At 43.7% G+C, this 144179-nt stretch overlaps 2 protein-coding genes across 2 annotated transcripts; one reads left to right on the top strand and one right to left on the bottom strand.

Annotated features, from left to right (window-relative positions):
- Nucleotides 1-14665: 14665 nt before the first annotated feature.
- On the top strand, nt 14666-42037 carry Atic (5-aminoimidazole-4-carboxamide ribonucleotide formyltransferase/IMP cyclohydrolase). The gene is made up of 16 exons (XM_028870031.2): nt 14666-14789; nt 15016-15142; nt 17599-17675; nt 19145-19211; nt 22285-22373; nt 22782-22933; nt 23208-23364; nt 27107-27232; nt 29582-29689; nt 30406-30491; nt 31646-31735; nt 33887-34015; nt 36584-36676; nt 38978-39160; nt 40216-40371; nt 41177-42037. The coding sequence occupies exons 1-16, from the start codon at nt 14771-14773 to the stop codon at nt 41294-41296; spliced, it is 1779 nt and encodes a 592-aa protein (XP_028725864.1). The 5' UTR covers nt 14666-14770; the 3' UTR covers nt 41297-42037.
- An 8511-nt stretch (nt 42038-50548) lies between these two features.
- On the bottom strand, nt 50549-122702 carry Fn1 (fibronectin 1). The gene is given in 47 exon segments (XM_028870030.2): nt 50549-51289; nt 51858-51968; nt 55129-55235; nt 55639-55764; nt 58012-58176; nt 61170-61308; nt 62198-62664; nt 63277-63366; nt 64169-64348; nt 64555-64644; nt 66051-66227; nt 67033-67120; nt 68333-68520; nt 69745-70014; nt 70861-70974; nt 71777-71932; nt 72568-72732; nt 73635-73751; nt 74993-75193; nt 75196-75261; nt 78095-78184; nt 79861-80043; nt 81195-81467; nt 82770-82961; nt 86600-86686; nt 87424-87592; nt 88859-88953; nt 93682-93948; nt 95533-95805; nt 96628-96822; nt 97562-97651; nt 97866-97994; nt 99120-99296; nt 99525-99702; nt 102153-102274; nt 107150-107293; nt 108406-108534; nt 109706-109858; nt 110824-111000; nt 111591-111770; nt 112446-112637; nt 114868-115023; nt 117278-117415; nt 118514-118645; nt 119951-120088; nt 120979-121107; nt 122316-122702. Coding segments are annotated over 47 exon segments (7428 nt in total). The 5' UTR covers nt 122467-122702; the 3' UTR covers nt 50549-51217.
- Between the last annotated feature and the right edge of the window lie 21477 nt (nt 122703-144179).

The raw sequence follows: 144179 nt of genomic DNA, 5'->3' as shown, positions 1-144179 counted from the left end.
ACACAATGCTTCCTCCATAGATTTTAGTTCTAGTTTTTTGGGGACTTGACACACACTGACTTCTCTTCCTCGATCCCTCCCTCCCACTTCTTTCTCTGACAATTTTTTTTTTTTTATTGTAGAGGTGTTACGGTGCTGAAGATTAAACACAGGTCCTCAAACACACTACGCTAGGCAACTGCACTGACTACCCCTAACCTCTACCCGTGCTCTCTACCTACTTGCTTGTTTTTAATTTTTGTCACATCCTTTTGAAAGACACTGGTCCACAAATGTATTTCCATCATGAAGCTTCCCCACGCTGTCCATGCTAACTGAGGAAAAGACCCAGCCTCTGACTGCCTCAGCAAGCATTTAGGACCAACCCAGATGTCACACAGTCTGTCAGAGCAGAGTTGGGGTATTAGCAGCCACACAGGGCACAAGCCACAGACACAAGCTGCAGAACTGATGCCTTCTTTCCGGAGACTTCTGCTCAGATGGAGCCAGGATTCTTGATGTCACTAGAGAAAATAATTTCAGGGTGAGTGGTGTTTGTTTGTTTGTTTGTTTATTTGTTTGTTTGTTTGTTTTAGACAAGGTTTCTCCGTGTAACAGCCCTGGCTGTCCTGGAACTCGCTTTTTAGACCACGCTGGCTTTGAACTCACAGAGATCTGCCTGCCTCTTCCTCCCAAGAGCTGAGATTAAAGGCATGTGCCACCACTGCCCAGTGAGATGTATTATTAATTGTGTTATGACACAGATGGACCACTGGTATTAACTAATCCATTATGGTGTTTCCAGGCATAGGATAAGAAGCCTACTGTGTTTTTGTTTGATCTGTGTGAGCAGAAAAATTCTCAAACAAATGAAAAAAGGCTCCATTGGATAGATTACAGCAAAAGGAAATCTCAGCCCATGAACCAATTTCCAGACTTGAGCCAATATATAGACCCAGAACCCCTTGGATGAAGAGATGGCCAAATTCTCCTGAGCAAGGACCTTGACAAAATACCTAAAAGTTTTACTGTTAGCCTTTATCCAATCTTTCCCCAGAGAGAATTTGACCTTGTACAAAGGTAACTATACACCTGGGGAGAGAAAATAATCAGACTTTCTGAGGGCTATTGGAAACTGGTTATGAGTTGACACTGCTTCAGGTAGACCTCAGGAAACAGTGTGGCCCTCCAATTAAAGTAAGGACCTATGGAAGTCGGGTGCTAAATGGAATTTTATAAGTCCAACTCCCAGTAGGTCCAGTGGGTCTCCAAACTCATCCTGTGGTTATTTCCTCAGTCCTAGAATGTATAATTGGGATAGATATACTTAGAAGTTGGCAGGATTCTCACATTGGTTCCCTGACCTGTGGAGTGAGGGCTATTGTGGTTGGAAAGGCTAAAGAGAATGCTTTAGAGTTGCCTCTGCCAGGGAAAATAGTGAATCAAAACCAGCATGGCATCTCTGGAGGAGCTGCAGAAGGTAGCGCCACCATCAAGGTCTTGAAAGATGCAGGGGTGGTGATTCCCACCACATCTCCCTTTAACTCTCCTCTCTGGCCAGTGCAGAGGACAGATGGATGGTGGAAGATGATAGTGGACTGTTGAAAACTCAGTCAGGTAGCAACTCTGATTGCAGCTGCTGTACCAGATGTGGTGTCCTTACTTGAGCAGGTTGACACATCTGGTGCATGGTATACAGCTATTGATCTAGCAAGTGCCTTTTTCTCAGTACCTGTCCATAAGGACCACCAGAAGCAATTTTCTTTCAGTTGGCAAGGCCAGCAGTATACCTTTACAGTTTGCCTCAGGGATATATTCACTCTCCTGCCCAGTGTCATACTTAGTTATAAGGATCTTGATCATATGTCTGTCTCCTCCACAAAATATTACATCGGTGCACTATATTGATGGCATTATGCTGATTGGACCAAGCGAGCAGGAGGTAGCAACCACTTTGGACTTGTTGGTAACACTTACGTAGATCAGAGGACAGGAAATAAATCCAACTAAAATTCAAGGGCCCTCTACCTCGGTGAAATTCTTAGGAGTGCCGTGGTGTGGGGCATGCAGAGATATTCCTTCTAAGGTGAAGGATGAGTTATTGTGCCTGGCCCCGCCCACCACCAAGAAAGAAGCACAATGTTTAGTGGGCCTGTTTGAATTCTGGAGACAGCGCATTCCTCACTTAGGTGTGTTATACTGTGAGACCAAAATGAGCCATCTTAGAAATAAGACCAAAATGCTTTCACCCTAAAATTAAGGCCTAAGATTTCTCCTTTTGGGAATAGGCCATTAGTTACTGAAACCAGTCAGTTCAGATTCCAGAAACCAGGAAGTGTAGAAGTTCAGAGTCACAAGATAGTCATGAGGTAATGCCTGCCAGACTATGGAATGTCCTCTCCCTGGTTTCCAGGGTAACTGATCACAGAAATGCCCCCACCTGAGGGCAGCCAATGAGAAATGGTGGCGGGCAACCACTCCCTTAGAAGTAATTTCTAGAAGTCCCTAGAAGCGAGCCAATCAGAATTGTATCCATACTAGCACCCCTAAATGATGTAACCTTGTGACTTTTCCCTTTAAAAACTGAGCTTGCAGACAGGTGGGCGCTTCCTCCAGCCTCCACTGCATTGGATGTATTGGACGAAGTCCCTGCCTAGGCTTGTATTGCTTTTGGATATCCAGAATTAAACCTTGCTTTTGCATTCCGGCATGCTCGTCTTTGGTGGTCTCTCTGGGGGTCACGATCTGGGCACAACAACACCAGACAGTGTACCAAGTGGCCCAGAAAGCTGCTTGCTTTGAGTACGACCTGGAAAAGGAGAAGACTTTCAACAGATCCAGGCTACTCTGACACTTGGACCTATGATCCAGTAGACCCGATGGTACTTGAAATGTGCTGTGGTTTAACTAAGAATGGCTCCCATATGCTCATGTATTTGAATGCTTAGTCACCAGGGAGTGGAACTTTTACTAGGAGGTGTGCCTTTGTTGGAGTAGGTGTGGCCTTGTTGGAGGAAGTGTTTCCATGGGGGTGGGCATTGAGGTTTCAAAAGCTCATGTTAGGCCCAGTCTCTCCCTCACCCCTCTCTGCCCGCAGATCAGGATGTATCTCTCAACTCCTTTTCCATGCACCATGTCTTCCCGCCATGATGATAATGGACTAAACTTCTGAAACTATAAGAAAGCCCCCAAGTAAATGCTTTCTCATATAAGAGTTGCCTTGGTCATGGTGTCTCTTCCCATCAATAGAACAGTGACTAGGACAAGGTGTCAGTGACAGGGATGCTGTCTGAAGCCTTTGGCAGGCCACTATAGGTGAGCCACAGAATCAACCTCTGGGCTTTCAGAGCCAGGCTCTACCATCATCTGCAGACAACCATTCTCCCTTTGAAAGACAGCTCTTGGCCTGCTTTTGGGCCTTAGTGGACACTGAACATGATCAGGCCTAAACAGGTCCTGAAGGCACAAGTAAGTTATATGAAAAAGTCGCCCAAATGCCAGGCATGGTGGCACATAGCTTTAATCACAGCACTTTGGCACAGAGGTAGGAAGATCTCTGAGGTCTGAATCCAGCCTGGTCTACAGAAAGAGTTCCAGAATAGCCAGGGCTACACAGAGAAACCTTGTTTTGGAAAACCAAAAAAGAAGAGGAGGAGGAAGAGGAGGAGGAAGTGGGGAGGAAGAAATTGCCCAAATGTCTATGGTTTCTATTCCTATTACAATGCTATTCGGTACCAAGCATGTACCTGTAGCCTCATGGGGTGTGCCCTATGATCAGTTGACTGAGGAAGAGAAGACTAAGGCCTAGTTTTCTGATGGTTCTGCATGTCATGCAGGTACTACCTGGAAGTAGACAGCTGTAGCATTACAGCCCCTTTCTAGGACAACCCTGAAAGATACCAGTGAAGGGAAATCTTCATAGTAGGCAGAAATTTGGGCAGTACATATGGCCATGCATTTTGTTTGGAAAGGAAAAATGACCAAATGTGCAGTCATACAATGATTGGCTAGATGGTCAGAGATTTGGAAAGAGCCTAACTGGGAAATTAATGAGAAAGGCATCTAGAGAAGAAGTATGTGGATAGATCTCTCCAAATGGATGAAGGATGGGAAGATACTTGCCTCCCATGTAAATGCTCATCAAAAGGTGAATTCAGCAGAGGGAGAGTTCAATAATCAAGTGTATAGGATGACCTGTTCTGTGGACAGTCAGCCTCTTTCCCCTTCCTGTCATGGCCCAATGGACCCATGAACAAAGTGGCCTTGGTGGCAGATATGGAAGTTATACATGGGCTTGACAATATGAACTTCCACTCACCAAGGCTAACCTGGCTACAGCTGCTGCTAAGTGCCAGATCTGCCAACAGCAGAGATCAACACTGAACCCTAAATCTGGCATCATTACCCAGGGTGACCAGCCAGCGACCTGGTGGCAGGTTGACTACATTGGACTACTTCCTCAGTGGAAAAAGGCAACACTTTGTCCTTACTGGAGTAGATACTTATTCAGGTTATTGGTTTGCCTTTCCTGCATGTAATGCTTCTGCCAAAACCACCATCCATAGACTTACAGAATATATTCCATGCAGTATTGCTACTGACCAAAGAACTCAATCCACAGAGAAGTGTGATAGTGAACCTATGAACATGGAATCCACTGCTCTTACCATGTTCGCCACCAGCATGAAGCAGCTGGCCTGAGAGAAAGACAGAATGGCCTTTTGAAGAAACCATTACACTGCCAATTGGGTGGCAGCAGCCTGGAGAGCTGGGGCGGGAGTCCCCAGAAGGTGGTCTATGCTTTGAATCCAACATATGGTACAGTTTCTCCCACAGCCACATCTAGGAAGCAAGGGGCAGAAAATGGAATGGTTCCTCTCACTATCACCCCAAGGGACCCACTAGGAAAATGTTTGCTTCCTGACCCCACAACCTTAAGTTCTGCTGGCCCAGAAGTTTTGGTTCCAGAGTGGGGAGTGCTCCTGCCAGAAGACACAGACATTTCATTGAGCTGGAAGCTCAGACTTCACCTTGGCTACTTTGGGCTTCTGATGCCTTTAAGCCAACAGACTAAGAAAGGGATAGCAGTGTCAAGAGGGGTGATTGATCCATATTACCAAGAGGAAATCGGACTTCTTCTCCATGATGAAGAAAGATTATGTCTGGAGAGCAGGAGATCCTTCAGGGTATCTCCTGGTGCTACCACGTTCTGTGATGTAAGTCAATGGGAAACTACAATGACCTAATCCAGGCAGGACGACAAAGGGCACAGACCCTTCGGGAATGACGGTGTGTGTCACTGCTCCAGAAAAGAACCAAGACATGATGAAGTGCTTGCTAAGTTGGGGAATATACAGAATGAGTCGTAGAGGAAGGTGGTTATACATACCAGCTAAGGTCATGTGACCAGTTGCAGAAATGAGGATTATACTTGACATGAGTGTTTCCATCAGATTTTGTTAAGAATGTGTTTGAACAGATATTTGTGTTTTCTTTCCTCAGTTTCTTTATCATGTAATGTAACATCAATTAAGAAAGTATCAGTGGTTATCGATATTTAAAGTTTTGAAATAACCGAAAGAATGTCCCTCAAAAGATATTGCCACCTATTCTAAATATATAATGTGTTTGTGAATGTGCATAGAATAGTTATATCATGTTAGACATAATTTTGACCTGGTTATTGTTTTTTGTTTGTTTGTTTGTTTTTGAGACATGGTTTCTCAGTGTAATCTCTCTGACCAGGCTACCCTGAACACACAAAGATTCATCTGCCTCTGCCTCTGCTCCAGGAATGCTAGGATTAAAGGTGTGTGCCACCATGCCTGGCTCTGGTTATTGTTTTCTTTTGGAAATTAAGCATGACATAAGGATGTATGATTGTGTGTCAAGGTGACAAAGTGTGAACTTGTGATGGCTATTCTTGATTGTCAAATTGACTACATCTGGAATTAACTAAAACCCAAGTGGCTGGGTACACCTGTGAGGGATTTTTCTCTACCTTAAATCATTTGAAGTGGGAAGAGCCGCTTTTAATCTGGATCTTTTGAGATGAGAAAATCCACCTTTAATCTGGGGCCCACCTTCTGCTGGCAGTCGGTATAAGGACATGAAAGAAGGAAGCTCTTGCTCTGTGTCTGCTTGTTCTCCCTGTTGCTGGTAAGTCCATTCTTTACTGGCATTAGATCATACTTCTTCAGGATTCTGGCATGTACTGAAGACCAGCTGAGACATCCAGCCTTGTGGATTGATCAGATATTAAATTTTTGGACCATCATTGGTAAACAGCCATTGTTGAACTATCTGGACCACAGCCTGTAAGCCACTCTAATAAATTTGGAAATTAAGCATGACATAAGGAGAATATAGGTAGATAGATAGATAGATAGATAGAGATAGAGATAGAGATAGATATAGATATAGATATATCATTCTATCAGTTCTGTCTCTCTAGAGAACCCTGACCAATACATATGTATATGTGTGTTTGTACACACAGGACATTGGATCCCCTGGGGCTGGAGCTAGAGTTGTGAACCACCAAATGTAATTATCAGGTCCTCTGGAAAAGCAGCAAGTGCTCTTAATTGGTAAGCCATCCAGCCCAGAACTGGAGTTATTATAGGTGGTGTTTTCCTGTCTTACATCCACTCTCAAATAATCTCTCAGAGGCTTAATATTAATACAAATGCTTGGCCAATAGCTTAGGCTTATTACTAACTAGCTCTTACATTTTAAGTTAACCCATATTCCTTATTTATGCTCTGCCATGTGGTGGTACCTTTATTATCATGGCACATTCATCTTCTGCTCCCTCTTCGTCTAGCTGGTAACGCCTCTGACATCGACCTTCTTCATCCCATCTTTGGTTTGGCTTTCCTGCCTAACTTTATCCTGTTCCGTCTATTGGCCAATCAGCTTGTTTATTAAAACCAATCATAGCGACATATATTCACATCATGTACAGAAGGATTATTCCACAGCAAGTTATTAAGAGGAAGTCATGAAGATTTAAGCATGGGGCTCATAGGAAGAAAAGTGGTTAAGGAAAGGATAGTACATACCTAAGCACCAGTGTAGGCTGCCCAAGAGAGATGCCCTTGAGTACCTCTGCAATAACGATAGGCAACATTTCAGTGGCTTCTGCAGTTACATCTCAAATGGTTGCCAAGGATCTTAAATGTGGTTCCTTGGGTGCACTGGACAGAATTACAGCTGATCAGATAAAATCCTAGGTCACAGAGGTTACATGAGGCAGTTAAGATATGTTTGAAGACTATAAATGAGGTTTGTGAGAGTCCCAGAAGACAGGGACAGAAGCAGGGTTATATCTGGGAAAGAAGGAAGCGATCTGAACAGCATGTACACCTACGCCTTGAGCATGGTGCATTGCTATCTTAACGTTCTTATTTAAAATCTCTCTGTATAAAGAGAATATTGTATCTTTGTACCAAGTGCTGTTGGTTGTTCAGACATTTTTGACTGAAGACATGTGTAGACCAGACCTGGGGGGGGGGAATTCTTTTTCCTTTCTGTGTACCCTCAGTTTTCCTTGTTTTTCACTTGCATAACTAATCACACTAATCACTTTATAACACATCTCTCTCCCTTGATGTTACTGAGGGTTAAATAGAAAAAGAAGTCTAAACAGACCATCTAACTTCACTAGCTTTCAGTTGACTAAAAAATGGCTACATCTGAAGGTTACACAGCTGGAGTGATGCCTTATTAGTTTCCCACTGACTTTGCCATAGATAATACTGGCGTGTAGGTTATGGCAACAGCTGTCCAGTTACATTTTGGGGGCATAAAGGCCACGTTTGATGAAAACACACTGACTCTTCAGCTGGGCTTGCCCATGTCCAGTGAGTGACTGGCACAAGCCGAGAAGGTCTGACACCTCTTCGCTCACACGGCTTCTATCCCTTTGTTACCTTGACCTAGGGGGCAGAGTCTTCTACAGGCTCTGTAGGTAGACATGTTGACATTTGAAGAGACATTTTACCCAGAACTGTACTGTGGGGTTAGCTTGACCTAGACTTGCCTGGAGTCTCTTTTCTCACCAGCTCTCGAGACCAGAACATAACAGGAGGGAAGTGGGGAGCACATGAGTTATGAAGCACCCCTGCCTGTACCCAGAGCATGCACGCATGCATATATATCCTCCTCCTCCTCATTAGTCCATCCACGGCAGAAGCTCTGAGCCACAACACCCTGGTCTTGCCCTGGCATGCACTGCAAATCTCCCCTGGGATCTGTCTACTCCCTTCACCTACCTCTGAGCTCCACAGCTGGAGTGATCTAGCACCGATGGATTAAATGCCACTTCCGCCCCAAGTTTCCCAAAGCTTCCTTCTCATTTGGAATCGAAGCCCAGTTCTTTCCAGTGGCTCATGGTGCCTTATTCCACCTGTCACTCTGCTTCCTCCCTCTGTTTCCTGCGTTGCAACCATTCTGCTCTTCCAGCTGTTCCCAAAACTCTACCAGCACACTCCCTCTGCAGGGCCTTGGCATTTGGTGGTTTCTCTCAGCCTGGAACACTCTCCCTCAAGTTTGCTGTCCCCCCACTCAGTATTCAGCTCTTTACTGTGATCAGTGAAAAAGTTTCTCTTACAAGCCTGCTTAAAATTGCAACTCCTGTCTGCCCTTTTCCGAAGGGAAATGGAGGCAAAGTAGATCTGGGGGAGAGGAGAAGGACAGGGGATGGACTAGGAGAAGAGGAGGGGACGGAAACTGCAGTCCAGGATGCAATAAATGAGAGAATTTAAAAAAAAAAATGCAGCTCCCTGTCCTGACCGTGGTGAAGCAGGCCTGTAAACCATGGCAGCTCTCTTCTGGTCCACTACTGTCTTCGATAATGGTGAGGTATCTTCATCTAACATCCTGTAACATTTATCAGTTCCTTTTGCTTATTAACTTTTTTCTTCTCTGAGACTGCCAGCTCTTTTTTTTTTTAATTCAAGATTCTTCATACAATATATTCTGATTACAGTTTCCCCTCCCCCAGTTCCTCCCAGACTTACCCACCCACCCAAATCCAAACCTTTCTCTCTCTCTTTAGAAAACCAACAGGCAAGGAGACACATACACACTTGCCCACACAGGAAACCTGTAAAAACAAAATCAGAAGCCATAACGTATAAGCAAAAGGTCTGTAAGGGAAAACAAAAACAAGAAAAACAGACAAAGTGCCATGACACCAAGAAAACCTCCAAACGTACCATCGAGTTCATTCTGTGTTGGCCATCTACTGCTGGACATGGGGCCTCCCTTAAGTGTGGTTTGTATACCCAGCGAGACTCCACTGGGGAAAACTAACTTCCTTTGTGGGCAGTTATCAATTGGAGATAGCTTCTGGGTTTGGGATGGGGGGCTCATGTCAGTGATGGGACCCCCCTGTAGCGTAAACCTGTGCAGGCCCTTCGCATGCTGCCACACATGAGTTCATATGTGCTTCAGTCCTGTTATGTCTACAAGGCCTTATTTCCTTGATGTCTTCCATCCCTACTGGCTCTTACACTCTTTCTGCCTCTTCCTCTTCCAGAGATCCCTGAACCCTGTGGGCAAGATCTGATGGAGACATCTCACCTAGAACTGAATGTCCCAAGGTCTCTTGCTCTCTACACATTCTCTAGTTGTGGGTCTCCGTATCTGTTCCCATCTACTGCAGGAGGAAGCTTCTCTGATGATGGCTGAGCAAGACACTGTATGGCAGAATGTTGTTAGGAGTCATTTTTATTGCTACATTCATTTAGCAGAACAGTATTTGATTTTCCCCTGGGTCTATGTCCTATCTAATCTCATGTTTGTGACCATCCAGGCATTGTCAGGCATGTGCTCCATGGAGTGGGACTTAATTCCAATCAGAAGGAGTTTATTTGGGCTTATGGTTCCAGAGGGTAAGAGTCCACAGTGGGAGGAATAGGCGGCTAAGAGCTCACATCTTGAACTGTAAACACAAAACAGAGAGAGTGAAAAAGAAACAAATATCGCTGGTCTTTTACTCTCAAAGCCCACTCCCAGTGACTTACTCCAACAAGGCCACACCTCCTAAGCCTCCCCAAACAGCGCCACCAACTGAAGACCAAGCATTCAAATGCCATAGACTATGGGTGGCATTTCTCATGCAAATCATAAACAACTCTCAAAAGAGATTGGTTTTGTTTGATGCTTGTTTTTGCTTATTTGTTTGTTTATTTTAGAGGTCTCACTATGTTGCCCTGGATGGCCTCAGGCTTCACAATCTTCCTCCTACTCACCCTCCAAGTGTTAAGATTACAAATATGTGCCTAACACTTCACATATTCAGATATATGGATATCTGAATCCACTAACAAATGTACAACATCCTCAATAAACACTTATAAGAAAAGCACTTGTTTTAATATCATCATGAACCTATGGCTTGATTTCTACTAGTTACATCCGCACATACTCCTAGAATATTAAATACTTGTTTGAACACATTTTCTGCTTTTGGACTGACCTCTTGCTCAGTCTGTTTACAAACCTAATGAAGCACTCTTATCTTCTTCTAGCTTTATCAACTTCTAGGCCTTCGATGTCATTAACTTTCCAAATTTGTTTACCTTTAGCTGTCTCTCCCATTGCTAATTTGCATTCATAATTTCAACACCCTCTGTGCTGGCTAGATTTATGTCAACTTGATACAAGCTATTGTCATCTGAAAGGAGGGGACCTCAATTGAGAAAATGCCTCCATAACATAGGGCTGCAGGGCAGCCTGTGGAGCATTTTCTAAATTAGTGGTCAATGGGAGAGGGCCCAGCCCATTGTGGGTGGTCCCACCCGTGGGTTGGTGGTTCTAGGTTCTATAAGAAAGCAGGCTGAGTAAGCCATATGGAGCAAGTCAGTAAGCAGCACTCCTCCATGGTCTCTCTGCATCTGCTCCTGCCTCCAGATTCCTGCCGTTTGAGTTCCTGTCTTGGCTTCCTTCAGTGATGGACTACAATGTGGAAGTGTCAGCCAAAGAAACCCTTTCCTCCTCCCCAACTTGCTTTTTGGTCACGGTGCTTTGCAGCAACAGAAACCCTCAAACACCCTCTGATATGATTTTAGAGTATGTCTATCAGTTAGCTGTACTTCAAAATCAATATTTAGAAACTCAAATGATTTGCACAACTACTCACATTGACTTTACACAAAATATACACATACCGAGACTATACTGTCTTATTTGCATAGGTATATAATAATGTACAGGTTACCTGCCCCACTATATAGTTGTATAACCAAGGTAGAAATGATGGATCTCTCATACCCCATAGATCTCTGTCTTCCTGTTCTTTACCTCTGGTTTTGTTTTTTTCTAGACCATTCTCTTTTTTCCTCACTCACTCATTCATTCTTTCATTTCTGCAGTGTTGTGGATTGAGCCTAGTGCTTTGCACATGCTAAGAAGCACTCTACCACTTAGCCACCTTCCAAGTCCACACACACACACACACACACACACATGATTCCTTCTTTTTCGTGGTTTCACATCTTTGGTTAAGAGTAGGTATGACAGGAAGATAAAATAACGACTCTGCATTAAAGGAATAAGAAATTGTTTATTCTAAACCAAACATGAGTGATGGAAACTCAGATTCAAGACATCTTGAATGACCTGCTGCTCTAAAGCAAAGAGACAAGGAAGGTCAACTATTGATGCAGCTAAGAAAAGCACTGGGAGCGGGGGGCATTATGTAGGCTGGTTGCAGAAAAGGAAGGTGGTTTTAGATGTTATCTTGTTATTCTTATTAGGGTTACTCAAGGCCAGAGGTCTATGAAAGTGTTAGTCCAAGGGGTAACAAGAAAGTTAGGTCAGACATAAGATTCAGAACTGGCTTTTTTTTTTTTTTTTTTTAAAAATAAAGGGTCTAAGATAACTCTAGAGATGTAACATTCTATCTCTCCATAATTGTGATGCTTGCAGGATCTTTAATGAGGATGCAGCTTCTTCTGGTTTACAGTGGGCTAGTTCCAGAACCTTCCAAACTGCTTTCTCGTTCTTACTCAATTTCGTATTATTGCCAACTTGCTGTTTCCAAACAGTTCCCAGACCTCAGGGAAAATGCTTGCATTTCTTGATATGTATTAGGTTAACCTTCTCAACTAACGTTCTCTACCAAAAGTGATTTTGTTGAAAATACTTAGTATATTAACCCAATAATTTAAACCTCCAGGACATCGCTTCTTTTGACAGATATTCCCACTGGGGTGCACAAACCCTTCATTGGAGTGAGTCCAACATAAATCAGCTTCAATAGCCATCAGAAAAGCCTACATGTGGGAATGGGACAGAGACTTACTTGTAGTAGTAAACTGCCACAAGGAACAAACACCATGAAGCAAAATCAAACTGTAGTACATTCAAGATTGGAAAAACATATACACGGAGACTTTTCAGATGTGTTAATGTGACTTTAGGGTCCTCAAGCTCCCTTTGGGTGGGGTAGGAAATAAAAAGATATGCAAGTGTAATCATTATAGAATTTACCTATTCATTGTCAGTCAGTCAGTCTGCAACAGCAGTACCAGTGGTTGATTAGCGCTTCCTGAATGATGGATCTCTTCCTTCCAAGATGCTAGCTTGCTTTCGACGGGCATCCTCAAGGATGTAATCAGAAGCTCCGAGACATATCCAGATGGTCAAGAGGACGAATGGAGGAGGCACCCTTGTATGTTACCACATTTGCCGGTCACTTCACAATTTGTTCATTCAGTATTATAGGAAAGGCAGTGACGATCCCCACAGCGCCCCCCCCGGAAGAAGTGACTTTGTCCGGGGTGACGAAACTAAGAACAAAACTCAACCCTTTTTTCTTCCTGCTACCAACATGTGAAACAACAATCAAGTCTGTATTCTAAAACTATGAGAGAATTAAATTAATCAGAACTAATTTCAATGGCTTTAAATTAAAGGAATGTGTCTCACTCTGTTACCAGGGGCCTGAGTTAATTCAATGTAATACCTTGTTTTCTTTTTCACTGCTCCAGGGTATGCGTCTGTACTTTCTTCCCATCTTGAGTACCTGGGAGGGCAATCAGGCCATAGTTTTCTGTCTTTATGTCAGGCAGAAGGGGTTCAATAAATATTTACCAAATTAAGTACATATGTGTTAATATATATATTACATATGTACATATATAATAATTTACGAGGGAAATGTCTAATATCCAAGCATTGCTTATTTCCTTTCATTGTTTACTGTTTTCTTTGCTTTCTAGTTCCTATAGAAAGCTTTTTGTTTGTTTGTTTGTTTTGGTTTTTTTTTTTTTTTTTTTGTTTTTCGAGACAGGGTTTCTCTGTGTAGCTTTGCGCCTTTCCTGGGACTCACTTGGTAGACCAGGCTGGCCTCGAACTCACAGAGATCCGCCTGGCTCTGCCTCCCGAGTGCTGGGATTAAAGGCGTGCGCCACCACCGCCCGGCTCTTGTTTTGGTTTTTTGAGACAGGGTTTCTCTGTATAGTTTTGGTGCCTGTCCTGGATCTCACTCTATAGACCAGGCTGGCCTTGAACTCACAGAAAATTGCCTGGCTCTGCCTCCCTACAGTGCATGTGCCACCACCTGGCTCCAATGAAATCTAATGTGATTGGCCAGGGTAGTTACCTGTACCACTAACCATGAACCTCATCTCTGTACATTTAAAGTGTTAACACATTCTGAAGACACTATGATGACCTTAATATATCTTTCTTAGAAATGTGAGAGGTGTTTAGAGGTAAGGGAAAAATGAAACTCTTGATTCTGGTCAATAGGTATTCGAGGGAGTAAAAAGAGATTGGACTATTAGAGAGGGAAAGACGAGAAGCAGAAATAAATAGCACCCAGGCAACAGAAAAATGGATTTTGCACAGATTGGGAGCCTAGACTGGAAATAAAAAGCTAGGTTTTTAATAGAATTGTAGCAATTTGGGTTATTCTACAGAATTGTAGGTTCTTTTGTTGAATTGTATTAAAGAAGATTAAAAATAAAAACAATTAAAAACAAAAATTAATAATATTAAAACACTAACGTTAAAAATAGAGCTGTGTTCACAGCAAGATGTGTTTATTTTTGTGCCAAAGGTGTCACTTTTATTAAAAAGACTTAGGTGTTCAACTTTGCTATTCCGTTTTTTAGTAAAGAAGTCTTGTTGCATCCTTTAATTATTATCACTATTCTCATCTGGGCTTGAAGGAAAAGAACATTTTACCTATTTGCAAGACGGTGATCATGATGTAAATTCTAGGCCGTTTTATAATAAGGTATGAAAACCTCAAGTGATGGTCAATTTCACTTCGTTTGGGCTCTCAACTGGGCTGTGGAGTCAATGACTTACTTCATCTGTAGGTCTCAGGCTTGCTTCCCAAACCTGTAAAAAAAAAAAAAAAGCGATCATGGTAGAAGGCTGCACAAATTCTGAATTCGCCCTCGACTGAGGACTGTTTATTTCTCTGGCTAGTTCCCCCGAATCGGTGCTTGGGCCTCGACCGCCCCGCCTCCCGGGACCTCGGCTGCACCCTCCCCAAAAATCCCGCGAATCCCGGGCGTGCACGCCCAGATCTGGTGGTGTCTGAGTCCGGAAGCCCGCGGCTGCAAATTCCCGGCTGGGCATCAGCTGCTGCCCCGCCCAGCAGCACCTCCCGCCCTAGGCTGCAGCTTCGCGGGGCCCAGGCCGGGGCGGGGCCTCGGGTCACGTGGGGGGTCATCACGCCCCGCCCACCGCTTCCTGAACCGCCGGGTCCTGGCGTACGCACGTGGCCTGCCCCTCTTCTTCCTCCGCGATCCCCGCTGCTGCAGCCATGGCTCCCGGCCAGCTTGGTGAGGCCCTCGCGGAGCACGGCCCGGTTCTGCCTGCCCCAGCTCCGCCACCCGCCCGTGCAGCACGCCCGCCGCTGGCCGAGCTGGGGAAGCCCCGGGGCCGGGCCTGCAGACTTGGGTGGCCCCAGTGCTGGGCCTGGGCCCTGCCATCGCATGGCCCCTCCCCAGACCCGGGAGAACGCCGTGCAAAAAGCCCGCGAATAATGAGCAATGCCTTCTGTTTCAGCTCTGTTCAGTGTGTCTGACAAAACTGGCCTAGTGGAATTTGCCAGAAACCTCGCCTCTCTTGGTTTGAGTCTAGTCGCTTCCGGAGGCACGGCCAAAGCGCTCAGGGATGCTGGCCTGGCAGTCAGGTAAGGCAGTCAAGTAGTGTTAAAGGTAAGTCCAGGGAGAAAAACGTGGTGACCATAGTAACCCGGAAGAGATGTAATCCAGGCACTGGGAGGAAAATAACCTACTCCCAGTAACACTGTGAGGCCCATACAGACCCTACTCTTTTGTGGAAGAGGAAACTCCCACGTAACAGCATAACAAACAGCGAGGGGTAGGCGATGCGTTGCATTAGAACTAGAGAGATTTGATTTTTACAACCCTAGCACTCAGCCGCTGTTTGCAAGCAAATCAATTTAGGCAGGCCGTTTGTTATGCACAACAAACACACATTCTCAGTGACCAAGGAAGGCCTGGCTTTAACATCATGATTTGCAGCTAGCTGCCTCTTCCATTAGCATCCTGTAACCCTGTGAAAGCACAAGTCATTGGCTTGCTCACAAGCTGCCCATCACCTGACGACTAGGCAGTGGGAAGGGATTGATTGACAAGAGAAGTCCGGGGATGATCCTGAATGTCTGGAAGATAGAAAAGGAAAAAGATCTCAAGGACAGGAAGTTCAGAGGAAGGACACACTTAACCACTGGGATAATATTCAGATAGAAAATAAAAGACCTGTTGTCTGTCTTGCTTGCCATAACAATTCTTGGCCTATGGATAATTCCTGGAGAGGTTTATTATCCACCTCTTCATACTCTAGTCTGTGTGAGCAATACCTATCCCCTCTAGATTCGACAGTTTCAGACTGCAAGAATACCATTACTTCTTAGATGAGTGTTTCTCATTAGAATCTTTTTGCAACTTCTCATGAGAATCAGGAGCATCAGGGACAGCAGACAGTTAGGCTGTTGTGAGTCTCGGGGTCCTGTGGCCAAGCTGGTGCCCACCATTGTTGCCGTTGCGTTTCAAACGAATCGAAATTATGAAGTATAAGGAGTCCTTACATGGTGCATCACCTGGTTTAAATGTTTATCAGATGGTCATTCATATTCCCATGCCACTGCCCAATCCCTGCTTGCCCCCATTCTGCCAGTAGCTTTTTGATTCTTAGTCTTTTGGTGGTATTGAATATTGACCCCAGTATCCTGCCTAGTCAGCCACTGAGCCATATCCCTAGCTCATCTTTTGTTATTTTACTTGAGAAACCTTTGAAATTGAGAACCAAGGTCTCTTGAGTTGCCCAGGCTGGTCTTAAACTTGTGACCCTCCCGCTTCAGCCTCCTTGAGTGAGTGTTGGATTGGGGATATCTTTTAAAGATGGAGAACGTCAGTATATTTCCTGCAGAGAGTGAGTGTGTATGGCCTAAATTGGTTTATTTAGAGCCTGGCTCGGTCATGTTCACTGAGTGGAATGTGGACAAGTGGGAGACGTGTTCCATGATCAGTTCTTACAGTTGTAACATCTTTTCTTGATTGTCCTTGTTGGACAAGTGTGTATTTAAAACACGGGCACAAAGAAGTAACTTGTCATGCAGTTAGCTAAGAAAGAGGTCAAGATTTTCTCCCAGGAAGTTGACCAATGCCTTGTATAACAAACAGATGAGAGTACCATTAGTGAGGTGCAGTAGTGAGCAGATTGCAAGCTTTATATACAGATTTTAAAATGTATTTTGTGGTATTTTTTTTGGTTGCTATTCAGGCATGCAGAAAGGGAGTTGGTTCTCTCCCATTATGTGGAGCCCAGGGATTGAGCTCAGTTCCAAGGCAGGTTCATGTCCCCCCATACACACCCACTTTTTTTTTCTGAGCTGAGTCTCTCAATGGACCAGAAACTCTTCAGTTTAGACTGTCTCACAATGTAGCCCCGACTGACCTAGAAGTCCAGATCCTGTGACCTCAGTCTCTTAAGGGCTAGGAATTCAGGTGTGTGTGGCCACTCCCAGCAAAGACCTATCTATTGGCCATTAGACTAAATTCCCCCACCCTCTGTGCATAGTACTGAGAATTAAACCCAGGCCCCCACATAGCCAAGACAGGCTACACAACCAAGTAATATTCCCAGCTCTTGTAAAATTAAATTCGTTTTTCTCCTTTTTGGCTTCTGGGTGGTTTTGTTTGTTTTATACAGGTCCTTGTGCATTCGAGGCAAACTTTGTACACTGAGCTATACTTCTAGTCCAAAGATATGTTTAATGTTCGTTGTTGTTAATTCTCTATAAATGACTCTCCATTGAATTTATTTCTTGATTAAAGATATTGACTTATGTCTCTGGAAATTGTAAAGCCAATGCTTTCATACCTAATTGATTCTCTAAAACACATATCATTCAGAAAAGATAACATTTTTTGTAAAATAAATAAAATTGGGAAATCCAGCATAGTGAAAAAAATTTAAAGGTTTAAAAAATTTAAAAATATACTTGTTTAAGTTGGACTTGAAAAAAAAAATCTCCCGGACTGAGTTTAGTAAACTTGGTGGGATTTGCCTGAGGAGTGGAAAATGATAATTTTGTAACTGTTTTCGTTACTCTGCTTTCAGAGATGTGTCTGAGCTGACGGGTTTTCCTGAAATGTTGGGGGGGCGTGTGAAGACCTTGCATCCTGCTGTCCATGCTGGTAAGTGGTTGACACCTTCCGTTTATAACAGATGCTTTGGTTAAGAGCTTCGAAGGACATAGGAAGAAGACATAAGTCATAAGCTCCAAAACGGTGTTTTTAAACAGTTGCGTTGGTTTTATCAGCTTTGCCTTCTGATTTCATAGTCTATTAGAATCCCTTTGGAAGATGACTGGCCTCACCGCAGGACGAGTCCAGATCACTTTCCCCCAATTGCTGTTGATCTTGACTAATGACTAGTTCGGCTAACTGGGTTGCAGGTTTCCTCGTTAGAGTCTGACTGTAGACTTCTGCAGGAGTTCAGACTTGGACTTCAGTGTTAAACTGTAACTGACTCTCGAAAGAAGGTGACTTCTGTTCATTTGTCGGGCACAGCACACTCTCTAAACAGTCACAGCAGCAGGAAGTGTATTTCTGCCTTGCGAGCTGCAGGGAACCTTGAGAAGCAAGGCCAGAAAGCCTGGCTGGAGGGATGGCTGGGCCTTAGCGGTGGAGAGCACTGGTTCGCCTGGCAGAAGACGCAGGTTCAGTTCCCGGCACCTACATAACAGCTCGGTGTCAGGGGATCCACTTCTTTGTTTTGACCTCCTGGGGTACCAGGCATGGGTGGTACACATACAGATAACACAGGCCAAACAGTCATGCACGTAAAATACATAAATCTAAAAGACAAAGGCTGAAAGCGAAGGATTACCAGTCAAGTCGTGAGCTATTGCTTATGAAAACGTAGATGGAAAGACTGGTAGAGGTGACGTGAAAATTCCTTTTACAGTTTTTTTTTGGGTTGGGGCTTTTATTTGTTTTGCCGGAGAAAAAGGAATTAGATTTGTTTCGGTTTTTTGAGACAGGCCCACCCTGAGGCAAGACTAACTCGGACTCCACTCTGTGTTCCATGCTAGCTTGGAACTCTTACCAGCCTCCTAAGTGCTGGGATCGCAGGTCTGAGGCACCAGGCCTGGCGACGTTTACTCGTTGAGGGAATAGGTATTCTGTTCTGGGTTGGTTTTGTTGTTATTGTTTTATTGAAATATGGCCTTGCTAGGTAGCCCAGGCTTGCTTTCAAACCTGCTGCTGTCCCCTGCCTTAACCTGGGTGTTTAGAGTCCAGGCCTGCACCACTGTCTGTTAATAAATTCTCTAATTTTTTGTTGCAGAACTCTTCAGCTGTGCGTAATGCTCTTTAAGAATATTAGGTGCTTAGTGCATTTGCACAGACCTGTAATCCTAATACTTAGAAGGCTGAGGCAGGAGGATCATTTGAACCCAGGAATTTAAGACGTAGCAGTGCACGCCTTTCATCCCGGCACTTGGGAGGCAGAGGCAGATAGATCTCTGAGTCTGAGGCCAGCCTGGTCTACAGAGTGAGACCCTGCCTCAGAAATAAAAAGAATACTAGACAGTTTTTTACCTTGTGGCTGATGGGACTACACACCATAAACTAATTATGTACCTCCCACTTGATTGCATTAGGAATCTTGGCCCGAAATATTCCAGAAGATAATGCTGACATGGCTAGACTTGATTTCAACCTTATAAGGTAAAAAGTTTAAAGCTGAATTTTGAGTGTGTTAAAAGACTTATCTCTAAGTCTCACTGTATAAATGATCTGCTGTCCTCAGGATATAAATGCTTTTCTACATCTTCTATGTGATATTTTTTCATGTATGAGCATTTTAATTTTGCCAAATTCATGTTTTTAAACTATGTAACTTAAGTTAGAACAACCTTTGCCTTGTTGTTACTATGCGTTTGGAGCAATAATCCCACCACTGAATTAGACCCTCAGCCCCAATCTTCGTTTTTCAAGAGGTAAGATTGAAATTTCACTGCATCAAACCAACCAAGATACTGTTTTCTTTAAACATCCGTGGTAGCTTTCTTGAGGTGTGCTTTGTGAATTATTATATAATTCAGCCTACTAAAAAGGTGCAATTTGATGGTCTTCAGTATATTCAAAAGAAGTTGTGAAACCATCACCGTGTTGATTGTTAGAATGCTCTTGTCTCCCGTCTGTACCTCCCGCCAAAGCCTCCTGAACTTGGTAGTGTTCCCTCTCACTTTGTTACTGATTCCACACGTTTCTCCCCTTCTGTGGGTTGTGTCTTGCTCAGTGTGCCATTCCGACCATCACAAGTTTTGATTACTTTCGATGGTGGCCAGTTTCTTTTCTTTTGGATCTTGTGCTTTTCTTGTCGTACCAAAGACACCTCATTGTTGTGATGACTTTTTTTTTTCTTTTTTTGCTTATGATTTTGTGGTTAAGTTTGTGATTCTAGGGTTTTGCCTGTTTGTATTTAGACAGAACCTCAATTGTGTGGTTGGAACTAGCTTCTGATTCCCCACCTTCCTGCCTTAACCTCCCTAGTGCTGGGATTACAGAGGTGTGCCATTTTACACCCAGCTCTGTTGGTGGAGTTAATTTTTTTTATCTGGAGAGGTGTGAGGCAGAGATCTCAATGGACACATTGGGGACTGTCCCGTTGTCCCAGCATCCTTTGTTGAAGGCTGTTCTTTCCTCCACGTGGTCCAGGCATCCTTGGTCTCTCTGTCTGTGGTTACGCCGGTGCGCACTACTGCGGTAGATCTGCAGTAGGATTTGAAGTAGAGAGCCATGGGTCCTCCTGCTCCGGTTGAGCCATTCAGGGACCCTTGCATTCTCACGTGACGTTCGGACTGCTCTGCACCACTTGCAGGGAAGGCGGTGGGACTTTTATAGGGTCTGTGGATGGATGTGGGGAATTACTGCCTTCTCAACAGCAGAGTCTTCTAACTCGTGGATGGGAGCTCTCTTCCCTTTTGAGAGACATCGATTTTCTTCATTCCTTTTCAGCTTTGTTTTGTGGTTTCGGTGTGTCGGTTGGACACCTTTGTCATTCTGTTCTTCAGTATCTGATTCCCCTCAACGCTGTCAATACTGCATTGCTTCCCTGATTTCCTGTCGTGATTGTTGTTTGCTAATGTGTATTATTACAATTGATTTTTACATATTGACCATAAGACCGGCAGCCTTGGCTGGACTCACTGATTAAGGCGGATAGGTTTTCTTCATATATGAACATCATCTCACTTGTATCCAAGCCTTGTGTCTCACCTTTACTTTTCTTTATACATTTCTTTGGCTAAAACGTGGCAAAATATTCAATAGAAATGGTTAAGAGTGAATATTCTTATTTCTCAATCTTAGGAGGAAAATAGTGGTTCTAAGATATCAATAACTACGATGTTAGATTTTTATTACATTTTATCATGTTGAGAAAATTCTACAGTCCTGAATTTATTGATGTCTTCTTTTTTTAAATTATGGATAGATAGTGAATTTTTCCTACTTTTTGTGCATTGAAGTATTCTTGTGGCTTTTGTCTTCTATGAACCTTACATTAATTTGTGTTTTGAAGATCTTTATTTACGGGACACACATGCTTCCACCCTGTGGGTTCTAAGTATTAAACTCAGGTCATCAGTCTTGGCAGCAAGCACCCTGACTTCCTGAGCCCCTAATGGATTTTCAGGTGCTAAGCTAGCCCTGCCTTGCTGGGGCGATGTCCTGCTTGGCCGTGGTGTGTCATTCTTCTCATTTTTGGGGTTGGGCTGACAAGTTAGCTTTTGTGTCAGCCTCCATTAGAAGCAGTGTAAGTTTTCTTGTAACGTGCTTGTCTTGTTTGGGATCTGGATAGCAGGCCTGATCTGGTGATCCAGGAAGTCCTCCTCCCGTTGTACTGGTTTCCGCCAGCCGGGCTCATACTGCGGTCCTGGGGTGGATAGTTCTTTGACCTTCATGTTATACTATACTTGTGACTTCCCTGAAGGCAAAGCAAATATTCTACCTTACATCAGGTGCACAGTCTGTCAGGAAAGCAGTGTAAATGTGAATGTCCTAGGTAAACATCACAGTCGAAAATGAGATTTTTCTATTTTTTTTGCACCAAACACATTTGAATTTCTTTTCTTTTCTTTTTTTAAAAGCAAATGACATAGACCCAAATTTCTATACTCTTATAATCTTAATTTCTTCTTAAAATAGTTTGTTTTGAGGTAGGAGTTTAACTGTGCAGCCCGGGTTAACCTCAAACTCTATTTAATCTTCTGAATGTTGGGATTATTATCACTCCCAGCCAAAATAACCAGTTTTGAAACTTGAATGATTCAGTAGTAATAGTTAGCTGAAGCCAGTCGAGCCTCAAGCTTGCATGGTGGTCTGGGGAGGACGATGTGTCCCATGTCCAGAGTGCGTGCTGATTCTGTGCTCTGCAAGTGGAGAGCCTCCAGACCTCTTCTAAGATTTTCAAAATGTTGGGGCCTGGACAGGTGGGCTCGGCGGTTAAGAGCACTCGCTGTTTTTTGTAGAGGACCCAGGTTTGGATTTTACAGCACCCACCACAATTTATGACTAGTTCTTGGGGGTCTGATGTCCTCTTTTGTCCTCCCTGGGCCCTGAACTCGTGAGTACGTACACATCTGCAGGCAAACCCTTGTGAGCAGAGAGTCAGTCTTTCAGAAAAGAATTTGAAAATGTCAGGCTTGCAATGTATGTTTTAGGTATTCATGGGTTTTGCTGACATCTCGACAAAGCTTGAGTTTTCCAGTGACAGCCAGTTCTCCTCGGTTGACAGAGTTGTTGCCTGTAACCTGTACCCCTTCGTGAAGACTGTGGCTTCTCCAGATGTGACTGTTGAGGCAGCTGTTGAGCAAATTGATATTGGTAAGTCGGAATAAACGTTTCAGAACTGGCAGGGGTGGAGATTCAATTCTCTTGGAGATTTTGTTTTTGTTTATTATCGAGTGTTTGTGGTTTTGTTTCATGTTGAGACAGGCATCTGCTGCATTGTCCAGGCTGACCTCTAACTTGTGATCCTCCTGCCTCAGTCTCCGAAGTACACAAATTCTGACGTGTGTCCCACATCCAGCTTAGAAAATATTTTATAAACTCTTTAGAAAATATTAAACTATAAACTAAATATTTTGTGTGTATTTTGGGGGGTTCATATGGGCTATTCCCCCTTATTTTTTTAAGTCAGAAATTAAGGTAGAAGTATTGTGCACAGTGACTAGAGAACTCATCAACGGATAGCAAAGTGCCAAGAAAAATAATATATTTTGTTCTTCAAAGGTGGAGTGACCTTACTGAGAGCTGCAGCCAAAAACCACGCACGAGTGACAGTCGTGTGTGAGCCAGAGGACTATGTGGCCGTGGCCGCAGAGATGCAGAGCTCCGATAGTAAGGACACCTCCCTGGAGACCAGGCGCCACCTGGCCTTGAAGGTGGGGTGCACTTCTTGTAATCCTGTAAAACAGTGTCCATGTAGTCCGTGTGCCTGTCCAAGCAGTCTGCAATTCTGTTAAATATATCAGCTTTGCACACTGCTTGGGGCTTCTGTCCTTTTGTTAAACATGGACAGAGCAAATATTGGGACTATTCTGTCAGATTCAAAGGCAGAAGGGTTAGTTGGGGGTGGGAGGCATGGGACAGGGGCGGCGGGTAAGGCTGTGTACGTAAAAGCATGCCCAGTATCTCACAAGATGCAACTTTTTGTAGGCATTTACTCATACTGCACAATATGATGAAGCGATTTCCGATTACTTCAGAAAGCAGTACAGTAAAGGAATTTCCCAGATGCCCTTGCGGTATGGGATGAACCCCCATCAGACCCCTGCCCAGCTGTATACGCTGAAGCCCAAGCTTCCCATCACAGGTAAAGCATAAGGAGTATGTGCTGTGTCCGGACACCTGGCTTTCTCTGTGTTTGTCTGGTTACTCCTGTTCAGAACATAAACTAAATTACTTAATACCTCTTGTAACCATCCAAAATCAAGTGCCAGTTGGACACTCTGCACGAAGTGTCAGCGTGGCAAACCACAGGTCCTGGCTGGTAAACAAAGCTCCAGTTGAAGGTACAGCTTTTTGGACATTGGTGTTTTGGAAGACTTGAGGCCAGGTGGGACTGCTGGGATTTCCCAAAAGAGGACCCCCGACCAGTCCTGTGGTGCTCCTGTGACGTCACTGAGGCAGTGGAGAAAGCAGAGGGGGACCTGTGTATCTCTGTGGGTTGAGAGCCACTGTTTGACAGATATTATAAGACCTGATTTCCTGGATGGCCTGACAGGCCAGTTGTAGTGGGCCAGATAGAAGTGTGATATTAAATCACGTTGAGGGACCAGTGTGATTGGTCAGGGGCAAAGGCACTTGCTAAGCTAGCCTGGCGACCGGAGTACAGTCCCAGGTCAGAATGTCCCCTGAGCACTACACTCACGCCTCTACTTCCCCACACACATGCACAGACAATATATTAAATAATTTTTAATTTAAAAGAAAAAGAAATGACAATGATAGATAATTCTGTAAGCTGGGAATTAGAAGTATGGGTTTGTAGTTGAAATGTGAGCATGTGTCTACTCACTCCACATAGGGGACCAGTAACAGACAAGCTTGTTGAACTAGTGGTTTTTATTGTGATTACTTACAAGAATATTAGAGAGAGGTTACTTATAGGAGCAGAAGTGACTCAAACAGCCACATCACCAAAGCCCACCCTGGCATTGGTGACAGCTCACAAAAGCTAGAAACCTGGAGCACACTGCACAGCTCAACAGGTTGGAGAGCATCCTTTCCAGGCATCTCAGCTGGTCTAAGTCTCCCAGTAGTCCCTTCAGCTTCCATAGGTGCCTGGTAAATCTGCTCAGTTTCAGGGACTTCCTGTGCTTAGCCACCTTTGCTGTAGGATGGACTGTTTCACCTCCTTTTTAAAGTTCTATGTCCAAAACAAGACTTTTACCTAGGAGGAAATGGCTGCATGACCTCTTGTAGCGTTAACAGAAGGATTTTCAGTGTTTGGCCTGTCTCGTTCCCCCTGAGAGGGGGGAGGGTGGGGAAGGGCAGAGGAGAGCTCCAGGTGTGGAACCCTAGCACCGTCAGGAGGGTTAGCACGAGCTGAGAGTCAGGGCAGCTTCACCACACTCCGGGCAAGCCACACTGGCCGACGTTTTCCTGTTGGGAAGCCACAGTTCTCCTGGTGGCTGCTTCTGTCACAGCCCAGGGAAGGACGAAGAGAACAGGGTGGGAGGTTTGAGGGTTTCACATGCTCTCCTCTTATCCCTCCCATCCAGGGAGCTAAGGATCTGTCATCGCCCTGCCACAGCCACATCTTGTACCTAATGATGCTAAGTCCCTCAGTCACCCCAGAGTCTCCCAGACTATGCTACTTCTGCCTACAGTGTGTATCGAGTGATGCCGCCTTTCTTAGGACCCTTCCTTGGCCTTCCGTGCTCCATAAAGTACATCCCCCTGCCTTGCAGTCTTCATCCCCCTGCCTCAGATCTGCTTCCCGAGTCGCTCTACCACCCCCTCAGTTCTGCTCCTAGCACAGCGCAGCCTCTACCCTAGGGTCTTGATGTTGACAGACCTCTTCACTCAGGCTTGCTCCCCTCGCTCGGCTCCTCGTGGTCCTGGCTGCCTTTTTTCAGATCTCAGCACCCCAGACCAGAGTAGCTGACCCTCCCTGTTGTCACCTCCCCCAGCTTTGCGGGTTCTCCCATGAGGTTGGCAGCCCCAGAAGCAGAGACCTTGATTGTATGTAGAGTCTGTGTACTTTGTGTTTTTATAAGAATTTCCAGGGCCCGAGTGTCACCTGCACTCTGAGAAGCTCTGTGTTCACCCTCGGCACTCAAGAATGGTTTCCATGTGTGTGTGTGTGTGTGAGTCTCCTTTGTTCCTGTGTGTATAGTACTTCATTCTTCCAAAATGTAAAAGGATTATTTGTACTTAAGGCGGAGTTGGCCCCGGGCATGGAAACAGCAGCTTCTTGCAAGACATTCATTCACAGGATTTCTCTCAAACACATACTTACTTTTACAGCAGAAAAAAAAAAAGTACTTTGCCTTTTCGTGTGGTTTGACTATTTGGCAGTGGTACAATTACAGTGTCCATGCCTGTTTGTCTGGAACAAAGCCGAAGCAAAGAGTAAAGATGGGTTTGTATGTCTGTGTGATTTTGTCTTCTGTTTTGTTTTTCTTTGGTTTTGAGACACCTCCTTGCGCAGTCCTGGCTAGCCTGGAACTCACCAGGCCGGCCTCAGGCTTCTGACACTCCTGCCTCCGCCTCCTGAGGACTGCCGTTGGAGGCATGCAGTCCAGTGGCCGGATTTGGTGCGGCTGGCTGCTTTCTTCCAGCTGGAAGTGAGGTGGTGCCTGTGTCTCGTCTGTCTAGTAGATGAAGCAACGTGAAACATTTCTCTGTAGCGCGCTCTGTTATGTCTCACCAGTTGTTAGCACCTCCGAGAACGTGATGTGTGAAGGGGAACCAGTGTTCTGTGAAGTGTTTAGACACAAGCTTTCCCACTCACCTCCCCCTTCACACTCACTGGGCTCCCCACAGAGGTGGGATCTGAGCTCACAGTCTCTCTTCTGCTCTGCTTGCTGGGTGCCTCGTGAGATAGCTCATGGGTATTGTTTATCGTTGACTTGGTTTCTTCTCGGCCTGTCATCTGAAGTTCCGGGAGGATATGGTGTGGTTTTCTTCTGGTTGGGGAACTTGTTTTGAGACAAGGTCTCTGCTCAGAGAGTGCTGGGATACAAGCACGCACCCTTCTGCCCTGCTGCACTTGCAGTCTGTCGTGGAACTTTTTGGTTTTTCGAGACATGGTTTCTCTCTGTAGTTTTGGTGCCTTTCCTGGAACTCGCTCTGTAGCCCAGGCTGGCCTCAAACTCACAGAGATCCGCCTGCCTCTGCCTCTGCTCTGCCTCTGCCTCCCGAGTGCTGGGATTAAAGGCGTGCGCCACCATGCCCAGCCTCAGCTTCTGTTGCGTCTGCTCTAACAGGTGCAAACACCGTTTCTGTTTCTGTCGCTCTTCTGCCGTCCACAGCACTTGGACTTGTACCATAGATGTTGTTGTTGTTTAGTTGAAAGGTTTATGGCTTGTGATGTACACTGTCACTGTACTTTCCATAAGTGTTTCATCTTAGTCACAGGGATGTAGGAAATGGCTGATTGTCATTGTTGCGGAGTCTCTTACTGCTGTGTTTCTAGTCTGCTGTGACGGGGTGGGGAGGCGGGAGGCGTGCATGTCTTCGAAGACGACCCAAGTGCAGTCGCTCTGCTCCTTTTGAAATTTGGTTACCGCTGTGTCTATAGATCTACATTCGCCTCTTGTTCGGTTTTTGTGGGGCTGTGGGTAGTTCTTGAGACAGGGTCTCACTGTGTAGCCCTAGCTGTCCTGGAACTCACTTAACCAGCCTGGCCTCAAACTCAAAGAGAGATCCGCCTTCCTCTGTCTACACCCCCAGCATTTGGTTACTTTTTCTAGACTCGGTTCTCAGCCTTTTGACTAAAATCACATGCAAGTTGTGTAGTCTAGACATTATTATTTTTTTAAGGAATGTCCATATATGTGACCTTATTCAGCCTGCTTATTAATGTGTATGTGTGTTTCTGTGTGTAGTTCTCAATGGAGCCCCTGGATTCATAAACTTGTGTGATGCTTTGAACGCCTGGCAGCTGGTGAAGGAGCTCAGGCAGGCCGTAGACATCCCCGCCGCGGCTTCTTTCAAGCACGTCAGCCCAGCAGGTAAGGCACTGTGCTCCAGAACGCCCTAGAGGCTTGGGCTCTTCTGTTTCCTCTCTCCAGCGTTCTTGATTATCGGTAAGTTCTGATGGCAGTTGTAGAATCTGGACATCATAGGCCACTTTGGGCAAGTCTGTTGCTAATAGTGTCCATATCGTTGTATACAACCGGATAACATAATAAATACACACATAATTATGGGACATCAGGAGATGGGGAGCTTGCACTATTGGCTCTTGCAGTGTCCTTCTTAAGTTCAGAGAGGAAAATGAAGTGATGTGATGGAACAGAGGCAGCCCACTGCTCTCTGCCGGAAGTGTACCTCAGTAAAGACGAAGAGACGGTTGGAGTGTTCTGCTCCTGTTCCTGTTGAGTGAGCTGTTCCTTATTTCCATGATTGGGTTGTCCATAATGTCACAAGGTCTGCTTGCATTCTAGCATGTCATTGTTCCTGATATTTATTAGCTGCTAAAGGGAGATGAGTGAGGAAGGAGTCAATGGTCTGTGACACCAAGCAGAGTCAGGAATGCGGTGGTCCAGCTTCCTGCTCAGGCCAGTGTGGTCAGGCTTCGGGCTCTGCTTTCGGCAGCCAGGGGGAAAGTGCCCCTGCCCCTGTACTGCACGTGTGCTGTTTAATTACCTCACGGAGTGGTCTTCGTTTAATTTGGTACAAGTAGTAGAAGATATACTGCCTGGATGTTTGAAAAATACAGGCTAAGTCTTTGAAAAATGTGAATTTTTTAAATGTGTTTTGTTTTCTTTATTTTATGGTGCTGAGAATTGAATCCCTGTCCTTGCACATGGTTCACCCCTAAGATATACCTCTAGCCCTTTAAAAAAAGACTTTGATGTCAATTTTGAAAAGTAGCAATTTGAGTTTTTAGGTTATTTTATGGCTTTCTAGAAAATTGTGTGTGTGTGCATGTAGGCAAGGAGGGCCTCGGCTAGTGCACAGCTATGCACTACATCTCCCCCTTGTCTAAATAAGAAAGTTCTAACCTAATACAAACTATATGCAATAGAGATGATTATTAAGTATTGTCCAGGAGAGGGGAAAAGTAATAACATAAACAAAAACAGCAATACAACCAGCAAGAACAACATCAAACAAGAGACACATACTAAAATCCAGACATGTCCAAAACATAGGTAAGTGGCATGTTACAGAGATTACTCCAATAGCTGTCCTATCTTAAAGATTCTAACTTTAGGATCTGAAATGTTCTTAGCTAAGATAGGAGAGGATTACAACTGTAACTATCTAGTCTTCAACCCCATCAAAGAACAGGAAAATAGTGTTACCTGAGAAAACAGGAAGTGCAGGCAAGCAATTTCCAAAAAATTGCAAGAATAGACAGACAGCTGGCAGCCTGGACTTTCACCTAAAGATTTTCAGCACCGTTGAGGCATCCATTTTGTCTGCAGGCCTAGAACATCTGACAGACCATTTTCAGAAGCAGGGATTTTGAAAGACCATCTTACCCTACAAGGTTCAGTAGTTACTGTCATGCTCATCCGTGTCCGCAGTCGAGGCAAGGGCAGTTTTATGCCCAGCAGGCCATTTTGTGCCGAGAAGAAGATAAACTTCCAAACGGAGTGTCTTAGAAGCCCAACATTCTCTTGGGAGTAGATCGGTGCTGCCAGGAGCAATCAAGTTATCAAAACATTTAAATGCTATATTCTCTAGATCTGTAAAGTTTTTGAAGATTACTTATCCATCCAACATATGTTTTTGTAAATCTGGAAAGCCTAACTAACATAACTATAGATATGACAAGCATGGGTGACTGTTATTTTGCAAGTCTTGCCTACCTAAATAACCTAAGGACTAAGGCTTCACCTTAATGAGGTAAACAGTCTGTAAACATGTACATTATAAAGACAATGACCTCAGAATTTTGAAAATACACAAAATACCTTAAATGGAGGTAGAAATGTATAGGGCAATATGATAACAGTATCGGTAATTGTACCAATATACAAAATATCCTAAACGGGTAGAACATACATACAGTATGGCAAATATAATCTTACATTTGTATCAGTATACAAAATATTTCAAATAGGAGTAGGACCGTGTGTACAGTATGACAATTATACTTTTGAATTTGTAACTATACAAATTATCTTAAATAGGAATATAAAAATAGTTTACATTTGTATCGCTACATAAGAATCCATATCAGTGCAAATCATCTAAGGCTGATAGTTTGCTATCCACTACTCTTGGTCAGTGCTTTACCTTGATGGGGTGGGGGTGCTGGGTCGGTACTTTACCTTGGCAGGGTGGGGGTGCTGCGTAGGTGCCTTTCCTACCCCATTGCCAGCCCGACTTTCTGCTTCCTTTGGCAGGTGCTGCTGTTGGGGTTCCCCTCAGTGAAGATGAGGCCAGAGTCTGCATGGTCTATGACCTCTATCCGACTCTCACACCTGTGGCCACTGCATATGCAAGAGCGAGAGGTCAGAAGAGAGTTTGTCATTTAAAGGGAAAACCAATGTTTTAGCCTTAATAGAATAAGAGTATAGGATTTCGATTTGTCTTTCATTGTTTTTTAGTTAATACTTAAGATGAACATATTCATACAAAAGTGCATGTCAGTATTCTAATGTAATGAACAAACAGTGAGCTTGATACAGTTTATTTTAGATTAGGTCTTTGAATGCATTTTTATTATGAAAACACTTGTAGGGTTATTCTAACTGCTAAGTTTGGTTTGACTTGCATTTTACATACTCGGAAACACCAGAATCTTGGGTGGGATGACTAGCAGATACTAGTTCCTGAGGGGTTTTGAGACACCAGAGGCAGCAACTGTAGCCTTGTGCTATTCTGTATACACACTCTGAGTGGATGGCGGCCACTGGCCTCCTTTATAGCTGGTGCTGGCCTACAGCTAAGCGCTAATTTAGAAAGGAAAATGAATGAATACTTTCTTACTGGTTATTTGACTGATATATTAACTCTGAGTAATAAAGGTGGCTTTAGAGAATATTGTTTTGTTTCCACATCACATACATAGTATGCCCACTTCGTAGTAGCAGAGTTTGGGGAGACGCATGCCACACCCCAACATGTTTATGGACCTGAAAGGGATCAGAGGAAAAACTGGATTTGATCACATAGATTTTTCTATGCAAGGATACTTTATGGCAAATCTCTTAACTTTCCCTTACAGGGGCCGATAGGATGTCTTCATTTGGTGATTTTATTGCATTATCTGATGTTTGTGATGTCCCGACGGCAAAAATCATCTCCAGAGAAGTGAGTAGAGGCTCGGCTATTTTGATCCGTGTGTAACTGAATAGCTTGTTCCTGGGCTTCATTGAACCTGTAGCCGACAGTGGCTGTTTGTACCAGCTCTTTACCATGTAGGATACTGAGATTAGATGTGGAACACAAATCCTTGACTTTTTGTTAATTTTGAGATTGAAGTTTTCAGGTGGATGTGTGTCTTGATGGGGATTTTCATTATATGTTTAATTATTCTAAATTTTCTGCTGGTGGTTTTTTCTGTTTTGTTTTATTGTTCTCCACCCCCCACCCCCACCTCTAGATCAAGACAAGGTTTCTCTGTGTAACAATCCTGGCTTTGTAGACCAGGCTGGCCTCAAACTCACAGAGATCCACTGCCTCTGCCTCCCGAGTGCTGGGATTAAAGGCGTGCATCACCACCATCCAGCTGCTGGATGCATCTTATTGCCAGAGTTACTGTTCTGAAAGGCAGAGCCATCTTGCACGATGAGGAAATAATAATGGGCCTTGCTATAAACCCTTTAGAGACCTGAATGACTAGGGTGGAGGAACTTAGAAGAACTTTGATGAAGTAACCCTCATCACTTAGCACCAGACTTGCATCTCACCATTAGCGCTGGGAGGCAGAACCAGAAGAGGTAGCTCAGAGAGGAAATCAGAGAGGGTCAGGAGGGGTGGGGAGGCTGTGGCGTGGCGGGCAGTGTTTAGTTGCTGTAGAGGATCTCTCTGTGGTCTTAAGCCACCCCAACCGTGCTGGGCTGGCATGCCAGTTCTAGAACTCGGCGACACTGAGACATCTGTGTCTCTAGTTGCAAGATGACAGACCTGGGATCTCATCCCCTTGCTTTGTGTTCTTGGAGCCAGGCTGGATGGAGTGTGCTCTCCCGTGCAGGCCTCAAGCCCACTTCACGAACAGACTGGCATCAGAACAAGTTTTCCTTCCCCAAGGCTCGTGTATTCAAGTCAGTCATCCGTTTGTTCTTAGTTAAAACTAAGATTAGCCACAGAAAATAGGATAGGATAGCTTGCAAAACAGAGTCAGCCCTAAAGAATAACTCTGTTGATAGTAATCGTGCATTACTTACGACAGCTAATTGTTGCTATTTCTTAGAGAGTTGTTCTCTGACTTCTAAAAGTAAGAATTCTATCTAATGTATTGACAGGTGTCAGATGGTATTGTTGCCCCGGGATATGAAGAAGAAGCCTTGAAAATACTATCTAAAAAGAAGAATGGAAACTACTGTGTTCTTCAGGTCAGAGCAGCTCCTAAATTAGGTGGTAATTTAGTCTTCGGTTTCACATTGTGCTCTTTTCCCGTGAATCTTTTCCATAGCCATCTTTCAGGTTTACCCCTCTTTAGTGTATTGGTCTCTGTCCTGTTTTCCTTGATCTTCTTTCTAAGATAGGGTGGTACTCTGTAGCTCAAGGCGGCCTCAAGCGCACAGCTTTCCCTGTGCTGGGTTAGACACTTAGAGCACCACCTCAGACTCCTCCGTTCTTACTGTTTGTTTATGAAACAGGGGCTCACTGTGTAGCCTTTGGCTGGCCGAGAACTCAGAGATCCGCCTGCCCCGCCTGCCTTTGCCTCCCAGAGCTGTGATTAAAGGTGTGTGCTACCATACCTACCTTTATTCTTTTTTGTTGTTGTTGTTTTGTTTTTTGAGACAGGGTTTCTCTGTGTAGCTTTGTACCTTTCCTGGAACTCACTTGGTAGACCAGGCTGGCCTCGAACTCACAGAGATCCGCCTGCCTCTGCCTCCCGAATGCTGGGATTAAAGGTGTGCGCCACCACTGTCCAGCTCCTACCTTTATTCTTAATCTTACTATTTTTTTTTATACAGGTAGTTTTCGGGATCTAAGATTCTTTCCTGCTTTTTTTCTTTTTTTAAATTTTATTTACGTGCTTGCTTGTTCAAATGTTACTGTTAACATGGTAGAAAACCTCCAGCCTAAGTGACTGCTCTAAATTTCTTCTTTGTCCTTCCAGAAATAGAACATATTCCACCAGCGTTTTCATCTGCACTTCTTTCTTTCTTTCGGTTTTTTTTTTTTTTTTTTGGTTTTTCGAGACAGGGTTTCTCTGTGTAGCTTTGCGCCTTTCCTGGAACTCGCTTTGGAGACCAGGTTGGCCTCGAACTCACAGAGATCCGCCTGGCTCTGCCTCCCTAGTGCTGGGATTAAAGGCGTGCGCCACCACCGCCCGGCTCTTTCGGTTTTTTGAGAAAGGGTTTCTCTGTGTAGCCCAGAACTCACAAAGATCCGCCTGCTGCTGCCTGCCTCCTGAGCGCTGGGATTAGAGGTGTGTGCCGCCACCATGCCTGGCTCCTTTGGTTTCTTACTCATGTCCCCTGCTTCCCACCCTTGCGGGTTGTCTCATGTCTTTATATAATGGTCTAAGTCCCAAGAGAAACAGGGTGGGTCCGGGCTGTGTGTATGGGAGACTCTATGCTGCCTGCCCCTGTAGAAAGTGGGCAGCAGCCTCAGTGTCCTCGTGGGCATGGTGACGAAAGTGGCATCTCACATTCACAGAGTGAGCCTCTTCGTGTGGGGGGCGCCGGGCGGTATTTTTCAGATGCAAGCTGTAATTCTTGGTTTTTCCAGTTTTGTGTTACTTGGTTGCTTTGGTTTTGGTTTTGGTTTTTTTCCCATTTATTTTTGCTGTGCTGAGAATTGAACTGGGGATCCTTGTGCATGTTAGACAGAAACTCGACTACTGAGCTATGTCCCCAGCCCTTCTTCTGTTACTTATCACGAGACAAAGTCTTACCAGGTTGCCCAGGCTAGCCTTGAGCTGACTCACTTTGTAGCTGAGGCAGGCCTTGGACTTGCAGTTCTCCTAAGCCCTCCCAGGAAGTTAGAGTGACCCGCACGTGCCACAAGGCTGGAACCCGTTTTTTATTTGTAATTCAAATATTAACTAAATTTCTGTAACAGATTTTTTAGGAAGAAAGGAAAAATAGAATGTAAATTTTGTGCCTCAACCTGTTCTGGCGAGTCTGTATTATATGCGTATCCAGGAAAGGACCTGAAGGAGTGGTGACCCATGGTTAACATAGCAGTGTGTCCGTGGTGATCAGTGATTTTGGTGCCTGGCCACACTGTATTAGGCCCATACTAAATGATGTCATCACACATCTTCATGTTAGAGAATGAGTGTAACTCAAGAGTCAAGTCTTTCTTTTGCTAGTGTTTGGTCCTGTTTTCTGAGACATGGTTTGTCTGTCTAGCTCAAGCTGGCCTGGAACTCACTGTGACCCAGGCTGGTCTCTAACCTGAAGTCCCCCTACCACGTCCTCCCAGGATTACAGGTGTATACCACCATGCCCAACAAGAAGGGACATTTTTGTGTGGAAAATTTAAGACTAGAGATGTAATACTTGTAACTTTTAAAATTTGTGTCCTAGATGGACCAGTCCTACCAACCGGATGAAAATGAAGTCCGCACACTCTTTGGTCTTCGTTTAAGCCAGAAGAGAAATAATGGTGTCATCGACAAGTCCTTATTTAGCAATATTGTCACCAAGAACAAAGATGTAAGTTTGAAAATGTCTAAACCAAATGCTAATAACATGTCTGTCTTCAGTGAGTATAAGCTTATCATTTATTCAGGTTCATGCTTGTAATTGGTAGATAGGCAAGCAGCTAGTTCATCTTTGAGATGTCGGGTAAGCCGGACACATTAGAAACGTGTCTGTATAAACGTACATACATAGAAATAAGTGTCTTCAGTCATACCTAAGTGGATTGTGTCGTCTGTAGCTGCATACATTAGGTTTCAGATGTTTCTCTCTGCTGATGAGTGTTGCTTCGAATCGGTGAAAAGCCACGTGACAACCCAAGTGTAGAGATCTGTGCCAAGATGGGTATTTAGGTCATTTCCTCTTTCAGGGCTTGCTAATTGTTTTTAATGGGAACAAGTTCTGTGTTGTTTTTTGTCAGCCTGTAGGAGAGGTCTGTTCTTGGGATAATGATGACCTGAGGAGAAGTGCTCACATGCTGTGTTCCATTCAGTCCCAGTGGTTATGAGAGAATACTATCCTCTGTATTGTAAAAATTACAGAGTTGGGACCGAAAATGGCTAAATCTGTCTAAAGTTACAAAGTAGGGAAGAGTGTGTGTGTGTGTGTGTGTGTGTGTGTGTGTGTGTGTGTGTGTGTGTTTTCTCTGGATCTTTTTCCATCAATGTGAGTTGTGGGCCTGCCTGCTTCTCTGCTTCTGGAGGGGACTGGTCTCTTCACAGACAGGTCATTGTAGCAAGAGCAGAAGATAGAGGGGGTCTGAGACTGCTCTGGTCTTGATTGCTGGGCAGGGGAGGTTGAACACACGACGTCTTTCCCTTTTTACAAATAGTGCTTCAGTTGGTTGAGTTTCCATACAAACACACACACACACACACACACACACACACACACACACACACACACACACACACGCGCCTTTCTCATATCCTTTGATCTAACTCGGAACGCCAGGGCTATATTTGAAGGTGACTTCTAAGGGACTAGCTTTCTGTGGAGTCAGATTGTACTTGTTGGCTCAAACAGAAGATGAAGGACATATTAATGTCTTAGAATAATAAACTCTTTTAAAGATCTTTTACAACTATGGATTTTGAGATTTAAAAGGTGTAGGTTTACTGCAGTTGCTGGGTTTCCTGTGCTCCTTACTCCGTTCCTCTTTGACAGAGTGGAAGCTTGATTTGGATGATGTAGTGGTGTTTACTCCACCCATGACCTTGGGCTATGGGGCCTGAAGGAGATGGTGTTTCTCCGTTGTATGTGACCTCTTAAAAGGAAAGGGAGAGGGGTCACATGGTTCTTTCCTCCGTTTGTCTATCTATCTGTCTGTCTGTCTGTCTATCTGTCTTATCTATATCTATCTGTCTGTCTGTCTCTCTGTCTATCTATCCATCTATCTATTTTTTGGCCTGGCATGATCAGGCTCCAGACGACCTGGGAATTGAACCCAGTTCCTCTGGAACATCAGTCGGTGCTCATAACCGCTGAGCCACCTCTCTCCTTCTGGCAGTGGTTACAAGAACTGGCCTACAGGCTCTCCGCATAGCCACTGTGATCACCTGAGCAGGGGTCAGGCATTTCCTGTGGGGTTTGGGCTGTGCGTGTGGGGGCGGGTGGGGGTTCTGGAGGGCAGAGAAACTCACCACCAGCCGCCCAAGAGCATGAGGGTCTGGTCAAGCGACTGGAGGCGTGGGGCTCAGATCCACGTGGTTGGATAATGCCATAAATCCATGGGAGTCTGCTTAAGGAGTATTAGGGACATTTATTAGGATAAATTGAAGGAATACAGACCCGAGCAGACAGCTGAAGCCGTCCTCTGATCTGACCAGGAGCCAATCCACCTGGCAGTTCAGTCAGACCAGGAAGCAGGCAGCAGGGAGAAGGGGCTGGTGACCCTTTTAAGAGGTCACGTGCAATGGAGAGGCACAACCTCCTTCAGGCCCTATAGCCCAAGGTCATGGGCAGAGCAAATACCACCACAGGATGAAGCCAAGCTTACCTCTTTGTTTGTTTGTAAATTTTAAAATTTTCACTGCATGTATTCATTACATATGATACATTGTAACAAAAGGACATTTTCACACAGTAGGTATTGTATGTTGACCATATCCCCACACACACATACTCCTTTTGCAGAATATTTTAAAATAGATTCTTACAGTGTTCTCAGCAAAGCGTAAAAGGGTATAATTTGACTTTTTCCAGAACAGCGTTGGTTGGGAGTACATCACAGTAGTGTATAACACATGAAATTTAACCTCATATTAGTTCTGATCCTAAGTTTTACATCCTCAGTCATAAAGTCACTCTGGAGAAAAGGTAATCATTTTGAAATAAGAACACTGTTCCCATCTTGTTGAACAGTTGCCATTAGTTTGAGGGGGACACAGGGGACTCTGCACTCCATCAGTCACAGATCTGCTGACGTGCTTCAGTCTTTGGTGAAGCGTGGCAGCAGCGTGCGCTATGACTCGTTCATCTGGCTGTCAGTGAGGGACCTGCGTGTTACACTGGAGACACCGTAGCTTAAAGCTAATGAGGATTCGAAAGCCTGCTGAGACTTAAGCGCCCTGTGTGTTTCAGCTGCCGGAGTCTGCCCTCAGAGACCTCATTGTAGCCACTGTGGCCGTCAAGTACACTCAGTCCAACTCCGTGTGCTACGCCAAGGACGGACAGGTAACCTCGCCCTCAGCCCACCCCACAGGCACTGCTGTTGACAGTACTCTGAAGCCCGTCTGTCTCGGGTACTAGGCGCTTGAAAGAAGAGACTTGCCAAGTTTCTCTTCCTGCCCGGTAGGCCTAAAACTAGTAAGAACCTAGTCAGCAGCCCCAGAGCCAGGCCCTGTTGATTCTTGCTTGGAGTGAGCGGGCTGATTTTGGTTTAGGGGAACTGCTTTCTCCACCCCAGCCCCTCGCTGGTGGTATCTATCCTATTGACAGGGAATGAGGGGATTTGTTGAAAGGGCAGCAAGGCTAGGAGTCAACCTGAACTTGTTGTTCAGATGGTCCTTGGAATCGCAGAGTTCCTCTTGCCTCTGCCCCTGCCTTGTTAATGTTTGGGTTATTAAAGAATAATTTGAACACAGTGAAATTTACCATTTTTAAATGTGTGTGTGTATATGTATGTGTATATATACATACACATACATATACATACATATACTTTTTTATTTTTATTTTTTTACAACTTACATGGTTGTGTGGCCACTATTGCAGACAAGATAGATCACCCCCAACTTTTTCTTAATTATTTTCTTTAATTGCATTGGTGTTTTGCCTACATGTATGTCTGTGTGAGGTGTGTTGGGTCCCCTGGAACTGGAGTTACAGACAGTTATGAGCTGCCATGTGGGTGCTGGGAATTGAACCCAGGTCCTCTGGAAAGGCAGTCAGTGTTCTTGACCACTGAGCCATCTCTCCAGTCCCAGATCATTCTAAATTAAAATAACTGAAACTGGAGCATTTCAACTTAAGGACCTAAGAATAGTCATATTAACCTTTTTTGTTGTTGTTGTTGTTGCTTTCAGTACAGTGTGAATTTGCATGAGACTATTGGTTTAAATATTAAGGCAGCTCCACATAGTTAAAAGGGAGGTTTATTTTGTGGGGTAACTTACAAGTGAAGGGATAGGTTGCAGGGTCTGGGAAAGGTGTGTTGCAGTCCAGCGGTGTTCTCTGGAGAACTCTGCTCGGGCTACCTCCAGTATCCAGGTCCAGGAACCAAGAGAGCCGACCCATCTGGATCTCAGATCTTCAGGGTCCTCTCTCAGTTCCTCCTTGTAGGTGTGACAGTTACCAACGCCTCAATGGGGGTGGTACTTCCAGGTCAAAGCTGGAATGGCTACCCACTACATGAGGCTATTTACCATTTGGTTATTTTGTTTGGGTTTTGTTTTTGCTTTTTGAGACAGGGTCTCACTTTGTAGCCTTTGCTGGCCTGCAACTCACTCTGTAGACCAGAATGGCCTTGAATTCATAAAGATGTGCCTGCCTCTACTTCCCAAGTGCTGGGACTAAAGTCATACAGCAACACTCCCAGCTACCACATGGTTCTAAGCTAGACCTAGACTGGATGATTGTGCTCAACTAAAGTCCATATTCTGGAACTGTAAAGTAGACTGTGCTAACCTGTAATGTTGGTTAGGTGAGGGAATTTAGTACATTTTCTTATGACATCTTCAGCTTACCATGGAGTCAATCTTTTTTTGTTCAGGGAGAGGGAGGATATGGGGGGATAGGGTCTGAGGCTGTGAACATTCCATGACACACATTAGATCTCAAGACAACATGGGAGTTCTGTACTTCTGCTGTGTGGGTTACAGGACTCACTCAGTGGCTAAGCATGTAGTGCAGGTGCATGTACCTGCCCAGCCATCTAGCCAGCTCCTGTAGTGAACATCTCTCAACCATGTGTCCCAGCCATGGGATGCAGCACTGACCCAGCTCATTACGAGGGTCTTTCCTAACTTGTGAGCTTGGTTTGACCACAGCTTCAGCAGCACGCTTCAGTTTATCTTCTGGTCTTCTGGCATTTTTTACATGTTTAGCCCACAGTGACAGTTGTGATGGCTGTCGGTGCCAAAGAGATACTAGTATGCAATTCAGAAGGCTTTTAAGGATTTTCATGGACACCAACTATTAAGATTATTGATTCGAGCTGGAGAGATGGCTCAGCAGTTAAGAGCATTGGCTGTTCTTCCAGAGTTCCTGAGTTCAGTTCCCAGCACCCACATGGTGGCTCACAACCATCTGTAATGAAATCTGGTGCCCTCTTCTGGCCTGCAGGCATACATGCAGACAGAGTACTGCATACATAATAAATTTAAAAAAAAAAAAAAAATTGTTGGTTCTTGTCACAAAATCCCGACTGGTTGTAGACACTGGTCCTTGGGCAGGGTCTCTGAGGAGCCAGCAAAGCCACTCAGAATAAACGCTTTTCTACCGGCATCTTTTAAAAGGAAATGTCCATGTTCTCAGGTTATTGGCATCGGAGCAGGACAGCAGTCCCGGATACACTGCACACGCCTTGCAGGGGATAAGGCAAACTCGTGGTGGCTCCGACACCATCCACGGGTGCTTTCCATGAAGTTTAAAACCGGGGTGAAGAGAGCGGAAATTTCCAATGCCATTGATCAGTATGTGACGGGCACCATTGGTGAGGTACGGGCTGCTTGAGGTCCAGGGGGGCTGTGTTGATCATTCAGTGGTTGGGACAGACTTTCACAATATTACTACAGAAAGGAAAGACCTTGAAATCCTGTGTTGTCTGAAATTGTTAAGATACCTCGTCATCCCTGTCACCTTCACTGCTGCCCCCTTTCTGAAGCCATGAGCCTCTGCTTCCTGGGTCATGAAGATTGGATTAACTTTGTAGGCCCGTGCTTCCCCTGCGGGTTAGAATATTGTCGTTGTAAGGACTGCTTTCCACCCGTCTCCGGCTGTCAGCGGGTTTGCTGCCTGGTAGTCTGCATCGACTTGAGCTGTAGTAACTGGTGGCTGCTCACCGGGGCTTCTCCTACCATACCTTCCAAGGCCATTAGCAAGTTAGTGTGGTTTGAGTACCTTTTCTGTTTTTTAACAAGAATTTTCTTAAGGCACAGTCTCCTTATGATGACTGCTTCTTTTTAAGTTTTGTTTGAGATGAGATCTTCTCTCTAGTACAGGCTGACCTGAACTCAGCTTCCAGTGCTGGGATTACAGGCTTGTTCCACCTCGGCCTGCCGAAGGCCTTGCTTCTTAATACCTTTGCACTAGGGGTTACATTTCAGTATAAACCTCAGGGGTAACACAAACATCCAAGCAGTGGATTGTTTTGATTTGCCTACAACTGACTTTGCACCTGAGATAGTTGTATATGTGTGCTTCATCTACAAAACACCAGTATCATCTTCTTCCTAGATTACAATGAAGACTTGTCTTAAATGTTTTGGTGAAGGTATATAGACATACAGATTGAACTTAGAGATTTGGGAACACGGTAGGTTTGAGATAAACTGAGTTACAAAAGGAAGATAGACTCTCTTTGGTGATCTAAGAATGACCTTTCCTTCATGAAGATGTTTTTAAGCATCAAAGAGCTTCTGAAGACAGGAACTTGGATGTGATATTGTTTAGTGAGCAGTGCTGGAAAATGCCCGGCTGGTTTCTGCATTGTGCTTTCCACTGGATAAAGCTGACGTGGTGATGCTGAGCCCCCTTGCTCCCTGGCCCCCTAGGGAGAAGACCTGGTGAAGTGGAAGGCACTGTTTGAGGAAGTCCCCGAGCTACTCACTGAGGCGGAGAAGAAGGAATGGGTGGACAAGCTGAGGGGTGTTTCTGTCAGCTCCGATGCCTTCTTTCCTTTCAGGGATAATGTAGACCGAGCTAAAAGGGTAAGTGAGAATCGGTGTGAGTTGGGGACACAGAATCCTAGAAACAATTTTGGCCCCTTTGAGGCTTGGGATGTAGCATAGAGCACCTGGCCTCAGGTTCAATCCCAGCGCCACAAAAAAGTTGTACTAGGCAGTGGTGGTACATGCCCTTAGGCAGAGAGAGGCGGATCTCTGTGAGTTTGAGGCCAGTCTGGTCTACAGAGCAAGTTCCAGGACAGGAAGAGCTACATAGAGAAACCCTGTCTCAAAAAACCAAAAAAATTAAAAGTTGTGCTTCTTATGTTTTAAGCTACTTAGAGTTGCATATTAAAGCTGTGTTGATTTGATACAAGTGGAGAATTATTTCACTTTTCTGTGTGATGTAGGCATAACCCAAATCCTGTTGCTTTGCCTGAATATGTCAGTTAGCTTACGCTTTTTTAAAAAGATGTTTTACTTTTATTTATGATCAGATTTTATCATACATAATTGTGATTGTTTGGACTGCCTCTGTATGTATGTGTACCTTCCTGGTGCCCAGAGAGGCCAGAAGAGGCCACCAGAAGCCCTAGAACTGGAGTCACCGATGGTTGTGAGCCGCTATGTGGGTGCTGGGAGCCAAACTGGTTTTTTTGTTTTGTTTTGTTTTTTTGGGTTGTGTGTATGTGTGTTGTTTTTTTTAAGAATAGCTAGTGCTCTGAACCACTGAGAGAGGCATCTCTCCTACCCCTGGCTTCTGCTTTCGGAGGGGAATTTTGTTTTTTCCTGGGTATGCAGGTCATTGCGTTTTGAAAGTCAACACAGGTTTTGGGGCTTTCCTCTGCAGAGTGGCGTGGCCTACATTGTCGCTCCGTCTGGATCCGCAGCAGACAAGGTTGTGATCGAGGCGTGCGATGAACTGGGGATCATCTTGGCTCACACGGACCTCCGGCTCTTCCACCACTGATCTCACTTTCTGTTCTTTCCTGCTTTACTTATGTGCAGTGGATAATCATGTGTGGGATTTTTAAAGTACCTTTTAGAAAATGAGTCGTTTGCTTTGTAATAATTGGGTCTGTGGTTTTAGGTAGTTGGGTCTTACTCATCTGAAAGGAATAGACTCCTAGAGGTTTGTGTGTGCAGAACCTAAAAGCATCCCTCCCTCCTGGAGCTCGGCTTTCGAGACAGTCCTGTGTGACACCTAAAAGTGCAGATAAGCCAGAGAAGCCAAGCTGCCTTATGCTGACACGTCCCCACTGGGGATTGCTCTCCATGGGGCTCTTTCATCGTGCCTCTGATTGTTTACCTCCTTGGCAAACAGCCAGTTATCCCCTGGGAACTGGATCCTTAGCAGGATCTGGATAATGCTGATACTGCTTTTCCTTTCTTAGGTGAAGTGTTGTTCATATTTCGGCGCCATGATCTTCCCTCCAGAACTGCTTAAAACTCATATTAGCTATTTAGTAACTTGTTTGGTACCTACAAGTGGACCCGGTGTTCTACTTAGAGCCTTTACCCAAAGTGAGCATGGGGGGGGGGGGGTTTGTCAGTGCCTCCCTGTGCCGGACGTGAGTGGATCTGTGTCCCTGCCTTGTGGTCCTGGCTGTTCACAGGGATGGTGCCTGTGGGCAGCTGTAACCTTCACAGTCAGTCAGCCTCAGCCCTGCCTTCATTCCACTCCTTCCCTAAATAAACAATGCAGAAGGTTTTTGGTGGTGTGTGTTTGTTTGTTTTGTATTTCAAGACAAGGTTTCTCTGTAGCTCTAGCTGTCCTGGAACTTGCTCCATGTAGATGAGTCTAGTCTCAAAACCAGAGATTGCCTGCCTCTGCCATCAAGCTCTGGATTAAAGGTGTGCGCCACCACTCCCATCACAGAAACTTTTATAAGCAGTCATCTTTGTGAGTCATTGTATGCTGACTGATCTTCCAGCTCTAGGAATAGCCCATTGAAATAAATCAGACTTAAGTAATCAGTAAAATCCTGTGGCTTCTGTGTTAGGTCACAGGGCAGGAGTCCCTCAGAGTAAACAAACCATCTTGTATGTGCTAACTGCCAGCCCTGCCATGAGACATCTTTCTGCTCCAGCCTCTGCCCCCATTAGGCTTCTACCTCTTGAGAGGCATCTGAGTCAGCTTTCTGCTGATCATCTGTTGCTGTACTAGGGACCGGAACCCGGGGCCTTCATGCTAAGCAAGCGTTCTGCCACTAAGTTGTAACCTCAGCCTCGGTGGAACTCCTTAATTCCCAGCTCACAGACACATACTGTTGGCCACAGCATTTTTAACTCATTTTTTGTAGCAATAAATTGCGAGTAGATGTTGGCTCATAAATTATTAAATGTGCTGTCTCCCTCGAGTTATTTAGCTTGACTGAAAGTGAACATTAAGATGTAATTGGAACCATTTTTCTATTAACCCTATGCTGTCTCATTAGGCTTACACATGCAATGCCAACCACGACCCTTTTGAGTGTTTAAAGTATTGTGCCCACACACCTGGGAAGGGACGGTGGGATTCCAGCTTCCACATAATCTTCCTGCAAATAGTGATAGGGAATGGATTAGTTTAATATTTTTCACAGCAATTAGATGTTCCGTACCACCGTTTTTAACAGTATTTAAGCATGGTTGATCAACAGAAAACATGCCTGCATGACGTCATAGGCCACAAATCCTAGGGAAGCCAGGACAGGGGATGGGGAGATTGATGTCTATCTGGACCATGTTGTCACTCATCAAAAAAAAAGATTAAAAAGAGGATCCCCAATTTCATAGTTGGTTCCACAGAGTCCTTCGACTTGAGAGTGTTGTGTTCAATTTTAAATTGTGATTTTTTTTTCTTTCTTTCCTTACCAGTGATGTTCAGTACATCCCTCAGGTCAGACAAGAGCAAACCAGCCCCCAGGTGAACACTCGGGGGGAGGGGGGGGTAGGGACAGTGAGTGCCCCCGTAGTGTACTGTTGGTAAGCCATGAGGCCACAAAGGCCATCTCCCATGTAGGCTATTTCCAAGTTAAGATGGGATTATCAGAACTCAGCTCTGTCATATCTTAAAGAGCGTGTGCATTCTGAGCAAGTGGTCATCCCCATCACCTCCATTCTACTTCTGTCCCATCTGTGGGTACCTTCACATCAGGAGTTACATGTTTAATGCTCAACATTGCTGCTTTTGTTGGAGTTCGCATTCTACCATACTTTCAAATTCTCTTCCCAAATATGTTAGAGTGTTGTTCCTGCTCGCCCTTGCCCACAACCAGGCAGAGCTTGGGGCAGGATGCGTTGATGCGTCCTCCCTTCAGGAACAAGAGTCTCCGGTGAAACCATGGAAATTGCCCCATACAACAACGTCTGTTGATCGGTTCTTCACAAAAGTTGAGGGTTGTCAGCAGGTCCCTTTCCTGCTTATCTTCCACCACCTTGCCACACTGGCCAAAGCATCACTCCTCTCAAGCCCATGTCCCTGATGCCTCCTTGATTCTGTGACTTAGTTTCCCTTTTTGTACTAGGTGTAACTTGGTGGAGGTAGCCGGGTCAGGAAGTGCATCACTGGGAAAGTCTTGACAGCAAGCCAACTCAGCCTTTCCTAAAGTGACTAGAGAATTCATAACTATACGTGTGTGATGAGACTGCCTTCAATAAATAGAAACTTAAAACTGTTTAAATGAAAAGCATAGTGATGTACCCTGTTTTCAGTGGTTCAGAAGAGCCATAGCATAAAATACCTGGATCATTAATGGGTGTACTTATGTTGGGGTGCCGCTGAGCACTGAAGAAACCCACCAGACCCATTAGAGGTGCCCTGCCCTCCTTGTTACCTGGTCCCATGACACTTCTGGAGTTACCTTTCTAAAGCTATCGGCGTCCCTTAAACCCTGAAAGGCTTTAACCGCCCAGATTTGTGGATACTCTTAAACCTTGTTTTTACTGAACAACGTGCAAGGCAGGAATTTATCTTAACTTGTAAGAAGTCTTCCGTCTGAGAAAGTGTGAAACATTTCTGTTGACATCAACAATGCAGCCCAAAGGTAGGACTTTTCCAGCATCCCCTACACACACACACACACACACACACACACACACACACACACACACACACACACACACACACCATTCCTGTTCTTGATCATGGCCCCATCTTTTTCTCCAGGAGATTATCTACCTGCCTTTTAGGATAACCACCTTGTTTGCTACTCAGCAGTTGAGTAATCTTGACTGTACATCTTAATCTATCCTTTGCAGACTACAGAATGGCCATGGACCCAGTAAAGAGGCTGGATAGTCCCTGAGTCAAGTCTCACCTGTGGTACTCACAAGCTATGTGACCATTGCTGCTTCCTATAGCCTCATGCCCAACTGTAGGCTGTAGCAATGATGGTAATTGACGTTTCTGAGGAATCAATGAGATAAAATAAAAGACTCATACATAGTTCTACCTGTCGCACGTTCAGCACTGTTTAGGAAACGATGCTAACTGTTATTTTCACATTGTTTTTGTGCATGTGGAGGTATGGGAGCTAGTGGGAAAAAATGATGGGTGGAAATGGCCATGAAAAATGCTAAGGTCGTATTAAAGACTTTTGTAACTGCAATTTTTCCTTAAGATTAAAAAAGTCAGGGCTGGAGAGATAGCTCAGCTGGCTGTTCTTCCAAAGGTCCTGAGTTCAATTCCCAGCAACCACATGGTGGCTCACAACCATCTGTAGTGAGATCTGGTGCCCTCTTCTGGCCTGAAGGGACACATGCAAACAGAACATTGTATACATAATAAATAAATAAATTTACAAAAAAAAAAAGATTAAAAAGTCGTCATTTTGTACAGCTGAGGAGATGGCCCCGTGGGTATGAGTACACTTGCTGCATTGGCATGAGGACCCCTAAGAAGAAGGAAGTGTTCACAGCTACCTTGCCCTCAGCACCAGGGCTGGAGAGGTGGGGTAAGACAGGAGCATTTGGGAAGGTGGTGGAATGTTAGGCCACCAGCCTAGCCAGATGGCAGGTCCAATGAGGTACTCCTTCTCAGTGGAATAAAGCCAAGAATGATAGGACACCAGACAACCTCTGGTTTCATATGTGCCCTCAATACACACATGCAATTCTACATAAGCATGCATCATACACAAAATTCATCAGAGCCCTGATGTACAGTGCTCACTGGTAGAACCCTGGGCCTCCTGTCCACTTGACCCGGTGGAACTTGCATGGTGCATGGCCTGCAGAACGGGTGCCTGCAAACCCAGACCCACCCAGGCCAGTACAGAGTGCTGACCGTGACCCCAGACGGCCTGCCTGTGCACCCTCCCACCGAGAGGCTCACAAGACCTATTTTAGAGGTAAATGTGGCTCCGAGGGTTGTTAAAACCCCTCTCTCTCTGAAGAGCAAGCGGTGAGAAATTTAAGGAAATGTAAAGCATGCCTTTGTGTCTCATACCTGGCTACTGAGGAATGTTAAGAGGAATTTCCTGTTTGCGGATTTTAGCTGGAGAACAGTTTCCTGGCTCTTTTATTACTTACAGTATTCCCTTCATTTGAAATTTATGGAGGTTTTTTTTTTTTTTTAACAATCCAAATAGAACCTTTTAATGAAAATAGAATAGGATGGTGTTGATAAAAATAACATTTCAAATGAAAGTGCCAAAGAATCTTTAAAGTGTGTGTGTGTGTGTGTGTGTGCACTACAGCATGCATGTGGAGGTCAGAGGACGCCTGCAGGAGTCAGTTCTCTCCACCATGTGGGTCCCAAAGATTGAACTCAGGTTATGAGACTTGGCCACCAGCACCTTTTCCCACTGAGTGATCCCGGGGCTCCCCTCTCCTGAGTCGTTAAGAACTTGGTTAATCTGTGCAAGGTCATCTGCGTGTGGCTTCTGCTTTGGCAGGCTCTGGTAGTCTTTAGATCTTCCTTCCCTAACACGAGAAGTCCCATCAATGCTTTTCTTTTTTAACAGGTGAATTCCATCCCTGAGTGTGAGACTTTAGAAACTGGTCTCCTGCTACTTTTCCTACTGTAGTACTGGGAACTTCCTGAATAGGAGGCGATTGCAGCACTTCAGTGTGCTGATGGGATGTTTCTTAATCACCTTAATGAGTTTCATATGAATAGAAAGGCAATAGAATTTTCTATGGAAATATAATTAAATAGAAAAAGCCATTTCCTATACTTGTGATTTCTACCTCCTCATTTCTCCATTCACCTCCCTAGAAAAGTGCCTTACAGGCTTATAGCGACATTATTGTAGGCTAATTTACATAATTCATTCAGGTCATTAGAGCTGAAAACAGTATAAATACAGAACAACATATTTCATCACAAGTCAACTTTGGCTGGGCAGAGTAAAATTTCAAAATTGTTACTTTCTTTTAAAAGTCTAATATTTACTAATTTTAACTGAATTATCTTGAATTGTCTATCTCTAGCCTAAGTCCAACTAAGTCTTTTAATTAGGCCTTGGCAATCTGGCTTGCTCAAGGCAGTTCTCAGAGGACTCAGCAACCTGAGTCAGTGAGACTGTAAAGGTCTTCGGAAATACTAAGTGGCCTTCCTGTTGAATGCTCTTACTGAGAAAGGACCAGTAGAAAAGAGTTTTCTCTTTCTTGCATTATGATGCCCAAACAGAAGAGGCCCTTTAAATTTGCTTCATGTATTCCAAGTTGAGTTGTAAGTTCAATGTCTTACTTTGAATGTCCAGCAGAATGCTAGGCGTGATGGCCCATGCCATCCTACCACCCAGGAGGCTGAGAGAGGATTACAGTAGATTTGAGGCCAGCCTGGGCTACACCGTGAGATCCTGTCTTAAAAGTTAGAAAAAGAAAAGGCAATGGAGGATCATAGGAAAGACAGAGCTGCTGCTGTTGTGAGGACCATAGGAAAGACAGAGCTGCTGCTGTTGGAGGACCATAGGGAAGACAGAGCTGCTGTTGGAGTGAGGACCATAGGAAAGATAAAGCTGCTGTTGTTGAGCTTCTTGGTTGCTGTTTTTGTTTTTGTTATTTGTTTGGATTTATTTTTAGGGTCTGGAGAAATAGTTCAGTGGTTAAGAGCACTGCAGCTCTTGCAGAAGTCCAGGGTTCGGTTCCCAGCACCCATGTGTGTGTCTGAATGAGTATGTGCATGCATGTGCAGGGACCTTTGGAGGCCAGAGGCTTTGGATCCCCTGGAGCTAGAGTTAGAGACAGCTGTAAGCCATTGGATATGGGTGTTAGAACTGGACCCAGGTCCTCAGCAGAAGTGAGTGATGAGCCACTGGATATGGGTGTTAGAACTGGACCCGGGTCCTCAGCAGAAGCAGTGATGAACCACTGGATATGGGTCTAGAACTGGACCGGGGTCCTCAGCAGGAGCAGTGACGAGCCCTTAATAGCCAAGCCGTGTCTCCAACACCTTGTTGACATTCTTTAATCTTAACCACGAAGCTTGTGGTTTTTTTATATTGCCACATAAAAGTAGTCAGAGGGATTGACTAGTCAATTAAATCGGTCCAATTGACTGGACTTAGTTCAGCCGTGTTTCAGGGACTCTGCTTTGGCTTGATGTTTGGCAGGCTGTCTGGAGCACAGCATCAGCTAGAACCTGCTCTTTGCGTGTGTTAGCTTTGTAGCCTTTTATGCCAGAGTCTCCCTATAGACAGGCTGGCTCTTCCACCTGTGGGAATCTTCCTTCCTTTTCTCTCCCCAGTGCTGGCCTTACAGGTATGAGCTTCCACGCCCTGCTGATCTTGGTTTTTAACTATAAAGACCTTTGAGTAAAATCAAGCTGAAGTGTTTTCTTGACCACTTCACTTATGAATGGACTGGCTCACTCCTCACATCTTCAGGGAGCATCAGATGAGGACTGATGTGAGCCAAATCCTCTCTTCAATGACGTTAGGACCCACCCATGTCAGACAGCCATTTAAAAGCACCTGGATCTGTATTCCCTGCCTTTTGAGTGGTAGTGGGGGAAAACAGGGTCTCTTGTAAGGCAGGATGGCCTCCAGCTAGTTCACATGTAGTTCACGATAACCTTGAACTTCCGAACCTCCTGTCTCACCTTGGCTAGGATTGGACACGTGCACCACCATACCATTCCTACAGTGAGGGCTGAGCACAGGGCTTCTTCCCACATCTGGACAAGCGCTCACTACCCCCAGCCTCATAGCCAGGTCCAGCCTGGGCTCAAACTCAAGATTCTCTTGTCTCCACCTCTGAATGCTGAGATAACAAGTGTGTGCCATTACACTTAGTATATCCTGTGATATTTTTCTTTTGTTTTTTTGTTTGTTTGTTTTAAAGCAGGGTCTCCCTTACCAAAGCCCAGATTTACTCTAGAACTTCTGTGTAGCCCACATTCATGACAATATTCCTGCTTCAGCGTCCTAAGCAGTGTGACTGGAGGTGTAAGCCAACAGGTCTCTAGCCCTTTTGTTTTGATAGATACACTGCAGCTAGCTTGCTAACTATTGGGTTGGGGAAGCCAAATTAGTAATCTTAAAAGCTCCGGGGCTGGGCCTCTAGTTTGTACGGAAAGCTCATCTCAGCTGGGTTCTCTGCAAAATTAAGCCTTGGAACCTCCCCCAAGTGAGAACTAAATGACAGGGCATTTTGCAAACTGCAAATCAATTCAAAAGTGACCTAGTATGTTCTTCTAGCAAATGAACCAAGAAGACATCTTTATGAATTGATTCTTTGCCAGGTGTTTACTAAAGTACTCTTTTTACTGAATAATGATGTATTTTAAAAGCATTTTCGGGGGGTGGGGATTTAGCTCAGTGGTAGAGTGCTTGCCTAGCAAGTGCAAGGCCCTGGGTTCGATTCTCAGCTCCAAAAAAAAGAAAAAAAAAAAAAAAAGAAAAGAAAAAAGCATTAAGCATAAGCATTTTCGGAATCTCTTACTAATTAGTAATTGCGGTTTGAATGAGAATGCCCCTCATAGGCTCATGTATCTGCATACTTAGTCCCCAGTGGTGAGCTCTTTGGGAAGCACTAGGCATCTTTGTCGGAGGTGTGCACCTAAGGGTGGGCTTGGAGATTTCAAAAGTCTACAGCAGGCCCAGTATTTCTGAGTCTCTACCTGCGGATCAGGATGTGGAACCCCCAGCTACCTCCAGCACTACGCCTGCCAGCTTGCCTGCCACATCCCTGCCACGATCCTGGACTCACACTCTGAAACTATAGGCAAGCCTCCAATTAAATATTTCCTGTAGAAGAGTCACATGGGTCACGGCGTCTCCTCACAGCAAAGGAACAGTAAAGTAACTATAACTAGGACAATAATGAACTTTTTACTGTTTTTCTGTGCTACTGTTTCCTGTACCAAATGTCAGATTTGGGAGGTGGGGAGGATGTCAGGTGTTAGGTAGTGAACCTAGAGCCTCCCACATTCTAGGGAAGTGCTCTGCCATTGAGCCACATGCCCCGTACCACATACCCCGTCCTCAATATACAAACTTAAAAACCCCTACATCTTGTTTTTCCAGGGTGAAATTGAAAAGGAAATGACTTCTGCAGATCAAGTGTAGGCAAACTATGAGCTGAGAGTTCATCACATCACACTCAAAGTGGCAGGTGGCCTGAATCAAAGGCTAGATTGAAATCATAGCATGGGGTTTCCTAGGGAGAAAATCCCAATACTATGCCATTCGAGTAATTGTAACAGCCCAGCCATCCTCTTTTCCCTTGCAAATGATCTACTTGAATGGGTGTTTATTCAACGAAGAAGCAAAGGTCTATGATGGTTAAAAAAGAACTGACAGGGCTTGGGGAGATCAGAGCACCCATAGCTCTGTCATGAGTTCAAATCCCAGTGCCTCACACAAACCTGTATCTAGCTCCAAGGGACCCAAGCATCCCCTTTGGGCCTCCTGATCTCCATGGGCACCTGCACATACATGTATGTACACACACACACACACACACACACACACACACACACACACACTGAAAACAGATGTTAAGAAAAACTGAAAGTTACTTCAGTTATACTTCTAAAATACTAGCTAGCAAGGGTAACAAATATTTGAATCCACTTAAATCTGTTATGGCAGAACCACAAGCAAGGACACAAATGACGAAATCTAAATCTGTGCTTCTGTAGGGCCAGGCAGAGGTTCACGTACAGAAGTCACCCCAGGCGAGCACATTGTGGCTTTTCAAATGTTTGTTGAACTGAAAAGAAAAAGACATCCATGAATTGTGATTTTTCTCCCCTAACGCCTTATGTTAAAAAAAGAAAGTGACCTTCACATCATGGAATGTAAATCTTTTTATTAAAACACTTGTCTTTCCACAGTAGTAAAGCGTTGGCACGTACAGTATAAAAATAATCACCAACCAGAATTATACTGAATTCCTCTCGTCAACCGCACACTGTCTTCAATACAATTTTTTCCGTATAAAAATACTGGGAAAAATTGATAAATAACAGGTAAGAGAAGGCTATTTCTAGGCAATTAGAATTGTTGGAACAGAGTGAGTACTGTGAGGTGTTTGAACACACGGCCACAGGACATGCCTCCGGACAGCGCTGCAGGCCACATGGTTATAGAGAGCAGAAGTAAGTGCCTGGGGAACTTTCCGACTCAAGATTTTGGATACTAAGACAGATTTCATCTTGGTTGGCTACCTGCGTTTCCCTATGGATCCCAGACCAAATCACAAGGATCTCTGATGCTCTTGAACAAGACTGGGCGGTACCGAATACTCGGGAGCAGAACAAGGTAACCAACCGCCACGGTGTAAAAGAGAAGTCTCAAAACATTCCCCAGGATGGTGCTTGGACAAGCTGTGAGTTGAGCTGAAGCTGAGAACTTGACTTAAGGGAGAAATGAACGCTCAAAGATGGAGGGGCCGCTAACATCACTCGGGTGTGGAGTGACCTCCGCAGAGAGACACTTGTTCTTCTGGGTTGAAAATATTACTCTCTGGAGTCGTCTCTGTCAGCCTGCACATCTAACGGCATGAAGCACTCAATCGGGCAATTAACATTCTGTAACAGTAGAAGAAAAACATTAGTAGCAATACTCTGAAGTGTGGAGGGGAGATTTGTTTCAAAAGACTAACAAGGCACTGAGCAATAGACAATGCCCAGGCATTTAGTAACTTACAACAAGTTATAATTCTGTTCTAAGGTACAGAATTCTACGTAAGTCGATCATCAGACTGTGTATGTATGTATGTATGTATGTATGTATGTATGTATGTATGTATGGGGCCAGAAGTTAACCTTTGGGTGACATGCAGATGCTACCTACCTTTGATTTTTGAGACAGGATCTCATGAGCCTGAAGCCCACTGATTAGGCTAGGCTGGGGCCCCAGGGACCCCCTATTTCTGCAGCCTCAGCACTTGCCACAGCACCCAGCTTTTTTACATGGTTTCTGGGGATTGAACTCGGGTCTTCAGCACTGAGTTATCTCCCCAGCCATAAAAGACTTCTCTCCAATAAAAATCATTTGGTTCACTCAAAAGTACAGCATCTATACACAGACTCCTTATTATGCACCTAGCCGAATTCAGAAAGAGGCGCTGGGGGGGTGGGGGGTACGTGCACTTACTGTGTTTGTTCTCTGATGGTATCTCTGAGTATACTGGTTGTAGGTGTGGCCAGTGGAGCCGTCGGGACCGGGTTCAGCCCCAGGTCGGCGGCAGTTGTCACAGCGCCAGCCCTGAGAAGAGAGACCTGAAGTTAAATGGGGTTTGTGATAACCTGAGGACATAATTTAGTGCTCTTTGAGTTTAAAAACTTCAGCTCTTATGCACTGGTAATATAAGCGGTTAATCAAACAGGAAGCGCCAATGATGCCTTCATGGCTGATTACCATGTCTTACATATATATCTGTCCACACAGGCTTTTCTTTCTTCTGAATTACCATGTCTTACATATATATCTGTCCACACAGGCTTTTCTTTCTTCTGAAATGTCCTAGATTCTTTTCCTGTTCAAGCTCTGCTCATCTCACTCCCACCTTCCTCCTCAGTAGGCTTTCTACTCTCGGTGGAGGATTTCTCACAGCCCTCCATGGCTCCTAACAGTGACTTAGAGCATGTGGACAAACTCTATCACTTTCCAGTGAAGGAAACAGAGCCAGAGTAGAGGAATGACTTAGAAGAAGCCAGAAAGGACACAGTGGGCCTCAGGAAGAATTGGATAGCTGGCCACTTCCTCTTTCCGGTCCCTTTTAAAACCTCTCTAGTCTATAGCATGGTCGCCTCAGCCCTGGCCAGAGATGGGATGGGATACAGGAAGATCCCACAATGGGCCTATGCTTCTTCCTGAGTTTTGCTGGAAAGGGATTCACTTTCTCATTGTTCTTGAGCTGGAAGGAGGAAAAATGAGCTGATGGGGTGAAGATGCCACCATTTACAGGAACCCTAGAGGAAGCGGAAGTAGATAAACATAAAGAGAGGTACAAACTCTGGCTTCCACTGCTCTAGCCCCTGAAGCTCACAGACTTGGGGGGGGGGGGTGTCCTTCAGTACGGTGGCTGTCTTTTGCCAAACTTGAATGAGACTTTCCTTTTCTAATTCAAAAAAATTAAGAAAAAGGCCAGGTGAAAATGATGATGCACGCCTTTAATCCCATCACTTAGGAGGTGGAGGCAGAGGCAGGCAGATTGCTGGGAGTCAAGGCCAGCCTGGTCTACATAGTAAGTTCCAGGATAGCCTGGGTTACGTAACAGAGAGACCCTGCCTCAAAAATAAATAAATACTACAATCATTTTCTTATACAATCATTTAAATATTTTTGACATATTTCTCTATTTAAGAGCTTATTTCCCGCTAGACCCCACTTGCAGATCAATAAAGGTGCTTTGGTGTGGGACTATTTTGCTTGTGCTCTAACAAATAAAGCTTGCCTGGAAATAAGAGTGTGGAGCTAGCCACTAGTTAACCACAGAGGCCAGGCAGTGGTGGCACACACCTTTAATCCCAGCACTTGGGAGGAGGAAGCAGGAAGATCAGGAGTTCAAGGCCACCCTGGGCTTTAGACTGATCCAGTCTAAAAGAGAAAGAGCCAGAAGCTCATGCTTTTAATCCAGTACTTGGGATCTCTTGCCTTTGATCCCAGTACTTGGGAGGCGCATGCCTTTAATCTCAGCACTACGGAGGAGGAGATAGGAAATGATGTGGAGAGGAATATAAGGCCGGAGGAGACTGGAGCTCAGACTTTTGAAAAGAAGTTTCTCTAGTGGCTGGCGCTCCTTTCCTTCTCTAATCTTTCAGCATTTACCCCAATATCTGACTCCGGGTTTGTATTATTAAGACCAATTAGAATTTGTGCTACACTTTGGTATCAAACCAGAACAATCCCTACCATTAGGTTTCATTCAGAAATTTAGAGACAGGCATTATTCAAAGGGTTTTGTGTTCATAAGTTATAAAGAAGTGATGAAGGACGATCAAAGTCTACTTCCAACAAAGTCACTCAGTTAGACTGTGATGACTGGGTTTTATGATCTGCTTCTGTGTTTGTCAGAGGAGAGAGAGAGAGAGCACTTAACACATTATGGCTGAACGAGATGTCAATCCCATAGGCTGCCCTGGGATCTAATGAGTCTTGTGGTCCACAGGATCCTTCCTGCTGCCACTCATTTTCCTTCTCTTTTTAAAAAGATTTATTATATATTTTTATCTTATGTTGAGTGCTTGCCTGCATGGATGTATGTGTACCATGTGTGCCTGGCCTCAGGAAGCCAGAAAAGGGCATTAGTTCTCTGAGACTCATCATTAGGGACCATGTGAATAGAGGAACCAGGTCTGGGTCCTCTGCCTGAGTAACAAGTGTTCTTTCCTAACCACTGAGCCATCTCTCTAGCTCCCAGATTTTTTTTTTCCTTTCTCTTTGTTTTTTTTTTTTTTGAGACAGGGTTTCTCTGTGTAACAGCCCTAGCTGTCCTGGAAATCACTTTGCAGACCAGACTGACCTCAAACTCACAGAGATCTCCATTTCCCTGGCCTCTGCCTCTGAGTACTGGGATTAAAGGAGTGCACCATCACACCTAGCTCTATGTCTATTACTTTTAAGTTATAAGTCATCTTGACATTTCAACTGTTAAGAGATGGACTATAAGTTGATAATAAAGAGGGCACATATAAGAAATGGCTGAGGAGTACTAGCTTAAGTAATGAACTTCCCAGCTCTCGACACTTCTCTCCCTCCTCAAATCTAATTTCTTCACAGAAGACACCATGGGGAAGGCCGCCTCGCTGGAACCCCACCTGGACCAGCTCTTCCTAGGCCCGGGAAGATGATCACATCTCTGCTTTCTTCCCTCCCTACTTACGTTAGCATCCTACACCCTAGGCGGTTTATTCCTCTTTCCTATGGGGCCTTCCTGCTGATTCCAGCCCATCCAGAGAGGTCTTAGTCAGAATTAGTGATCAGCTTGGATTGGCAGGGTATGCTAATTTAATGTCCCCAAGTAGGTCATTAAGAGCCAGGGCCACTTCTTCTTGTTCCCTGTTTGTCTGTTATTACTCAGCTCAGTATTAGAGTGATAGGCGATCTATTTCTAGGTTGAGCAAGGGCACAAAAAAGTGGCATTTTCTTAGATCAAGGTGTTATTAAACATGAACAATGCTGCCACAGAGATGCTAGCCCGTCAGCACAGAGCTGGAGGAGACTTGGTGCTACAGCTCAGGTGAGGACAAACAGGACAGCCTGTAGTCATGCATGGGGGTGCTGACATTTTTATCAAGGAGAAGGACATGTGGGGAGGAATATACCCATCTTAGGGACTCTTCATACGAGGCAAGGCACCCCTACGCACACAGCAAATCCATGCTGGAGCCTCCTCTGTACTTTACCGAAACACCAGTCTTACCCGCTGGCCCCCGAAACACGTGCAGGAGCAAATAGCTCCAAGATATTCTTTCTGCCACTGTTCTCCGACATGGTAGGTCTTCCCGTCATCATAGCACGTTGCCTCATCTGCACATGGGCACAAATCAGAAAGCGTTGTAAGACCAAGAACAATCATGCAGGTTAAGTTGATGTACCTGCCATAGACTTGCATGGGCACAGGCCACATCTCAGCAACTTAGGTGAATCAGAAAGAGATGTTTCAAAGCCTCAGCGTAGTAGGCCCGATGGGAAGGTAGAAATCGTATTTTAAAAGCCGAGTCCACTTTTAACACTTCACTGCAGATGATCAAAGCCGTTAAAGGGCTTGGATGTAACATTCAGTCACGACTCACTTTTGAAGCACGCTACTGATTTCCCGCCCACAACATTGACAAACCCACCGTCTCCAGCCCATCCTGTGAATGAGTGTTTTGGCTCAGTTAGGAAGGTGAGAGTACTCAAGGGTCTAGAAACCATTAGGATGACGTACGGGGGTCGCACTTGAATTCTCCCTTTCCATTCCCAAGACACGTGCAGCTCATCCGCTGGCCATTTTCTCCCTGGCGATCCCACTTCTCTCCAATCTTGTAGTTCACGCCATTGTCGTGGCACCATTCTGTAAAGTGGGGACATCACAGGCAAAGAGTTAACTTGTGTTTTGACTCACGTGACAGGCAGAACACTGGGACATGACATGAATCCGTAGAGCGGAAAGTCGAAGATCACATTCCCTATGGTAAACCGTTCATGATAACATTTAATATTTAGTATTTTCCAAGATGGTGTTAGGACAACACTATTACCAAAATCATTTCATGGTCTAATCATCGATTCATTGGGCTTTTTAAACCTTACAATCATGGAAAATTAAATGGAATGGAGAATAAAAAACTATTTTGGGGTTTGCAGCAATCATAGATATAAAATAGTTTAATTAGACATTAAAGAGAAATCAGCTAGGAACTTCCTGCTACCACCTGATTCATATAAGTAAAGAGAATAAATGTAACAACAAACAAAATGATGACTGATCAGTGAGTTAGGCTTGTACAAATAGATAAATTCTAAGACGTAGCCAGTCATCACAAGCTGTGTTTAATGCCATATGTAAAATGGCCTTTTAATCTCTAAGATTTATTCTAAACAGAATACACTTAAGACACTTATAAGATACAGTGTTTCTTCCACCTTATCAATAATTCAGCCTCCTTACATTGTAAGTAAAAGTATTATGGCAGTCCAGCCAAGAACGTTGAGCCCAAGTCTCACATGTAAAATTGCTGTAGGCTCCACATTTGCGAGCAAGCACTGACTCATGATCAACACGCAAACTTCAATGTGGTTCCCTCTCAGAATGGAAAAACCTCCTGTCAATGCCAAACGTTCTCCCCGCTGGCTCGAGCAAGGGCGGGCAGTCCATTGTGCTCCATTGAGTACACAAGTCTACGTACCCGAAACCACTCCTTGACTTTATACTTCCAGTCTGGATTTAGCAGTTTCACATAAAGTGAAGGAAAATGTTGCATGGAAAATTTCAGAGATCTGTTAGATGTCGTTCCATGGAATATGGTTTCTATAACTGTCCACTGGCTTGTACTTAAGACATAATGATTACCACATTAAAAAAAAATAAACTGCCCATAATAATTATACCTCCAAAAACAAAGAATAAATGAATGGTTATATACTCCAGTACTAAATTTCTAGACACAGTAGATAATTCTTGGCATCATTTCCACCAATAATTTGAAAAAAAAAAAAAAAAAAAAAAAACCCACAAACCTCTTGAAAATTTAAAAATCAAATATTTTCTAGCCAAAGTTGACTTTGAAACTTTTATTTCCATGTGTATGTATGTGTATATGTGTATGTGTGGAAATTCATGTCCTACAGTTCATATATAAAGGTCAAAGGTAACTTGTGGGAGCTGGCATCATGTGGCTTCCAGAGATAGAATGTGGGTCACCATCTTGCCGTCACCTATCTCACAGGCCCTGAGCTGGACCCTTAAAAGTTAAATGCTGAGGTCGCCAGGTGGTGGTGGCGCACACCTTTAATCCCAGCACTTGGGGGGCAGAGGCAGGTGGATCTTTGTGAGTTCGAGGCCAGCCTGTTCCACAAAGTGAGTGCCAGGAAAGGTGCAAAACTACACAGAGAAACCCTGTCTTGAAGAAAAAAAAAAAAGTTAAATGCTGGGGTTGGGGATTTAGCTCAGTGGTAGAGTGCTTGCCTAGCAAGCACAAGGCCCTGGGTTCGGTCCTCAGCTCTGAACTTAAAAAAAAAAAAAAAAAAAAAAATTAAATGCATTACCTAGATATTTTCCCTTCTATTATTAGCAATGTTTGGGATATCTAGGCTGTGAGATGTGTGTGTGTGCATGCATGTGTGCGTGCGTGCGTGCGTGTGTGTGTGTGTGTGTGTGTGTGTATGTGTGTGATGTGTGCATGTATTACAACACATGTGTGTCTGGTTATGTTGAGAAAGATGGTATTTGTGAGTGTGTTCTCCTCTGTCCTTACTCAGCACTAAAGATTGAAAGGAATTTGGTGAGTTTTTAACTTGCATCAAGTTAGACATAACTAAACCCTTCAAAACGTGTATCGCTGCTACAGACAGACATGTTTTAGTGAAGAGTGTTGGATGAGCACACAACTCTTGAAATGCAGTTAACAGTTCACAAGTAAAATTTCCCATCATTCTTCCATGATGCAAAATGTTACTTCGCGTCCAACAGTCTACTTTTGTTTGCATCATGTTTGGAAGAGCCCGCTGCTGCCAAACATGCTTCTGTGGCCAGCTAGTGCAGAGGCAGGAGCCTGGAAGAGATGGAGGAGTAGGTCGATGGACAAAGCAAGCTACTCACTAGACGAATCACATCTGAAATGGCCACTGCCAAAGCCCAAGCACTGGCATGTGAGCTTAAAGCCAGAGTCAGACAACCGTTCCCATTCCTCTCCAATGGCGTAATGGGAGACTGTGTAAGGGTCAAAGCAGGAGTCATCCGTAGGTTGGTTCAGGCCTTCGCTGACTATGGAGCAAAGGAGGAGAAGGGGGAAAAGCAAAAAAGACATCTTATTGATGGTTTCAGGCCACACATAGAAACAAACATACTGTGTACAATGACCTAATCCAGTAGCACTAACAAAACCAGATAATTCTCATCAGCGATGCTTTGATACAGCCAATGCGCACTTGACGCGCAGCAGGGTAAAAGAATCCCATCTCCTTTCATTCCCGTCTGCAGTTTCGAAATGTGATCTCTTCTGGGAAATCTACTTCACTGTCAGTTACACCGATCTTCAGACAATTTAAACTAGTTATGAACGCGGGCAGTGATGCTTCTCCGAGGTACCAAATTTCTCTGAGCTAATTAACATTTCTCTGCCTCCCTTTCCTCATCCATTACATAAGAACTGTAATATAAATACCTCCACCTCCTTAGGATCTTGTAGAAGCTACATGAAATGAAGATATCTCTTCATCAGTATACAGAAATTACTCGTTAACAATTATCGTTAGCGAGTAATTAACAACCATTATTGTTGGACACCATTCTTTGCTTACACTAAAAAAGTCTTGACATTTTTATGTAACATTAGAATGCAACCTTCACTTACATTTTAGCGCTTTTTTTTTTTTTAACAAAATAATTTTGAAAACCTAGATTTTTACAGTTACTATAAAACTAGACAAATTTGGATTTTCCAAATAAGAGAAATCACCATGATGCAAATAACTTAGGAGTAAGTAAAAAATTTTCAGTGGGTCTCCCAAGATCTGTCCCTCTGTCTTAGAAAATTTTGTTTTAAAAATTAAAAATTATTTTAAAAACATCATCTGTGCAGAGGGCTGGAGAGGTGGCTGGGGGTTAAGAGCACTGCCTGGTTAGGTTCCCAGCACCCACACAGTGACTCAAAACTGTCTCTAACTTCCCAGTCTCCGGGATCTGATGCATGTTCTGCATCCCATGGCCACCAAACATGTATATTGTGCACAGACCTATGTACAGTTAAAACATTAATACCCATTTCTAATGAATAAATAAGTATAATATGTACAAATAAAGCACACCTCAAGTTATTCTCTAAATGTTAAATGAGCTAACTTACTAAACAACTTTAAATCCCCCATGTGGATACTTCTTTTAATTGCGTAAAAATCAAAAGAACAAATGCAACCAATATTTGAAATGCCTAATATTTCAAAAGCCTTTATCCTGGAAGAATGAAAAAGAAAATCTAAAGTGTTTTAAGACCAGAGAACATGGTAAGTGAGAACACTGATGGACTAAGGAGTTGGAAAGAAAGCAGAGGGGCGGAAACTCTTACATGGGGATTCACTATTTTAAAAACACCCCGGAGCTAGAATTCGACTCTAGTACTATGGAGCCTGAGCTACAGGGCAGGTTTCTCTCCAGCACAGACTGTCTAGTAAGATTCTGTCTGAAACACACCCCACCTTCAAGAAGACAATGTGGGAAAGCATGAAAAGCCCTATGCTTTTGAAAAGGCCTTTCATGTGGCACTTTACTAGGGAACCCACAAAAGGCGAATATTCACTACTGTGGATGTCATACCAACCATCTGCCCACTTCTGCATTGCCAGCCAGGCAACTGCTGAGTTTACGAGTGAAGCAGCAGTCTTCTCTCAGAGGAAGGAGACTGAAACCAAGAAATTGGCCCTACACAGAAGTCCTGCGACGTGGAAGAGGTTCCTTACAGTGATCGAAGACTTGAAATTGACACTTTCTGTTATCCCCTAGCTCATGTTCCACGGCCAGCCTTCAGCTACTGCAACTTAGAAAGCCAAATGGCACACAGTGGTTTCAGAAGACTTTCCAGGGGACACACAGAAGAGTCAAGGGTCATTCAACCTTTATTAAGATGTTTCATGATTAAGGTCATTTAACCTTTGTTAAGATGTTGATTGGTGACCATTCAACCTTTATTTAGATGTTCCACGGGGGTCATTTCACCTTTATTAAGATGCTGCATGGGGGCCACTTAACCTTTATTAAGATGTTGCATGGAGGTCATTCAACCTTTATTAAGATATTGCATGGGGATCATTTAACATTTATTAACATGTTGCATGGGGGCCATTTAACCTTTATTAAAATGTTGTACGGTGGTCATTTAACTTTTATTAAGATGTTTCATGGTGATCATGTAACCTTTATTAAGATGTTTCATGGTGATCATGTAACCTTTATTAAGATGTTTCATGGTGGTCATTTAATCTTTATTAAGTTTGTGTGATGGCCATTTAACCTTTATTAAGATCTTGCATGTATGCAACATGAAATTAATATATATATATAATAAAGGGTATTAAAACACACATAAAGGGACTGGAGAGATGGATCAGTAGTTAAGAGCACTGGCTGCTTTTCTAGAGGACCTGGCATAGGTTCTAGCACCCACATGGTGGCTAACAACTGTCTGTAACTCCAGTTGCAGAGGATCCCGCGCCCTCTTCTGGCCTCCATGGGTGCTGCATGCATGTTGCACACAGACATACATGCAGGCAAAACACCCATACACATAAAATTTAAAAAGTACATCTAAAAAAAAAGAAACAAAGAAGTATATAAAATGGAAATTTCGAATAGAGTGCTCTTTGGAAAGAAAGGGGCAATGTTGGTAATATTTTACATTGGGAACAAAAAATCTAAGTCATCACTTAATGTTGCCAAGCAAGACTAGAAGGTATTCTGTTTGGGTTAGAAATGTTGAAGAGGACCACAGTAAGGACAAGAGAGGAGTAAAAAGTACCCAGAAACCAACTAGATCCTCAATGGAAGGGACAAAGAGTATCGGACTAAATGATATTAGCATCCTTCCAGGCCTGTCAATCATACATACGTGTTAGTGAACACCCTAGGGTTGCACAAGGGGAAGTCCCAGCTGTGGTGCAGCCTTAACTTCCCTAAGTTCAGAGATAACAAGGAACGACAGACAAAGCCTTCTCCGGGCGACCCAGCAGGAAACGTGAGCCTGACCGGGACAGCAGGGTACTTACCCGCGTTGCCCACGGTCACCACCTCTTCCCGAACCTTGTGCCTCCTCTGGTTCTGCAGTGCCTCAACTATGATGTTGTAGGTGACCCCTCGGGTGAGGCCGGTCAGGGTCGCACTAGTGGAAGTCCCAGGAACTTGGAACTGTACATCCAGAGCAGGGAGACAGCATTACAATGACAAGCGGGCATGAGCTCCCCTATCCCATTAGTAACCCTCCCCGTTTAAAAAAGAACAAAGGGAGAGCTGGGTGGGGGGCGACGGTTTATCTAGGATTCCCACCCAGTTAGGATGAGATGTTCAATGAGCCACCATTTCTGATAGATTTTTTTCTATCTAGGTGGTCCACAGTTACCAGAAACCCTCCACTATACTAGCCTCCTCTGAATCCTGTGGCTCTCTAGAACTCCTGGCAAAAAAAAAACTCTTCATAAACATGGACACCACGGGAGACAGGCACATGCCAGGCAAGGTGCCTTCACACTAGAACTTGGGTTTTCCCAAAACACTGGCAATATCCCTAGACTGAAGTTTCTAAGCAAACAAATGTCCTCTGGTAGAGTCAACTTTTAAATTTCTGCCGCTTTCTAAAAATAACACAATAAAAATTGATTCTAGCACCTATGGGACAAATTAAAGAATAGGGTTTTGGAGAATCAATCTCTCATAACAGCTGGTACCCAAAGGTTCATCTAATCTTCCTAGACACATCATAGATAATGTGACTTTTCAAGGACAAGGGTGGCATTTCAGACTCCATATAAAAGTAGAATATTTTTCCTTCTTTTCTATCCATCTCACTAAGTAGCCTCCAGTGTATGAGAATAATAAAAATGATTTCATTCTCTCTACCAGGGCAAACTCAGTGACACTCTCTGGCTAATCTTCCAGAGCCACAATGGGATATGAGAATACACATCTCCCAGAGCTGTGACATCTTTCTAGGAGTCCTGGGAGAGTAGACATCTGACATGAAAGCTTTGATTGCTTCTGGCTGACAAAGTTACAAAAAGAGAGAAAAAAAATTAGTTACCTGTAAGGGCTCCTCGTCGGTGCCAACAGGATGACATGAAATGATGTACTCAGAACTCTCCTGGAATGGCGTCCAAGAGATGGTTGTTTGAGAGAGAGCTTCTTGTCCTGTAGAGGCATTTGGATTGAGCCCCGGAACGTGAGGGTAGAGGTGGTAGTCTACGTCTCCCCTGGGAACATGACCGATTTGGACCTCCTCATCTACATTCGGCACGTATGGTCTTGGCCTAAGCCTGACGGGGGTGGCCGCGGTGGGTGGTGTGGTCCGCCTAAAGCCATGTTCCTCAAAGATCATTTGTTGCCCAACACTGGGTTGTTGGTGGGTTGTGCCAGGAAGCTGAATACCATTTTCGGTGTCATACCCAGGGTTGGTGATGAAGGGGGTCTTTTGAACTGTGGAGGGAACATCCAAAATCTCTGGTCCAGGAAGATTGGGGTGTGGAAGGGTAACCAGCTGGGGAAGCTCATCTAGCCAAAGAGAGGTTAGAGCCAAAAAAAAGCAAAGCGCAGTGAGCTCCAGGAAGAAGCAACAATCACCATCAATCCAGGCAACAACTGTTCATCAACCCGATCGAGGGAGGCTCCGAGCCAATCAGCGGTTCTCAGATCACAAACCACTTTCTAGAAAGAAATCTTGATTTTCCTCACAGATTTCTTTATAGTGCAGACAGGGGAAAAAATGTTAGTATGAACTTCTCATACAGACAAAGCTTTGAACCGCTGAGCCCCACAGAAAGCGACCTCTGCTCCAATGAAGCCTTTGCAATTCAAGCATTTGATTTGAAATTTCAGAAACCAACGGAATAAATGACGACAAAGAGGAAAGGTTTTTACTCCCACCATTAAAAAGTTTTGTTTTGTTTTTTTCCCCCCAGTTCAAACTATCTAGTTTGAATTTCTGAAAGTTGAAAAAGGCTTTAGGTTGTAGAGAAATAAATAAATCAAATAGCTTTGGGTGATCCTTGTCAAAGAGTATGATATATAAGCCATACTGCTAGAAAAAAATAACCCGTGAGAAACATATCACAACGTAGAGAACTTCACCCTGCAAGCCAACCACGGGTCATTATGACTCTTTACCTGTCTTTTTTCTCCCAATCAGCGGCTCGCTCTTCTGGTTGTTCTTCAGGGCAATGACGTAGATGGTGTACTCGGTTCCTGGCTCCAGACCTGGTTGGGACACACAGCCATTTTGTTGTGTTGGCAGACTCGGCCAGTCCAGCAGGGGTCACCGGCAAAGGCTAGTGGGGAGCGAGCCTTCCTCCCAGATGTCTCTGGAGTCTTCAGAGGTAAAACCAACTTTTCTTCTAGCTACATCCAGGGACTGTGCACAAAGGCCACCCAGCCAGCTAGCCATCTTCCAATCACAGCTGACACTTGAAAAAGCAGTGTCACGGTAACCTTACTGGAGTATTCTTTCAGTATGGACAGTATTGATTGGCAGTATTAATAGTATATAACCTATCAACACTGTAGGCCACCAGTGGAATATACATCTGGGAGAGCGCATCGCAGACTTCAGACTTCTGCTTAGGTCTAATCACTGGCAGCCTTCAATGACAGTGCAAAAATCCAGCTCACTCAAGTCTTCCCATACCAGATTCTATTTTCTTGTCCCACAGATGCAGCTAAGAAGCTGTGATCCCTTCTAGCTGGGTGTTCTACAGGGACTCCAACATCCAGGGGATACTATAGATAGGATTTATCTTATTGGGGAGGGGCAAAAATAATGAAAAAAAAAATAGGTGAACTTCCATCAAAGAGCAATACATCTAGCTATATCATATGATGTCACTGAAATTACATGCTCAGACCTTTTGAGAACAGCACTGTCCCTAAAGAGAAGAATGCCTGCCTTCCAGAGTGCCGGGCATCCCATTCTCACGAAACAGCAAAGACACAGTTGGAAAGTATTCTAGATTTGGGGTATCTGTAATTAAGGGGAAAAAAAATCACAGCATGGAAGCAATACCAGTAATGGTGGCCTCCGTGACACCAGGCCGGGGCCGAGGGACCACTTCTCGAGGTGGGGATCCAGGCTTCTCATACTTGATAATGTAGCCAGTAATCCTGGCGCGGGGTGCCTGCCATGATACCAGCAAGGAGTTGGGTGTGGTGGTCAGGAAGTGCAGGTTGGATGGGGCATCGATGGCTGAAAGGAAACCAAATGATGTCTTAGAACATGAATGGCCATGAAGATACTCACACCTGCACCCAGCCCGAGCAAACCAAGTAGGGAAAACCGAGGGCCCTGGGAGATATCCCATGGGAATTCCAGCTGCCTCCTTAGTTCTCAAATTTATGTGGTTGACTCCATGATGTATCAGTCGACATTTCCTTAATAGAAAGCGTAGTTACCAGTGGAGGCATCGATGATCACAGGGGAGCTCCGGGAATTGTCATTCAGGGTGTACAGGTAGATCTTATAGTCAGTGCCTGGTTGTAAACCTGGAATTTTAAAAGACACACCTATTTTATTGGCGAGTTCTCATGCTCACCTGCAATTTCCTTGACTCCTCTACCACCCTAAATTTTTGTAGGCTACAGAAGCAGTCCACAGGAGAACAGTAAAATACATCATGGTGTGGACACTATTAATGAGAAACTCATTTCAAAAGAGAGTCACTTATGTCCCTGATACTGAACTCTGATTATTAATCTCTGATTATACTTCGACCTTTATTATATGTTGTTGTGGAATATTATAAGACGTGTTACACTTGTTTATACTGTGGAACATTTGTTTAATGATGAGAAAATGCATTGCATTCTTTTATATTGCACTTAACACTGCAAGTCTGTGTTACTTTGCCTGACTCAAACACCTGATTGGTCTAATAAAGAGCTGAATGGCCAATAGCAAGGAAAAAGGATAGGTGGGGCTGGCAGGCAGAGAGAATAAATAGAAGGAGGAGAACATTAGAGGAGAGAAGGAATGAGATGAGAAGGAGGAGGACTCCAGGGCCAGCCACCCAGCCACCCAGCCACCCACCTATCCAGACAGCCTGGAAGGAAAGAAAAGATATCCAGAAATAGAGAAGGGTAAAAGTCCAGAGGCAAAAGACAGATGGGACAATTTAAGTTAAGAAAAGCTGACTAGAAATAAGCCAAGCTAAGGTCGGGCAGGTGTAAGTAACAGTAAGTCTCCATGTGTATGTATTTGAGCTGGGTGGTGGGCCCCTGAAGAGCAAGGAGCCAAAAGAATATAAGCGAAAAACAACCAACAACAACATGTTGTTTGTTTTCTTAGTTTATTTATTTATTTATTTTTTTTTTTTGGTTTTTTGTAACAGGGTTTCTCTGTGTATCCCCAGCTGTCCTAGAACTTGCTCTATAGACCAGGCTGGCCTTGAACTCACAAAGATCCACCTGCCTCTGCCTCCCAAGTGATGGGATTAAAGGAGTACACCACCACCACCACCACCAGGCATGTAGTATTGTTTGTAATTATAAGTTTCATTATACTTATAATTTATACTTTAAAATATAGTCATGTTAATGCTAAGAACTATACACTACTAATTTGTATCTTTTTGTTTTTTGTATTAACTTTTTTTAAGAAGAGTTTCACTATGTCTGGTCTCAAACTTCCATCCTCCTGCCTCAGACTCCTGCCTGTGACTATGGGTGTGCATTTTCTTTAAATAATAATGAGCATTTTGTGGAAAAAAATTGATGAAATTTATAGGTCAAACAAAAGTCGGGAAGTAAAAATATCATGGGATGGCAATCATATTTTTAAACTATTCTCATAAAACACTGGTCTTGGAATAACTAATCGGCCAGTTCATGCTGGGGGGGCACACAGTCAGACTGCTGTGGGGACACACAGTCAGACTGTGGAGCACACTCACCTGTGATGGTATAGGTTCTGACGTCTGGGCTGATGGTCCTCTGAACTGGGGTCTGGCCATTGGCTGGGATGGCGTCGACTTGGAAGCCAGTGATTGTCTCAGTCTTTGTTCGCCAGCTAATAGTGATGGTGGTCTCTGTAGCATCTGTCACGCGGGCCCTTCTTGGAGGACTGACATCTGTATAGGAACACAGCTAGAGATTAATGCACGCTGGGCTCATGCATGGAAGGTTCTGATAGTTTAAAACACTTCCTCACTGTACAAAGACATTCACTGCAGGAAACGCACTGATTAATAACGTGTAGGTTACCCCCCATTGACATTCACAAAGAAAGGTTAACGGTATTTAGTTAATACAAAAATATTTATTCTCATGTCTTTCCTTTGAAGAAACTGAAAAGCTTTATCAATACTACCAGTGGCTCCCAGGGCTGACTCTATAGTATCCAGAAATCTTCCAAACAAGTGTTACAATGATTAATTTACTGCAATGTAAAAATGTGTGGTAGGAATCCTAACATAGTTAATTAGTAATAACATGAGCATGGCTAGCAGTATTCTGTCATTTTTATAAGGCATCTCCTCCCTTCATCATCCTGCAGATGATCAAACAGACATGTTCCATGACCGCTGCTCATCAAGTTATTGATAAAGCAGAGAACTAGATCGTGGGCCTAATTCAGCCCCATCTTTCCTACAGCAGAAGCCGGTTCGTCCTCCCCAAACTGAACTCCATGAAAATAAATCCTCACAAGTAGAGTGTACACCAGCTGTGGGTTTTAACCCACCAGAATGAAGTGATTCCGTTTTGTTTCAGCAGGCCATTTTCTAGATGGCGTGCAAAGTGGATTATCAAAAAGATCAGCTATTCTAGCAATTTCCAAGTTCTATTGTTAAATTAATAGTCTAAGAGATCACTTACCTACCTTCACTTTCTGCTTACACTGAAGGTTTGTCCATATTAAAACATTTGATTACTTACTCTCTAGAGTTGTGATGACTCCCTGGGCTGGTCTGCTCGTCAATGTGTCCTTGAGAGCATAGACACTGACTTCATATTTGGTGGCCACCTAGAAGTAAGGTCAGGAGAAGCTTTTGCAAGGGTATTGCATAAAGCCTAGAGAGTTCTACTAAAGCATTAGAGAAATGTATAAAAGACAATCTGTAAAACCCACAACACTTCAAATTCTCAGATTAACTTCACTTTTACCTGTGATTGACAACAGATTTAAATTGGATGAGTTTTAAAATGGTCTCAGGGGTTAAGTCCAAGCAATTCACAAATTACATATTTATACTAAAGTGGTAATAAAAAGAATAAGGAAAATCAATATTAGCCTTTTTTTTTTTTCTTTTTCCTTTATGGGAACCAGAGTTCTAATCCCCAGTATCCATTTAAAATGCCAGGCAATGAAGGTGTGATGGTATATGCCTTTAATAGATCTCTGTGGATTCGAGGTCAGCCTAGTCTACCAAGTATGACTGGTCATCTACATTCCTCATGCATCAAGAGACAAGTAGGTCACTGGAGGTAGCTGGCAGATATAAATCACATCTGTATTATTTGTTTGTTTGTTTTTCTGATCACAAAGAGGCAAGAGAAAGTTTCTATTCTGTCTCTGATCTCTCTTCTGCTTCCCCTGGAACTGGTCTTGTGTTAAGATGTCCATCAACCCCTTAGGGATACTGGATATTTTGCTGCATGTCTAGAAAGAAATGGTGTTTGTTTATTTGTTTGTTTGAGACAAGGTTTCTCCATGTATTTCTGGCTGTCCTGGAACCCATCCTATAGGTCAGACTGGCCTAGAACTCAAGAGATTTACCTGCCTCTGCCTCCCTAGTGCTGGGAACTGAGGCATGTGCTAACATACCCAGCTGATGTTTAAATGTTTTAATAAAGGTAGTGTCAGGTTAGGTTGGCATTAACTGAAGAATGCTTCCTGCCAAGGAAATGCCACTCATAAAAGCCATAAATTCAGCCAGTAGATATATAAACAGATCCCTACAGAGTACAACCTTTAAAAAAAAAAAAGCAAAATACTTATTAATATCTGCCAAAGAACTGCACAAAATTCAATGCTATTTCTACCATTCTAATCCAACAGTCATCTAGAGAATCTTGGCTCAACATAGAAGAATTCTATTGCATACATTTATAATAAAATTATTAGGTGGTAGAAGGAAAGAACGTTCTACTTATTATGAGATTACACTGCTGTTCTCTGATAAAGGCAGTGAAACGACCTACTTCCTTATTCCAGGGATGTAAGCTCACTCCTTACCATGAGCCCGGATATAACCACAGATGAGCTGTCTGGAGAAAGGTTGATTTCCTTCATCGGTCCTGTCTTCTCCTTCGGGGTCACCCGCACTCGATAGCCCGTGAGCTGCACGTTGGGTGCTGTCCACTGGGCACTGAAGCTGGTGGGTGTCACCTGAGTGAACTTCAGGTTGGTTGGAGCAGGAATGGCTGTCAGGATGGTCATTGGTTAAAAAATGATCTCAGAGGGGGTGGGGGAAAGGGAAAACAAAGCGACTTTTAAGAAGTAGAATGGGGTTGTTCTTGTAGGGGCTGGGAGGGCTCCCGGGCCCAGCAGAGATTCAGCACAAACAGGTAATAAGAAGGGATACACAAGAGGGAAGTGTGTTTTATACCAGCAATTCTCAGAATCGCTGAAAACACCTGGGTAAATGTCAGGCCTCTAATAGACTTTTGGTTTTAAAAGGTCTTATCTTCCCACCCCTTTTAAAACCAAGAGCTGAATTGCCTTCTTGGTCATTCGAATTGATTTTTCTTTTCTTTTGTATGAAAAAGATGAGCAATGGCCCCTTTTCTATATAGATTTATCTTCATATGGTAAACCATTTCACAGAGTGTTCCATCCAAGAGATGGAACTGGGCTTTTATTGTCTCTTTTATTTGGACCCCATGGCAAATATCACTGCTAAATGTGAAGTTTTCTCTGCGGTGCGGCGTAAGAAGAAAATTGGTTCACAACAGAGGCAGGAGAGAGCAGCCGAGAGCGGTATCACAGACAGTCACTTCCACACGCTTTGAGCATCCCAACCCTGCTTCAGAAGTCAAGCACAGGAGGACAAAGGATTGGAGGAAGCGCCTGCCCTAACCACTCGGTCCTCTGTGTTTGCATCAGAATCCTTCAAGCAAGTGATGCACCAGCACAGGCTATCTGGTCAGGGAAGACGTTCCCAGGTGTTCTTAGACCATGCTGCAAGGAACTGCCTGGTTTAGGGTCCTTTCTCAGAGTAAACTCTATGATTCTAGATTCTTTCCTTCATGTATGTGTGTGTGTGTGTGGGGGGGTTAGCTACAGAGGTGTGTCACTTAGGAAACAATTCACAGTTTAGTAACATCTTCAAATGTCTTACTCTATGGTCTTCAAATATATATATGTATATAATATATATTATATATATAATATACACACATCTATATGTGTATATATATGCTAAGCTACTCTAAATTTCTTTTTACTAGACTTAGGTAACTAATGTCACCCAACTTCTATTGTGTGTTACCATTCTTCAGGAAAGAGGGCCTTTCCCAAGCGTTTGAGGGCATTTTTTCCACTCTCCCTACCATGGGAATCAATAGCCCGGTACAGTATAATGTCAGCAGGGCATAAAGCCGCTGCTCCCGTAAGCACCCGGGTGGTGCAGTTCGTTAACGATATACCTGTGGACTGGATTCCAATCAGGGGCTGGCTCTCCATATCATCGTGCAAGGCAACCACACTGACTGTGTACTCAGAACCCGGCCTGAGGCCTTGTAGCTCTGCGGTGTCTTCTTCACCGTCAGGTGCAGGGAAAAGCTCATGGATTCCATCCTCAGGGCTTGAGTAGGTCACCCTGTACCTGGAAACTTGCCCCTGTGGGCTTTCCCAAGCAATTTTGATGGAATCGACATCCACATCAGTGAATGCCAGTCCTTTAGGGCGATCAATGTCTGTTAGGCAAATTAACGGTAAGAGGTTATGTGAAAAGCCAAGTTGTGAAACAAGCATATTTTTATACCGTGCAAAGCAGTTCTGCAGATACCATTTTTCTTTGATGAATTAAACTCCAATTATCACACTATTAAAATGGAAAGCTACTTGACATTTGCTTAAGAGCCTTTGGGGGGGGGTTTAGATATTTATCGTCACATTACTTATTAAAACACAGGTGTGTAGACACCCTGCAAAAGTCCCCACAAAGGAATTTTTTATTAATTTAAAGATATTCTATCAAGATTTGATTTTGCAATGTGATGTTAGTCTCATAGACCTGGATTTTCTATATCTTGGAAATGGTAAAGTTTTGACTTCCAATGTTCAATTTACTATTTCTCAAACTCTTCTCCCCGCCCCCCCCCATTAAATATGTATATTAAAATGCCGGCCCAGCCACAGGCCTCTGAACATAACGGCTCCACGGGGTACTTCAACTTTACCACCCAGTCATAGAAAAAGTAGGTCCTAGAGAAATATTTCATAGATCTGCTAAAGGCAAATGCGATTTTGCTGAGGCTATTTGAGCGAAGGAGGTTCAAAGCAGAGCAGCTGTTGGTGGCAACACTACCATGGTGTCCCCTGCAAGCTCGCTATGTGGCAAGAAGACAAAAAAAAAATGTCTGCTAAGGGCTCATCTCAAGATACGACCCAGTAACATGTTGCCTTTCCCTGTACAGAAGGGCTATGACCCAGCTCACATGTTGTCTTTCCCTGTATAGAAGGGCCAAGGGCATGCAGGGGCCATCGACACCCAAAACTAAAAGGACTTCGGGAGGAGAAATCAAACATTGGTCACATACTGGTTACCGCAGTCTCAACCAGGGGCTGGCTCTCTCCGTTCCGATTCTGAGCGTAGACACTGACCACGTACTCCACGGTAGGTTGCAAGCCTTCAATGGTCATTTCTGTCTGATCTGCAGAGGAAGGAGAAGCAATTGCAGGTCTACACGACCACCCAGGCCACTCCCAAGAGAGAAGCTTAATCAAAAGCAGACGTACACAATAATCATGAAATACCTATTCCTCTCCGCCTATCTCCTCGTGGGGAAACCTGTTCATTGGTAACAACGGTTTAACATGCTGGGGCTAGGGAATGCCGCTTAATCGGTAGAGTGTCGTCTCGCATGAAGAAACCCAGGCTTTGATACCCAGCACCACAGTAAACTGTATGCCTATGGTACTAGCTTTTAGGAGGTATATATAGACAAGAGGGTCAGAAATTTAAGGCCAACCTTGACTACACAGTGCATTCAAGGCCAGCACAGACTTCATGAAACCCTATCTCAAAAAAAAAAAAAAAAAAAAAGAATTTTATCATAGTGCAGTAAAATCATATTCAAGAATACACCTTAAGATGTTATTATATACAACCCAAAATTAATGAGGTATTCTTGAAAAAAAATGAAAGAAATTAAATTGACCTTAAGCAATTGCCTGAGATCATAATCTTGGAAGTCATTTTATATATAATAAAAACATCAGATCTAGAAAGGCTCCACAATGTCCGTCCGCCCTTCTCTTCCTGGTGTGTCCACATTACTACACAAAACAAACCCAGAAATACATGGACACTAAAGCTTGCCTTGTGAAGTGATCTGGCAACATAGTCTATGAATGGGAACACCACAACGCATACCATACAGGACATTTAAAAGGAAACCTTCTGTGCTCCTTCTGGGTTTATCCTCCTAGAGGGCCACGCCTGGTTTTTCTTACCTGGACCAGCAGTTTTAGTTTTGGTTGGTCCCGGGCCATTCTTGGGAGCGGTGGTCACTCTGTAACCCGTCACAGGAGAACTTGAAGGCAGCCACCTGACACTAATGCTGTTGTCCTGCACATCAGTCACCTGCATCTGGGATGGCTTGTCGATTTCTATAGGGAAAAGAGAAACCAGTGAAGACCCCCCAGTGTTTGAGGGCAGGATTGGCCAGGCCGGTTGTCGTTAGTCCTCGTGTGTGTACAAATGATCGTTGGCTTCTATTAATGCACTGCAGAGATTTCTTTTGACAAGAATGAAGGGTTAGCTTGAAGAAGAAAATGCATGCATCCAGACACTGTTACAACTATTTTCAACATGACAGCTTCATTCCACAAACAAAATCCCACATCTCAGGCAGAGCTTTGTCCTCTACCAATCCATTCACCCAGTCATTTGTACAGGTATTTATGAATACTCTCTCTGTCTTATGTCTACTGCAGACACATGAGGTTTAGCAGTTAAAAACACAAGACAAAAATGTCTGCCCTTGGGGTCTTCTTTCTACATTTGTCTCAAAATTCTGTCACGTATAGATGTTGTCGGCTACAGGCTTTTGTCTTATTAAGCAAATAGGATGAAGGTGTAGTTCAGTGAGAGAGTACTCGTTTAACATACATGAGATATGCCAGGTTTGATCCCCAGCACCACTCAAAACCGAAGGAAAATCAATTTCACAGTGAAGGAAATAGCCCGGAGAATACTGTGAGAACTAAACAACCCTGGGTCACCCCAGACGGGAAGTGTGTACCTGTTCGATAATTGATGGAAATCGGCTTGCTGCTGGCCGGACTGTCCCCACGGCCAGTGATGGCGTACAGGGTGATGGTGTAATCTTCTCCAGGTTTAATGTTGTTGATGGTGGCTGTGGACTTGCTCCCAGGCACAGTGAACTCCTGGACGGGACTGTTCCCACCTGTACGAAAGGGGTTCGTGGGTAATTGGAGCAGCCAGGAGTCACTCCAACATGATTGACACATTGAAAGCAGTACAGAAATCACTGCTGCTTACAACTTGCCTTTTAAGGAGGGCTGCTGTAACACAGACTGAACAGGCAGGTGTATTCATGCACATAGTAAGCCCCGGTAAGCATATAAAAACCGGGAGAACTCTCAAGCTAACGCCAACTTAACATCCCTGGGTTAAAATGTCACTGAGTTGCAGATTAACAGGCAAAAGGTGAAAAAATCCCCAGGAATGAGTTTCCTAGTTGATTACAAAATACCAACTGACTAGGCAGGTTGTACTTTAAACATTTTTGTGGGAGTGCATACACACTCTTGGTGTGTGTGTGTGTGTGTGTGTGTGTGTGTGTGTGTGTGTGCTCACGCGCGCGCGCGCATGTGAAACAAGAAAAAGAGGCCAAGAAAATTAAAAGGAAGTGGTGGGAGAGAAGCATGTGAGGTTTGGGGGAGGAAAGGGGAAAAGGACATTTTTAATTTTTAATTAATTTTTTAAATTAAAAATGGAGGCAAGAATGTGGCTCACTCAACCTTAAGTTGAATAAATTGCATTCTTTTCAAAAGCGTTAACAGAATATTTGTTAATTTTAGAGAACACAGAGAAGAAAATATAATACTGATGATAATATTTGTGAATAATAAGCTTTTTTCCCTCAGCTCTGCTTTCCACCTGTAGCTGTAACATATAAACAACTTTTAAACTTCATTTGACAATCAATTATACACAGTTCCCATATATTTTTGGACAGAAAAAAAGAAAAAGAGGTTTCCTTAAATAGGCCTGCTTGCATTTAACCCCAAACCACACTGCCAGGTTTCCAAGTTCCCCACCCGGACCTTGATCTAACGAACACACCTGTCTCTCCATAGGTGATCCTGTAATAGCGCACCGAGACAGCGGGAGGTTCCCAGCTGATCAGCAGGCTGGTCGGGGTGGAGGCAATCACTTCCAGATCCCTCGGGATGTCAGAAACTAGAAAAAAAAAAAAAAAAATCACAGGAAAATTTCACATCCATAACTTCCAAAGAAAGCTCAGAATCATTCTTTGCTCTTTTTCTAGTAACTGTTACACTCCTTCATACAAAAATATAGACACTAAATTAGCAAAATTAAAAACTATGAAGAAGTCAAGGGAAGGGCTAAGGAGACAGTTAAAATTGTGATAAAATTGTGAATTCTCTTTCCTCAACATTTTCTTTGGTAAATCATTTAAATCACAGAAAAGTTATAAAAATCTACAGTGGTACTTGCCCATGTGCTCTTAACTATACGCTATTTGGAAGTAGTGATCACACACAGTCCTATTGGCAGGTAAGATACAGATATCATGATAACAGGTCTCCCAATCACTGTCACTGAAAATAAATAATCTACACCTATAGACATCTGAATGACGGACGGCTGGACTCCCGCCAGACAAAGCACTCTACTGATACACCACAGCCATAGCACCTCTTTTAAAAACTTTAATTTGGAGACAAGGTCTCACTGAAGTGCACAAGCTAACTCTGAGCTCACAGCAGCCTACAAGGGCCTTGACCGCTCCATCTTCCTGCTCTTGAGTATCTAGGATTACAGATCTGTGCCTCAAGCCCAACTGAAAATCAATAACTTACAGTAACTCTGGGACCATAATATGTTTCTGAACGAAACTTTATTAAAAACCAATAAACATCCAAGCTGGGAGTAGTAGCTCGTGCCTATAACTCCAGCACTCATGAGTTGAGGCAAGAATATCTTAGATAAGCCTGGGCTACAAAGCCAGTTCTGGGTCAATGTGGGTTATGAAACAATCTCAAAACACTACAAAAAAACTGACCAGCCAAAACACCAAAATTCAGATAAATGAATCAGGTAAAAATTTCTCAGGGTTAAAAAAAGTTATCTTTTTAATTGTATATTCTAAGAGGGAGATATTTTGGCCACACATTGTCACTGCCCTCTTCCCCTTTTTATTGAGATGGAGTCTCTCTCATTGCGTAGCTCTGGCTGGTCTAGAACTTACTGTGTAGACCAAGCTGATCTTCAACTCGGAGGTCTGCCTGCCTCTGCCTCCCCAGTGCTGGGATCACAATGCCTGGCTCTGTGCTCCGTCACCTCCCTTTGAGTGTTGATGCCAACTCAGATGCCAGGAAGCTTTGCCACAGACTACACCCAACTGCACAAAATCCATACAAATGAAATTTCTTTGCAGATTCAAACAGCAAAATTACCTGTCGACTGTTGGCCAACCAACGGGGCGCTCTCCTCTCTGCCATTGACGGCGATAATGCTGACAATATACTCAGTCCCAGGGTTGAGGTTGGTGAGTGTGATAGAATTCCGAGAGGGAGGCACTCGGTCTTGCCTGGGTCTTCCAGAAGAATGCTCGGCATGATGGCGAATTATGTAGCCAGTGATGGGGGCTCGGGGGCCACCCAGTGGACGGTGAACGAGTTGGCAGTGATATCAGAAGAGTCAAAACCAGTTGGGGAATCAAGACCTGTTTTTTTCCCCACCCAAGGAAGGGAACAAAAGACAATATCCACCAGCTTAGACATAGAGGAAGATGTGGAGGAAAGCAACATGCCCTGTTATATGGTACTGAGAGTTGACCACATCAGCTCACACTCGTTTATCTTTTCTTTTTCAAAGTAATTGAAACAACATGTCCAATTAATTATAGTTGATTTCTACACCATACTTATTATGCACTGATATTTTCAAGGGCTTTGGCATTGTACTGGATAGCTTTAGGTCAACTCGACACAAGCTGACATCATCTTAGAGGAAGGAACCTCAATTGAGAAAATGTGCCTGTAAGATTAGAGCAGTGCTTTTCCTTTATTAGTGATCGACAGGGAAGGACCATCCATCCCATTGTGGGTGGAGCCATCCCTGGGCTGGTGGTCCTGGGTTCTATGAGAAAGCAGGCTGAGCAAGCCAGAGGGAGCCAATCGGTAAGCAGTACGCCTCCACGGCTTCTGCGTCATCAGTTCCTGCCTCCAAGTTCCAGCACTGCTTGAGTTCCTGTCCTGACCTCCTTCAGTGATGGACTACTTTGTGGAAGTGTAAGCCAAGTAAGCCCTGTCCTCCTCAAATTGCTTTTGGTCATGGGGTTTCATCACAGCCATAGGAACCCAACCAGGACAGCATTCAAGCATGTTATATGTGATGTGTATGTCTGTCAGTGCATCTCTCAAAGCAGAACAGTCTTGTATTTGGCTTTCAAAGTGTTCTCTGCGCTGCATATGGAACTGATAGGTCAACAGAGTAGCAATGATGCTAAATACGAGCCCTGTAAAGCTTAAAGTCATCACCCCAGACAAATTACAATACACATAATCCCTTTTAAGTGAGAAATTAGTACTTCTTTGTTGCTATTAAATAATTAATTAATTAATTTTAAAGTACTGGGAATTAATTAATTAATTAATTAGTTTTAAAGTACTGGTGATTGAACTCAGGTCCTCATTCACGCTAGGCAAAGCACTCTGGCCATAGCACAAAAATATAATAGTTTTTTTTTTTTTTTAAAAATTAACAATGTAGTGTTCATGTCATCCAGAATCATTTGAGCTTTCTGGAATTGCTAGCTAATTTCTGTTTGAGTTATAACACTCACTAATTCTATCAAAAATATACTCAAACCAAACTGTGATATCCTAACTCCTATTCGGCAGCAAATTGTAATACGAAACTGTACTTCGTTTGGGGACAGGGTCTCATTACATAGCCCTTGGCTGGTCTGGAATTGCTGTGTTGACCAGATGAGCCATGAACTCAGAGATCCACCTGCCACGCCTCCCAAGTGCTAAGATTAAAGGTTGCATTTTTTTAATGGAAAAATTAAAATAAAAACTCCCATTTAGGAAAGAACCTACTTCTTATTGGATTCAATTCTTCCTTGTAAATTTCCCATGACAAGTGAAAACTAAACCTGTTGACTTAGAAAAAGATATAGACAACAATGGGTGACAGATCAGCCAGTGGACAGTGACATCTACTCAAAGCTGTGTCTACCAACTATCTACAAGGAGATATGGTATTATTCTTAAATGCTTTTCTTGCTTTGTTTTAAGGAGAAATGACAAGGTTTCTGAACTAATTTCAGTCCTCTTCAGAAGCAAAGAGTAGGACCACAAGGATTGAATTGCTAAATTAGTAATTATTCATTGTTGAAATATAAGTAAGGCCTTACTTTTCAAGATCAGTGATTTTAAAAAAAAATTGACAAAATAAGTATCTTAGAGAGTAAGCAATGTCCTTAACTATCAGAGAAATGCAATGTAAAACTACTCTGGGATTCCATCTCATCCCAGTCAGAATGGCTAAGATCAAATCAACAACACATGCTGCAGGGATGGAGAGAAACAGGATTGCTTCTTCACTGGTGATGGGAATGTGGACTGGTGCAGCCGCTATGGAAGTCAGTAGGGCAGTTTCTCAAAAAGCTATGACTCTGCTAGGCATACACTCAAAGCTCTCTAAATCCTACCACAGAGATCAGTGCACATCCATGCTCACATGAGCCAGGGAATGCAGTCAGCCTAGCTGTTCATCAGGAGATGAACAGACAATGGAAATATGGTACAAAGCTGGGGATTGGTGGCTCGTACCTTTAATCCCAACAGTTGGGAGGCAAAGGCAGGTGGATCTCTGAGTTTGAGGCCAGCCTAGTTCTAGGATAGCCAGGGTTCAAAGAAACCTTGTCTTGAAAAAACCACAAAAACAAAAGAAAAGAAGGAGGGAGGGGAAGAGGAAGGAAGGACGGAAGAGAAAATGTGATACATATACACAATGTAATATTATTCATCCATAATGAAAAATGAAATTTACAGGGCAATGGATGGGACTATAAATTATTATGTTAAGCAAAGTAATCCAGTCTTAGAAAGACAAGTGACATGCTCTCTGTTATGTGGATTTAGTTTTCATCTATGTATATATACACATGTGTGCAGAGCACAGGTCATGAAACTAGAAAAGAGTGTGTGGGGAGAGAGGAAAGGACGCCTTCTTAGGGAAGGGTGGAAAGGGGTCATAGAATACAGGTGACATGGGACAAGGTGACGTGAGAGCAGAAAGGGGCTGTCCATTCCCGCAGGGAGGAAGGGGACCACGAGGCGCAGGGAGAGGAATGGAATAGGAGGACCAACAGATCGTGTGAAAATACCACAGTGAAACCCATTCATGCTAACTCGAAAAAAAAAATTGAGTAATGTACCAATACCATGAAAGTGGAGATGTATTTTTGGACCCAATCTAAATCACTTTGCTTGTTTAAGACCGGTAGGCGCGAGCTACTTGAGAAGCATGTCGCCAACATGACTCACCCGTTTTCTGTCTTCCTCGAAGAGGGGTGCTCTCATGCTGCTCGTAGACGCTGGAGACACTGACTAAATATTCGGTCCCAGGCAGGAGATCTAAAGAGGCAAGCAGGACGTGCTTTAGACTCGAAAGCATGGGAAACCACAGCCCTCCCTGGACTACTCCATCTGATGAAACAGCCAGGCAGGCAGTCCCATAGCCTCCTCGTAGCGAAGTGAGCATCTGTGCCTGGCAAAATCTGTAGTTAAGGGCCACCTTCTCCTGTACCTCTTCAAGCCCCTGTCCGCATAAATGCAATTCGGTCAAGTGTAGACACGGCGCACTAAAGCCTCTTCCATCGCGTGAAAGTGCATCTACTAAGGGCAACGGACGGACAGTTTTGGGGGACTGTGCATTACCCCCTCCCCATCACAGCAACCCAACAAGGCGGTCTGCAGCTCCCATGCTATACAGTGTGGCATGTATTTAAATGCACAGTTGGACGACAGTGGACACGTGTCCTTGGGGAGCCGCCAATGTTGTATTCAAGACAACGAACATACCCAGTACCCCGGGACTCACTACACTGTACCAAGCTGCTCAATCTTTAAAACATAGGAATAATGACTTCTCGAAGCGGGAGAGAGTTACTTTAACGTCAATATAGCATTAGGACTCGTGAGGTACACCATTAACACGTGACAAGGGTAGGCTAAACTGGAGCCAACGTGTGATTCAGGGTCTAGTGCATTAGGTAATGTGGTACCCGACGACTGATTCGGCCCTGTGGTCACAGTCAAGCAAGCATCGGGATGCTCTGACCCTCGCAGTGAGAAAGCAGGGTCAGTCATGCCTGGCTGCCTTTTTGTATTTCACTTTCTGAGACGCATCTGAACAAGAAAAGCTGTTTTCTGGCCACTATTAAGGAGTATACCTAAATGTAAGTACTTTCCTCTCATGTGGAACCTTACACTGTATCTTACATGTGTATTGGAAGCCCAGCATCACGTTGCAACCTCATACTTTCATTAATACAAAGTATCACTTCCTAAATGGTAGGAACTGAGAAGTGGCTATTTCTATTAAATTTGTCTATTTTAGGGGCTGGAGAGATGGTTCAGCAGTTAAGAGCACTGACTGCTCTTCCAGAGGACCCGGGCTCAACTCCCAGCACGCACATGGCAGCTCACAACTGTCTGTAACTCCAGTTTCAGGGGACCTGAAACTGCCCATGGCAAAACACTAATGCACATTAAAACAAAAAAAAAACAACAAAAAGTCTATTTAATGTCAGTTGTTTTCTAAACTCTCAACCTTCTGGGAAATTCTGCCAACAGATGTTATCTGAATTATGAACTAAACTTCTCCCTCTCTCTTTCCACATAAAACCCTGATCTAACTCCCTCCCCTGGCCAAGTGACCAGTCTTCTAGGATCATCTGCAGTGTGCTATCACACCAAAGGACAATACAATAGATGCATAGACGCCATCTTTCTTATTCTTTCCTTGGTTACAGAAGTCATGTGCTATTCACTTATTTTTGTGCATTTATGTGGTAGTGGAATGTGTTTGAAGTCTTGGACTTCACTGCTGATTTTTTTCCACTGTGATTTGTAGAGAGCAAGTGTTCCTCACACCAGCAGAAACATTACATCTCCCACAGATTTACAGAGCCGCCTGGCAAGGCCGGATGGTGTGCCGCGCCGTTACAGCTCTCCTTCTCCAGAATGCAGAATCCGCCCGTTTTGCTCCAGGCGAGCATGTATGGAATGTGTATGTTTTGGGAGCTTACTTGTTAGAACCACTGCATTGTCTGAAGGCGAAATCGACAGCTCGGCCACATCCTCCTCGTTTTTCACGGGTGAGTAGCGCACCAAGAGGTTGGTTAGCTCAATGGATGGAGGTGGGGCCCAGGTGACGCGCATGGTGTCCGGACCAATATTGGTGAATCGCAGATCAGTGGGAGGAGGGACGGCTGATTTCAAATAAGATATAGGAAGACCGAGTCAGTGCAACTTTAAAGTTAAACCGAATGAGATCGCTGGAAAGGTAAAAACCAGTATTTCATGCACAAAAGAAAACAGTCAAAAATCATGCAAATAGTCTACTCCAAATCTAATCTAAATCATGATACACTACTGTTAAAAAAAAAAAACATACTATACAGAATACTGTTAGGCCCCTTTAACCTTTCTGCCATCATCCATGCATTTTAAAGAATATTAACAATTTTAACCTATTTTCAAATAGGTTTTTGTTGTGGTTGTTGTTTTCTTTTCTTTTTTTTTTTTTTTTATTATTTCAATGCATTAATACCACTAAAGATTCTTATCCCAGGCTGAAGAGGCTTAAGTTGCCACACAGCAAAGAGACATAGCAGTACTTTCCAAAGAAACACATGCACACAGACAAAGAAAGACAAGGGGTCCTCCACCGCCCCGCAGTGACGTCTCTACAAACTACCGCATCGCCATAATTCCACTCAGTGGCCGCTGCTTACAAGTGAGGTGACTCATGCAGTGGTTCTCAGCATGTGCCTTACCATGCAGGGCAGAGAACCTTTCCGATGTTGCATGCTGGTCTCCAGACTGTGGTTAAAGAGGAGTCTCTCCACCCGGCATAGCACACGAGCTAAGAGGCCCTCCGGTTCGTGTCTTCCTACCTCTAAAACCCCCCCTTCCGGTCCACCCTAATTTTTGATGGATGTTTTACTAGCTACAAAGGAGTGTGGGAGCTTATCAAAAGGTAAGAGGAGGCACACAGTGGCACACTTTGGAGGTGTGTCTTAGTATTAACCAGTGCTCACCATTCAGCTTAGTATTCGTACTTAAAGAAACAAACGAACAACTCAAGGTCGGCAAATTTTATCTACTTTGTATTTCATAGATCAGCTATCTAGATTTCTCTAGCTTGACATCTGTTTGTGATCTGAATGAAAGTGCATAAGGGCTGCTTATATATGTTTTCAATTAGGTTCATGCATTCCTTATCCCTGAATGCACCCCATCTTATCTTCATCTCTGTGGCCAATCTGGCTTCTCCTTGGAAACATCCAGGTTTAACCAGAGTGACTGAGCAGCATGCAACACCATCCATGTCTCAAACACAGAAGATTTCAAGATTCACCCGTTTGCTGTGTCAGTGTGGTAGGGGCGCTCTCTCCGCCATTAATGAGAGTGATAACGCTGATGTCATAGTCAATGCCGGGTTCCAGCCCCGTCACTGTGTAGTATCCTACTGAGGAGTCCACAAAATCTTCAAAAATAGGGATCCCTTCTCCTGCCGCAACTACTGTGATGCGGTACCCAATAATGGTGGATGAGTTTAGCGGGGTCCACCGCAGGCCGATGGTTGAATCGGTTATGTCAACAAAGCTTAAGTCAGTGAGCTGGGGCACCTCTATTGAGTTACAAAGCAGAGAAGAGGCAAAAGGAAGGTAGAGGCAAAAAAAATAAAGCAGTGTACACATCAGGTGACCAGCAGTAAAACTGACAGAATCGCAAAGCAATGATGGTAATATGCAGTTTGTCCCAAATTATTTGAAAAGACTTCCCAAGCATCGCGAATAATTTGCTTCCCTGGGAGAATAAGGCAGGTTAATATACCACATTCTTTCAGAGACTTTCTTGCATTTAGAAAATGTCCCTGAATGGTACAGTTTTAACTTCTCAAGTTCTTTAAAAAAATAAATAAATAAATAAACATTTACAATGTTAAAACCATTCTCAGAACTTAAGGCATAATATCTGCAAGAGATACCAGCAGTGTTGAGGGAAAGGAATCCAAAATCTTCATTAAGAAAATAAAATCTTACTAAGTATAAGACTTTAAAAAAAAATGGCTGGTTAATTGATTTGTTTTCCATGTTCAAAACTCATGACAGTGTCGTGGCCATCGTATTAACGTTATATTCTGAATGTGCCACTCAAAGGCACAGTCAGCCCAAGGCCAGGCAGCCCTGAGCCCATGCCACTGCCAATATTTTAATTCCTATAATTTAATTAGTAGTCATAAATGCATACCAAAATACTGCAGAGGGGAACAGAGTCTGCCCAGTGCTTTTACTCCACCAAAGACTTGGGGCAAACAATGAACCTATCCCTAGATAGGCCTTTGTGGTGGGGTTTTTCAGTTCAGAAGGAAGAAAGAGCTATAGCCTGGCCTTTACTTCTCCCTTCCTTTCTTACCCCACCTCCAATTTTAAAAAGGACTTGAAGCTGCAAGGTGAAGAACTGGATTGCCATCCAAGTGTATTGCAGTGCTCACACAGGGAGACAAAAACTGTTGTCTTTGGTAACTGTTGGAGGTGGATCTGGATTGTCAAATCGGGCACAAACGTCCCAATGGGATGCATTTACCACATTACTTTCAGCCTGTCGGCACCGGGTACAGACACACGACACTGTTTAGTCATCTTTCCACGTGAGCACACAGTAGAGCGTTAAGGCCGTGGCTGAGCCCGTCACATACCCATGGCAACAACAAACAGCATCCCGGGGAAGCACAGACAGTGAAGCAGAGGCAACAGCAAAGCCTTCGTCCAAACATTTGCTTTGGCTTCGTGGTTTTGGAGAGCACACTGGGGGGGCTGGCATTAAATCCCAATTCCGTCTGCCACTCTCCGCTCTCTGGGATTAAGATGCTAATTCCCACTGCTACGGAAACTGCCACTCTGAGGGTAACAGCTTATTTTTCTATTACCTGGGATGATGGTGTCAGAGACAGGGGCACTTTCCTTGTCATCTTTGACAGTGTAAACACTGACATTGTATTCCAGGCCAGGATTCAGGTTATCGAAAGTGCAGGAGCTCTGGTCGGCATGGACCACTTCTTCCAGAGAGCTCCCCTGCTGCCCGTTTGTGGGGGTCGTGGTTATTCTGTAGCCAGTGATATCTGGAGTGAATGGGGAGAGGAAGTTACCATACAGAACTTTTATGAACCAGGGTATATTAAGCGACACACCAGTGATGGACCCATAGAGGAAGAGGTGGGGGAAAGCGACAGGCCAGTGACTTGCACCAACAGTCAGAAAGGGGGAATTAGTTTTAATCTTCTCCAACTCTGCAGAGTGAAGACTAGTCCACAGCAATTTAGGGTGCATTTGAAAATAACCAGACAAGTCTGAGGGTCTCTCCAGCACATAGAAATGAATGTTTGAGATGGAAAGGCTAAGCTTGATCATTGTACGTCATATCCACTGGATGATCTTACATGCGTACAAATGTTGTTATTACAAAATAAAACTATGAGACCCTTAACAAAGATAAGGCAATCTCAGAAAGAGAAGTGATGAGCCGAGACTTTCCTGTCTCCAAATTCCAGCCTCCTTTCCACACGCCATTCTGCTTTTCCTTAATGGGTGACCTGAAGGAAAGCTAAGGAATATTCTTTTTTTGATCCATTTCCACCTAAAAACATTCTCCAAGGAGTATAAAGGTTTGGATCTATGGATGGGACTTTCAGGAAGAGAATTGGGGTAGCGGGGGTGGGGTGGGGGGTGGAGGGTGGAAAATGTAAGTACAGATGCTCATCCTTGAAAAGGAGTATTAATCACAGAAGACTTTAGAATTATGAAAATGGGGCAGTGAAGTGCTGAAGAGAAGGAGACAAGAATACATCTAGCGGATGTGGCCAGAGCTCTGCAGGTGCAGGTTGGGAGAAAACATCACAATGTTGACTCATAAGGACAGGAAACACAGGTATATTCTGTCGGTGGGGAAAAGGTAAACATTAAAGCGGTATGTGCTAGGAAGCCCCATGGGACGGGAGATCAATAACATTCAGGTCATTTCCTTTGCTACTGACCATCTGAATGGGCAAGCCATTGAGACCAGAGATTAATTACCCAGCTGCCAAGAAGCAAGGGACTTGTCAGCTTCACATTGCCAACCTGAGTAACTTATCTGGTAACGGTGTTAACTGTCACATTATACAACACGTTGAGACAGAAACTTCATGTGACATTCAGTCCATTCTGAAGTGAGATTTAAAGGAACATTTTAAGCTAGTTTTATTTTTGTGTGACTGTCAACACACATGTTTATAGATAATCACCTGACACATATACCCAACAAGGCTAAGGCTGTGTAAGAAATTATTTCTACAAATTGCAGACTTAAAAAATTGTCCCAGTGGGTTAGGTGTTTGCCATGCCATCATGAGGACCTGAAGTTCACATCCCCAGGATCCATATAAAGCTAGACACCATAGCATGTGTCTGTAATCCCCATGCTGCTGTAGAGAGCTGGGAAATGAGACAGGAGAATCCTCAGAAGCCACCAGCCTCCTCCTCTACTCCCCCATCTCAAGATGGAAGGCAGTCATGTACACTGAAGGTCATCCTATGACCTTCATACACATACAGTGCCCAGCTGAACTTACACAGATGAATATGCATGTGGACATGCATACATCATACAAAGGCACTTTAAAATTACATGTACACATGCATGTGTGTGTGTGTGTGTGTGTGTGTGTGTGTGTGTGTGTGTGTGTGTACACACATAGATACAGTTTTGTCTTGATTTTGTTGAGACAGGGCCTGCACTGTGGCCTGGTCTAGCATTAAGACTCACTATGTATACCAGGCTGGCCTTGGTTAATCCTCCTGCCTCAGCCCTAGGGTTGGTATAACAGTTTCACTTTTATAAAAATATTACCAATACCAGTAAAATTAAAAACAGTTAAATAATAAACCAAATACATTTCTCTGATTAAGTATAGCTCCAATCAGTTTGCTTCAACTTAGAATGTTCTCAATAATGAGTATCATGTTGTCTCAGCAACAGTCTCCCCCATGCTCATTATTTAATCATAGAATTATATCTAAGTTAATATTCTTCTAGTGCATTATGCTCCTTGAATAGTTGTATCTAATGATTTTATAAATCCTTTTTATTACTATTAATTCTGTTTATTTTTATTACAATTATTTACTTTGTGTGTGCATGTGCACTGGCGTGTACATAAATTATTACATTTATTTTTAAATTATTACATTTATTTGTTGAGTGTGCAAATGTACAAATGCACATGTGCCATGATCTGCCTGTGGATGTCACAAGACAGCTTTCAAGACTCAGTTCCTTCCTTCTATTATGCGAGTCCTGGGGATCAAAACTCACACAATGGAAGACTTGGCAACAGGAGCCTTTACCCACTGAACCATCTTACCAGCCCCCAATACATTTTAGCGTGTGTGAACATGTTTACAGCTTCATTTGCTCTCACGCTCCATTTTATTCCCTTGAGTCAGGGTCTCTCACTGGACTTGGAGCTGGCTGACTTAGGCTGGCAGTCAGCAAACCCCAATATTCTCTTGCTTCTCTCCCTCCTCCAGAACAGGGTTATAGGTGTCCGTGCAGCCACGTCCAGCTCTTTGTGTAGGTGCTGGGGCTGAAGTCACGACCTCATGCTCGTACAGCAAACCCTATTACACACTCAAGCCCTCTCTCCAGCCCTGCCTCGCTTACATTGTGTAGAGCGCAGTTCATCACCTAGCCATAAGTTATACATCTGTGTACGGAACTGGCATGGATTAAAAAAAAAAAAAAAAAAAAAACATTTGAAAACAATCTGAGTCTGTACTGTGTATACAGTGTCTTGTTATTGTCCCCGAAATAACCCAGTAGGACAGCTACCTCCACAGCACGGGATGCATATTAGGCTATAAGCAGTCTAGACGATGTGAAGTTCGTGCGCAATGTGTAGGTTAGAAGCGAGAACATCACCATCTTATGTAATGGGCTGAGTGAGCAGCTGCAGATTTCAGAATCACTGCGAATCCTGGAGCCAGCCTCAGCCAGATACCAACAGATTTATCAAACTCCAATGAAGAGTCTATTTAAGTTTTACGGTAGGGCTGGAGAGATGGCTCAGATCAGAGGTTAAGAGCACTGACTGTTATTCCAGAGGTCCCGAGTTCAAATCCCAGCAACCACATGGTGGCTCACAACCATCTGTAATGAGATCTGGTGCCCTCTTCTGGCCTGCAGACATACATGCTGTGTACATAATAAATAAATAAATCTTAAAAAAAAAAAAATTTATAGTAACTCACACCAGAGAAATGATGTGCTATGGTTTTAGCCATTTGTTCAGGTTCTTTTTTAATTATTTATTTTATGTGCATTAGTGTCTTGCCTGCGTGTGTGTCTGTGTGTGGGTGTCAGGTCCCCTGGAACTGGAGTCGCAGACAGTTGGGAGCTGCCTGCCGTGTGCGTGATGGGAATTGAACCCAGGTCCTCTGGAAGAGCATCCCTCCAACCTGTTTGGGAATTTTTTTTTAACATACTGAACAAAATCTTGGTTCCATTTGTCTTTTCCCCCACAGCCTCACACTTGATGGCTCGCATGCCCGTGACTTGAGAAACTATGCGGACATGTTTACGTGTAGTGAGCACCCTGTGTGTGTCCTGAGCTCTCTTATACCACCGCATCACGGGTGGAGAGAGAGCTGAGTCGTTGGTTTCCGAATGGAATCCGTCTTGGAGAGCTGGTGTACAGTGCCCTCAGATCCCCCCTGCGCTCACCTGGGGTGGTGCTCCTCTCCCAGGAGACAGTGAGGACTCCAGTGTCAGGGTTTGCCTCCAGGTGCAGGTTCGTTGGTGGGGACAGTGCTACAGAGAGAAGAAAAGTGAAGAGTTAAAGCGAGCACGAAACATTTGGCTTGTGAAATGTTTCCTTTACTGCCTCTTTCTCTTTTTTCCCTCTCTCCTTTATCCCTTCCCTCCACGATCAGTAAAAATAGAGAAAGTATACTATAAAAAACACAGTGACAGTGACCCTGATAGAGGATTGTTTTTTTTAAGATCAATGCTATTGTACCACTACTGAAATTGCTTCATCTTGCCTGTCTGGAAGACTTTTGACATGGAAGGAACATTTCCAGTGCCAACGCTGTGGAGACCGCATGGCACCAGCTAAGCTGGTGACATCAAATTCTGAAGACTCTAATGATGTAGCTAGGGAGTGGACTCTTCTCCTTCTTCTGTTCTCATAAGCAAGCTGTGACTCCGGTATCAGAAGAATTAGAGGAATCTGCTGCCTTTTTTTGAGACAGGTTCTCACTGTGCAACCCTGGTTGGCCTAGAGCTCGCTCTGCAGACCAGGCTAGCCTCACACCCTCCGCTGTCTGCCTCTTTCTGCCTCCTACATTGCTGGGATTACAGGTGTGTATTATGACAACCAGCTCTTTGGCCTCCAGCTTTTGGTGCAGGTGAGGCTGGCCTTGAACTCCCGATCCTCCTTCTTCACCTTCCAAGCACTAGGACTGAAGGCATGCACTACCACACCTGGCTTTGGTAGTCCTTTTAAACAGTTTAAAAGTTAGAAGGAGGAGGAAAGGTCTTCTTACGCGTCACCACCCTGTTGACAATCGGAGCATCCCTCTCCTGGCCATCTCTCAGGACTTGGATCGTGTAAGTGTATTCTACGCCCGGAGTCAAGCCAGACACAACGATGCTCCCCGATTCCGAAGTGACTTCTCGGGGTGCTTCGCCTCCCTCGCTTGGTCGTACACCCAGCTGGATGGAGGGAAAGCAAAATCAGTGTGAAGGATGAACGTCACCGAGCTCCCAAGAGCTTGCAGGTACACTAACACCATGAGACCTCCTTGAAAAATCCACACTGTGCTTTTTATTGGATGGGTAACAAGTTGGGGGACTCACTTTAGTTATTTTGCAATTAACTGGAGAGTGTCTTCCTTGGGCACCAGGGACATTTATGATAGAAAGTTCCAGAGAAATGTCATTACAGCTGTGTGACGAAGACCCTTCTGGTACCTACCAGCAGTACACAGGGAAGAAATCCCCTAGGCTCTGCCTTTAATGAGTTACTCACATACAGTTAACTTTTTAGTTATTACCAGCTACTCTGACACTTGGAAATGAAAAACACATTCCCATGAAGAAGTGTGTTCATAACTTCAAAAGCCTAGGTAATACTATCAAACAGTATTCAACTCAAGAGAAATTCATCATATTCTCTGCGGCTTCTACAACTCTGAATGACATTATTAAGGGAAACTAAAAAGGTGCATTGGCGGTCTTCCTAAGGAGCTCCTGTATTTGAGTAACATGGCCATCAATGTGGCTATTTGCATACTAAAAAAATGAAGTGACCTTCGATCTATTTTTTTTTTCCCTTCCTTTTAAACTATCAGGCTTTGATTTCCAGGCATAATAAACATTTCTTTTTTCATCCTTTGAATGCCAAAGGATGGATTCTTTAAAAGATATTCATTTGTATTCATCATTTCCCTGGTATCATTACTTGAAAGAACATGACTCCAGAAATCTAAAGCGAAGACCTCAATTTTAACTCCTATTAAGAAATTCACCCACAGGGCTTTGAACAAGTTGAGAGGAAACTGATTGGATAAAAATGTGATTTTGAAGTGACTCTAAGTTTAATTGGTCTCCCCAAATTGGTTCCCGTAAGCTTCTTGACACCCATTTAGAGCAACCAACCCATCAAATGAAGTTCTCCTATACTTTTATTTTTAAAATGGGGTTCCCCGGGGGGATGGACAGAAATCAAAACAAAACAACAAGCACTATAGTCTCATGTTAATGGCTTTCTTTCTTCCTCTGCAAAAGAGGAAAAAATAATAATTAAAAAAAAAAAAATCCGCAGTGCAGGCAAAGCCTTGCTCTCTCTCACAAGGCCCTGGAGTACGACCATAGGGCTTTAACAAAACCCACGTCTCTAGAGTGCGGCTGTTTTTCCCATAGGCAGAAATGGAAAGGTACTTCTGGGCTCTACCGTGAGAGGTAACATGTTCGCCTCACCTTGAAGCCAATCCTTGGAACGGGGGTCCAGGTGATGACAATGGTCGTCTCTGTCACCTCGGTGTTGTAGGGTGGAATGGACCGCATAGGCTGCACTGTAAAGTAACCAACATGACGCTCAAAACCTTAGGCTTGGAGGTACTGACTGACCAGGACTGCAGACGCACAAGCATTTTCACCAGAACTTTGGTCTACCCAGCACGCAAGACAAAATGAAGCCTGAGCTCCTTCATCGATTGAGAAGCCGAACATCGATGCTTCATAATCAGTAACGTCAACACCAAGTCACCGGGACCTGATGACAACAGTATGGTGAGTCTCCAGGTCCAACATTAGGCTGGGGCCTGAATTCCTGGCAAAGACCCGTCACTCAAACGTGAGTAAAACAAGCGGCCAGGTGTCCCTCAAAGTAAGTCCCTTTCCATTTCTTGGTTTTTATGACCTGTTATCATTTCATCATAACATATCATATCAAATCAGAATCCCTTTAAAAATACACAACTGCTCACTGCAAACTAGTAGTCTTGCTGTTTCTGTATCCTTATGAACGAAGGCGAACCTACAGGAGTAATCTCCAAGTGGCTTCATGCCGAATTATTTCACAACAGTGGAAAATTACTTTTCGACGCAATAGAGGTTCTGACACTCTTAAGACGCGCTACAAGTTCTAAAGATCCATCCCTCAAGCATGTGATGGATCATTCAGAATAATAATGCTACAGACATTTGGGACCTAACACCAGAAGCAGGAATAACAACGGAAGTATGCTTCGTATTCTCTTAGTCTCCTGACAACACCATCAATTTTTTTTAGTGAAAATACTGATTTTTTTTAAAAAAATGTAAGGGCCAGAGACAAGGTTCAGCAGTTAAGATCAAATACTGCTCTTACAGAGGACCCACGTTCAGTTTCCAGCACCCACGCATATACCCATCGCCAGCCCACACATATGCATCATTTTATTTTCTGTTTCTCAGTGTAGCTCTGGCTGTCCTGGATCTCACTCTGTAGACCAGGCTGGCCTCAAACTCACAGAGATCTGCCTGGCTCTGCCTCCTGAGTGCTAGGACTAAAGGCGTCTGCCAACCACTGCCGTTAATTTTTTTTTTAAAAAAATGAAAATGTAAAAGAGAAGTATGTACACAGAATTAAGATGAACATTCTCAACCACCTTGTAGGTTTGATTATAAATATAGAATAGCAAGGCTCCAGAAACCGAGGTATGAGTTGTTAAATTCAAAGGTGTTTGTTAAGTATTTTAATAGCCCCGTTCACTTTCTTCTGTTTTCCAGGCAAATTCTTTTCCTATTGGAATAAACTCCACAGAATGCATTTACATAAATTATGAATGGCTAGTTACCCTCCAGTCATACAAACGAGGATTAATTTCTTGTTTGTTTCTTTCTCTCCCTTCTTTGTTTAGTCAGGGTCTCGGGTAGCTCAGGCTAGCCTGACCTCCTCCCCCACTTCCTGTAATCCAGGTGTGCACCGCCATGACACAGTGTATGTAAATGCTGGAGATCAAACCCAGGAGAGCAAGTGCCCTTCCAACCACACTCCATCCCCAGCCCCAGACAAGGAAGAAAATGTTTTCATCTTTCACTCTACCCAGCTCCACATTTTTTTTTATACGACATGAGAATTCAGGTCCAATATTACAATTCTTCCATTTTTATCTTCTCAGTTTGGATGTATTGTCTCACTTTTAATTTTTGTTTTAAAATGTATGCACCGACTTTTGGAGAGACTGCTGTAGTGGGTGAACTGAAGCCTTGTACTGACTGACTACCTGCTGTGTTAGGAGGTGGTTTCACAAGAATGTTACTTTGATGGCATTTGAAGGAATTCGGGTTGGTGACCTGCAATCATACACTGCTCGCCTGTCGCCAACTTTAAACGCCTGAGCCAGTCTTGGGTGACCATTTTTAACTGCCCACCAGAAACAATTCTGAATGAATAATCCTTCCCCAGCACTCGGGAAGCAGAGGCACACAGATCTCAGAGTTCGTGGCCAGCCTGGTCTACAGAGCAAGTTCCAGAACAGCCAGGGCTACACAGAGAAACCCTGTCTGGGGGTGGGGGTGGGGGGTGGACCAAAGCAAGCAAACAAAACCAATTCTGAACAGTCCATTTCTTTCACCTGGACAAGGTATTTTTCTATTGCTAGAGCCAGGCAGCAAAATCTTCCCCGTCTCGAGAAGATACTCTCTTGCCTAGGCCGACGATCACAGGAAAATCACCAAACCACAAAGCCACAGACTGATGTCAGACAAAGGATGGGCCTGTAAGTATGAATTATGGGTTCTGGCAGGGGCTGTTAGGTGAGGAACAATCTGACTGTGGAGAGATAAAAATATGCCCTCCATACAGGAGAAGGCTGAATTATTGCCCCCAGAAATAGCTTATTCTTCCTACTTTTCTCATGATTGCTCTTTAAGAATTTAACATCAGATAGGAAACTCAGAAAAGCTGTTTCCAAAATCCAGATTTACTAAAGCTCCCGAAATTAAAGTTCATAGGCCCTGCTGATGTCTACAGTCAGAGACTATTTGAGGTTCAGATGGACTTGTGTTACCCCTTGCTTACATTGGTTTATTTAAGTCTGAGCCTCGGTGAGCTGTTTTTATTTTATTTATTTATTTTAAACAATTTATCCTTCAATTACTCATCTACTCAAACGTTTTGGGAAAGTACACCAATGTACAATAAAGTATGTTAATTAATCTTCAGCTAATTCAAATTTTACTATTACTCCCAGAAGTCACCTAGTAAGAGGCTATGTGCATTGAAACCTCCAAGCTGATTCACTTGAAGGACATCAATTTAAAAAAAAAAATGGGTATTTGCAAGAAAAAACAGACATTAACTCCATGAGAGTGGATCTTAGGCTATCTCAAAACCAGGCAACATAGAATAGCAAAAATTTAAAATGAATTCTCTTGCAAACTAAAAGCAGACTTCATTTGCCTGTGATTAGCAAATTCATGGGAAAGAGCCTTGTTGTTTAATCTCACACCAAATATACAGGCAAGTAAGTTTGTGGTAAATTATAGATCCCCAGGGGGGACAGCTGACAGAGAATCTTCTTTGAGAAATTCCAGAGTAATTTACAAACTAAAGTTTTCTAGATTATTGTTATATATATAATTTTTCTTCTTCTTCTTTTTTTTTTTTTTTTTTTGAGACAGGGTCTCTCTACATATCCTTGGCTGCTCAGGATCTCCCTAATGTAGACCAGACTGGCCTTGAACTCACAGAGATCCACCTGCATCCACCTACTGAGTGCTGGGGTTAAAGGCATGCACCACCCCACCTGGCTTAGATTACATTTTAACGCTTGTGTGAATCCATATTTTAAAATCAACAAAGGAAGACTTGTTGAAAGCTCCCGGAAAGCCGGAGAACCAGGGGCACACAGCAATAACTGCTGAAAGCATGCTTGTGGTAGGTGCTTCCATAATTCAAGATGTCAGGCTGAAAACAACAAATAAGTACTCAGCAAGAAACAGCCTCATAATTCTTTGTCATGTAAATGGAGCACACTTAGTAGAGAAAGAGCTTGGGGATACACACCTTTATTGGGATGTAGCTAAATAAGAGCTTTAAGGCCATTCCTCTAAAATGTTGAGTAAAAGGATTGGCCATGGCCAGAAATTCTTGTATTTTTTTCCTCTCCGAGGAATTTACAGTTCAGAGAAGAGGAAACCAGTTCTCAGCTCTGTGAGGTATCAGAGCCTGAAGCAGTCCAGGCTCTCAAAGAAGTCACTGGCTTAACCTCTCAGTCTGTTTGCTGGTGTCCGGGGTGGTTTTGGTTTTGATGTCCAGAGTAATGTGATAATTTAATGCTGGTTATATTAGATACTGACTACACTCTGTCTGTTAGCATTTAGTCAATATTTTCTTCTTTGTGTATATACGTGTGTGTGTGTGTGTATGTGTGTGCTCTACATGTCCACTTAGTCTGTGAGGAAGACAGAGGTCAGCATCAAGGAACTTCCTCTATCAGTCTCCACCATATATAAATAAGTAAATAAATAAATAAATAAATAAATAAATAAATAAATAAATAAATAAATGTGTGTGTATACCTATAGATGCATGCATGTATGTATGTATGTATATTTATATTTTTTTGAGACAGGGTCTCCTATGTAGTCCTGATGTTCTGGAACTTGCTATGTACATCAGGTTGGTGTACAGAGATCCACCTGCCTTTGCCTCCTGAGTGCTGGGATAAAAGGCGCGCACCAGCACACACAGCCTCTGTCATTTAGTTTTTGAGAACCTAGAGTTACTGACTAGCAAGACTGGCTGTCCCGCCTCTCCAGATCCTCTTGTCTCTGTCTCCCAATGCTGGGGTTACAAGTATGCACTACTGTACCTGGCTTTTTATGTCCGTGCTGGGGAACCGAACTCAGGTCCTCATGTGTAACCAGCACGGACTTTATCCACTGAGCCATCTCCCAAGCCCTCCTGACTCACAGTGTTATTAGTCCAGGAAGACAGAAGGAACTTGGAAATACCTGCAAAGCCACACACTGCTTCCTTCAGCAAGGAAATCTTGCTTCCAAACATTTATCAGCCCAAGCAAAGGCCATGTGCTGTGATACCCATTCTGGCGAGGCACTATATCTTATAGCAGACCAGTAACAAATATTCCCAGACCGCCAGCCAGTCCACAGCACACTTTCAGGGGCACAGCTATAAATGACGCACTATGGTTTTTAAATGAACTTTCAAAGCGTAGAAGGACAGAAAAAAAACCCAGCATTGTTAAGAACGCGTAGCTTCCCTAAGGAAAGGCTTTTGAATTTCAGCTTACGGGTAGTAAAGACTCCGGTGGCTTTGGGGCTCTGCTGGTTGCCTTTCACGGCCACCAGGGTCACAGTGTACTCAGACCCAGGCTGCAGATTTCTCAGGGGATACTTGGAGGCTGAGGGTCCCACGTTGTACTGCTTGGGCTGGCCTCCCCGAGTCAAGCCCACTGTCAGTCGGTAGCCTGCTATCCGGGCCCGAGGTGGGGTCCAGGTCACCAGAACCGTTCTGTCACTTTCGTTGACAAACTGAAGGTTAGTGGGGGCATCAAGTTCTGGGGAAAAAAAACAAAAAACAAGATGACATATGTCAAGAAATGTTTAGGTCAATAATTACCATGCTGAGAGTCTTCAGCTTGATTAAATATTCCAAGATTTCACTCCTCAAGGTTGAAACTAGAGAGCCACATCCCTGGAAACTGAGGTTCTAGGGGACTGAGGGTAGTGTAGAATTTTGCCAAAACTCTGTCAGTTATGAGAATTCACTGACCTTTTTCACTGGCCCATCATCTTTAGAAAGGCTAATTTTCTCAGCAAGATTAACCCACCACCACCCTTGGAAATTATAGTTACACTGTAGTGACAGTATTTTTTTTTTTTTTAAAGCAAAACAAACACTTTGCAATTTGCTTTGGTCCAGAAAGGTTAAGGGAGGAACAAGCTCAGGGCAAGGACAGCTTGGTCCATGCTGCAGGCAATACGCTAATTAACGTACGTGTAGACTGACTAGTCCTCCACAGGGGGAAGAAAAGATCTTTCACAGGGACCTGACTGCAACAACTAAAACAGATATGCAGGACCCCAGTCTCATGGTGGGACGGTGGGGAACTTCTACGACCAGAAGGAATCACACAGATCATCACTTTCCTTTGTGAGGATGTTAACTGGGTTTCCCATGGGAACTTAAAACAAACGGTTGTGTGTCCTATGAGAGCATGAGCTTTGGAATCCAAAAGGCAGTTCAGACACACTTCAGTCACTTCCTGGACACAGGGCTGAAAAGGACCTGAAGTTTCTTCCCATCTCCTGAGCCACACACCCCTGCCTGCCTGGCAACTGCTAGTCTCAAATTCTACTGTAAATGTGTTAAGAGACTATGCTTTAACTTTGATATAGATATATCTCATTACACATACAAGAAAATGTATGTAAGGGCTGGGAACAGTGGTGGAGCGCTGTTGATTCCCAGCACCAATGATAAAAGAAAGAGACAGGGAGGGAGGGGAAGGAAGAGGAAGGGAAGGAAGACAGAGACTCACTGAAATTGCACCTCCATGTCTCCATTAGCAAAGGAAACTTTTTCTGACTCTCTTAAATGCTCTCCTTCCTACATTCCAGCTGTCTGCATGTGGGAAGCAGTGTGCATGTTAGAAGCGGTGTGCATGCTGGATGTGGTGTGCATGCTGGATGTGGTGTGCATGTTGGGTGTGGTGTGCATGCTGGATGTGGTGTGCATGTTGGGTGTGTTGCAAGTGCTGTGCATGTTGGAAGTAGTGTGCATGCTGGATGTGGTGTGCATGCTGGATGTGGTACACGTGTGGGAAGTGCTGTGCATGCTGGATGTGGTGTGCACACTGGGTGTGGTACACATGTGGGAAGCGGTGTGCATGTTGGAAGTGGTGTGCATGCTGGATGTGGTACACATGTGGGAAGCGGTATGCATGTTAGAGTTAGCATCCTTGGAACCTTTGTTTCATTCTGCCTTCAACATTCCTTCCAGCTGGATGTTTCATGACCACTAAGCCGTGAACTTGGGAGTGAGTAGCATGTAGCGTATCACAGGTAGAACTGAGGCTGTAGAGCCTGGAGGCTCGGCAAAAGGACAGACAGACAGGCAGGCAGGCAGGAAGAGGACATACTGGTGGTCTGCTGCGCAGTCAGAGGCTTGCTTTCCCTGCCCTGGTTCACGGCAAAGATGTTGAACTGGTAAGTGACCCCAGGGGTCAGCCCGGTGATTTCGGCAAAGGTATTCCTGCTGACGGGCAGCCTCTGTCCGTGTTCCCCGGGCAGGTTGACAGGGAGGACATCCACGCGGTAGCCAGTCACCGCACTATCAGGAGGGGTCCACATGATGGTGACTTTCACATCCGTCACTTCCACAAACTGTAGGTCCTTCGGAGGGGGAACTTTATCTAGCAGACAAGAGAAACGTGTCATTCCAAATTCCCACTGAGGGTTGTGGCTAAAAGTCCACTCCCTGAATAATCGAGGCATTTCTTAGACCCATCCATTCTTGGCCAATACTGGGTTTTCCCTCTTACTCAAAAAATGAGATTTTTGTGTGTGTGTGTGTGTAGATATTCATGGTTAGTCTAGGTGATGTTGGAATCTTTAATATCCACAGATAGGCATAAAAGCAAGAAGTTGAAGTAAATACACAAAATAAAAATGCCTTCACTTTAAGATACTTCCAGAAAAACTGGTGTATTTGTTTAGTTGGCTCATTTGATGGTTGTTCAGAGAACAGATTAAGTAGTTCTTGGGTGTCTTGGGAAAAATAAGATGAGACCTTGCCAGTTTTTAACCAGAAAACCTAATAGTTGTCTTTGATAAGTTCCTTCCTAGTGTTGATATTTCGGCATTTACAATAGCAGTACTCCACCTGTAGGTCATGACCCCCTTGGGGTCAAACAACACTTTCACAGGGGTCACCAAAGACCATGAGAAAACACATATGTTTATGATTCATAACAGTGGCAAAGTAAGTTATGAAGTGGCAATGAAAATAATGTTATGGTTGGGGGTCACCACAACATGAGGACCTGTATTAAAGGGTCACAGCATTAGGAAGGGTGAGAACCGGGGACCTGTCACGTGACTTGCACTTCCGTCCTCCCCGGAGGCTAAGGGAATGAATTTAACCCACCTAGGCTTTCTCTTCCCCTGGAAGGTTAGAGCGGCTGTCTGGTCCAGACCAGATCAGACAGCGGGAGAGGTGGTGGTTTTTAAGTTACCGGGCCGTGGGACGCCGGTAGTCTCTTGCTGGATGAACACGGGTGTGCTCTCTTGGTTCTCCTCCACAGCATAGATGGTGATGTTGTACTGCACACCAGGCTGGAGGTCACTCAGGGTGACGGAGTTGGCAGTTTCAGGAAGGTTGAGCTCTGTGCTGCTCCCTTCAACCGAGGGTGAATAGACGATTCTGTACCCTGCAGGTTTAGGAGGAAAGTGTCTAGATACATAGTCTTCTGAAGCCGAGGCTAGACAAATAATAAATCTCTCCTTCCTAACGGGCCTCTGCATTTTGTTTGACTCTTTGTTAAGAATCTGCAAGATTCTTTTGGGGTCTTTTAGTGTTATCATTTCCTATGATATAAGGACTAACCAGCACAGAGATAAGAACAGTAATACAAATCTTTTAACAATGAACGTCCTTGAAGACAGGATCCTTAACAAATGTCAATTAGTGAAGCCATGGGGTGAGAGATCCATGGTACGCCCATTTCTCTTCTTGGAGCTGTGGATGGGGGAGACAACTGAGGAAGCAGCCTGAGCACTGTCTGCAGTTTTGGGGACCCTCACTGATGACGGGAAAGCGGCAGCCCTGCTCCCTCTCCAGCAGTGAACGTCAGATTTGCAGGAACGGTCCACCTCTGCAACCCTTAGAAACCGCTTCAGTGCGCCACAGGGTGGGCTGGCTTCACGGGCTGTATGTGCATGTGTTGGGGTGGGGCTGGGGTGATAAATGGATCTGAGGGAAAACAATCCATAATGAAGTAGCCCCGGAAGATTTGAAGTACGTATGTACACACACACACACACACACACACACACACACACACAGTTCTAACCACTTAAATGGGAGATTTAAGGGTGACGCCAGTCTAGTCAGAATTTTCTCCTTCCACATCTCTATATATCCAAGTAAACACAGAAGCCGAAGATGACCTGTGATGGGTGCCTGCGGTCTGCTCCACCGAACAACAATTGAAGTATCATCAACCTGGTCCACCGTAGGATCTGGAGGGGCATCGGGTGCTAACAGAAAAAGAAAGTCAGTCAATACTACTACAAGGCCATGCTTTCTAGTAAAAGGGCCTTTAAAAATTTGTTTTTAAAACAGTGTCTTGTAACGCACACTAGTCTGGAACAGCTCAGCCTCCCAAGCCTGGGATTACACACATATGTATCGCATCACCCATCATATCCCACACCAAAGATTCTTTGAACACGGTTTATAGTGCACACATACCTGTCGTCTGTGATGTGGACAGGATCAAGCTCTGCTTTCCCTCTTCAGATATCTGATAGACATTGACAATGTACTTTCTGCCTGGGAGCAGGTCAGGGATGTTCACAGAAGTGGCCGTGCTTGGAAGATCTTTGAAATAAAGGGAGAGGTCAGTGGCCGGAGCAAACCAACCTTCTCTGGCTTCTAAGAACTCTATATTCATAAGACTGGATGAATACTAGTGAGTAGGCTGCAATTTCCAATGTATATTCTCTCATTTTTCCATTTCTTCCCCAAAGATGTATACTTTTTAATAACCTCCCTCTGATATTTTAAATATAGCTATGGTTAGAAATCAGGATAGTAGCCAGGAGTGGAAGTTGAAAGAATTTTATTCATTCATTCATTCATTCATTTATATTTTCAAGACAGGGTTTCTCTGTGTAACAGTCCTGGCTGTCCTGAACTCGCTTTGTAAACTAGGCTAGCCCCAAACTCACAGAGATCCACCTGCCCCTGCCTCCCAAGTGCTGCGATTAAAGGCTTGCCACCACCACCACCCACCCAGCTAGGACATTCATTTTTATGATCTGGGTCCCATTCACACAAGTATTTATTGGGCATGGGGGGGTCTGGTATGCATGCCACAGCACACAAGGGGGTCAGAGGACTAGGAGGCAAACAACCTGTGGGACTCAATCCTCTCCTTCCACCCCGGGATTGAACTCAGGTCATCAGGCTTGGGAGTGAGGACCTCTACTCACTGAGTCACTTATTCACCAGCACCAGTAAACTTAGAAGATCCCTAATCACTGGGATATTTAAAAAGCGTTCAAGACGGTAACTATGCAAGCCTAAAACATAACATTGTCAACTGCAGGTCTCATTCTGGTCCCATATTCAGACAAATGAAAAATAAACAGTGCCGGGCTGTGGTGGCGCACGCCTTTAATCCTAGCACTCGGGAGGCAGAGCCAGGCAGATCTCTGTGAGTTCGAGGCCAGCCTGGTCTACAAAGCAAGTTCCAGGAAAAGCGCAAAGCTACACAAAGAAACCCTGTCTCTGAAAAAAAAAAAAAAAAAATTAAAAAATAAAAATAAACAGCAACAGAGACAAGCAAGGTGCTCAGGGAATCCCAGCCTGGTCTGAGAGGATCTACCCTTCTCCTGACTGGGAGTGTCTTCAGTTTGAACTGCGGAGTCATTCCAGAGACCGAAATTCTCCCGAGCCAAGTATCTATTAACCTACGCTGAGCCAGCCACACGTTCTACTCACCAAGGTACCGAGGCTCATCTCCTTCCTCGCTCAGCTCATACTCCACCCGGAATCCCGACACGGTGTCGGAAGCTGAGACCCAGGAGACTACAAAGCTGCTGGCTGTGATTTCAGTGACAGACTCGGAAGTGGCCACCACGGGCGAGTAGGGCGCGGTCTCTCCTGTCACTGTGTTGCCTAGAGAGAAGGGGAACGCAAGCCGTCTGAGCAGCTAGAAGGCTCACCCACCCTCTCGGTGCTCAGAGGATGTCAAAAAGAAAATGCAGGCACCGTTCACAAAAGGAAGCAGCCGAGAAGGAGAGATCCGTTTGCGAGGAGCCCATGTCTGAGCTACGTGGGCACCGCCCCAAGGATGGCACCCAGCCCCAAGGATGGCACCCAACCGCAAAGACGCCGGATACGTACTGGTCACAGGCGTGCTGGCACTGGTGGTGAAGTCAAATCGTGTCACTTCTCTGTGCCCGTACTGCTGGATGCTGATGAGCTGACCCTCATACACCACACCTGGGGTCAGGCCTTTGATGGTGTAGGAATTGAGGTGGCCTGGAATGGTAGCTTCCTTCCAGCGGCCCACGGAGGTTTTCTGACAATGTAAAAAGAAAAACACAGCACAGGCGTTGGCGAGGATAATCCCTCCAAGGTGGTGTTCAGTAATCTCCCAAGAAGGATCAGGGATTATCATAGCTCCATTTTGGAGGAAAACGAATCGATTCAGAGCAGCCTCTACTGAGTGTGTGGATGTTAGTTAATGACTAGGCCAACTGGTTTACTGTGTGCCCGGGTGGTTTGTTTGTTTCTCCTGTTAATCTTCATCTCTCTGCCAGAAGCCAACAGCATCACCTGCTCCCATTTTACAGGCGGAGAAACAGTTAAATGATGTTTTTCAGAGTCACACCGTTGAGGTGCTGAATACCTTCCCTATGGCTAATTATTGAATAATTTAATACCGGCATCCTCAGCTCAGCCTCTCTCAACTTTTCCAGTAAACCAAGACCCATTTCTCTCTGAAGTGAGAAAAGGCCACAGACTCTATCTTTCAACTTGGTGGGATACAGTTCAAGTTTCTGGCCTTACAGAGACTCTGGAAAGCATAACATTGCCTTGACTCAGATCCTGGGGCCATCACAAACAAGATTCAACTTGTCTGGTTGTGTGACTCATCCTTGGAAATGAACAACCCATCAAGAGCGGTTAGCCAACTTTGGGAAAGACTGCAGAAGAATATAGTTCAGTTTATTTAATCTTTTCCCTCCGGTTTACATTCTTATATCCTGTCCAACCTCATTAATATGTCATGGACCACAAAACTCATTGCAATAGATTGTGTGGAAAAGAAACACCCAGACTTCAAACAAGAAATCCTTTTAAGTGTAAATATTCTAAAGCGGTTTAAATATCAAATACATGCTTAATGCCTGGAGATTAAAAAAAAAATGTTATCCAATCAAGTCTGTAGATACTTCAAATGTTCTAGGGCCAGTTTATATTCTGAAGATAAATGGAAGTGATCCAAGTATCTTTTAAATTTAAGTTTTAGCTCAAATATGCTGAAAGAAATTGAAATTGGCCGTTATGTTAGTTTAAAAATTAGCAATAAACTTTTATACAATGTAAGCTTTCTTGGCCATCAGAAGAAAATATCAGAATGTAAACTCTCAGATTGCCTACACAAAAACAAAAAAAAAACCCAAGAACCAAAAAGGACTTCTTGGTTAAAATTTTAAGGAGACCCATGGGTGTGGCGTGTGGCTCAGTTGGCAGAGTGCTTGCCTAGCATGGCCTGAGTTCGACCTCCAGCTCCACCTAGAGGGGGAGATGAACCACACCTGACACCAAGCACTCGCCAGGAGGCAGCAGTTCCAGATCTGCAGCTACAGAAGGAATATGAAACCAGCCTTGGCCAAAGGACACATGTCTCGAAGCACAGCAAAACCCAAACCAAAAACTACTCCAAGAACTTAATCAAATGTGCGGATGTCTCAATTCCACGGATACTTCATACCTATCTGGAAATGTCCCCTTTGTAGTGGCTTTGCAAAAAACTTCAGAGTTAAGTTCCAAGTCAATAGAAATGGTGGTAAAGTAAAAAGATGAAGAGGGACAGGAGCTACTGAAGGGGAGAAAAACATCATGGATTGATCCGACATTGCCAGATGTTAAGCTGGCAACTGACTACTCAAGATGACGGACCACACAGTGCAAGTGAAGAAAAAGAATGATCTCAGCAGCATGGATTTTCCCCCAAAGAGTTTAAATTCACTGCGTGAGTTAATGTCACAAGTCAAATGTTTTTTGTTGTCTTGGATTATTTACAATTGGACAAGATTTGATTTTAGAAAGCACATTTTTCTCCTTTCTAAAATAGTGTTTTCCAAATTATGTCATGAACTTTGAAGAGGGCAGGTCTGAGAGGGACAGAGACATAAAAGCCTAATAGACTAATAACCTTATTTATGTTATCATACTGATAGCCTCCTTAGTATAGTTTCAGCATCTGGATGGCTAGAAAACTCTAGGGTTCATTTCCTTTCAGAAACCAACTATAATCCCTGCCCTGTACCTCCTTTCTCTCATTACCTCATTCCTTTCTGTCTAAATAACTTTAGAGGACCAAAGTACAGTTGACTTGATTGAGTCAAAGGAATGATATTCATTTAGCTGGTTTTCAAACTCTGGAAATAATTTGAAAATGCAAATTTTACCTTTAGTGGAGTTGCAAAGCATATCAAATTTTCACATCTTTCCACATTGGATGAGAATAGTTGTAGGCATTATGATTTCTAAGAGCTTTCTAACACAAAGACCTAATTTCTTCCAGATATATTAAAAACAAACAAACTAAAACCCTAAATCGACATGCTAGTTCTCAATTTGACTGACCACAGACTGCCTCGACACTAAGAAAATAAAAATACTCTCTGACAAGTGGTCAGATCTGTTGACTCAAAAGCAGAAACAACCCCACAGAGCATCACATCCTAACCCAGAAAGGTCAGGAGTCTCAGAGTCCAAGACTTCTTAGCTAATACTCACAGGTCTCCACCTGAGAATATACTTGGTGATGTGAGATGGCTCCGGTGCATTCCACTGGATGGGGTGGGAATTGGGCTGGCTGGGAGTCTCTGTGATAATTACTTGGACAGGACCAGTTGTGCCTGAAAACAAAAACGTGTGATTTCTTTACCTTATGCATTCTTAAAGTTCATTACACATGGATGCCCACCCTTAAAGACTATTGGCTTCTCAAGAAATATGAGCATAATAAACATGACTGCGTTTAGCTACACCTTTTACATGTTGACATTAGAAACAGGTGTAATTTTACTTGATAATTATTGCCTTTTCCATAAGAAATGCAATTAGATTTTTTTCTCTAATAAATAAAACAAAACCACCCCGATGTCTCACAGCTTGCTTTCTTCTCTGCTTTCAAAGCATTGAGAGACAATTGTGAGATCTCCGTAACATGAATAATGTAGTTCAGAATGCACACCTCATATGCCAATTTTATTAACACTGTTTTAAGACAGATTCTGGATTGTGAGGCTTTCAGCACTGGATCATGAAGCTCTTCTAGGAAGGAAGCAACATTCCCAAGGCCATACGGCATGATGTAAAACAAACATTTCTAAATGGGGTTGAATCCCGGACAAACAGACAAAGGTAATAATTAAAGACCTAGGTTTATTTCCCATCTGGCTAAGCCTTCTCTCCGTTTGGAAAAAGACATCTAGTTTTCCTTTTACTTAAGTGTACTCTAAGATCACTGTGGGTCAAACTGTTAAGAGATCAAATTTTTTGTTTTGTTTTTTAAAGCAGGTACCAAGTGAAATGACATTTGGAAGCATATACTTAAAAATTAAAATAGTTTCACATTTTGATAATGACCAACAAAGATAGATTCAGTTCTTTTATTTGAAAAAAAAAAATAAGAGAAGGGAATGAATTTTTTAGTATAGTGGAATCTATTCAGGATAATAATGAAATCTTGTTGAAAAATGTTTGCAGAATGCAAATTGAACTTCTCTGTTTCTTATCTTCGTCAGTCAAAGGTCACCTGTACAAAGTCCTTAGAAAAACATAAGGGAAGAATTTCTCACTGATGTTCTGCGAAACAGAACCAAGTTCTACATGTTGATAAAGTAGTACTCTACACTATGGGCAGTTTTCTGAATGCCCTTGGGAAAAATATATTGACTTTCAGATTTAATTATGGTTTTAGCTTCTAAATTCTTTGAAAACAAGGTTTTCTTTAGCAGGACAAATATGTAACTTACATACTTGTGTGACCTCCAAAAAATTTTAGAATAATGTACTCACTTCCACACTAGGAATAATTTAGTTTGTTGAAGACTAACAAATATTCATTGAATCTTAATTTCACTTAATGCCACAAGGTGAACGTCAAAATTCACACATAAAATTCTCAGCTCTGCCTCCTAAAGAGGCATATGATATGCTCCACACACCACACAGGTTGGTCATTTGACCATTTAACAAAAGTCATTTCCGTGGTCTTCTGGAATCACCCCTTCCATGCATGAAGAGCCTCACAAATGCACATAGATTAAAAAAACAAAATTTCAAACACTGTTTAAAGAAATTCCCTATAAATCAGTAAAAAGAGATGTTTGTCCGTAGGTTATTTGTGACAATTGCATAAAGTTGTTAAATATTGATCTTTTAGAGACATCCCACTATAATCTCTCAGGTAGAGAGACATTTCACAGTCATTTTATTTAGTGCATCAATAGTGAATGTGAAGATGGGAAAATACGTGATGATTAAATCTCCTGATAAGTTAAGTCTACTAAGACGATACAAATGACATTTCCTGTCCACTAACCATACTCCTATGCACAGGATGATGGGAAGAAGAGCAAGGAAGGAAAAGACAGACAGTTTCAATGGTTAATCCAAGCGAGGCAGAACTCTCAAAGCTTTGTTTCCTTTCTCAGACTTCCAGCACAGGCCTGAGATTCTAGTATTTTTTTATTTCAATTTAATTTTTAAAATGCCTCTGTGGGTGAGGGCATACGTATGTGAATGCAGATGCCGGCAGAGGATAGAGAAGTGAGCTCCCCTGGAATGGGAGTTACAGGCAAATTGTACTGTCCAGTGTGAGTGCTGGGAATCAAACTGAAGTACATGAAGAGTATGCACTCTTAACCACTGAGCCATCTCACCTCTCCAGCCCGCTAAACTCAGGGCATGCTCTACCCTTAAGGGACTGCCCTAAACAGCAAGGGGATTTTACAGCATTTTTGTGCAGGAATGAAAAGAAAAAAAAATTTGTTTGAGTTATTTTTTAGGTCAATTAAATTCCAGCCCATCACTACACTCTACACTACCATATTTGATTTAAAGACAGGAAAGTTAAGAGCCTAGCTCTCCTTTACACTATCTAGATTGAAATGTTTTTATAGTCCTTTTGATGCTGGTTAGGTGATGCAATTTTTCCAGTGGACCTTTCTGACATCTACGAGCAATTCCTACTGTGAAATCTTCACTTGCAGGATGACATGTTATGCACTTTCAAAAGCAGCTGAAAATGAGGTCAGAATGAGTGATTTCCAATAAGGGTGACCCTGGAGAAGTTAAACATTCATGACATTTTTTTTGACTTGAACCGGTTTTCTCTACTTAATTTGCTGAGAGCTGTGCTTTTCCAGGTGCTTATTGACAAACCGAATTCCTGTTATCTTCTGTTAGTTTGAACAACTCACCAGTAGGAAGAACAAACAGAGCAAGGCTCAGACACAATCTTTCAGCTATCTGCGGTCTTTTTTATGATTCCCACAACACGGAGCCTCACAGCTTAGGCAGGAGCCACCGAGCAAAGCCCACATGGAGATAAGCACCACAGGGTGTCTAAGGTCGAGCACTCATCTCTTCACCCTCAAATCTCCTCTGTGTTCTGTGGGCTTCTGATGTGGCCCTTTTCAGAGACTAGGAACAAAGTCAGCAGGTATAACTCCAACTAGGTGGGGCTCTGTCCCATCCAACTGGTCTACCTCAGTGCTTGCAACAAGACCATGTGGGTGGGCTTATTGTAAAAGAAAAGGTCTCAAAGAGAACAGATTTCAAAAAAAATTGCCCTGCCAAAGCCAACCGTAAACACAGTAAGCTTGTGTCCTTGGCCTGTAGCATTTAAAAATCCAGCCTTGCTAAGTATACATTTTCTGACTGTATAGTGTATCTGTAATCAGATTTTTTTTTTTTTTTTTTTTTTGGTTTTTTGAGACAGGGTTTCTCTGCGTAGTTTTGCACCTTTCCTGGAGCTCACTTGGTAGTCCAGGCTGGCCTCGAACTCACAGCGATCCGCCTGGCTCTGCCTCCCGAGTGCTGGGATTAAAGGCGTGCGCCACCACCGCCCGGCAAGATTTTAAACTATATTAAATTGAGCAGGAATAGTAGTGTGCACCTGTAACTCCAGCACTCAGGAAATGGAGAAGAGGGAGGGTCAGGAGTTCAAGATTATCACTGGCTATATAGTAAGTTTGAAGCAACCCTGAGCTAGAGGAGACTCTCAAAAAGCAAAACAAAGCAATGATATATATATATATGACTCTTAAACCTAAGTCCAACAAGAAATATGTGTTAAGAGGCAGATCACTCTGAGTTTTCATAAACCTGTGAGAGCAGTCGCCTCTCTCAGCCCTGACAATGTCTAAAGGCTGGGCAGAGGAGGAGAAGGATGTTCCCAGCTCATAAAAACAATGCGTGAGTGACAGAGTGGCGTCCGGGACAGCTGACTGTCGGTGTGAAGGACAGGAAGGAACTGCGACGGTGGCTGGCTGTGCCCGTCTCCCTTCGTACAGATGTGAAGAAAGTATGACGCTAACCAGTGTGTCTTTCACAGCAGTCAGAGCTCGGGCTCAAAGCTTGCTCACAGGCTCGCAATGCCTTTGGCTCCCATAGATCACCCTGGGATGGTGACTCTTATGCAGAATTAATTTAATCTTAATTTTTGGTCTTAACTCTTAGGGACTTAATTTATTATTATAATCTCGATTACACGCAGATTGTTATCTGGCTCCAAATCTTTTCGTTTCTGAATACAGCCCATGTTTCAGGTCTAAAATGAGGGCCAGCAAGATGGTTCCGTGTAAGGAGCTTGCCACATACAAGCCTGGAGACCGGGGCCAAGAAAAGTGAGGAGAGAACTTCACCAATTTGTCTCTGACCTTCACATGTAGGCCGTGGCACACGGCCTTTCCCCCACATACTCAGAGGATGAAAACAAATTGAAATAAATAAATCATTAGTGGAGATCTAGGAGACTTTGCTGAAATGACTAATATCATAAATTCAGTATGTGTCATTAGAGTCATTCAATAATTTTTAAATGTTTTCCCCAAAAGTAATAAACACCTACAGCTAGGCATGATGTCTTTGTAGAAGAAAACAAACAAACAAACAAAACAATAATAAATATTTTGGGGTATTTGAACTGTGTGGGTGCAGTTGACCAAGTTACTCCACTCTTGGCTCCAGACACTTTGTTCCCCATTCCATCTCATAAATGAGATGAAATTTAACACAAGGAAGGCTTAAAGATGGCAGGGAACAAATTTATACCTCACATTATACTTCCTACCCTCTGTCTATATACGTGACTTCTCCGTAAAAAACAGAATGAGCGAATCCTTTTACTATCCAGAGACAAGTCACATTTTTACGTGCGCGACACACACACCACCACACCAGAGAGAGAGAGAGAGAGAGAGAGAGAGAGAGAGAGAGAGAGAGAGAGAGAGATAAAATTAACTGCAATGTTTTCACCTAACGGAATGCTCTGCAGTGTACAAAATGCAAAAAGGGTAACATGCAGCTTTTTATTGACTCTGGTGCTGTTTACCTGATGAACGGTGAAGAAAGAAAAATAGCTTTAGTAAAAATGTATTGGACAGAATAATGTAAGGATGGATTGGAGAAAGGCCCCCAATGTGGGCTCCCGATAATGAGGACTGGCGCTGTCCTGTTATCATGACCACCCACAGGCCGGGTGTCGTCTCAGACCTGCTTACCTGGGTAGGTCTGCAGAGGTTGGCAATGCCACTCCCCAATGCCACGGCCATAACAGTAGCACTGGTATCTGACGCCATGCACAAACTTCTCCCAGGAATCACCAATCTGGTAGAATGTCCGGGTCTCCGAATCCTGGCACTGGTCTAGAACGTACACAAGGAAAAGATTAAAACAGTCCCAAACATGTCATTGTAGCGTGAGAGAGCATATTCTTAAAATAGGAATAAGAGCTTGCAATTCTTCTTACAAATAGAGTTAAAATAATAGTTGTACATGATTGGGTGGGTGAGGTGTTGTGTATGTGTGTGATATGTGTTCATGTGCACGTGAGTGTACAAGCACATGTGTCTGGAGCCATTTCCCAGCTCTAAAATAATATTTTGTTCCAATGCTTTACCTTATAGGAAAACTAGCAGTAAAAACTAAAATGTACATATTGGGAAGGAGGGATATTTAGCTTCCTAAAGGGGAAACATTGCTAAATTTAAAATGTAAAGATTAAAATTTCAGTATATATTCATAATCTGAACATTACTTTAAAAAAATTAGGTATCAATTAAAATTTTTAAATTAGATATCAAAGTAACTAACTGACTTGCCATTTGAATAGCAAGAAAGAACTTTGCAATGACTTCATTTTATATACGTCTTCAAAATTCAGGAGCTAGTTTTACATTAATGAGCTAAATTTTAAACACGAACGGCTTCTCTAGGCCAGCCTCTTGGGATCTCAGCTTTGCAGTCTCAGGCCAAAACAAACCGCTGGGATCAATTTGTTGTCTCAGTTAGCAACCTGCCTTCTGCAGTAAAGGAATATGGGTTTTTGGAACAGGGCTGTTCTGAAGGTTGAACCTTCAGCATGAGCACAGACCTGTCTGTTATACAGGGAGCCAAAGGATGGAGTGTTTTGAAGGGAGGTATTTACCGGCTTAGGCCTGTACCCACGATTCTGCAGTGAGTAAAAGAAATGATTTTATGATTCACAACCAAAAAGCTTATCTCCCCTCAACTGAAGTAAAGCCCATGCTTGCCACCAAACCCTGAGCGGCAGGACAGACTGCACACTGGCTCACGATGAGAACACACTCTGCAGACCACTGAGTCGGGTCTGGAGCGAACGCAATCCGGCAGCAACAAAGAGCTTTCCTCATCCACCCCCCGGCTAACCGCGCTCTCCACGGTGGGAAAACCACGCTCCACGGTGGGAAAACCGCGCTCCACGGTGGGAACTCTGCAGTCGGGGGCAGCCACTTACCAATGGGGTCGCATTTCCACCTGCCCCGGCCCTGACCGAAGCATGTACAGTTCAGCATATGTCCCTCCTCATGGCGCTTGTGGAAGGTGTCGTTCACGTTGTAGGTGATGTCGTCAACGATGCACTGATCTGTTCGAGGGACAGTTGGACAGGTGACGGACGTTAACTGATGACAGAAGAAACTGGACTTTTTTTCAAAGCATTAGTTCTATTTGCTGGGTTTAACACCGCTAAAGCATCTTTTCTACTGGCATAAAAATAAACTTTTTCAAAGCTTAATAACACAACTTTTATTCCCCTCTTATTCTAATAGACTTATAAGTGTCATGGATTGGTCCATTAAAAGAAAAGCCACGGTAAACTACAGCTTCCTCTGAAGAAAGTAGTTTTTCAACAAATACACGTCTAAATCCCTGTAACATTCTTGTGTAGTTGATGATTTTATTTAAAGTTCTGGTTGTTCTCATAAGATGAGTAGAGAAATTTGTACAGCATATACTACAATTTGTGGTCTGGTTTCTGGAATGGAGAGGAGGATGTGCTTGTTGGTTTTTGCCAACTTGACACAAACCTACACATATCTGGGATGAGAGAATCCCAGTTGAGAAAATGCCTCCAGAAGACTGGCCTATAGGCTGCTGGGTGGGGGGGTGAGGCAGAGGGCACATGCCTTTAATCCCAGCACTCGGGAGGCAGAGGCAGGCAGATCTCTGTGACTTTAGAGGCAGCCTGGTCTATAGAGTGAGTTCCAGGACAGCCAGGGCTACACAGAGAAACTGTGTCTTGAAAAACCGAAAGAAGGAAAGAAAGAAAGAGAGAGAGAGAGAGAGAGAGAAGAAAGAGAAGAAAGAAGAAAGAGGAAAAGAAAGAAGAAAAAAAAAAAAGGAAGGAAGGAAGGAAGAAGAAGGAAAAAAAAAAAAAAAAAAAAAAAAAAAAAAAAAAAAAGAAAGGAAGAAAGGAGAAAGGGAGGGTGGGGGGGAGAAGAAATGATCGTATCTTGTCTAGACAGAAGAACACAGACATAAATAACCTAGAGCTACAAGGATCAAATGCTGATGCTCTCCCCTAGGAAGCCACCCTTTAGCTCAACCTAAATTTACACTCTGGGACTGTCTCCAGAGCCCTAGAAGCGCTCAGCACTCTCGCCAGCTTTTCTCAACGGGCTGCTGGAAATGAGAAACTTTTCCAGCACACTAAGTGAATGAAAAGCCTGGCACTGGGTGCCTCCTCCTCTGCTTTGGGTAGGTACAAGTTTTCACACTGTCTTTCTGTACCCTTGCTCATCAGTGAACCAGCGTACCTCGCAGCTGGGAGTAGGGGATGCAGGTCCATTCTCCACGACCGTTACCAACACACGTGCACCGCATCATGTGGCCCAAATCGTGCTGCTTATCCCACTGATCCCCAATGCGGTACATGACCCCTTCGTTGGTTGTACAGATCTCCTCATGGGCTGTTTGGAAATGGATCAAGAAATACTTGATCAATGGTCACAAGATACAAACAGGAATTAAAAACAGGAAGTGATGGGTCTTGTTCGATGATTTTAAGAATTCTCATTGGGGAAGAAGATGTGCATGCACAGTGCTGGGTGAAGGTGGAGAGTTTTGAACTCTCCAGGAAAGAGCTAGTCCCGAGGGGACTGGGGAGAAATACCAGAAGGGCTGCAGAATACTAGACTAGAAAAATCTCATACATTCATGCCATTGATTCTCATTGTCCAGAAGACTGGACTTAACTACAGCCTCGTGACTTCACCTATTTCAGCTCACTCTAGTTCAAAGGAAAACTGAGCTGAAAATCCCCTGGAAAAGTGATCTTTCCTCTTAAACCCAATGCCGTCTTTCGTTGAAATGAGAAAAATGAAGTGTTCCTCGTTCCCTTGCTCTGACCACACGTGACTGCGTAACACTCAAGTCCCTGATTCTACATTTGGAAAACCAAATGTCTTCTACAGGACTCTCAAAACTTAAAAACAAAATAACCAATACCTGATTCCTCCTTCTTTACTTAGGTAAACCAGGGACAGTTCAATACCTGTCAGAAGACAATTTGACTTATTTCGATCACTTTGGCTCTTCAGAGCTGTGGTGTCTGTCAAACCAGCCATGTGTTGACTAGTCTGTGACGAGTCAGATTGTTTTAAAGATACATTTTGTGCATTTGTTTGAAGACTCACAAAATTTTAAAAGTACCTAGTATTGTGCTTTAGTTCTTGACATTTAAGCCTGTCAATGGGACCTTTAAAAACACATCGATAATCATTGCTATTGATGGCTTTCTCAACTGGCAACCCGTAAGATATACTACATATATGGGCATCATACTTTGCCAAATTGTCTTAGGGAGAGAGGAAGCGATCAGCATCAAGAGGCTGCTTAGTGGAGCCCGTGCCTAACTCACAGGGCCTCGTCTTACCAGCCATGGGGCAGAATCCAAACTTCTGGTCCACATCATAGTTCTGGGTCGTCCCACACCATTTCATGTTATCCCGCCGGCCCTCCGAAGTACAGTCGGTATAATTGCGGTTATTGTATAGGAAGGGGAAGTGGCACAGGGCCCCGTTGGAATTCCCGCCTCGAGTCTGGACCAAAACTGCCCAGGAAAAAACAAACAGGAAGATTACAGCCGAGCTTCGGTGTGTACAACAAGGAGAGACTACCCACGGCTTAGCCAGAGCCGGGTTCCGGCTGCTCATTCCCAGAGGGCCTATGGCAGAATAAAAGGTATCTGATAATAGAGTCCTAAGCTTCTTAGTGGATTTTCATCTTCCCTTTCAAAATAGATTTAAATCTCGTGTTCTCCCAGCCAAGGAGGGAAAAGAGATTAAACGATAGCTTTGTGTAAAATATGGCTCTAAACAGAAGATAAGTGGAGGCACCCTTGACATTTATCCGGTGTGCTCATCGGCTCTGTGGGATCATCCACTGATTTCAATACTTGAGTGTCTTTAATCATGTCGTAATCCCTATGTGTCAAAATAATCACCCCGCAGGGCTTTTCCCCTCGGTATCATTTCCCCAGTGGTGCTAAGGGCCATGAGCCTCTGCGGAACTGGCTGTGTCTCTGGGTCCAAGCAGATCAAAGCGGTGTTTCTTGTGCGGCCTCACAATTAATGATTGACTGCGGGCAAACACAGGGGCTTTTTTTTTCCTCACTGCCCCGGCTACTCCCGGGCCACTCACCGGTATGGTCTGTACAGAAAGAATACTTCTGGTCTTGCTCGTAATTTGAGGTCGTGCTACACCACAGATGTCCATCCTGCCGTCCTTCTGTGGTGCAGGAGTAGAAGGTCCGACCGTTGTAGGTGAAGGGGAGGACACAGGGCTCCCCGTTTGAATTGCCACCGTAAGTCTGGGTCACAGCTACAAGCAGAACATACAAGCGTCTCGGTCAGTACTGTTGTGCCCCACCCCCACCCCACCCCAGCGGTGGCAAATTTCTAATTTCAATGGAAGCTGAGTTTGTGCCACTGAAGGCACACAGTGAGAGACATCTGGTTGATGGCAATTAAATGTATTATTATTTAGGATAGAGCCATGGGCCAGAGTTCCTCTGTTAGTGTCCATGAGAGCCATTTCTGCTACTGTGACTCAGTTTCTCCATTTGCAAAGCTTTATTAATTATGGTCCAAAAGACGAACAGAGAGAGATTTATGGTTATATTCGTAGCTGAAGAAATAGTATACAAGGCTATTCGAGGGGGAAAATAATGAAAGATAGACGTGCTTGTAACCTAGAAGAGGCCGTGAGTTGTTGAAAGACATCAATAATGGCAAATTTAAAACTCAAAATACAGATTATTAGCTATTAAGAAAACCAGGAGTCTTACAGTATCACTTTCGGCAAACACAGGTAACACAACAGTTTGTTTCTCATGATAGGAAGAAAATACACAAAGTAAAAAGACTGGAAGAAAATGTCAACCATTGTGATTTTTATCACAGGGGAATAAAGAGTATAAACTATTCTGGTTTTATTGTGTTACATTTTTAACTAAATAGGAGTTCCCCGGTGTTACTGTAGAGAGAAGCTGCCTACCTGTCTCCTGGCAGCTGACTCCATTGCCCAGGCAAGTGCACAGCATCTGCTTGTTTCCCTGTGACTTCAGCCACTGCATCCCCACAGAGTAGACCACCCCGCTGTCTGTGACACAGTGACCAAATGGAGCAGGCTGGAGGGGAGTCTGAGGCTGGTAAATAGCGGTCCGGACGTCTGTGAGGGAACCAGATCCTAGGAGCGTGAGAATGAAAAGTTATAAAACTAGAAGAGTGGAATCAATGCGTCCAGAACCTGACCTGGAACTTGAATCAAACATTCCTTCCATTCTGAGTTTTAGCTTTGGCATTCAGCCCAAGAATCGATCCACAAGACCCCTCCAGATAACCTCACCTGAGCCACCAGAAAAACCTATCTACGTCAAAAACATGATTCTGCCGCCCGGAATACCTTCAACAAACCTTCAGGCATGCCGGGAAGCCCCTTGGTCTGTGAACTCCACACTCCTCCATAGCTCCTCTCCTGCTTGGCTGCCAGCCTCTCCCTTCCACGTTGTAAGCTTCAACCCACTGACCTGCTCGCCGTTCCTGGATGCCATGCCCCTGCCCTCCCTTCACCTGAAGTGGTCTGTCTCTTCCTTCTTCCCTCACAGCCCTCATAAATGCAATGTGGGGACCTTCCTCTTCCTGAGAGACCCCGCCAATTCACAGCAGACTTCCTGCCCTTCTCTGAAACTGCACTCAGAGGAGGGTACCCTGGATAGCCACGGACTTCCTTCCTGTTAGTCCCTCTTCCTGGGTGTTGTTACTCGGCAGACTTACTCAGGGTGTGTGTGTGTGTGTGTGTGTGTGTGTGTGTGTGTGTGTGTGTGTTTTCCTAAAGCCAGTCAATCCTCACAAGTTTTCTCGGATAGGCACACAACAGAATGTGCTATCTTCTCTTGGAACTTTTAGAAACCTGTCCTCTGAAGGCCAGAGCCCACAGCAGCAGCAGAGCTCACAGGGCAATGACTAGCGGAGTGAGTTTAGCATCTTCCCCATCAAGGCTGAGCGATAGGACCCAAAGACACCTCAGAGGATGCCAATGGTGTCCAAGACCACATACAAGAGAACACCAAGCTCCTCGTAGAATAGTTTGTTTTGTTTAACAGGGTTTCTCTAACATTTTAATAATGAAGTGCCTCAGTATACTATCAGTAATGCCATAAAAATAGCACATATTAGTCATCCCAGTTAACTCCCAGTTAATCCTTCATCTAGTTCAATAGGCTGACGCTTGTCACTGTTCTCTTTCACCAATTGCTACTTCATTGATGATAATTAGATAATGTAGAGATCATCAAATCCAACCTTGTTTGCTTTCACAAGAATTAATTAGGTCAGGATAAACTCATCAAAAGGGAAAAAAAATCTAATTACTATTAGCTAAATGATTGATTGCTAAGAGGCTAAGTAACAAGGCTGGGATATCACATAGTTAAAAACTAGAGGAAAACACAAAGCACAGGATTGGGAAGGCACACCTCAAAGGCTGTGTTGCTTTCTTCAGATTTGTGTGTGTGAGAGAGAGTGTGTGTGTGTCTTATGCAGAACAGGCTTGACTAGAACTCACTAAGTAGCCAGGGATGACCTTGAACTTCTGATCCTCCTACCTCCACTTCCTAATCCCTGGGATCATAGGTACCACCAACACCCCCATTTCATTTGGTGATGGGGCTCGAACCCAGGACTTCGTGCATAGGGGGCAAGTACTCTATGTAAACACTCTCAGCCCTTCTTCAGACTCTCACAAAACACCTGTGTTCCAAGTACCTTTACCTCTTCAGTTGTCCTTTTAAATTCTAGACAATAACTATTGTTTGTTTGCATGCTGGGAATGGACCCAGGGCTGTGAGGACTCTAAGTGCATATTACACACTCATTCACTATTATTCATGCGTGTGAGTGAGGGTCCATGTGCACATGTATGTACACATGTGTGGAGAGCATTCGCATGTGGAAGCCAAGGATCAAGCCCAGAGCCAATCATCTTGTTCTCTAAGACAGTGTCTCTCACTACCCTGGAACCCCCTGCCAAGTAGGGTAGGGCGGCTAGCCAGTGCCGCCATCCTCCTGCCTCCACCTCCTTTCTTTGGTGCAGGGATAGGACCACCACGCCTGGATTTGCATGCTGGTTCTGGGCCCTGATCTCTGTTTTTCACGCATAAAGCACTGTACTGCTGGAGCCGTGACCTCAGCCTCACTGCGTTTTTCAAACCTCTGTTCTACCTTGTGGAGCTAATTCCATGGCTCAACCTCCAAGACCCATTTTTTTTTTCCTTCCATTCAAATTTTTTGTTCAAAATATAGAACGACTGTTTTTGAACAAAATTATGGAAGTGTTCTCAGCTGAAACTCTATAAATCGTCTTCAAATGGTAAGTCTGTCCAGCTCCTCCCCAGTGCCCGGCGGCGGCGTCTCCTCACCGGCCGATGTGCTCTGGAGAGCGTGGCGCTCACACTTCCATTCCCCTCTGCCGTTGCCTGTGCAGACGCACTGGAGCAGGTTTCCTCGGTTGTCCTTCTTGCTCCAGGTATCTCCAATCCTGTAGGATGTCCGGGTGTCCTGATCATTGCATCGGTCTGGTGTGGGAAAAGAAGCAATGGATGTAGAATTCCGGTAGGAGACGACAAGCAAGCATTCATTCAAACACAAACAGCAGTGGTGTAGTGGAACGCTTCTAAGTGGCTGTTGGTGTTACGTGCCCATGCCCAGGGCTGGGGCTGCAGATACTAAAATTCAGATACACGGGGTCACGTTTGTTACAATACAGTCCCATCTCTCCAGTTTGCCAAAAAAAACCTTGTTCAGTGTCTTTCACTGATTTATAAAAAAAAAAAAAATTTTTTTTTTTTGAAGATGTTTTACATTGCTTCTTGGACCCAATGCATTCTCTGATATTCTCCTATTCTTTTAACTCCTTAGAGACTCTCTCTTGGTAGTGATTGCATATGGCCCTGCTTGCAATAGCCAACCCTCCTCAGGACTCTAGGGACAACGTGGGGTGGGGGTGGGGGTGAGGGTAGGCAGTTGTCAAAGGGTCTTTGCCTGTTGCCCCAGGGAAGCCATAAAATGATTAAAGCGTCCATTCCTCCATTTGTTACGTTAAAAGACTTTCGGGGGAAACAAGGGAGATCCAGGAGAAGCCCCAAAACTACACAGAGAAACCCTATCTCAAAAAACCAAAAAAAAAAAAACCAAAAAACAAAAACTGTTCTGGAGTTAAGGAAGTTGTCTCATTATTGCTGTGAAAAAAAAAAAAAAAAAAAAGCTGGCCTCAGGCATCCTTACTGTTCCTTACTGTCCCTTCTAAGATTGAAGTCTTAATTGCTGCTTCTGTGTTCAAATTTCCCTGTGTAGAATTTCAAACTAACAACAGCCTTGGAATTTGCTGAAGCCTGGTTTTAAAATGAATATAAAATCAATGCTAAATACCTTGAATGTGGTTTATTTGTCCAGCTTAAAATAGTTAATTAAAAATACCAGCCAAGACCAAATTCGCTAAATGAAAGTAGATCATGGGAAACAATCAAACATTTCCCCCAAACTAACTGGTTCATTAGATCTTTAGCATTTAAAAAAACAGTCTTCTGAGACCTTTGTGGCAACATCTAATTCTGGGCCACCGATATGGCTCAGTGCTGGTAAAGGCACTTGCCACCAAACCTGACAACCTGAGCTCACTGGACCCTGCTGGGTAGAGAGAATCAACTCTTCCAAAGTGTCCTCTGACCTCTACCTGCACACTGTGGCATGTGTGCCTCCCACCTCCACACAAAACATAAACGGATAGAAAGAAATCCAATTCAAATTCTTACGTATCCCTTAAAACTCTCCTGATAGCAAGCTAAGAAGTTTCTCAAAGAAAAATCATTTGTTCAACAAAATTTTATAAGCGCTCACGCTCACTTTGTATAAAGTGGTATAGGGAGGGAAATATGAATTGGACAATGGCCTGGCCTTCAGAGAACACTGAGTAGATCAGAGATGAGGAAGGCTTCTATCTATTTAGTCATTTAGAAAGCACAGCATTAGGAGTGTCAACAAAGACACTGAAAACAGTACTGGGAAGGTTCAGGTGTGACAACACTCTTAGGTGAGGTCTTGACAGAAAGCATCGACCAGCAAAGACCTTCCTCTGATCTCCGTTCTTGTGTGTTTAAGGGTTTGCCTACATCAATGATTGATTTTTTCCCCGACTCAACATTTACAGCAATACCTAAGTCACAAAGCATCGAGACCCTTAATAGTCATATTGTAGCTCAAGACTAAAGATGGGCTATAATTCGAACAGTCTGTTAGCTCAATAAATGAACACACAGAAATTGATTCCAGGTTCCTATTGGAAGGATAATACTGAACACTTTTCATTTTCACTAGGTTTTTGTTTTGTAAATAAATCTTATTTAAACTTCAAACACAGAAGGAAATCTAAACTTTCAGAGCCTTTTATTTCCATGTCAATAGCTCCCTCATGTCAAAGGATTTATTTACATGCTACTTTAGGGATTTAATTGTCCTTAGTAGTAGGAAAATATCTCAGTGATTATCTCCAGGTCTAAGATGACCCATTCAGCATTTGAATAAACACTAGGGCTCTTTTTACTAGCTGACTGCCTAAGATAGTATTGACTTGAGAACTGCCTTTTCTACTTATTTAGTGTTCTCTGGAGAAGCAGAATGTGTTAGTTTTACAATTTTTCTGGACATCTTAAAGTTGCCAAAACATGTTGACGTGCTGGGCCTCTTCCAGGTGACGCAGCATTACAACTCTCTCTAGGAATCCTGAAGCCACCAGCAGGCCACATTTTCAACAGAAAAGAGTTAAAAACCTACTTCTGGAGGTACACGTGATACGGCCGTTGCCTTCTCCCACACAAGTACAGTCCACCATCATCCAGCCTTGGTAGGGCTTTTCCCAGGTCTCGCCCACGACATAGGAAGTTCCAGCAGCATGATCAAAACATTTCTCAGCTGTAGAAGAAATCAGAAAACAGAGAAAGAAGGAGAAAGAAGGAGAGAGAGAGAGAGAAAGCTATTTAAAATTATAGCATCTCCCTGTAATTTAAAGTGTAGCGTGTAAGCAAAAACCCAGCCACATTTTTTTTTAAGTAGCACTCTGTTCAGAAAAGAAGGCACGCCCTGCAGCTAAGCACATAGCAAGTAGCCAGAGCAAAAGGAAGCCCTGGGCCAGTTGGCAGGCAAATTCTTTTCTCCTAATGAGTACATAGACTGCATTTTCTGCCAGTTCCCAAGCTTTCCACTAGCATTTCAAGTGGAAAGAATCAATGTATACACCCTGTGGGAGATGATTCTTGCAAAAATCCCAATCTTTTTTTTTTTTTTTTTAAATCTTTAATTCATTGATGTGGTGCTGGGGATTGAACCAGGACCTTATGTTTGCTTCAGCAAGGGCTTTATCACTAAACTCTGTCCCTAAACCAAATCCCAACCTGAATTACGAATGACTTAAATAGAACAAGAAGGAAGCAATTTAAATTTTAGACTTCTATAAAAATCAAAGACAAAACAAATCTGAAACACGACAACTATGATTGGAAAACTAGGAAAGAGACACAAAAAACATTTGGATTCACCGAGTACAAATGAGGCTGAGACTAAAAAGAAAAAAATGTTTGTTTTTAGAGAAATTACCAAGGTGTGACCAGAGCCACATGCCATTTGGTGTTTCAGCCCACTGCATTCCAACAAGAAATGTGTCAAAAGTGTCATTTTTCCCCCCTTTAAATAACAAGTCTTCACCAAGGAGACAGCCTCAGATAGAAACAAAAGAAATGACTTCTTCCTAAATATTTTAACTCTCTCTTGGGCTTCTGAAATAAAATTAAGATTTCTCTATGGTTTGTACTTCAGGATCTGATTTCGTTAAGACTGGGGATCACACAACATTTCACAAATCCTTGAATTGTAATTCAGAAATCCTGCCCAGTGATTTGGGTTCCACACATTTCTGCACACCCCACCCCCACCCCCACCCCCCACCACCCCACCATCCCCACCACCCCAACCCCAACCCCGCTTCCTCCGCAATCATCCCGAAGAGCCACTTACCGATAGGTTTACAAGTCCATTCTCCTTTTCCATTTCCCAAACACAGACACTCTAACATGTAACCACCGGTCTCATGGGGCCGCCTCCACTTGTCCCCAATCTTGTAGGACTGACCCCCTTCATGGCAGCGATCTGTTACAGCAACAAAGGCAAAAGTTAGGAGGAAGTGATGCAGAGAATCAAGGGAGGTGGTGACCCTGTGTTCCACCTGAGATAAGTACTTAGCGGGGGCCCAAAAGAAACCCCTAAACCTGAAAACAGCTTTTCTGAAGTCAGAAGCAGGAGAAAGGCTAACAACTTATCTGCTTACTTTGGGTCAACTGTTAAAGCACCAAGGGAAGCCACAGGGAAACCTGAATAACAAAGGGGTCATAAATAATGGTTCCCCCAGAGACATCACAGATAATTTATTCCTAAGACAGAAAAGGGCTGGGAGGAATGGTCTCCTCTCATACAGTAAACTGAGCTGCGTGGGCAAAGCATTCCAATTTCCTGGAGTAGGGACAGGCTGCATTTTACTCTAGGATGTAAATGTCATTCTGGTGCAAAGCAAACATACACACTCATGAGTGTGGAAGCCCTGATTCTTTCTCAGGCTGTTAAGTCCAATAGCTGAATTGTCTGCAGAATTATGAACACTGTGTACTATTGACTCTTGACTTTTGCCAAGAAACTTGGGAAAACCCTAACATTAAGTGTTGGGAACATTGGTTGGGTGTACTCAGAAGGGACTGATTGGTTCTTTTGGACAGAGGACTTATATTTAAAAGCTAGTTTTTGGTGTTTTTTTTTTTTTTTTTTAAATACATTATTAATAGAAAGTACTGGCAACCCAGTGAGTCATACTGGAAAGATTGCTTTAGCTACAGAGTTCATGAAGCCCAGCACTTGGAGTTCTTTGGAAATACACTGTGCTCATGATCCATGTTGTATTTGAGAACAGACAGCTCAGCTCCCCTAAGTCTTATCCACTCATCATAAAGAACCAGACTGACCAGACTGCTTGACAAAGAACACAAGCGTGTCTGGTTCATCACTGCACATGATCATATGATGATCAATCTGGCTTGAAGACACCCAGGTAATTTAAAATAAGGAGGTCCTCTGGGTCTACTTTATTGAAAAGAACCAAGAGATCTACCTGGTTCCACTGTACACACACACACACACACACACACACACAGAGAGAGAGAGAGAGAGAGAGAGAGAGAGAGAGAGAGAGAGAGAGAGAGAGAGAGAGATTGTGATTCCATCTCTACTTAGATCATCTTCCTCTGCCTAGGTACAAGAAGTAGGTGGGTGACCACACGAATATGGTCATTGGGGTAGATCCCAAAGGAAGAAATATTCAGTCATGGGCAAACGGAAACAGAAGGGACAGGACAGATCAATACATGTCTATGGGACCTCTGTCACATTACAGAATGCCTTCCTTACTTGCAATGGTACAGCTGATTCTCCCTCGCCCAGCCCCGATGCAGGTACAATCCCAGATCATGGAATCTTTAGGGCGCTCATAGGTGTCGCCCACTTTGTAAGTGTTCCCGGTGTATTTGTCAAAGCAAGTCTCTTCAGCTGTGGAGAAGAAAAAGCCTATGTGAGCCTCACAAACATGAAAACTTCTCCACCCCTCCCAGCCATCTGAAGGAGACACCTCTCTTCCGTTTGACACGGAGCATGGCTACCTGTAAGCGCAATAAATGAGACTTAAGAAATTTCAAGTTACGCTTTAATGAAACCAGAGTTCTTGGCCTTGGGCAAGCTCTGTAACGTGTCCTCTTTTTCACAATGTAAAGAATTCCTCAAGAAGTCACACCCTAGGACCAGCTGAGTTGCAAGGGAAAGATTTCAAATTCCAAGCTCAAACTGGGGAAATCAATTCAAGGGCCACGTGGGAGGCAAACAGTGCGAAGGTTGCCTTCCTCTCTGCAGGCGCTGGCCTTTGTCAGCTGACTGAAATGTTTCCCCTGTAGCCAGCCGGGCAGGGGAAGCTGGAGGAACTGCTGTGATTCACAAGAAACCTATCAAGGGGCTTCCAAGTCTCAGAAGTGCTGGTGGTTCTTCATTGAACTGTGCTAACCAATCACTCTACAACACAAGCGCTTCAAAGCAGCTTTTGGCCCATAATCTGAGAGCCGAAGATCTGAGATCACTTTCCAATGAATTAAACTTTCAGAAGCAAACTTTTATATAAGTTTTTCTTTTTTTTGAAGGAAGACAGGCAAAAACCTTTCACTGTCTAATCAAAATCTTTTGAGAGAAGAAAAGGAAGGCTTTTGGAAACTTAGTGTGGGAGACATTTGTTTTAGAGGTAAGAGGAGCACGTGAAAAGCCAGTATCAGCAGTTTTACAAAGAGGGAATTACCGGCAATTGGGGTGGGGGGGGGGCAATGTGTTTTTATTGAAAGTTAACTTTAGTAAAGTCAGCCTCGTTTCTACCAGCGACCAGACTGCCTTCCACTTACGTTCAGGTTTACTCTCGCAGTTAAAACCCCGGCTTCCTCCATAGCAGGTACAAACCAGAGCATTGCCTAGGTAGGTGCGTTCCCACTGTTGGTTAATCTGATAGTGTTTCCCATTGTCAAAACAACCAGCTGTGAAGAATTGAAGGAAAGGGTTATTACAGCTCCATCCTCCTCCTTTTTTCCCCCCTACAAAATTATTGAATTTTCCCACCTGAATTGATGAGCCTGAACAAACATAAAAATCTCTTAAAAGCAATATTCCACTAAAATACAGATGTGGAAACTAGCTATCCAAAGACTAAAGCATAATTTATGTAGGTAGATGTTTAGGTATTTTTGTTCTTATCTTTTGACTTGGCTAAAAGTTATACAATGATGTCATGTCCATCTGGCCAGGGGAATTATATCAGGAGAGTGGAAACATTCTGATAGGCAAATAATAGAAATTACTTTTAAAACATGCGAGAGCCTTCATTACGGTTAGCCAAAAAAAAAAACAAACAAACAAAAAAAAAAAGACAAGAAAGAAAATTTTAAGTTGGGTGTGCTGCTGACCATGCCTGTAACCCCAGCTCTGTGGAAACTGAGGCAGGAGAAATGCTCCAAGTTGAACACAAGCCTGGACTACACAGGAGAGTTATCCAGGCTAGCTTAGGCTACAGAGTGAGACCAACTCAAAAAAAAAAAAAAAAAAAAGAGGAGGGAGAACTTTTAAAATTTCCTGTAGCCCAAAGTAAAGGAAAGGTGTGTCTGAAAAACTGTTAAGAGAAGAAATTCCAACCCTTGTTCTTGGTGAAGAATCCTGGGGTACCCCAAAAGCAGCACTGAGCCAACGACAACTCTTTCAGGTTGGTCAGAAACTACCTATTTAGATATTCTTTCCTCATCCCCATTTGGAAAATATTTAACCAACTATTTAGCAATAAAGAAAATATGGAGCAGGGGGAACCACGCTAATCTCAGATGCAAAATGTGTAAGTTCCTGTCACTTTGGTCCTTCACCACAAGTTTTGGCTCCTGGAAGGGCAATCCGAAGGTGTCGAATTTGTTAGCGCACCGGCGGGGGGGGGGGGAGGCCATATGGTCCCCACTTCCACTGCAGGATCTTCTCCAGGGCCCTCCACCCCCAACCAGCCTGTTCAAACCTAAGCCTTTTGTGTCCACAGCTGGTTTCTCTCAATAAAGCGCGCACTCACACACACACACACACACACACACACGCTCGCCCAGCCACGCACGCGCGCAAAACTTCAGCGACAACTTCAGACGGCGGCGGCGCAGGGGGACGGAGCCATCCCTTGCAGCCGGCCGGTTTCAGCCAGACCGTCGGTACTCACGCTTGCTCTGACTGACAGGCACCGGGGACTGGGGCTGCACGATCTGCTGAGCCTGCCTCTTGTTCTTCCCGGCTTCGGTGCTCGCCCCCAGGCACAGGACGGCCAGCAGCAGCAGCAGCAGCCGCCGCCCGGGTCCCGGACCCCTGAGCATCTTGAGTGCACGGGAGGAGAGTCGCCCTCCCCGGGAGGCAAGTGGCCTCGAAGTGCGGTTCCCTTCGCAGCCTGCGAGGCGGGGGGAAAAGTCCTGAGATGCGGGCGCCTGTTAAGAAGACGGGGGACAGAGGATGGAAAGACGGCGGGAGGGGACCAGAAGTTGTGGCCGCAGGTCCCGCGCTCACGCCCGGGGTATCCCTCTCCTCCCCCAGTGCAGCGCAGCGGGTGCGGGCGGCTGAGCCCCAAGAGCCGGGGCTTATATGGGACCGTCCCCTCCCGCCCCCCACGAGGCCCTGCGGGCCGGGGAGGAGGGACCGGCCCGGCTGCCCCCACCCCTCCTGCCGCCGCAGCCGCCGCCGATCGCGCTCCGATTGGCCCCGAGTCCGAGTGACGTCACGGGGGACGGTGGGTTCGCCCCGAACAAAAGAGATGCTGATCTCCCGCCAGGTCTGGGGCTGGAGAACTTTTTTTTTTTTTTTTCTTCCCCCTTTGGTTTCCTTTGCGGTCGTCAAACTTTTTGGCGGAGGATTGGGGGTAGGGATGGGAAACGATTGTAAAGTGAGGTAGACCCGGAGGAAAGGGAGGGAGGAGCCGGTGCTGTACGAAGCAAGGCTTGCCCCCTCTTTTTCCTTTTTTATTTTTTTTTTTTTAAATTGGTGGCTGTGGTGGTGTTTGAGGACATTGCGTCACCTCTGAGAAAAGTCTGGGCTCACCAGAGTGTATTTTGTGGGGAGCGAAAAAGTCCTAAAAGTGGCCACCACCTTGTCTCTCTGTAGGAATCCAGACTTCACTTTTGCAGCCCCGGGGCGGGGCGGTTCCTCCTGGGTGCTTTTCCTGGGTCTCCTGGGCGCCGCCTAGGGTCCCCTTTCTTTGCCTTACACTGTTGGGCTCAGACATCCCCCCCCACGCTTCCAGGCGATACCTACGTGGTTTCGAGGAAGAGCCGGCTGGGAGAGGGTGAACGCGGGGCTAAGGTGACCCTGGCCTGAGCTCCCACAGCCCCCCGGGGGTTCTGCGTGGAGCTCTGCAGATTGCAGGCGAACCCACAGAACCAAGTTTCTCCGCAAAGATGAAGCAACAGTTTCTACGTCCCGAAGCAAAGTTTTCCTTTCCTGGGAATGGAGTGCCCGTCCGTTTCTTTGAGAAGGAGAGTGGCCAACAGTTTGAGAAGGGGACCGTTGACCTGGCCGAGGAAGGAAGGAAAAACCTCCCCGTCCAGGCCACGTTCACTGGGCCATTTGCACCCAAAGCAGAGACCTAGGTGGCCTCTGTGAGAGAGCTGGGCCGGGGGTGGGCAGAAAGACCTTTAAGTCTTGCCTTCCTCCAGCCTTCCCCGGAATCCCTTTGCGTGGTCATTTTCGTTTTTTGTAGACTTCACTGTCATGGAAGAATTCCGTTATCCACACCCCTCCTCCACGCCAGATTTTTTTATATATATATATTTCAATTGTTATTTGCTCCAAGAATGTATAAAGTTCCTTTGAAAATTCTTCGTGCTTTCTACACTCTTGAGGTTGGCAAGGGGATAGGAGACGTCCCCTGCAGGTCAGCAGCTCTAAACATTGGTCCTTTTTTTTCCCCCAGACACACACTTTTTTTTTTTTTTTTTTTTTGCTTTTGAAGGGGCTTCAAAACGAGAAGCCCACAGTTTTCAAAGCAGCATAAACTCACCCCAAACTTGGCTTTCCCCTTCGGTTAGGCACGAGGTCTCGTTTGCTTTGAGAACATATTAAAGCTACCAGCAAAATATGTTATTTCTACCAGGTTCTTGTTTTCGCCAAAAGTTCCGCCTTCGGTAACTGCCGTGAGGATAATTTGAACTGTATGCTCTAAAAAATCCTCAACACATTAAAGACACAAAACTAACATTTATATTTATTGATGTAAAGAACTAAAAACAAAAAACCACAGCGAATACCAGTTCCTTATAAGTGGTGTAAAATAACTCGAGAATCTTTCTGACCGACACTCGGAGTTGAAGGAGTGCCATAGATTGCCCCAAATTTAGAATCCCGTCTGGGTTAGTTTTTTTGGAATTTCTCATCATCCCTTGACAAAACAGTTTTCTCTTTCAAATATAAAAGGGCTCCTTGTAAAACAGTGAACTTCTGGGAAGTGTTCCCTCCAGGGGGGAAGGTACCTGGAAATCAGGATGCTTGCACGATAAACCTGTAGGAAAGGCTTTTTGTAAATATGCAGATTCTGGAGGAAGGAAATAAGCGGTTAGAAAAGAATTTTGTCACAAAAATATGATAGTTTGGTATATTTACTGTACTCAAAATACTTTAGAATAATATTCCTATGAGAGCTTTGCGGGGAGCCCCCTTTACATTTCAGAAGAAAGTTTTCTCTTTCAGTTCCATAGAAATATCTCTAGCGGCCTACAAGCAAAAATATAATGATATTTGACAGGAATTTCATAGGAATCCTTAGGACTTCACCCTTTTACTTGAAAGTTGTGTTTTGTTTTTAATTTTGGAGATGGAGACATTTTCTTAGTTAAGATAAATCTGCCTTGCTACTGTATCCTTCTGAGATCAAGATTATCTCCAACTTAGAGATAATTAAATCTTAAACACTACACCTGGGGTGGGGAACTGTAGCTATCTCTAGCACTGGTTGCTCTTCTAGAGGACCCAGGTTCTATTTCCAACACCCATATGACCATGAACAACACCCACATGACCATTCACAACCATCTGTAACTCCAGGTCTAGGGGAATCTGTCTCCTCAAAATTAGGCAAATCATACCTCAATAAAGTTGGGAGTTTTGTTTGTTTGTTTTAGGACTATTTCTGTGTCTGTGATACTTCTAACATTTTCTGATTTCATTTCAAAGCCTTAATCCTAGGTTCCAGCAACGTCCACAAAGCATCCTCATGTCTTAGTTTTTCTAGAGGGAAGCTGACCTTCAGTATAGAGGTGACTTTCCCCATCAGCAGCTTGTTGGGGCGCTAGCTGATTGTGTGTATGACGGTGTGCATGTGACCAAGAGACACAACCAACCACGAAGGATGGTGCCTTTCTTCCTCCTGTAATTGCCACGATGACAGAATTGTCCCAGTGTTTCTGACAACTTAAAATTTCACTAAGCAAAGGGGAGCGCATCCATCTGTGTTTTGCTGTTGGAAGGAGATGGTTAGGAGCATGTGTGGTACAGAACCGAATTAGATTGACTTCTTTCAAGTCGAAAATTGGAGGTGGGCTGGGTGAAGAGCAAAGACAATTTATCAGACCCACTTATTCAGGGTTGAAATTAAAACAATTTACAGGATGGGTTTTGAGGGTGAATTTTTACTTCCTCAGTGAAAATGTGGGTTTGTTTAAGACTAATAAACACGATAGGCAGTATCCCTACTGACCAGATCCGTTGCCCGGCGGGGGAGGGGCATCCCTGATAAGACCATCTGGGCTTAAAAAGATACAGTTGGGGGGCAGTAGCTGTTTTTTCTGATAATCTTTCCCCTTTATCCTGCCGTTAATCTCTCAGTCCTGCCTGGGGAAGCCTTTGGCTGGGTAACCTTGAAACTTTCAGTCTCCAGATCCTTCGGCTTGTTCATAAAATTTCCTGATTTTCTATAGGTAGGCTGGATGGAGATAAATTACAGTCATTTTTGTTGCTTTGGGGTTTGGGTGTGTGTGTGTGTGTGTGTGTGTGTGTGTGGTTTTTTGTTTTGTTTTTGTTTTCGTTTTTTGCATGAAACACTTATTTTTCTCCTGAAAACAGACATGCCTGCAAAAAATGCTGCTCATTAAGCACAGGTGTAGAAAAAACATAAATTGCCCCATGGGCAGCCTGAGTGAACAGAGTGTCTGAGCAGTTTGTCCAGAATTGACAGTCAGCCTGCAACCAAGGAGAAAATATCTGATAATGGTTTTAAATTATGCCATGGAAGCTAGCTAGTTTTAACTTAATAAGCATTTTGTTTATATTTAAAGTTACTTTTTTTAAAAAAAAATCAGCACTTTAAAAAGCCTTAATCTACGCCTTTTGCTCCTTAATGGGAAGACTCTTTTCTCATTAGAATGATGTCACTCCCAAAGGCTTTGCAGAGGAGTCTACTTTAAAACGGGAAGAACTACTGTTCAGCTGGACCACATCACCAGACCATCTCTGCTTCTCCAAGATAGGCACCATGTCGTTGGGAAATTCTTATTTGTATGAATTGTTGATTCTTTTTCCAGAGTGGCTTTATCTTATGTTGGCAACATGGTTTCATGTCCAGTTTTGTTTTATGTTGGCAATTTGTTCTGGGAGATTGACTTAAAAAAAAAAAAAACTTGAAAGATTTTTCATATTTAAATTATTTTCCAAGTTTTTGCACTACATATTTCAAATTTCTCATATGCAGTTGGCCAGGGAGATAGAATCAGATGCATTAAAAATAACCACAAATATTATGATTTAAATAAAAATGTATACCAATAGTAGACAATTAGGATAGAGGTGCCAATAGTCATTGTGTCTAGTTATGGTAACCAATAAAGGACATATCCAACGGAAACGATATATAAAAACAAAGACAAATAGACACTTCTCTCAAAAATTTATACTGAATTGTATCCTAGATTAATTCAATATATTCCTTTATTGGCTATGAAAGGTTTAATAGCATGGAATGGACACCTAAAACCCACTATTTTAAACATGAAAAAGGAAAGACATGGATCCCATGCATAGAATCATAACATGTCAACACCTTAATAGAAAAAAATTAAGGAAGTAGAATTTACTAAACACGGATCGGAGCCAGATGATTGGCTTACAAACTACCTACCCGGTTTCTCACTCCCCTTCAGCAACTGTCTTGTTTTGCAGAGTTGGGGCGGGAACTCAGCCTGGAGTCTTCTGGGCAAGTGCTCCCACACTAAGCTCCGGCCCCAGCCCCCACCAAGAACTTATGGGAAAGCCCCGTCACCTTCTCATCTTTACAAATGAGACCCTGTGGCTCAGAAAATCTCTAGAAAGGCATTTTCTAAGTCACCAGCTTTGTAGAAATAGTGTGCCACTTCATAATCTCACTCTTGCAACAAAAGCCTGGGCAAAGCGATTGGCTACAATATTTAGGCGGAGGTGGTCTTCCAGGGGAGGCTGATTCATCTAAGAGAGGCCACATGTGAAGTTACTCGCTGTCCTACTACTACTGGTTTGGGCTTGTTGTATAAGGGCTGGTCCATCGTCTAGCACTTCGACTACCACGGGGAAGACATTGGTGGGGGTGGGATTTAACCCAGCCAGGGCTTTGAACATGCCCAGCATACTCTACTGAGCTACAAGCCCCTCGCTCCTAGTTTTGGCATTTTTGAATCAAATGTGGAAGGAAGATGGTCCCTAGGGACTCTCTTCTAGCCTGAAAGTTTGATGGGGAGTCTGTTTTATAGCTGGCCCCTAAAGGCCCAGCCCTGTCCTCATTGTGCCCTGGGACTAAGTACTTGTCAAGTGAAGAAAAGAATCTTAGATGTTGGCCGGGTGGTGGTGGCACACACCTTTAGTCCAGCACTCGGGAGCCAGAGGCAGATGGATCTCTGTGAGTTCAAGGCCAGAGACTGGCCTACAAAGCAAGTTTCAGGACAGTCAAGACTGTTATACAGGGAAACCCTGTATCTGGGGAGGGGGGGGGGGAAATAAAATCTAAGATGATGAACACTTTCCTGTTCACATGGAGACCACAGCCGGGGGCAGCACTCAGTACTTTGCATGTGTTATTTAACTTTGTCCTCAAAGCAACTGCCAGAAATAGATATTAACAGCCCCATTTTACTCTCTGAGGCTCAGAGTTTAAAGATGAGAGAGACAGGGCTGGAATTTAAATTAAGGTCCCTGACATAAAATTCATGTTCTTAACCAAGACATTCATGGCTTTCCCTGAAGTCATTTTGTCCCACATAAGTTACAAGAAATGAGGGAAACTCTCTGGCTTTACCTTTTAATCTTCCCCCAGATCCTCTTGCTCTGCCCTGGGCCCAGAGCCTAGCCTTCTGGACTGTTCAGCTAGCCCTCTGCTTGCAGAGGTACCCGCGGGAAGAACTCGAGAAAGTTCTTCCCCACATCTACCCCCACTGCCCTTCTGCCCGATCCTTCTAGAAAACCTGTGTTTGCAGAGGGGGGGCAGTATTTCCCCACAAGGATGAAGACTGGTTCCAGGATTGGGTAGAGCCGAGCAGGGCAGGAAGGTGGGGTGAGGGAACATGGAATGAGCTGTTCTAAAACAATCTTCAGTTGTTCATTTATCCCATGGGAATTCTAATCAACGTTGATTTATCTCTAGGGATAGGCTGGGTCAGAGATAATAAATAAGAAGACAAGCAGAGCCGGGGAACTCTGATCCACACTAGATTTCTATCAGGATGTTCTCATGGGAGACTCCGGTTCCCAAGAGCTCTGTCGTACTCATGGTGGTCTAGAGGGTCAAAATTCTTCTGTATTTCCTTTATTTATTTTTTATTTTTATTTTATTTTTCTCTTTATAGCCTTGGCTGTCCTGGAACTCACTCTGTAGACCAGGCTGACCTCGAAATCACAGAGATCCGCCTGCCTCTGCCTCCTGAGTGCTGGGATTAAAGGCGTGCACCACCACCACCACCACCACCACCACCACCACCACCACCACCACCACCACCACCAGGCTCTATATTTCTTTTTCAAAGATTTTAAAGCCTGTATATTTGTGTGGGGGTGGGGTAGGTATGCGCATGGGAGTGCAGATGCCGGAGGAGGTCAGAAAAAAAAAAATCCCCTGAGCTGGAGTTATTGGTGATTGGCTGGCCACGGGTCCCTGGGTACTGGAAACTGAACTCTGATCCTCTAGAAGAGCAGTATGTGCTCTTAATTGCTGAACTATCTCTTCAGCCCCATCTGTGACAAAGTTTCTCAGCTGCTAATTCTTAGAGGCGTAAGCATCAATGATTTATTTATCCATTGCTGAAACCTTGGTAATAGACCTTTTTCGAAGTCTTCCCACAAAAAATAATTGAATTCTATTTTTTGATGAAACACTCACAGTCCAAATTCTAGCAGTCTCTAATCATGATGGTAGTGTATGGTTTAATCTTACATGGCAACAATATATTTAAGGCACTTTTCCAAACTGAACAATTAGTATCTGGGTATCCATCGGGTTCCCCTGGGAGCTCTCATGTCTGTTGATGGTGTGCCCTATAACACTATAGCTTTCCCAGAGTAAAATGCTCTAATCCAGTCACAACACAGCCACAGAATATAAACGGTGATGTGTCCACCAAGTCATTTGGTTCATGCAAAGAAGGAATCAGCAGGCAGATGTGGTGGCCCATGACTTTAATCCCAGCACTCAGAAGGCAAAGGCAGGAGGATCTCTGTACTTGAGGCCAGCCTGGTCTACAGAGTGAGTTCCAGGACAGCCAGGACTACACAGAGAAAACCCTGTCACAGAAAATAAAATAATAGATAAAAAAAATTAAAAAGTGCTTCATAAATCTGCAGCCATCATGTACATAAAAGTGAAGGATGTTTTTGCTTGTATCATACAATAGTTACAACACAATAAGATGTTTATGGCAACACAGCTTTTCTTCAGTGCTTTGAAACTTCTCAGGGTTCTGGAGACTTTTCAACTCTGTTACTTATCTAGTGAAATCTGCTTAGTTGGGGTTAGGTTGGAACTCCACAGCAATTGCAATGTCTCTGTTAGTTATGTGCGAGCAGTAATTACCATGCAGGCCTTCTCAAAGATATTTGCTAATTGACCCTCTACTGCAAAGCGGTCCCGTTTCTGTCAGTAGACACAGTGTTCGGCAATACTCCCCAGACTTCACCAAGTGACACAGTGAACGTGTCTGCCTGTCTGCTTCTTCCAGCCAAGCTTTCAAGTAAAATAATGCAAGTGTTGAGAACCCAAACGATGAAGCCACTTCAGCTTCAGGGAGCAATACGAAGTAAACCCAGTATGGAATTCTGGGTGGCACACCAACTCTGTTCTGAATTTGTTCTCAGTGACTGAGTTTTTTTTAGCAGACCAGCAACATCGTAAATGGGAAGATCATTTTCTTCAGTAAACGAAAATCTTTGTTCTCACTGTTCTTTCTTGAAGCGTGGCTTGACTTTGGGGGGGCGGGGATGTTATTAAAACGGGCTTAGATAAAGCTACCACTTAAACAATCGACTCAGATAGTTCAGCCAATTGTGATTGTGGATGCTCCCATTTAGAGGATTAAGAAGAAAGAGAGGCACCGTGATTAGAGCATTAGGGCCTTTAAAAAGACGGTTTGTTGCTCTAGCGAGCATATTCCCATCATGTGTCAACTGCCTTTGAGATACACACTTCGATAAGGGTTGACCTGTGTACACCATACATGATAAGACAGTGGCCAAAAGTACCCTGGTCCTTGGACTAACCTTCCCCTCCTGTCTTCTCTTGCCCCATGAGTCAGCTTCCTGCCACCCAGGGTTAGTTTGCATTTTCTAGAGTTTTATATACCTGTTGTGTCTGGCTCTTACACTGAGGATAATTATTTGAGATTCATCTCTGTTTATTGTATGAATAAATGATTCGTTGTATGTATGGATTTTTTCATGGATAAAGATCTAGTAATGAAATTGTTCAAATCATTTGCTAGGTGAATGTTTTAGTATTTTAAGTCAATAGCCACTGTCCTGGCTTTGTTATATCGATCTAACTGTCCCCATCAGTGGGTGACACCCCAGCTCATGTCCCACAGCATGTGTTATGTGAGACAGCAGTTTCTCCCTCTTCATGTGAGCAGCCTCTGAGGGGATTCTGTGTTTCCAACGGTTTAAGGACACTAATCAACAACTGGAAAAAAAATTATCCTCTTTGACACCATGGTTTTCAGTTATAATTTAGAATTGTGTAAATTTTTATTTTAAAAAATTTAACATTTTCATTTAAAAAATTTAACATTTACTATGTGTATATACATGTATGGGGGTGCATGCATGCCATGGTATACCTAAGGGGACCGGAGGACAACCCATCAGAGTTATCTCTCTTCCTACAAAGTGGGTCCCAGGGATCCAACTCGGGTTATCAGTTTTAGATACAAGCACTTGTTTACCCATTGATCTGTCTCAACAGCCCATGGATTACGTGTTTTTAGAAAGTCTATTTTGTGCCTCTTCCATTTTGAGTCTGATAAAATGTGTTACTTTTGGCAGCTTTTTAGTACATAAGTTTTTCCTACTATTTTAATATTCCCTCTTTGCTTATCCAGAATTATATCATTTCCTACTAGTCCACTGTTTGAAAACAAGTTCTGTTTCTCTTGAAGCATGATGCCAAAGATTGAAACTGAAAGAACGTTTAATCAAAAGTCAATGAAGGAAAAGACACTACAGGAAATAAGTGCAATAACCGTGGTTTTGCCAGGTGTTGAATTTAATGATTATTAAGCTAATTGGTAGGTAATGATAGGGTCTATTGTTGTTTAATATAGTTAGTATGTAAATAAGGTGCTATCAATTAGTTTCTATATGAAGTTGTTCCTCATGGCTCTGATGATTCTGGGCACTCTAGTGTTTGTCTTTCTCATCATGGTCCTAATTCAACACTTCTCTGTAGAGACCAATATCTTATTGTAGTTCTTGACGTTTTCATTGATGCTTTTCTCCCAAATAGTGCTGTCATCTCTTTAATGGAGGACACCAACTTCATTCTTACTAGGAAACCTGTTTTCCTCACATTGCAAATTTTTAAGGGGGAATGGTAGGGACTGCCAGATGTTTACACAGAGCATTCCCTTCTCAAGCACAGTAGACTGCATTTACAGCCTCCCTGGTAGTTAGACATGCAGTAGACACTGTCCTCATCAGTGGAATGTGAGAAGTGACATGTTTCAGATCTGGGGCGGGAACACCATTCAGCAGCGTGCCTCCTCCCGTCCATTCCCACCAGCAGAAATGCAGACATGGACAGCATCCAGCATTTACCGTAAAGATGATGAAAATGTTTGGGGAATTTTTGGACTCCGAAACACTCTGATGAACAGAACTTGACCAGTGACCTGAGTCATTCAGTTTGCGACTGTTGCCTGGGACGGAAGTACACTTCTTGTTCATCCAGTCACCGTGTTACTAGCACATCTGTTCCAGGCCCATGCTCTTCCAGAAGGCTTTTGTTTGTTTTCCATGGCTGCCCTCCTTCTGAGAATGTTCTTTTCATTTGCCAGCTTTGTCTTGATGTAGACACCTCTGTACCACAACCCTCTCTCTTTCTGGCTCCCCCCCCCCCCACACACACACAGAATTGTAGTTTCTATGCCAAACTCCCCTAATGTTTTGCTATTTACTGCTGAATAGTAAATAAATTTAAATTACCCATTGAATGTTTTTGAGTACCTGCTAAGAACACTGGTACAAGTCAAAAAGGTTTGCCTCCCCTCAAGTCCACCTGTTGAAATCTTTACCTCTCGTTGGGACCTTCATGGGGGACACCTTCTTTACAGAAGTAACTTGGTGACAAGTTCATTAAGTTCATGACGCCATGTGACTGTTGTCCTTACGAAAAAGGGAGACCTGGCAGTGAACAGTCTAAAACCTACAGCTTGGTGTTGACTGGAGCCTCAGGCCTCCAGACCCCAGCATGGCTGCTACACACATCTCCATAGCAACCACAACCAAAGCACCTGGTGACTTAGTCACACCACCTGGGAGGAAATCAAACATTGAGGTTTGACAAAGGAGAAAGAATGTCTGGCTACAGGAGACTCTGGGATTTAGGGGGAAAGATGGATTTAAAGTAGGAAGTAGCAATACAAACTCTGAAGACTTATTTGAAATTAAATAGGGTAGCAATGAGTAACACAGAGAGGTATGGCAAACCTTGAAAGAAGGAATCAGTATTTCCACAGACGAGTCAGGGCTAAGGCTTGCCTTGGAACCTGGAGGAGGTCTTAATTCTTTGTTTTTGATATAGAATCTCACTATTTAGTCCTGGTTGGTCTGGAACTCACAGTGTAGTCCCAGCTGGCCTAGAACTCAGAAGAGAGACCCACCTGCCTCTGCCTCCCTGGTGTTGGGATTGAAGGCATTCACTGCCATACCCAGCTTCCATAATACTGTTTAGAGAGGACTCTGCTGGAAGAGGACAAAGGTCCATGGTCAGTATTGATGACTTATAAAAAATAAAAAAAACAAAATTAAACAAAGAAAAGAATAAGATCATGAGGAATCTAATAAGTCCAAAGAAGAGTATCTGTAAGCCCTGGTACCATGAAGAACCAAACAGTTTGAAGGTGACTTGATATGAACTGATCGTTATTCACTGCACAGAATAAGAATGTGCTTGGAAGAGGCCTGTCTCCCAAAGGAGGTCCCTGAAATAGGTAGGCCCTCTCAGATGCCAGAGCTAGACAGAATCCCCTGGCCTTTGAGTGATTTCTAAAGTCAAATTGACAACCATGAGCCTCTGTCCTTCTGTCACTGTAGTCCCAAATCCAAAATGCTGAGCTCAGTTCAGTGGGTTGGATTTTGGGTGGTCTGTTCTGTTTCAGTTACAGCATCTCTGCAGTCTCTGAAGCCATAACACAAATGTGGGCGCAACTGTCCACTCCCCAAGTCTGCTGTCACATTAGACAAAAAGATGTCACCCTTTGCCACTTGTGCTAACAACGGTTCTGTGACCCTTTTGAGTCTTGGCAGTGGTGAACCAGTGGCAGACAGTGAAAATCGAACTGTGTGAGGAACAAGAATGTGGCATTCATCAGGATGTCTCCTAGGTACCACTTGCAATGACTGTTCATTCATGGCACTTACAAGATTTGACAACTCAAGAGGAAGGCCAGAGCGTGAGTATATATGGCATTGCCTTTTATCAAGATGGCTCTTTGCCTGAATGCATTTGGATGAGTTTGGAGACTCAAAACTGCACACAGGATCTCATAGCAGGATCCTAGAAGGCCACCTGAAGAAAATCTGTGGAATACATTTCTTCCCTAATGGCTACCATGTTGCAAAATGGCAGTGGTAGCAACTTCGGCAAAAGATGAGACCTTTGGTCATGATGCTGCATCTGTACCATCCCTGCCCATTAGAATTCAGTGACTTGTGCCCAGTTTGAGCCTATCAAGAAAGTAGTACCCCATGTATCCCATTGTCTCCCCATTAGTCACTGAACTCTTAAAACTGGGTATTGTAACATTATCACAATGTTTTGCGCCAATTTTATAAACTTTACAGTGCAATATGTGTTCCTTTTCTGAGGCAAACCAAAGGTATATTTCTCAAGGTTCTGCTGCTATCAGCAGCGTTGATGGAGGATTTTTTATACATTTGTAATAGATAGAAATAAACCAGAAAAAAAAGAAGAAAAAAAAAGTGGTTGAGGAAAAGGTGAACACTGCAAGAATACTCAAAAGGGCTGAGAGTTGCAAACGCCAAGAATGGCTTTGCATAGTAAATGGAATAGAACAGCTCTGAACTATAGCTTACTTTTCTTGGTTTGGTCTGACAGAATGATTGAATGCTTTTGTACAAAAATCAGAGCCTTAAAAACAAGGATTTGGTGAGATTGTAAAATGGTGTGCCACTTTGGCAAAACAGTTTGGTGGTTGGTCAAAATGCAAAACATTGTTACTCTGTTACTCAACAATTCTACCCTTAGGAATATATCCTCAAACTACCGAAAATGTGCACCTATGAAACATGTACATGAAGGTTTACAGCAGTGTGTTGCTAATAGTAAAAAAGTTAAAACAACTCAAATAGCTATCAAATACTGAAGAGAAATAAAATGTGGCTTACTCATACAACAGAATATTATTAAGACATAAAAATGAATGAGAAACTGACAGATTAAATGACTTTGGTGAACCTTCATAATTTCATTTGTAGATCTTTCCATTTCTAATTTATAAATACATTTGGGTTATAAATTATAAATGTACTGCCTCCTGTCAACATTGTATACTTCTATTTGATGATTTCTGTGTCAAACATTATATGGAAATGTTTCCAAGTATTTTCTGTATTAACTGTGAATGAATAGAACAAAATAAATTGCCTGTGATGGAAAAAAAATGGGAAACACTAAAAAATAAATAAATAAATAAATAAATAAATAAATAAATAAATATGCTTGTAGTGTTGACCAAAAAAAAAAAAAAAAAAAAAAAAAGAAAGTAGTACCTATGATAAGGTATCTAAGATATGGGTCAATCTAGGCTGGTCTCCACAGAAGACTCTGCTTGGTTATGAGGACAAAGTGATGGACATTTCTTCTGATGAGTGGCTCAAAGCCATGTGTTCATGGATGGACCTTCAAGCTCTGGATGACTGAGTAGTAAAGACCATGGAAGATGAACTCTAACCTCAAGCTCTCTTTTAGTATTTATATCCTTAAAAGAAAATCATTGATGTATCTTATTCTATTGTGTTTTCTACCCTTTACCATGTATAGACTTGGTTTTTCATGTCAGCCCTACTCATGAACAGGCAACAAAGTCTCTTGGTGATGACAAACTCCTTTCATGGTCAAAACTTAATTCTCACCTTCAGGTTCTTCTGTGAACCATGTAGATGTTTTTATTAACATTTTTTGATTATCATCTTACATTGCCTAGCACTCAAGATTGTAACCGTTCTTTTTGAATTTCTGAATCTTGAAAGTTGGCCTTTTATTCCATGGTGGATGTTCTGGGACTATGTGTAATTTAGCAAGCAAGATGGCTAGACTACAGTCCAGAGTCTTTCAGGTTAGAAGGAACATGTTAGCCGGGTGGTGGTAGCTCACGCCTTTAATCTCAGCACTGGGGAAGCAGAGCCAGGCGAATCTCTGTGAGTTCCAGGAAAGGCTCCAAAGCTCAAAACTAACAAAACAAAACAAACAAAAGGAACATGTTACCATAAGCTGGCTAAACAATGTCTTCAGTGAGCCCATTTCCTCTCCCCAGGAATGAGAGGTGAAGTGGGTAGTCTGCTGCTATTCTGGTATTTATGTAATAAAGACCATTGAGCTTCCTCCTGCAGAGTTCCTGTGGAATGGTAATTGCTGCAGGACACTCACCACTGAGCACTCACCTTGTCTAAAGAATGCCTTCCATTTGCCTTTGAATTCTGCATCCTTCATACTATCTTAAGTAAGGCCATTGTGTCCGGATTCAAAGCAATTTTAAGAAAGCAAACATCATGTCTATGTCGTACAACTGCTTTTCTCTTGGTTATTTTGAAGATGTATTTCTTGTATTAAAAGATATTTCATGTCTAAGTAACAGGAAGGAATTTTGTAATGGTCATTCCTAAATATAAAGCATAAACTTTTTTCTTTATTATATACTTGATAAAAGTCAAATCTAAGAACCAAAATGAGAAGCAAGAATTACCCAGACAGTTGATTTAAAGTGAATGTTCTTAATTGTTCTCCGACTAAGATAGATTTTGTAATTTTCTTTTTTTTGGTACATCTCTGAATTTAAAAGGACAGTGAGAGGCCAAGACAGATGAGAAAATTATGCTACCAAGATGTGACAAGCAGTTATGCAAACAAGAATTGTTCACTTGCTTGGAAAAGAGAAAAGAAACAAGACTTATTCCTCAATGCTCAAATATCCCGATGGGTTCAGATCGTGGGAAAATTTAAGCGATAAAGCAATTATAGTTACTAGGTCAGAAATCAGAAGTGGTAGCTATGGTTATTTCTAAGAGGTGCTGATGTTATAAATGAAAGGTTTTTTTGCAGCGCTCTAGCCCCAAAGGAAAAGACACGACAAAATCCACTAACAAGAATTTTATCAAGACAAAGGATCACGAGGTCATGTCTGCGTGACTACGTGACCGCGTAACCATGGGACATGGGTCACGCAGGACATATGATCCAGAAATGACTAGGCGGAGATGACTAAGTGTCCTGCCAGGCGTGCACGACCATGGGGCGTGGTTGGAATTCCTGTCCATATATGTGTGTGTGTGTGTGTGTGTGTGTGTGTGTGTGTGTGTGTATGATCAAAAGTGTGTGAAGATATTGGTTATCGACTGAATGTGTTTCGCCCTCTCCTCAATTTTATACAATGAAGCCTGATCCTCAATGTGGTCATTTGGAGAGAAAGGGCTTCTTGAAGTTAGTCTTTATTGCCAACTTGATTGGACTGAGAAGCATTTGCAGATGTGGTACATTTGCAGATGTGGTACAGCTCTACTCTGGCTGGGCAGGTGAGAGGAGAATGATGTATTTCCAGGGCAGATTCGGTAAGAAGAGAAAACTCATCCTGACTGTGAGCAGGACCATCCAACAGATTGGGATCCTGCATGGAACAAAATGGGGGGATGGAAAGAGCAGGCTGTGGCCCTTACTCACTCTGTCTCTGCTTTGCTTCGTGCTGGCGCTAAGGTATAAATGCCCCTGCTGTGCCCTCCTGTCATAAAGGTCTGAAGCCTATGAAACTGTGACCCAAAGTGAGTGTTCCTCCCCTTAAGTTGTCCCTCTCAGGGGTTTGGTCACAGCCCCTAGAAATGCTGACAAACAGAAATTTGTTTGCAGGTGAGGAGGGTCATTTAAAAGCTTTGGAACAGGTTTTTGGGAAGAATTCGAAAAATTTTCAGGATGTGGGCTAGAGGCCTTAGCATGCGTAAGCAGAGCTTAATAATAGGTAATTTTGGCGGGAGCTCGGCAGGCGAGAATGTCAACAGCAATACTGACTGCATTCACGAGGCTTCCTGCTCCACTCTGGCAAGCGACTTTCTGAGACTTCGTGAGAGAGGCCGAGATAGATGACGATGTACTCATTTGGAAATTTCTAGACAGCCCAGTGTTCACACTGCAGCATGGATACTGCTTGTTGCTTTTAGCCAAGTGTACAGTGAGACGTTGAAGCAGAAAAACAGAACAGAAGGATTTGGGGGAAAAAGGATGTTATTTTTTCCCCCTCAGAAAAGAAGCATGTTGAAAGCTGGAGCCAAGGAAAAGGCCATAGTAAAGATACAGACTGTTTACGCAGTGTAGGTACACTGGGACAGCAGGAATTCTGCCCGAAGGCATCTCAGGATTTAGCTCAAATGTTTTCAAAAAACTTGCTTCACCTCTGGAGTGTCTAGACTGCTCAGGGATGTCTAATAAATGAATTTGTTCATCAAACTCAGGCATGACACACTCAGAGGGCTAATGCCACTGTGGTCCCGAGGGACCTTAGCCACCACACAAGATGGGTGAGACGGTGGGAAGCATTAACATAATTCTTATGATGCTATTTTTCTAAGTATGAAAAAGACCAAGAGTTATGGAGCCATGGAAGTTAGCCTTGAGGCATCAAAGGAAGGTGAGGGAAGTCAGGAAACGTCCCAAGAGTCAGAGTCCCTGCAAACAGCCCTGAGAAGGTAATGCATAAAGCTTTGAGGTTTGAGCCTGTAGTGGTTTGAAAGAAAATGCCCCCCACCCAAAGGGAGTGGCACTATTAGGAGGTGTGGCCTTGTTGGAGGAAGTGTGTCACTGTGGGGGAGGGAGCGGTTGAGGTCTCCTTTGCTCAAGCTTCCCTCAGTGGGACTTTCAATGGACTTCCTGTTGCCTGCAAGATGTAAGACTCTCAGCTCCTCCAACACCACATCTGCCTGCAAGCCTCCATGACATGCTCCCCACCATGACAATAAGGGTCCTGAACCTTTCTTTGAAACTGTAAGTGAGCCACCCCAATTAAATGTTTGCATTCATGAGAGTTCCCGTGATCATGGTGTCTCTTCACAGCAACAGAAACCCCAACTAAGACAGAGCCCACGCTGCAATAGACACTCCAAGGTGTTAGAGATGCCAGGAGAATGAATACATGCTGAATGAATCTGGAGACAAAGAATGGGCCCAGCTTAATAGAGAGACTGGGTGGGTTGTAAACTGCAAGGCCATAAAGGTAGGAGGACTACCCAAACTCATTGGAGCTCACATCATGGCACCATGTGTCCAGATGCTGGTGATGGAATGCCAGATGTTTGGCTCTTGCTTTGGCCCTGCCTTTCCATGCTATTTTTCCATTGCTTTCATTTGCAGTGGGACTGTTTACTGTTTGTCTTTGTATATCACAGATACGTAGTGTGTGTGTGTGTGTGTGTGTGTGTGTGTGTGTGTGTGTGTGTGTGTGCAGTTAAGAACAGATTTTAGATTTTTTTTTTGTTTTTGTTTTTTTTGTTTTTTTGTTTTTGTTTTTTTGTTTTTCGAGACAGGGTTTCTCTGTGTAGCTTTGCGCCTTTCCTGGAACTCACTTGGTAGCCCAGGCTGGCCTCGAACTCACAGAGATCTGCCTGGCTCTGCCTCCCGAGTGCTGGGATTAAAGGCGTGTACCACCACCACCCGGCTAGATTTTTTGTTTTTTTAAAGACAGGATCTCATGTATCTCAGTCTGGTCTTGACTGTGCTATGTAGCTGAGGATAACCTTGAACTTTTGGTCTTTCTGCCTCCACTTCCGAAGTGCTGGGATTATAGTTAAACACTGAGATTCTTGGTTCATACTGTGTTGGGGACTGTGCTAGTTAATTGTCTATTGCTTTGATGAAACACTGTGACCGAGGAACCTTATAGAAGACAGAGCTTATTTGTGCCAACAGTTTCATAGGGTCAAAGTCCAGAGTTGGGGACAGAAGGCATGACTGAGGAGTAGGAAGCTGCGGGCTCACATCTTGAAGCGCCGAGCAGAGAGAGTGCACTGGTGATGGCCAGCGGCTTTGACACTCTCAAAGCCCACCTCCAGTGACATAACACCTCCCACAAGGCCACACCTCCTAATGCTTCCTAAATAGCTCTACCAACCGGGGACTAAGCATTCAGATGCCAGAACCTATCAGGGACATTACAGGGATCAAACCTGGGGCTTTGTGCATGCTTTGGAAATCATCCACCAGCTGTGCTACAAACCCAGCCCCAATTTTAGATCTTTTAAATGGTTGGGGGGGGTGAAGAATACCACTTTATTACTTGAGAATATTGTATGATACTCAAATTTCAGTGTTCATAAATGAAGGGTTTTTTTTTTTTTGCAAGTGTCTATGGTGTGTGTGTGTGTGTGTGTGTGTGTGTGTGTGTGTGTGTGTTTGTGTATTGTGCATGTGTGTGTACACAGATGTAGAGACCTGAGACTGATGTTGGGGGTCTTTCTCAACTACTCTCAACCTTTTTCATTGAGGCAGGGTGTAGCTAGAGTTTTTCTGGTCCTGCCTGGCCCACGGTCAGGACAAATCTCTCTCACCCTCCAGTCCTGCAGCTGCTCAGACCCAACCAAGTAAATACACAGAGACTTATATTACTTATAAACTGTAGGGCCGTGGCAGGCTTCTTGTTATCTAATTCTTTTATCTTAAATTAACCATATCTATTAGTCTACAAGTTGCCACATGGCTCGTGGCCTTCTGGTACCTTACATCTTGTTTGTCATGGCAGCGTCTGGCAGCATCTCTGCCTCAGCCTTCCACTTCCCAGAAATCTCCTCTCTCTTTGTCCCGCCTATACTTCCTGTCTGGCTACTGGCCAATCAGTGTTTTATTTATTAACCAATTAGAGCAACACATTTAACATACAGAACATCCCACAGCAGCAGGGTCTCTTGATTGGACCCAAAGCTCACTGATATGTTCAGTCTAGTCAGCCGGTTTGTCCTGGAGATCCCTTGCCTTCACTTTCTGAATGCCCAAACGGCAGGCAGGCTACCACCCAGCTTTTGTGTGAGGTCTGCCCTTCAGAACTCCAGTCCTCACATATGTGTGAAAAGTGCTTTACCACGGAGTCATCACCCCCACGCCTATAAATGAATACAGTCTCTCTCTCCTCTCTCTCTCCCTCCCCTTCCCCCTCCCCCTCCCTCTCCCTTCCCAGGATCTCTGGGACCTCAGACTCATGCTTCTTCTGCTTCAGTCTCAGAGTGTGCAGTCGGCGTGCACGTAAGTTGTTAATGTTTTATTTAAAGGCTTCTGTGCTCTCGTGGCACAGTTGAGAGTTGTGACAGAATCCATGTTGACATATTGGTCATGAATCTGAAAATATTTGCTATGTCCATTTAGGAACAGCTTGCTGACCTTTGGTGTAGAACACCAAAGTGAAATGTCCTTTCAGATTTGGATAGTACTTTTTCCCCTTCTGTTTTAGTTGCCTTGCCAAGACGTGATTCAACAGTAATATTTTAAGTGTCAAAGATTTATTATTTTCCTAAAGGAATTCAAAACGACTTTCATATAAAATACTCATTTTCACACTTCTACTTCAAAGGTTCGAAAATATTGACCTGAGTTACATAATTAAAATCAAGTACAATTAGGATAGACACATTGGTACTTCCTAACTGACTGCTGATGAATGAATCACTTGGCTCTGGGAACAGGCAGGTGCTGGCTCACCATGTTTGGGGCTCTCACTGGGTATCACCAATCTGCTTCATATATAGATGATATAGATATAGATATAGATATAGATATAGATATAGATATAGATATAGATATAGATATAGATATAGATATAGATATAGATATAGATATAGATATAGACAGATATAGATATAGAGAGAGCAGAGTTCAGGTTACTGTGGCAGATGAGCCCATGATGTTTGCTGAAGAGATCTGATGCCATGTGTGTCGTCTGGTCGCTTCGGATTCTTGGTTTTGTCTCACCCACTAAGGAAGAAATCCCTCAGGGTGGGACTCAACATTCCATTTCTCTGGTATACTTCTTCCAAGCATAATGCCAGGTTGAAAAGTTGTCAATAAACTTCTCTTTTGAGAGGAGATGATGATGATGATGATGATGCTTCAATAAGCCAGAGGTGACAATTCCTGAGGCTCCAGTCACACAAAAGGGTGTCCTCAGTCCCAGACTCTAGTCTGCTTCTGCTTTGACTTCGAATGCTCAGTTTTGTTTTGTTTTTGTTTTGTTTTCCATATTCCCAAATGGTATGTCAGCTTCCATGATTCACTTTTATGTTTTCTCACGTACTGCTTCGGTCTTAGACATTTTTGCCTAGGCAGCAAAATTCAAAGGACCCTTTCAGAGGTGCCAACGTGAAAGAAGGCCGTAAGGGTCAAAGGCCCTCAGCACATAATGCAATGTGAGCGGAAACGGCAAATACTGTTTGTTTTTAAGACAAAGATGAAGTTGTGAGCAGATTGGGCGCCATTTTTGATGAAACGCAAGTGCTTTGCTGCAGACTGGGTTAAGGATGTCACTAATATTGACAGCGGGGACTGCAAGATGGCTCAGTGGGTAAAGGTACTTTAGCTGTCAAGTCTGAAGACTGGAGTTCAATCCCTGGGACCCACATGGTGGAAGGAGAGAATAGATTTCCAAAAGTAGTTCTCTGACCTCCACATGAGCATCATGGTACAAAACCCTCCCACCTCCCCCAACCTCCAGTAGACTGCCAGAAGTTGTTCTCTGATTTCTACATGAGCATCATGGCACATGCCTTCCCCCCTTCTCCACCCCCCACCACTCCACACTTCCTCACAAATAAAATAAATAAACGTTAAAACATGTATAATGCACAAATATTTGTGGCATTCCCTCAAGCTTAGAAAAATACTGACAATAAAAGAAACTGTCTTAAGAAGTCCATTGTTGCATATAACTTGTATAATTCTCATTTTATTCTCATTTTTAGATGCCCAAACATTGTACAGTTAAGTCTAAGTTGCTTTGTTATTCTAAGAGGAAAATGTTAGGGAGCTGAAAATTAACCCAACGTTTGGGAACATTTTTGGATGTAATCACCATCAAATGCTGAGGATGTGTGATCTGGTTTAGGAAGACCTGGCAGGAAGCACTTTGCTTATTAATATTCTTGTTTCACTTTACAACTGTAGCAAAAATCCTTATTGAAAACTTGGCCACTTGTTTTGGTCAAAGCTGGATGGAATTACATTTGTTCTACCTACACCAGTAGGAAACTACAGAGATGCTCAATGGCACTGTCGTTTGGGGTTAGGTAACATCCATCAGCTGATATTCCTATATAATTGGCACTCTGATTTCATGTTTGCTGGGATATGTCAGTGTTGACCTGGTTATGTTTAAATCTTTATGCCTCCATCTTTATATCTATAATCCAAATGTGCTGAGTGAAATTATTTCTTACTTCTTGGGCTCAAAATTTACACAACTTGAAAAGGACTCAGGAGAGCTTTTTGGTGGCACATGCCTTTAATCACAGTACTAAAGAGGCAAAGGCAGGCTGAACTCTGGGAGTTAGAGGTCAACGTGGTCTACATAAGGAGTTCCAGGATAGCCAGGATGTAGCTGGCTCAAAAAAACCAAAGGTCTAGAGTCAAAAAACAACCACCCCAACTCTTATCCACTATAATTCCTATCTTTGTTTTTTTAAATGCTCAAAAATAGAATGACAGTTCATTTATTCTTGCTAAACACTCATGTGCACATTTTGCACATAAGTGGAATGTTGGAGCATATACCTTAGCAAGGAATATGGTTTATATCCTAAATTTATTTTGTTTCTAACTGAAATTTTTATCTTTAGCAAGAAGAAAGGGCTTTGATTTCCCCCATCCTACCCCACACCTTTGTAAATGAAAAATATTTCCAGTGTTTTCCCACTTTGGTATCCGTGGAGTTGAAGGATGTACCACCTAAAATAGCACATACTGGGCTGAGTTCCAAGAGGAGGAAGGATGGGCCAAGGCAGAGAAAGTGACTCCTGAGGGAATAAAGCAAGTCAGGTTGGTGGGCATGACCTAGGGAGTCCCATCTGCCTGTTGCATGCTTTGTTGGGCAGTCGTGGCCCCACAGAGCATGTGGCCATTCTT

This window comes from Peromyscus leucopus, chromosome 13 (genome assembly GCF_004664715.2).
Source record: "Peromyscus leucopus breed LL Stock chromosome 13, UCI_PerLeu_2.1, whole genome shotgun sequence".
NCBI lineage: Eukaryota > Metazoa > Chordata > Mammalia > Rodentia > Cricetidae > Peromyscus > Peromyscus leucopus.
This window is presented reverse-complemented; position numbering and strand designations above follow the sequence as displayed.

Excerpts from the sequence above, each read along its gene's own strand:
- Atic (XM_028870031.2), top strand. Across the intron at positions 19,212-22,284 it reads CTTGATTTCAACCTTATAAG|AGTTGTTGCCTGTAACCTGT; the intron begins GTAAAAAGTTTA and ends CTCGGTTGACAG. Across the intron at positions 30,492-31,645 it reads CAAAAATCATCTCCAGAGAA|GTGTCAGATGGTATTGTTGC; the intron begins GTGAGTAGAGGC and ends ATGTATTGACAG.